Here is a 121,896-nt window from a genome sequence, read left to right as displayed (position 1 = left end):
TACTAAATTCTGTGTTGTTGGACTAGAATTACAGGTATCAGTATGAACATATGATTTTATAGTTAGCTAGCTAACTGGGTATAGATAGTTATAATACATTTATAGACCTATGTGTATGTGTGTGTGTTTGTCTGTGTACATGAGCATATATTTCCTAGCTGACTGCTGTGAGGGTCTAGAAGCAATAACAGCCCTGTAGCAATGAGCATACCTATGTTGGTTTCTAAATACCATTTCCACTAAAAGGAACCAGAGCTCCCTGAAAAACTAGCTGATCCTAGAGCTAGAGCAGAGAAAATTCAAGATAAGCCTGGGATATCCTATTGTGCCAGAAAGTGAAGAAGTACCCAAAGAATGATGGGGACATGTCAGAAGACCCAGGAGTCAGCTTGAAGAGGCTCCAGCTGGCAAAATCTGGGACAGTTGAACATGAAAATAAAAAATAATGGTAGTTATATGTTAATTATATGTCATTGAAGTGGGAGGGGAAGGGGAAGGAACGATGGTAATGGATTAAAATCCATTGAATAAAATAGGAGCACATGGATTCAAACTGATAATGAACGAATGAATGAGGAAAAATGAAAAACTCTTCCCTGGAATTCCCTGGCAGTCCAGTGGTTAGGACTCCGTGCTTCCACTGCAGGGGGCACGGCTTCGATCCCAGGTTGGGGAACTAAGATCCCGCATGCCGCATGGGGTGGCCAAAAATCAGTCAATCAGTCAATCAATAAGTAAATAAAAATTTAGAAAGAAAAACTCTTCCCTATAATAGAATGCAAACAAGTAAATGTAGAAGGAATAATAAAGTTAAAAAAATAGAATTTGACAAAACATTGTAATAATTCAGGTAAGAATCATCAATGGATACTATAACTAATGGGTAAAAAATTCTTGAAGACAAGTATATCTACATAGTCTCAAAGTTGTAACCACAAAATTCTTATTAATTACAGAAGGGAAAAAAAATAACTTTACAATGGAAAAACTTGGTGGACAGCACCTTAACCAAGTTAATATCATCAGTAAGGACAAACTGGTATCATGGGCCTCTTGATCTGAAGCACTAAGGACACAGCATCGCTTCTGTGGTAATCCTGACAAAAGTGCAGAACCTCAACCTAATCATGAGGAAATAACAGACAAACCCAAACTGAGAAATATTCTATGGAATACCTGGTCTATATTCGTCAAAAATGTGAAGGTCATGAAATACAAAGACAGACTGAGGAACTTTTCCAGAATAAATGACTAAAGAGACATTACAGCTAAATGCAATGTGTATGTAATCCTGGATCGAACCTAGGCCAGAATATTTTTTTCTACTATAAAGTTTTTATTGAGACCATTGGTGAGAAATTAATAACATCTGGATTAGATCATCACATTGTATCTGTTAATTCTCTTGTTTCAGCAGTTGCAATGTAGTTACGTAAGAGAATATCCTTGTTCTTGAAAATATTCAAGTATTTCAGGGTAAAAATGCATCATGTCTGCAATTTACTGTCAAATGGTTCAGAGATGAAAGAGGGAGAGAGAATAATTAAGCTAATGAAGTAAAATGTTAATAGAGAAACTGGGCGAAGGGTAAACTAGAGTTTTTGTAATATATTTCTAACTTTTGTTTAGGTCTACATGTACATCTGTGCTCCCAATGAAACGGGCACTGGTTCCATCCCTGGTGGGGGAACTAAGATTCCCGCATGCCGCTCAGCGTGGCCGAGAAAAACAAAACAAACAAAACCCACAAAACATGTACAGGTATTTCAAATAAAATTTTTTAATGTTTTTATGGAGTTTAACCCAGCTATTTTCCTGAGATGTTTTGTAAGCCAATTGCAACTTTCCTTTACTTCATCTCTCTTTATACAAATAAAAATTATTTCATAAAGATATATAAAGAAAAGCGACTTAAATTGTCCCAGGAAAAAACAATAGTATAAAGAAATAGTTTGTCTTGAGTCATTCACTCATTCAACATTTAAATATTGAGTGTTGCTCTTTTCCGGTTATCGTGGCACAAGGCACCATGAGCAGCAAAGTCTCCCATGACACCCTCTACGAGGCGGTGCTGGAAGTCCTGCATGGGAACCAGTGCAAGCGCCAGAAGGTTTTGGAGACAGTGGCCCTTCAAATCAGCCTGAAGAACTGTGACTCTCAGTAAGACGAACGCTTCTCAGGCACCGTCAGGCTTAAGTCCACTCCCCGCCTCAAGTTCTCCGTATGTGTTCTGGGGTACCAGCAGCATTGTGATGAGGCCAAGGCTGTGGATATCCCCCACATGGACATCGAGGCGCTGAAGAAACTCAACAAGTATAAGAAACTGGTCAAGAAGCTGGCCAAGAAGTACGATGCCTCTTTGGCTTCAGAGTCTCTGATCAAGCAGATCCCAAGAATACTGGGCCCAGGCCTGAATAAGGCTGGCAAGTTCCCTTCCTTGCTGACCCACAATGAGAACATGGTGGTCAAAGTTGATGAAGTCCATGATCAAGCTCCAGATGAAGGAGGTGCTGTGTCTGGCAGTGGCTGTTGGCCACGTGAAGATGACAGATGAGCTTGTGTACAACATCCACTTAGTTGTCAACTTCCTGGTGTCATTGCTCAAGAAAAATTTGGTGGAACGTCCAGGCTTTGTACATTAAGAGCACCATGGGCAAGCCCCAGCGCCTTTACTAAGGAACAGCTTAATAAGCCATACTCCCACCATTAAAATAAATAAATAAATAAATATTGAGTGTTTCCTATATGCTGGTTGCTTAGTGTATCAATATTTAAGGTCTAGGATTACTTTGAATATACTGACAGTAGGTTTCTTTTTTTTTTGAAAATTGTAAAGCACTACAGCATTTATTTATTTATTTATTTATTTATTTATTTATTTATTTATTTATTTATAACATCTTTATTGGAGTATAATTGCTTTACAATGTTGTGTTAGTTTCTGTTGTATAACAAAGTGAATCAGCTATACATATACATATATCCCCATATCCCCTCCCTCATGTGTCTCCCTCCCACCATCCCTATCCCACCCCTCTAGGTAGGCACAAAGCACGGAGCTAATCTCCCTGTGCTATGAGGCTGCTTCCCACTAGCTATGTCAAGGCCACCCTCTCACTTCGTTCCAGGTTTTATTCCTGTCCTGCCCCTAGGTTCTTTAGAACCATTTTTTCTTTTCTTTTTTTTTAGATTCCATATATATGTGTTAGCATACAGTATTTGTTTTTCTCTTTCTGACTTACTTCACTCTGTATGACAGACTCTAAGTCCATCCACCTCACTACAAATAACTCAATTTTGCTTCTTTTTATGGCTGAGTAATATTCCATTGTATGTATGTGCCACATCTTCTTTATCCATTCATCTGTCGATGGACACTTAGGTTGCTCTCATGTCCTGGCTATTGTAAATAGAGCTGCAATGAACATTGTGGTACGTGTCTCTTTTTGAATTATGGTTTTCTCGGGGTATATGCCCAGTAGTGGGATTGCTGGGTTGTATGGTAGTTCTATTTTTAGTTTTTTAAGGAGCCTCCATACTGTTCTCCATAGTGGCTATATCAATTTACATTCCCACCAACAGTGCGGGAGAGTTTCCTTTTCTCCACACCCTCTCCAGCATTTATTGTTTGTAGATTTTTTGACGACAGCCATTCTGACTGGTGTGAGGTGATACCTCATTGTAGTTTTGATTTGCATTTCTCTAACGATTAGTGATGTTGAACATCCTTTCATGTGTTTGTTGGCAATCTGTATATGTTCTTTGGAGAAATGTCTATTTAGGTCTTCTGCCCATTTTTTGATTGGGTATTTTGTTCTTTTGATATTGAGCTGCATGAGCTTCTTGTGTACTTTGGAGATTAATCCTTTGTCAGTTGCTTCGTTTATTTTCTCCCATTCTGAGGGTTGTCTTTTTGTCTTGTTTATGGTTTCCTTTGCTGTGCAAAAGCTCTTAAGTTTCATAAGGTCCCATTTGTTTATTTTTGTTTTTTTTCCATTTCTCTAGGAGGTGGGTCATAAAGGATCTTGCTGTGATTTATGTCATAGAGTGTTTTGCCTATGTTTTCCTCTAAGAGTTTTATAGTGTCTGGCCTTTCATTTAGATCTTTAATCCATTTTGATTTTATTTTTGTGTATGGTGTTAGGGAGTGTTCTAATTTCATTCTTGTACATGTAGCTGTCCAGTTTTCCCAGCACCACTTATTGAAGAGGCTGTCTTTTCTCCATTGTATATTTTTGCCTCCTTTATCAAAGATAAGGTGACCATATGTGCGTGGGTTTATCTCTGGGCTTTCTCTCCTGTTCCCTTCATCTATATTTCTGTTTCTGTGCCAGTACCATACTGTCTTGATTACTGTAGCTTTGTAGTATAGTCTGAAGTCAGGGAGCCTGATTCCTCCAGCTCCGTCTTTCTTTCTCCAGATTGTTTCGGCTATTTGGGGTCTTTTGTGTTTCCATACAAATTGTGAAATTTTTTGTTCTAGTTCTGTGAAAAATGCCATTGGTAATTTGATAGGGATTGCAATGAATCTGTAGATTGCTTTGGGTAGTATAGTCATTTCCACAATGTTGATTCTTGCAATCCAAGAACGTGGTATATCTCTCCATCTGTTTGTATCATCTTTAATGTTTTCATCAGTGTCTTATAGTTTTCTGCATACAGGTCTTTTGTCTCCTTAGGTAGGTTTATTCCTAGACATTTTATTCTTTTTGTTGCAATGGTAAATGGGAGTGTTTCCTTAATTTCTCTTTCAGATTTTTCATCATTAGTGTATAGGAATGCAAGAGATTTCTGTGCATTAATTTTGTATCCTGCTACTCTGCCAAATTCACTGATTAGCTCTAGTAGTTTTCTGGTAGAATCTTTAGGATTCTCTCTGTATAAGTATCATGTCATCTGCAAACAGTGACAGTTTTACTTCTTTTTCAATTATATTCCTTTTATTTCTTTTTCTTCTCTGATTGCTGTGGCTAAAACTTCCAAAACTATGTTGAATAATAGTGGTGAGAGTGGGCAACCTTGCCTTGTTCCTGATCTTAGTGGAAATGGTTTCAGTTTTTCACCACTGAGAATGACATTGGCTGTGGGTTTGTCATATATGACCTTTATTATGTTGAGGTAAGTTCCCTCTATGCCTACTTTCTAGAGGGTTTTTATCATAAATGAGTGTAAAAAGCTTTTTCTGCATCTATTGAGATTATCATTTGGTTTTTATCCTTCAATTTGTTAATGTGGTGTATCACATTGATTGATTTGCATATATGGAAGAATCCTTGCATTCCTGGGATAAACCCCACATGATCCTTTTAATGTGCTGTTGGATTCTGTTTGCTAGTATTTTGTTGAGGATTTTTGCATCTGTGTTCATCAGTGATATTGGCCTGTAGTTTTCTTTTTTTGTGACATCTTTGTCTGGTTTTGGTATCAGGGTATATATGCTAGTTGCTTATTGTATCAATATTTAAGGTCTAGGATTACTTTGAATATGCTGACAGTAGGTTTCCTTTTAAATTTCTTTTAAAATTTCTCTTAGCATACAAATAATTCTATCCTCATATTTTGTCATTCCTCTAATCAGAAGATATGTTCTTTGTAAACAAAATACTCTGGATATTTTTAAATATATTAGCCATACTGTCACAAAATGTGTGTATGTCAACATTCATGAGGAAAATTTCTGACCCATCCCACACTTGTCATCTGTGATTCAACCTCATGTAAGATTTATAAAATGAAATAAAAACAGGAGAAGCATCCTATTTTAGTCAGAGTGGAAATTTGAACAAATCAATATCTAAAACGTTATAAAGTTACACATTGTTTCAAATTTATTAAAGGAATTATGATTGTTCCTGGTTGTTTTGATATTTATTAATGATTGGTTTATTTAAGAGATCCAAGAAATGTTAATGGAATTCGAGTAGGAAAAAATTATGTGAGAATAAAAGAGATAACAAGCTGAGAAAATCTCTGACCTTTCCAACTTCCAGAGCTCCTTCATGCATTTGGTGTTCTCACAGGGAGACCAAGGGCTGCATCAGTGACCTTCATTAATGTATTTTCATATTTTTATTATTATTTTTTAATTTATATATTTTTTGTTTATTTATTTTTGGCTGTTTTGGGTCTTTGTTGCTGCGGGCTTTCTCTAGTTGAGGCGAGCGGGGTCTACTCTTCATTGCGGTGCGCGGGCTTCTCTTTGCAGCGGCTTCTCTTGTTGCGGAGCATGGCCTCTAAGCGCGCGGGCTTCAGTAGTTGTGGCTCGCGGGCTCTAGAGCACAGGCTCAGTAGTTGTGGCACACAGGCTTAGTTGCTCCACGGCATGTGGGATCTTCCCGGACCAGGGCTCGATCCCATGTCCCCTGCATTGGCAGGTGGATTCTTAACCACTGAGCCACCAGGGAAGCCCTTCATTTATTTTAGAAGTCCTAAATTCCACAGAGGACCTGAGCTTCTACTGTTTTCAAACAACAATAGAAAACGTGCAATAGAACAATTTATACATTTCACAATTCAGAACCCAAAGCAAGAAAACCATGAAACCAGTATGAGATTAGAGCAGAAAATCAGACTTCAAGCAGCCAAAGCAAAGATCAATGTCTGAAATTTAAAAATAAAATGGTGGAATCCTGGGTGATTTTTTTCCTAACTTTTCTTCTCTGTATTTTCCATTTTTTCTGAAGCCTAAAAAATATATTTAGAAGTTAAGAAGAAACATGGCATTATTAAGGAACTACTGACATTCACCACCTGCCATCATTTACTAGTCGTGGTGGCAGCAGGGCAGATTCAAACTTCCTCTTAGCTGCAGGGTATTATCTGGCAGTTAAGCTTGGCTCCACACAGAAGAGAGCATCCCCAGCTCCCGCAGTTTGCATCACTATTTGTCACCTGAGCCCCTATGTTATACAACATAGGCTGCTTAGATCTTAGAATTCAAAAGTTTCCTTGGCCAACATAACAACCAGCTTACAACAAAGAAAAAGTCTTCCAGTTTCTGCCAATAATCCTGATCTTTATGAGCTTTGAAGGAGGCCAGGGATGAGGGCCCAATGGGATATACATGTTCCCAGGTACAGTAATAATTTCGTGCCTCTTAAAATTAGTGCTACTGAAATGCTTGTTTAACATTTACTTAGAGAAGGAAGAGCTGAGTAATAAGACTTTTGGGGCAGCTGGCAAACTCTTCTACTGTATTCTGGGTTATTCAGTTTTGGCAAGAGAGTTGTATATATTGGGTTGGCCAAAAAGTTCGTTCAGGTTTTTCGTAAGCGCTTACAGAATACTCAAACAAACTTTCTGGCCAACCCAATACTTACTGTTCACAAAATAAAAAGATGGAAATCAGCTGGACCCAGTTTCGCTAAAAGCAGCTTAGAGACCATGTACTGTTGTTCAAGAGTGCCCCCTGGGGGTTTCAAACTATGACAAGTGATTTTAACCACATTCTGTTCCTAAGAGGAATTCTGGTAAATACAATTTTCTCCATATCACTGTTTTCCACCACAACAGTGCTCACTGATACCTTAGCATCCCCTACAATGGCAACATGGACAGCTCCCCTGCTGGTCCACCCCTTAATCCAGCTCTGCTGGGAATAACAGTTGACAGTGCAGTTGCTCTATGGTCCTCCCCGTTGCCTTTGCCCCCTCAATTCTGTCACCTTATTCTCCTTCCCTTAAAAACACCAGAGTAAATTCCTCAAATATGTCCACCCTGAATCCAAGGTATAGACCTTCACAGCTCATTCTTGATCCCCAAATTATAGGTATCTGTTTATAAAATAGGGATCCACTGTTTGTAGTCTGAGGTTTTATTAGTTTCATTTAACATCATGCTCTAAGCACTGGCATATATGGCTAATATTCCATTATCTATATCATACCACACCTTCTTTACCCATTCATTTATCAGTGGGCACTTAGGTTGCTTCCATATTTTGGCTATCATAAATAATATTGCAATGAACATAGGGGTGCCTATATCTTTTCAAATTAGTGTTTTCATCATTTTTCACTAGTTTGAATAATGCTTCAAAAAAAATCTTTAACTTGTTATTGAGGGTTACACCTCAATAGGTTAAATATCACAGAAAACTTCTTTTTTTTTTATACAGCAGGCTCTTATTAGTCATCAATTTTATACACATCAATCAATACATGTCAATCCCAATCGCCCAATTCATCACACCCCCACCCCCACCCCCGAGCTGCTTTCCCCGCTTGGTGTCCAATACGTTTGTTCTCTACATCTGTGTCTCTATTTCTGCCCTGCAAACTGGTTCATCTGTACCATTTTTGTAGGTCCACATATATGCATTAATATACGATATTTGTTTTTCTCTTTCTGACTTACTTCACTCTGTATGACAGTCTCTAGATCCATCCACGTCTCAACAAATGACCCAATTTCGTTCCTTTTTATGGCTGAGTAATATTCGATTGTATATATGTACCACATCTTCTTTATCCATTCGTCTATCACAGAAAACTTCTTAGGCAGGTGGTTCAACTGGAAGGAGAGAGTGGGAGGAAGTAACACCTGACCGTTACTCTGTGTGGAGCTGAAAACATGCATACCTATCCCACACCTTGCTGCAATTTTGATGAGCCTGATGCTACATGTCGGCAGGTGGACAAGGATGTATAATTTTCTCCCAAATGATTCTGATTCTTCCCCTTCTTCCTGTACCTGCCCACCCCCCTTTTATGAACCACTGTAACAGTCAAAATTGAGGGAAGAACATTAGTCTTCAATGTTGTGCTCAGGCCAGACACCACAAGCCCTGTCCAGAGGAGACCTCTGTCTCTGGGCTGCTCCCATGACCTCACACCCTCCTGCTCTTCTCCCAGCTGCAGACTTCACCAAGTGCCTCTAGGGTATGTCTTCAGCCTGTCCTTGGGGACTAGAATGAAAACAGAAACAGCTATCCAGTTGGAAGAGAGAAAGGAATTAAGGTATCCATAAAAAGCCTTTCCAAAGCAGCAAAATATTTGTAAAGGAGAAAGGAAATTGTGGGGTGGCCAGGGTGCATTCCTATTCTTTGCCTCCACACACTCCAGAACAGTGGTTCTCAACCTGGTTTTTTATCTCCTTTCTCCTCCCTCCCCAGGGACATTTGGCAAAATCTGGAGACATTTTGTCACAACTGGGATGGAGATAGTGCTACTGGCATCAAGACTTTTGTGGATAGATTTTTAATCAAACACATAAAAAACAGGAAATTTCCGTGTTTTTTTTTTTAACATCTTTATTGGAGTATAACTGCTTTACAATGGTATGTTAGTTTCTGCTTTATAACAAAGTGAATCAGCTATACATATACATATATCCCCATATCTCCTCTCTCTTGCGTCTCCCTCCCACCCTCCCTATCCCACCCCTCTAGGTGGACACAAAGCACCGAGATGATCTCCCTGTGCTATGTGGCTGCTTCCCACTAGCTATCTATCTTACATTTGGTAGTGTATGTATGTCCATGCCACTCTCTTACTTCGTCCCAGCTTACCCTTCCCCCTCCCCGTGTCCTCAAGTCCATTCTCTACGTCTGCATCTTTATTCTTGTCCTGCCCCTAGGTTCTTCAGAACCTTTTTATTTTATTTTTTTAGATTCCATATATATGTGTTAGCATACGGTATTTGTTTTTCTCTTTCTGACTCACTTCACTCTGTATGACAGTCTCTAGGTCCATCCACCTCACTACAAGTAACTCAATTTCGTTTCTTTTTATGGCTGAGCAATATTCCATTGTATATATGTGCCACATCTTCTTTGGTGGTTTGTTTTTTTGATATTGAGCTGCATGAGCTGCCTGTGTATTTTGGAGATTAATCCTTTTTAACCTGATTAAATTAGCAAAAGTAAAATTATTGATACTACCCAAGGGTGGGTATGAGGAAATGGGTACTCCTACATACTTAAACTAGCACACAATATCTATTTAGATTTTAAAGATGCATAGCCTTTGACTTAGCAATTTCATTTCTAGGAGTCTACTTTGCAGAAATGTTAACATAACTATGAATACACAAATGTATAGGGATATTTTCTGCAACATTGTCCATAATAAAAAATTCAAAGTGATCTATCATCTACCAAGAGAAAAACTGTTAAATAAATTATAATAATCCTTATAAGAGACTACTATGCAGCCATTGGGAAGAATATGTTGATATTTTTATGTACTGGTATGGAAAACTCTGTAATACAGTAATAAGTGAAGAAAAACTATAATAAAAGGAACTTTTTCACTCTAAGTGAAAAAATACAACTATATGTGTAGTATGATCTAATTTATATTATATGTTTGCATCTGGACAGTGAAAAGTATAAACAGAAAGAAGCTATTAACAGTGATTCTCATCTGGAGAGTACGATCTGCAGTGAGCTTTTTTATATTTTATATCATTCATTTAATGACATTGTTATGGGCTGAACTATGCCTCCTCTAAATTCATATATTGAAACCCTAACCCCCAGTGTGACTGTAATTGGAGATAGGGCCTATAAAGAGTTGATTAAAGTTAAATGGTCATACTTGTGGGGCCCGTATCTGATAGGACTGGTATCCCTATAAGAAGAGGAAGGGACACCAGAGAGCTCTCTCTTTCCACATGTGTACAGAGGAAAGGCTACGTGAGAACACACTGAGAAAGCAGCTATTGTGCTCACTTTGGCAGCACATATACTAAAATTGGAATGATACAGAGAAGATTAGCATGGCCCCTCACAAGGATAACACACAAATTTGTGAAGCGTTCCATATTTTTTAAAACGAGATCAACACTTAAACACACACAAAAAAAGACGACGAAGAAGACAGCTATCGGCAAGGTAGAAAGAGGGGTCTTACCAGAAACCAGCTCAAGCTGCTATAACAAGATACCACAGACTGGTTGGCTTGAGCAACAGACATTTATTTTCTCACAGTTCTGGAGGCAAGAAGTCCATGTTCAAGGTACCAGCTCAGAAGAAACACACAACACCTCTGCTCATAGTTATTGCAGAACTAGTCACGTGACCCCAACCAAGCTGCAAAGGAAGCTGGGAAATATGAGAACTACATGAACATTTAAAGAATACCAAATATTCCTGCCATACTCCTTCTTATGGACTGAACAGTATTCCACCAGTACCTCAGAAAATAATTTTATTTGGAAATTGTATGTTTACAGAGGTAATCAAGTTAAAAATGCCTTCAAGTTAAAATCCTTCTTCTGTCTCCTCTTAAAATGAGGGCATTAGAGTGAGCCCTAATTCAATAAGACTGGTACTTTTTTTTAAAAAATAAATTTATTTATTTATTTATTTTTGGCTGCGTTGGGTCTTCGTTGCTGCGCGTGGGCTTTCTCTAGTTGCAGTGAGTGGGGGCTACTCTTCGTTGCGGTGCATGGGCTTCTCATTGCAGTGGCTTCTCTTGTTGCGGAGCATGGGCTCTAGGTGTGCGGGCTTCAGAAGTTGTGGCATGTGGGCTCAGTAGTTGTGGCTCGCAGGCTCTAGAGCACAGGCTCAGTAGTTGTGGCGCACGGGCTTAGTTGCTCCGCGGCATGTGGGATCTTCCTGGACTAGGGCTTGAACCCGTGTCCCCTGCATTGGCAGGTGGATTCTTAACCACTGCGCCACCAGAGAAGCCCAAGACTGGTGCTTTTATAAAAGGAGGACATTTGGACACAGAGACAGACATGCACAGAAGGGAGATGATGTGAACACATGCAGGGAGCAGATTGCCATGTGAAGATGGAGGCAGAGATTGGAGTTATGCTGCCACAAAACAAGAAATGCTTGGGGTCGCTAAAAGCTAGGGGAGAGGCATGGAACAGATTCTCCCTCACAACCCTTACAAGAGACCAATCCTGCTGACATCTTGATTTTGGATTCTAGCTTCCAGAACTGTGAGACAATAAATTTCTGTTGTCATAAAGCAACCAGTTTGTGGTACTTTGCCACAACAGCCCTAGGGAATGTATACACTTATCTATCAAATTTACGCAGAAAGAGACTTAATGCATGGAATTAGATGCTTAAGAATGTTAGAATGACTGGAAAAACAGGCTGTAGTCTAGACATCCAGGAATTACTCCCAGAACAATTGGGACACCTAAGGTTACTGATATATTTACCACAATCAGGAGCTGGCTCTCAGGATCTCTTCACTTCAGCCAGTGTCTGAGCATCAGGAAAGCATTATCAGAACCATCAACTCCAGAACCACGTCATGCTTCCCAGGATCTGCACAAGCAAAATGGATGCCTTGTGTAACTCCTCCATCCTCTCACAATTTAGTTCAGAATTTAAGCCGTGAGTGAATACATCTGTTTTATGGAACTAAAATTATATCTGGAGCACTTTGTTGCAAATATATTGGGAAATGTAGCTTTTAGTTTTTAGCTTCTGAAGCAAAAGAAAAAAATTAAAGAAAAAGCCCACGAGAAAGAGGTTGAAATACATTTTGAACAAGCTATTCTCTTTTACTTTTCCTTTTACCTTTTTGGTCACTATTTTATGATTTATTTCTTTAACACCCTTCTTCTGTCTCCTCTTAAATATTCCTATTGCCCATTCTGCCCTTGGTTGTTTTTCTTCTTCTTTATGTTCTCTGGACAAGTGCATCTATTCTAAATTTGTTCAGGTGTCTCCATCTCCATCATTACCACCCTAGGATATATTACGATCATCTCTGACTTGAATTACTGCAATACTCCCTATCTGGTTTCCTGTTCTCCCTTACTTCATCCCAATTCAGTGGGATGGGGGTGATATTTGTAAAATTCATAAGATTATGTCTCTCTTTGGTCACTCTTCTGATTTTCTTCATTACCTTCAGGATACATCTCTAGCTCCTCACTCTTATGAGTTCACCTCGGTCTGACCGGCTATTAGCCTTGCCACTCACCATTTCCTCACAGACCTCATGCCCTATACTTAGCCACACTAAACTGTTTAAAGCATCCAGAATGTCTCATGTCCTTTCCTTTCTCTTCATTTTTGCACAGGCTGCTCCCTCTGTCTTGTCTGGAAGTTCTTTCCCTTCTTCTTTGACAGGTCAACTCCTATTCATCCTTTAATCTAGGAAGCCCAGGCTAGGTTCATCTCCTATGTGCTGACTTCCATATTAATTCTGGTTACTTGATGATTTTCTTCCTGAGAGGAAAGAATGAGAAGAGAAGAGATTTTAGGAGTTTTGAGGAATGCCAATGAATGTGTTTTGTTCACCTTTCTATCTTTAGTATTTAATATAGTAATTAATTCTTTTGTTTTCATTTTTGTTCTGTTTGCTTTTGTTTTTGCCAGTGGTGTGAACAGAGGCACACATTTAAGACTGCTGTAGGGATTTGGATGTATATCATTTTCTACCTTTGCATTAGTTTACTAGTACTGCTAATGCTGCTTAAAAACTTACTTTTGTTTTGGTAGTAGGTCACATCCTTAGTAGTTATGTTACTATTCCTATTTCATAGATTGAGGTTGGGAGTAAGGTCACAGCTTCTTAAAGAGGATAATTAATTCAGAACTTCTTCCCTCATGCTGTACTAAGTCTAAAACAACACTTCTTAGTTCCTGACTAGCCCAGATGAAGCATATTTAATATGCAAAACATTTATTCATTCATTCATTCATTCATACATCCATTTATCCATTTAGTCAAACATTCAGTAACTGAAGAGGAATGAGAATAAATAAAAGCCATCAGAAAGAAACAAAAAGTTAACTGTTGGATAAACCTTTATACATATTATATATAATATACTTAGTACTTTATGATATGCTGCCTTATTCACTAATTTTGCTGCATCATTGATGTGTAAGTCTTATCATCCATCACAACTGTATAGCATTTCTAGAAAACTGGTTCTTAAAACTCAAATTGACTCATGCTGCCCACTACTGGTTAGCTGGACTGGTTGGGAATTAGAAAGGAGAGATGTTCAAAGTCTCTCCTAAGCCTGGCTGCTGAAGAAAGAAATCCTGAGTAGGTGTCCCTTCTGTTTACCACAGTGTACCAGTGAGCCTTTGGATATGCAAAGGCAGCTAACCAAGGGCTGAAAAGCTAAATTTCTCTTCGTCATAAAGTGTGGGCTCTGAGCTGGTATAGGGGAGATGAAAAGGAATCTTGAAAAACAGAGGAGAAAGGAGGTTTGAAGAGTTTCTAAGAATGCCAAACAACATTTTGGGAACCTGGAGTGCAGATGTAAAGAGGCTAATGAGAAATTCCCAGAGACAGGGTAGGTGAAGTAGTTTAAGAACAGGGATACCTAACATGTACTATTTTGTTGTTGGCATTATTGTGATGTAAAATCACTCTATTATCTCAAACAGTTAATAAGATATGCCACATGTTTTGGGGGTGGGAGGATTAAAGGAAGGGCTAAGTTCCACTGCTGTATGGGTGTGGAGTAAAGGGAAGAAAACAGTCTAGGGAGAAGAAACAAGACTTTACTATTAATTGTGTTGTCACACTGCCCTCTAACGGGCTGTCAGTATCTCGCCGGATTCAATTGCTGGCTTCTGAACCACCTGACTCCGCCATCTGCAGACAGTTTCCCCACACTTGCTGACAAAGTTTGTCTTAAGCTTGAGGCCTGGGGAATAGCTCAAATTGATTAAAGCTGCTTACCTTATTGTCTTTGCAAAATATGAGCAGTTTCCAAAATATGACAAAGAGGCTTCCCCATCAGAGTTGTGTATTTTATATTAACATTAGATCTGCACATTCCACTATGATTTGAAGGCACTAATGATGGGAGCTTTGTTATGATTGATGATCAAAATGTTGGCATAAAATGATATTGGATGCTTATGCTATTAAAAATAGTTTGAATGATATTTTGCAAGAACTATTAAAATAATTTCCAGTTATTAATTTAATTCAAAATAAACTCTCTCATTAGGGATTTTAAGTTAGAGCAAAGCCAGCCTACTCCCTAGCAAAGTAACTTGGCAGCTATTATGATGAGGAGTCCTATGCCAGGCCAGCTTCATTATGTTTTTGTTGGGTTTGACTGCAAATCCTAATTGCAATTGTACCTATTCAAAGCTGGTTAAATCCTTGCTATTCCAGCTTTTCCAAGTGAAAGAAAAGGAAACTCCAAGTCCACTAGAGTGGTACTATGTAACAAGCATCATACTAGGTTGTAGAGATAACTAGCTAAATAAGACACCACTACTACCTTCAGTGAGCTCAGTGTTGGCTAAGGGGGAAAGGCATGTTAACTGTCATGTCCACAGTACCCCCTCCCTTTAGCAAATAGAGTGTCTGGCTAAGATCCATATGCCTAATGGTACTTGATGAATATGTGTTGAATAAATGAGGGAATGAATGAACAAACATATGTGTATAGGTTAAGAGTTTGCCAAATAGCCTGTTTTGATCCCAGCTCTGCCACATACTAGCTATGTAAATATACTACTTTACTTAAACCCCTTGAGCCTTAGTTTCTACATCATAAAATGCTTAGCACGGTGCCTCACATACAGTAAGTACTCAATAAATAATAGTTTAATAATATCGTGTGAAAAGGGCAACAAGGAAAAGAGGGAGTGATTAACTATGGAGATTAGAATCTAAGATTATGTACTATATATGTACATTTAGAAGTACGGAACAATTGTTGGGTTTGGGGAATTTTTTTTTGCTGAATGAGGATTCTACTTTATTCTCTAAAACCAAGTGGTAGGAAAAACGATCTCTGGAGTCAGTGACTCACACACTTACAGTTCCATAACCAGAGAGAGAGAAAATTATCTGGTTAACTCAAGTTAAAAAATTCTCAGAGAAGGCCCTCTTTGGGTCAGGTCAAAGGCCCTATTTGGGTCAGGTCCATCCCTAGACCAATCATCTTAACGTGGTGTGGCAGGCAGAATAATGGCCCCTCAGACATTGCCCTAATCCCTGGAACCTGTGAATTTTACATGGCAAAAGATAGGATTTGTAGATAGGACTAAAGGTACAGACCTTGCTATGGGGAGATTGTCCTGGGTTATCCAGGTGGGACAATCTAATCATGAGTTCTTAAAAAGCAGAGAACCTTTCTTTGCTGTGGTCAGAGAGACATGTGATGACCAGAAGGGTCAGGGTCAAAGAGATGTGACATTGTTAGCTTTGAAGATCTTGGTAGGGGGTCAAGAACTAGGAATGTGAGAGGTCTGAAATCTGGAAAGGGCAAGGATATTGACTCTTCCATAGAGGCTCCAGAAAGGAATACAACCCTGATGATACTATGATTTTAGCTCAGTGAGATCCATGTTGGACTCCTGACCTACAGAGATGTAAGATAATACATTTTTGTTGTTTTAAGCCACTAAGTTTGTGGTAATTTTTTAAAGCAACAATAGGAAACTCCTACACCAGGGAAATAGGGTGGAAACTTAGTTTCAGTTCCTCTCCAGATTCCCTCAACCTCATCTGCCCTGAGGAAGCTTGCTCAGTGAGATCTCCCAACAGCCTCCACCACTGCCCACCCTCCTCATTCACAAGAATACAGGGGTTTGAGATAATGAGGTAGATGATGCAGAGAGAAGCAGAGATAAGAGGTAGAGAGTTCTGATGCTGCCTGAGCCCCTGGTTCCAGTTATTTTTTGAGGCCAAGGCCATGTCAACCCTATGGTTATACAAGTTGGTTAATTCCTCTTTTTGAGTTAAATTAGTTAGTTTGAGTTAAATTTCTGTGACTTGCAACTAAACCATCCTTCCTAAATCATAAACCTACAGTGAGGGAGGGATGGCTGAAGAAGAATTTTTAAAAAAGCCTTTGGAGGGATTTCCCTGGTGGCACAGTGGATAAGACCCCGTGCTCCCAATGCAGGGGACCCAGGTTCATTCCCTGGTCAGGCAACTAGATCCCACATGCATGATGCAACTAAGAGTTCACACGCCACAAGTAAGGAGCCCGCATGCCACAACTAAGACCCAGTGCAACCAAATAAATAAAAATAAAAAGCCTTTGGAGATAGAATCTGATAACAGCTTAATGCGATTTCATAGCAACCCACTCAAAAACACATTATTCTACTTTAGATGAGGAAAGACATACTAATTGGCTAAGTGGCTTTCCCACAAGCAAGAGTGTTCTGAAATTAAAATGTGAAAATCCAAATAGGTTTGCTTTGTTTGCTTCCAGTGAAACACACTGCACTTAGCGTGTCCTGCCTTATGTTAAAAAAAGTCATCAAATTAGAGCCACTCTTTTTCAAGGCCTCGCCGCTTCCTGTTTCTGCAGCCTCAAACACTTTTCTTTCCTCTGTGAGCGATGAACTCAATGCTCTAGAGTCTAGACAAGTACTGGACAATCCTGCTTTAACCTAAGTGACGGCGGGGGTGACAGGAGGACTTTTGAGCACTGGCCATTTGATCATTCTTCCTTCTCCTAAAAAAAGAGAATTAAAAAGCAGTCCCTATTGTTCCTGAGGTATGTTAATACAAGGCTTTGTATGTTCCATCCCAACAGATATTTTATAATTTAAATGGAAATATATAATGCCATCCAAAATTCATGACATTTCGCTTTTTGAAATATATGTGTGCTTGCTCTTTAAACTTTGTCATTAGCAAATAAAAAAAAGACTATGTCCTTTGGTGCCACAAATAAAGGAAAAGCAGTTGCATCGTTGTTGCCCCAGGGCACCTTGCCCCTATGAAGCAGTTACTGGTTATGCCCATGGAGCTTCACTGTGAGCCCACCCTCTCCTTTTGTCTGCCTTTTCTTCTTGGAAGGAATATAGACTGCTCGGAGAAAAAGAAGAGAACAAAAGTTCCAGCAACGGAGGGCTGAGAAACAAAGTGGGTAACATCTGACTGTTATATAATTATCTTTGGTAGAAAATAAAAGGACTTGGAATAAATCTCTTTGGTTTGCTTTCTGTTTTTGGAGTTCTGAAGTTCTTGTCTCATTTTGTCTCTGAAATTAAAACAAACAAAAGAATTAGAGAGAATGAAATGTTCATAAAACTTGATGCCAAAACACCACTAGTGGACCTTCAGGTCTTAGCATAGATGATATTTAATTCATTTGTTCAAAAGTATTTATTGAGGGACTCCCCTGGTGGCTCAGTGGTTAGGAATCCACCTGCCAATGCAGGGGACACGAGTTCAATCCCTGGTCTGGGAAGATCTCACATGCCACGGAGCAGCTAAGCCCGTGTGCCACAACTACTGAGCCTGTGCTCTAGAGCCGGCGAGCCACAACTACTGAGCCCATGCGCTACAACTACTGAAGCCCACACACCTAGAGCCCATGCTCCGCAACAAGAGAAGCCCGCACACTGCAATGAAGAGTAGCCCCTGCTCGCCACAACTAGAGAAAGCCCGTGCACAGCAACAAAGACCCAACACAGTCAAAAATAAATAAATAAAATAAATAAATTAAAAAAAAAAATTTATTGAGTGTCTGTCATGTGTTCTCTTGAACAAATCAAGCATATTCCCCAGGGCCACTGTGTATGGCTGTGCAGGTTAATGGTACCCAGTGAAGTTGTGCAGGGCACAACTTCCACTGCTGGAGGTAGTCCTCACTCTCAAGGAGATTATATCTAGTGACTTCTAGGAAGTCTTGCTTGAACTTTCACTCCCCTCTCAGACTAGAAAAAGCACTCCATAATAAACCCAGTCATAGCACTTTACCCGTTTGTCTATAATGGTGTCATCCTCTGTTAGATTGTAAACTCAGAGTGTACTGAGTTTGGGACTATCTTGTTTGTCCCTTTCCAGGGGCTAGGGATGCATCAGTGAATTAAACAGTCAAAAAATCCCTGGCATCTAGGAGCTGATAATCTAGAAGAGAGAGAGGGTAAACAAGTTCAGTATATAGCATGTTAGATGGAGATACACACTATGGAAAAAAAATCAAGTAGGGAAGGGGTCTTTCTCCTCCCTTACTTTGGATCTTTGCTCAGATGTCACCTTTTTTTATTTTGAGAGAGGAAACCTTTGGAGGTTCACAGTAGAGGAGAGATACTATCTGTCTAAAAAGAAAAACATTTAGGAATAGAACAGTAAGCACACTTAGTAAACAGTTAGTAAGGCAGTTATCAGCTCTCCACTTCGCCAGGAATCAGGCCACAGTGAATAAAGGCTTATATAGAATATAGAGAATGAGGGCCCAGTCCTTCCCCTCTAAAACTCTGACACTTTCAGATTCTTTCTAAACACATTTTAACATCCTGGAGAACCCTCGTGTTCTAACCTGAGCTGGTTTTGCATTGTTGCAAAACAGCACCTCACATCTTTTAGTATCAGCCTACAGACCTTTTGTACGTAGCTAGGGTGTCTGAGGCTATGGAGCTCTTCTCTAAGCCTTTCTAACCCACCCTACTTGAGAAAGTGTCCTTATCAGGAAATGACGTCCTGGATACCAAGAGACTCCGTTATACTTAACACATATTCCTATCCGGAATTTTCACACTGGTTTTGCCTCGAGGATAGGCATAAATGTATCTCTTCCTTCCGACTCTCTGGGCCTCGCTCCCTAATCTTTTGACAGGAGCCAAGGAAGCACCCTTGCCCCAAGCACCCCTCTCTCCTCGTAGGCCACTCGCCCGCGCCGCGCAGCCTTCTGGAAGCTGTAGGCCCCAGCGGTCCTCCATGTCAGAACCACAACTCCCGGCAGCCTTTGTTTCCCCACACCTCCCTCTTGGCGCATGGCCTGTCGGGAGGGGGCAGGTAGCGGGGGGGCGGGGTCCAATGGGTGCTGGCTCCCGAGGAGAGGGCGGAGGAGAGGAGGAAGGAGGCGGACTCTGGGTCTCGGCCCCATTCATTGCCGCGGCCGGCCGGGCGGGGGTTCGGTATTTTCCGAGTTATGGAGGCGCTAATTCCTGTAATCAACAAGCTCCAGGACGTATTCAACACGGTGGGCGCCGACATCATCCAGTTGCCTCAGATCGTGGTGGTGGGGACGCAGGTGAGAGACGAGGGTGGCTTCCGCCCAGGCCAGAGCCCGGGGCGCGGGCCTGGACGGGACTGCGGCAGCGCTTGCTCCCAGACTGGCCGTCGCGGCCTGTGGAAGGAGGGCGCTGTTGCGCCTGGGCGCCCGGGGCTGCGTTCCACTGGGGCTGGGAGTCCAGGGCCTGGCCCGGAGGCGAGGGGCGGAGCCGGCGCGGAGGTCCGGCGGGTCCCGGGGGCGGGACGGACGGGCGGGCGGTCCGAACTGGAGTCCGTCGGGACCGGGCGCGGCTTCGCCCGCGGGCCGCTGCTTCCAAGGGCGCCTGGGGGACGCGCGGGGCACTCGGGGCCGCACTGGGCGCGCGGGGCGGGTAGCCCCTTCTTGATTGGTTTCAGGGCGGCGGGGTGTTTTATTTCCCTCCTTGCCTTGCTCAGGGGCTGCGGAGTCAGTTTTGGAACTGAGGAGTCGGGGCCGAGAAGGCCGCTACTGTGTGCACCTGAGTGTTTTCCTGCAGTGTAATCCAGGTTTCGAGAACGCCGAAGCAGTTAAAAACAAAAAAAACCCCAAACCAACTTGTACTTGGAGTTTGTGGGTGTTAGGAGGGGTATCCAGTTTTTCTGCGTAGGCTGTGGTTTTTGTCTTCCATCAAAATTGGGCATCAAGGTTCTCTGGTCCTTTCATGTTGGCATTTCTTATAGATAACACATTCTTATATGCGGAAATATTGAAGAAATAAATGTTATTTCTAGAAGTGACAGAGAAGTATAAGTTTCATTTTTTCTGCATGCTGCTTTTCTTGGTTGAAGAGTAATCAACCATAGGCCTTTTAAAATTAGAGTTCAGAGAAACGCATTTTAGAGATTCCTTAGTATATTGATTTAAGTGCTTTCCTTTTTTAATGATGTTTTCTATTGGAAAGGGGACGGTTTCCTCACTTTCTACGAGGTTCATCGCTACATCTTGCTACAAAATTGATGTGTAGGGTGTAACTATTTTGAGAGGGAACTTAATGTTAAAAATACAATAGAGTATGTCCAGACACTGGAAACCTTGGAAACCATAAACATCCTAAGGTGGGCGGGAGGGACTTTTAAATAGTTAAAGCAATAGAAATTATTTCAGAAACACATTTCCTTGGTTGGCCATGGGATTGGTATAGATTCTGCCCAGTCCTGCCTTAATATTTGTAATGACTAGAGACTCTGGATCATCAACATAATAAATTATGAGAAATATATTTTTTGAGTATATTTTGTTTACTGCTGTGTTCCTATTCCTAGCCCTTGGAACAGTCTGGGGTATGTAGGAGATGCTCCATAAATACTTTGAATGAGTTACTAGATAGTATTTTTAAAACACTGGGGCTTCTATCATCAAAACTGATCTGTTTTTGTAAATAAAATTAGAGGAGATGATATAAATTAAATCTTCTTGGCTAGTAATTTGGAAGTGTTTCCTAGCTGTAGACCAGAAACTTTCCATATACTTTTAAGAGAGTCTCAATGCTTTTTAAGCATGAAGCAGTAAAAGAATCAGAGCTATAGTGTGTCAGCATAAATAGTTTAAAATCAAGAAGGATTTTTTACATGAAATAGAATTTATTTCAGTGAGTACACCTGTTCGCAAAATTGGGGAGGGGACAGGGTAGAAAAGTAAAGATTTCACCATTGTGAAAGCTATTAACATATGCCAGCAGAAACCATCCTAGTAGTGATAATTATATGCCACTTTTGCATGTTGATGTTTGGAATTACTCTGAAGGGAAATATTCAGTTTTTAGACTTGATTTAACGAGGGTTATCTCCATTCATGTCCTTATTAGCTGAAATTCAGTCCTTTATTATTCAGGTACAGAAGAAATAAATAAGAATAGAAACAATGTCTTTTCTCCCATAGTTTCCTCAATATGTTGGAAAAAAACCTCTTCTTGATTTGAATACAAGTACAACGCTACTTTGTCATCTAGGCTATTTAATGTTGTGTAACATGTATGTATACAGCACCTCACATTCATATTTAATGGAGTAGTGTACAGTGAGTTCCAGATGTAGTAAATATTCTGTACGTAGTTCAACTGGTAAATTTCTCAGTGGCAGTGATCATGTCTCTGTCTTACACTTTACCTGTACTTTAAATGGCTACAGGTCCCATTTTTGTGAACTTTTTATAACAGTGATTCTCAAACTTGAGTGTATATAAGAATTACTTTGAAAATAAGTTTCCTGGACCCCATCCCCAAAGATTTTGATTTTATAAGTCTGGGGTGCTCCAGACACGATAGCCGATTCTGATGCAGATGGTTCATAGATGTATATAGTATATTAGTGAGTCTTTGATTTTATAGTGCATGAAACTGGAAAAAGCAGGGAAGCCTAGTCTAAGGGCATACTGCTGTTAAGTAGTAGGTTGGTTTTGGTGGCATTTTTGCTCCAAAGTGTCAACTCCAGGCAACCTTTGCTGACCCCTAAATATTTTAAACTTTGATTTCTTAAATTGCCCAAATAATACTGTTTTGGGGACCAGAGAGTTGGAGAAGTTGAGGAGAGAGATGTTTACAGCTGTTCATCATTCACAGTTTTTATGATTTAGCTGAATAAATTGCTTTCCTTTTTCTCTAGCCGAGATCCTCTGTGTGGAAGGAACAGAAAATGGGGAGAGAGAAGGTTGATACTTTTAGACCTTGGTGTACTTTGCAGGTGGAGAAGGAGATAAGATTTCAATGACATTTGTGACTCAAATTGGGAAATTTAATCACTGTTTCTTAAGTTGAGAACTGGAAGGGGGAGCCCTCCAGGTATGTAATCCAAACCACAACCTAATATAGGAATCTCAATACAGATGACATTAACCTGAGACTCTGGCTCAGTGCTGCTAGTATTGTGCTTTTTTTAAAAAAAATTTGTTTATTTTATTTATTTTATTTTTGGCTGCACTGGGTCTTTGTTGCTACGCGCGGGCTTTTCTCTAGTTGAGGTAAGCGGGGGCTACTCTTCGTTGTGGTGCTTGGGCTTCTCATTGCGGTGGCTTCTCTTGTTGCAGAGCACGGGATCTAGGTGTGCGGGCTCAGTAGTGTGGCTTGCGGGCTCTAGAGCGCAGCCTCAGTAGTTGTGGCGCACGGGCTTAGTTGCTCCGTGGCATGTGGGATCTTCCCGGACTAGGGCTCGAACCCGTGTCCCCTGCGTTGGCAGGAGGATTCTTAACTACTGCGCCACCACGGAAGCCCTGTGCTTTTCACTTTGCCTTTTATTTTGGTAATTTCTGCACTCCACTTTCAGTAATCCAGACAAATACAGAAGGAAAAGGAATCTTGGATTTTAAATGACCAATCTGCAAACCAACTGTTCAAATTTAACATTTAAAAAATTAAAATATAATTCATATAACATAAACCCCAACATTATAAAGTGTTCAATTCAGTGGTTTTTAGTATCTTCACAAGGTTATGCAACCATTGCCACTGTCTAATTCCAGAGCATTTTCATTACCCCAGAAAGAAACTCCGTATCCATTAGTAGTCACTCCCCATTTTGCCCTCCCCACCGCCCCTCCCCCCTGGCACCCACTGATTTCTGTCTCTATGGATTTGCCTATTCTGGACATTTCATATAAATGGAATCATACAATATGTGGCCTTTTGTGTCTGGCTTCTTTTGCTCTGTTTTTTAGGATCATCCATGTTGTAGCATGTATTAATACTTCATTACTTTTTATGGATGAATAATATTCCCTTGTATAGATATGCCACAGTTTGTTTAGCCATTCATTAGTTGATGGACATTTGGGTTATTTCCACTTTTTAGCTATATTGAATGATGCTGTCATGAACATTTGTTTACAAGTTTTTGTGTGAACATATGTTTTCAATTCTCTTGGATAGGTATAGTTGACACTTGAGCAACATGGTTTTGAACTGCGCAGGTCCACTTACATGCAGATTTTTTTCAGTAAATACTACAGTACTACCCACTTATATGAAGATTTTTTTCAATGAATACTGCGCTACTACATGATCTGTGGTTGGTTGAATCTGTGGATGTGGAACTGTGGCTCCAGAGGGCCATCTGTATAATTATATGCAGATTTTTGACACTGGAGTCAGTGCCTCTAACCACCTGTGCTGTTCAGGGGTCATCTGTACCTAGGAGTAGAATTGCTGGTTCATTTGGTAACTCTTATTTAACTTTTTAAAGAACTGCACACTTTTCCACAGTGGCTGCACCATATTACAAACCTCTATCAGGTATATGAGGGTTTCAGTTTCTATACACCCTCACCAACTCTTGTTATTGTCTTTTTTAGAAAGTGCTAAATCATTCTGGAATTCTTTATTTTAAAAAAAGCCCACACACACACATCCCCTCCTCCTGCATTCTGCAGCACTGTTATCTGCATTTTATTAGCTCCTTCTGAAATCTTGCTCTCTCCTGCCTGATATGCCTACATTTGTCTTGTGTTTGTAGAGGTGATGGCTTCATTAAGTTTAGTAATTTGGTGCCAAATATTGATCTTAGTTTCATTCCTTCAGTGTTTTCTTGTGAGTACTCTTAAGTAAACTTATGTTTTTCCCTTTCCTTTTCTTTTTTACTAGTTTTCTCTGTGTAGATCATGTGCTGCTTACTTAAAAAAAATTTTTTTTAAAGCATTGAGGTGAAATTTATATAACATAAAAATTAGTCATTTTAAAGTGTACAATTCCATGGCATTTAGTACATTCATAATGTTGTGCAACCACCACCTCTTTCTAGGTCCAAAACATTTTCATCACCCCCAAAGAAAACTCTGTATCCATTAAGCAGTCATTTTGTAATTCTCCTTTCCCCCCCAGTCCCTGGCAACCACCAATCTTCTTTCCTTCTTTATAGATTTACCTATTCTGGATATTTTATAGAATCATACAATATGTGGCCATTTATGTTTGACTTCTTTCACTTAGTATAACATGGTTCATTCATATTGTAGCATGTATCAGTACTTCCTTTTAATTGCTGACTAATATTCTATTGTGTATACATACCATGTTTTATCATTCATCTATTGATGGATATTTGGATTGTTTCTATATTTTGGTTGTTGTGAGTAGTGCTGCTGTGAATATTTGTGTACAAGTATTTGAATACCTCTTTTCAGTTCTTTTGGGTATATACCTACAAGTGAAATGCTGGGTCATATGATAATTCTATGTTTAACTTTTTGAGGAACCACCAAACTTTTTCACAGTGGCTGTACCATTTTACATTCCCCCAGCAACATACTAGGGTTCCAATTCTTTATATCCTTGTCAAAACTTGTCATTGTGTTAAAGCTTATAGCTATCCTCATGAGAGTGTGAAGTGGTATCTCATTATGATTTTGATTTGTATTTCCCTAATGACTAATTATGTGAATATCTTTTTAGGTGCTTGTTGGGGTTATTTGTCTTTTTACTGTTGAGTTGTAAGAGTTTTTTATATATTTTGGGTACCAGACCATTACCAGTATATGATTTGCACATATTTTCTCCCATTCTGTAGGTTGTCTTTTTACTTTCATGATCATGTCCTTTGATGCACAAAAGTTTTAAATTTTGATAAAGTCCAATTTATCTATTTTTTCTTTTGTTGCTTGTGATTTTGGTATTATATCTAACACATTATCAAATCCAAGGTCATGAAAATTTATTATTATTATTTTGTGTTTTCTTCTAGTTTCAGCTCTTACATTTAGGGTTTTGATCCATTTTGGGTAAATTTTTGTCTTTGGTATGAAGTAGGGGTTCACCTTCATTCTTTCCCATGTCCCTGTCCAGTTGATCCAGGACTATTTGTTGGAGACTATTCTTTCCCCCTGTGAATGGTCTTGGCTCTATTGTTGAAAATCAGTTGACTATAGATGTATAGGTTTATTTCTGGACTCAGTTATTTTCCATTGGTCTATAGGTCTGTTCTTATGCCAGTACCACACACAGTTTTGATTACTGTAGCTTTGTGGTATATTTTGAAACCAGAAAGTATGAGTCTCCCAACTTTGTTCTTTTTTTTCAAGATTGTTTTTGCAGTTAGGAGTCCCCTGCCATTCATTCCATAGCAGTTTTAGAATTAGTATTTCCATTTATGGAAATGAGGTTGTTGGGATTTTGGTAGGGATTGTATTGAATCTGTACATTGCTTTGGGGAGTATTGCCATCTAAATATTAAATCAGATCTAGAATTCTTGGTTGATAGGTTTTTTTCTTTCTGATCTTTAAATAAGTCATGCTATTGCCTCTGGCTTCCAAGATTTCTGTTGAGAAATCTATTGTGTTATTATTGGTCTTATTGAGGATCTCTTGTATTTGAATTGATTCTCTGCTTCTCCCTTGCTGCTTTCAGTGTTTGTGTTTGTCTTTTAACAGTTTGATTATTATTTGTCTCTATGTTGATCTCTTTGTGTTTATCCTGCATGGTGGAGTTGAGTTCTTTAATATGTAGATTCATGTCACTTTCCCCATGTTTTCCTGCTTTTATGGAAAAAGTGGGGATTTTTATGGATATTACTTTTGCTTTTCAGGTATCTGGATCTCACTCTTTTAATTTATGTTCCAGATAGAACTGGGCCTGTATTTTATAACCAAGAAAAAAAATTCCTCCCTAAGGACTGTTAGGTCTCTAGCATTTTAGCAAGTTTGGATCCTGAATAATTGAAGTGGTTTAAATTTTAGATGTATATTTGGCCAATAGGTGGAGTGTTTGAGCTCTGTAGTAAAAACTTGTTAGTTTATTTATTTAAAATACCATTAAGTTAATATTTCTAAGGATACTCAGAAATATTTTATTTAAAATAAATAAGACAGGGACTTCCCTGGTGACACAGTGGTTAAGAATCCACCTGCCAATATACGTAAATTTTTAGCCCCTTAATATACAGGGGACATGGGTTCGATCCCTGGTCTGGGAAGATCCCACATGCCGCGGAGCAGCTAAGCCTGTGTGCCACAACTACTGAGCCTGCGCTCTAGAGCCCGCGTGCCACAACTACTGAGCCCGTGTGCCTAGAGCCCGTGCTCCGCAACAAAAGAAGCCACCACAATGAGAAGTCCACGCACCACAACGAAGAGTAGCCCCTGCTTGCTGCAACTAGAGAAAGCCCATGTGCGGCAGCAAAGACCCAAAGCAGCCAAAAATAAATAAATTAAATAAATTAAAAAAAAAAGACAAATATTAAAGAAACCGTAAATCTAAAACTACTTCAAAATAAAAAGTTAAAAAATTAGGAAATGTACATCTTTATCTCTTATATTAATATCAAAATAAATAATTGAGAGATCTGCTTTATACAATGAAAAGTAAAAATTTAGAAGTGAAAAACTGAATCAGCCTTGGTTAATGTGGCATTCATGAATATTTACAATGATCCCATTTTCAATTGCATCAAAAGAATACAACTCCCTGCTCCCAGTTGATGTTAGGTATCACAAAGAGCTAAAAATATGACAAAACATTAAGGCTCCATCTCAAAATATAAATTCAAAACACTATAAATCTCAGTACAGTGCAATTTGGAAGAAACTAAAAGATGACACTGAAAACATACACACAAATTTTTAGCCCCTAAATATACAGGATATTGAATTGATTTGGGGAGTATGTGGAGATGAAAAAAGCAGAAGATGTTGCAGTGCCAAGAGAGCCCTATTTTCAGAGCATGCCGGCTGTGACTTTTGCCACTTTGGAACTGCTGTAGCCACTCACCTTCCTGGAAAGAGTGCAGACCTGGAGTGTTTACATCACCAGGGAGAAACAAGCACTGATCTAAACAATTGTTGAAGAAACCTATGGCCATTTAGAATACTGAGGTAAAAATTGGGAGTGCACAGACATGTTTTGTTTGGTCTATGTGTGTTGACACATAAAATTTTTTAAAAATTGTGATATAATTGACATATTAGTTTCAGTTGTATAACATAATGATTTGACAAGTCTAAACATTGGGAAACAATCACCACAATAAGTCTAGAATGCCAATAAGTCTAGAGTACCAATAAGTCTAGTAGTCCATCACCACACATAGTTACAATTCTTTTATTTTAATTTTTTTTTGGTTGCAGTGCGCGGGCTTCTCTCTAGTTGTGGCGTGTGGGTTTTCTCTCTCTAGTGTGGTGCACAGGCTCCAGGGCACGAGGGCTGTATAGTTGTGGTGCATGGGTTCCATAGTGTGTGAGCTCTGTAGTTTGTGGCACACAGGCTCTCTAGTTGAGATGCGTGAGCTTGGTAGTTGTGGCGTGTGGACTTAGTTGACCTGTGGAATGTGGGATCTTAGTTCCCTGACCAGGGATCGAACCCGCATCCTCTGCGTTAGAAGGTGGATTCTTTACCACTGGACCACCAAGGAAGTCCCACAATTCTTTTTCTTATGACGAGAACTATTAAGATTTACTCTCTTAGTAACTTTCAAATATACACCACAGTATTATTATCTATAGTCACTATGCTATACATTACATCTCCAGGACTTATTTTATAACTGGAAGATTGTACCTTTTGGCCACTTTTACCCATTTCACCCACCCCCCACCTCTGGCAACCACCAGTCTGTTCTCTGTATTTATGAGTTTGTTTTTTTTGCTGTTTGTTTGTTTTGTTTTCGTTTTAGATTCCACATATAAATGAGATCATGCGGTATTTGCTTTTCTCTGTCTGACTTATTTTACTTAGCAAGGTCCATTTATGTTGTTGCACATAGCAGGATTTCCTTCTTTTTTTATGGCTGAATGATATTCCTGTGTGTGTGTGTGTGTGTGTGTGTGTGTGTGTGTGTGTGCGTGATGTACACACCACATTTACTTTATTCATCCACTGGTGGACTTTTAGGTTATTTCCATTTCTTGGCTTTTTGAAATAATGCTGCAATGAACATAGGGATGCATATATCTTTTCAATTTAGTGTTTTTGTTTCCTTCAAATAAATACCTAAATGTGGAATTGCTGGATCATATGGTAGCTGTATTTTTAATTTTTAGAGGAACCTCCATACTGTTTTTTATAGTGGCTGCACCAATATACATTCCCACCAACAGTGTATGAGGGTTTCCTTTCCTCCACATCCTCAACAACACTTATTTCTTGTCTTTTTAGTAATAGCCATTATAACAGGTGTGAGGTGATATCTCATTGTGGCCTTGATTTGCATTTCCCGGGTGATTAGTGATGTTGAGCATCTTTTCATGTACCTGTTGGCCATTTGTATGTCTTCTTTGGAAAAATGGCTACTTGGGTCCTAAGTTCATTTTTATTTTAATTTTTATTTATTTATTTATTTTGGCCGTGCAGCTTGTGGGATCTTAAGTTCCCCAACCAGGGATCAAACCTGGGCCCTCGGCAGTGAAAGCCGGGAGTTCTAACCACTGGACCACCAGGGAATTCCCTTAAGTTCATTTTTAAATCAGGTTATGTGTGTGTGTGTGTGTTGTTTTTTGTTTTTTGCTATTGAGTTGTCTGAGTTCTTTGTATATTTTGTATGTTAGCCCCTTATTGGATAAGTGGTTTGAAAATATTTTTTCCCATTCCATGGGTTGCTTTTTCACTTTGTTGATGGTTTTCTTTGCAGTGCAGAAGCTTTTTAGTTTGATGTACTCCCCCTTGTTTATTTCTACTTTAGTTGGCTTTGATTTGGTGTCAGATCCAAAAAATCATCACCCAAACCAGTGTCAAGGAGCTTACAACCTATGTTTTTTTCTTCTAGGAGTTTTATATTTTCGGGGCTTATATTCAAGTCTTTAACGCATTTTCAGCTGACTTTTTTTTTTTTTTTTTTGGTATAGCGTAAGATAGTGGTCCAGATCATGCTTTTGCATGTGGGCTGTCCAGTTTCCCAACACCATTTATTGAAGAGACTGTCCTTTCCCCATTTTATATTCTTGACCTCTTTGTTGTAAATTAATTGTCCCTATATGCATAGGTTTATTTCTGAGCTCTCTGTTCCATTGGTCTATGTGTCTGTTTTTATGCCAGTACCATACTATTAGCTTTTTTTTCTTGGCTGTGCCACGTGGCTTGTGGGATCTCAATTGCCTGACCAGGCATTGAACCCGGGCCATGGCAGTGAAAGCCCAGAATCCTAACCACTAGGCCACCAGGGAACTCCCAGATTATTATAGCTTTTTAACAGTTTGAAATCAGGAAGCATGATGCCTCTAGCTTTGTTCTTCGTTCTCACGATTGCTTTGGCTATTTATTTATTTATGTGGTTCCATACAAATTTTAGGATTATTTGCTCTGTTTCTTCGAAAAATGCCATTGGAATTTTGATAGGCATTGTATTGAATTTGTAGATTGCTTTGGTTAGTATGGACATTTTAACAACCTTGATTCTTTCAATCCATGAGCACAGAATATCTTTCCATTTATTTGTGTCTTCAATTTCTTTCATCAGTATTCTGTAGCTTTCAGTGTACAGGTCTTGGTTAACCTTCTTGGTTAAATTTATTCTTAGGTATTTTATTCTTTTGATGCAATCTAAATGGGATCATTTTCTTAATTTCTCTTTCTGATAGTTTGTTATTACGGTATAGAAACACAACCTACTTTTGCATATTGATTTTGTATCCTACAACTTTACTGAATTCGTTGATTAGTTCTAACAGTTTTTTTGTGGAGTCTTTAGGGTTTTCTACATATAATATCATGTCATCGGCAAATAGTAACAGTTTTACTTTTCCTTTCTGACTTAGATGCCTTTTCTTTTTCTTACCTAATGCTCTGGCTAGAACTTCCAATATTATGTTGAATAGAAGTGGCAGGAGTGGGCACCCTTGTCTTTTTTCTAATCTTAGAGGAAAAGCTTTCAGCTTTTCACCATTGAGTAGTTGTGGGCTTGTCATATGTGGCCTTTATCATGCTGAGGTATGTTCCCTCTTTTACTCACTTTGTTGAGAGTTTTTTTTTTTATCATGAATGGATGTTGAATTTTGTCAAATGAATTTCCTGCATCTATTAAGATAATCATCTGATTTGTATCCTTCATATTGTTTGTTTGTTTTTTTTGGCTGCGTTGGGTCTTCACTGCTGCACGCGGGCTTTCTCTAGTTGAGGCGAGCGGGGGCTACTCTTCATTGAGGTGCATGGGCTTCTCATTGCAGTGGCTTTTCTTGTTGACGAGCACAGTCTCTAGGCGCACGGGCTTCAGTTGTTGTGGCATGTGGGCTCAGTAGTTGTGGCTCACGGGCTCTAGAGCACAGGCTCAGTAGTTGTGGTGCACAGGCTTAGTTGCTCCACGGCATGTGGTATCTTCCTGGACAAGGGATCGAACCCGTGTCCCCTGCATTGGCAGGTGGATTCTTATCCAGTGTGCCGCCAGGGAAGTCCCCTTCATTTTGTTAATGTGGTGTATAACATTCATTTGCAGATGTTGAGTCATCCTTGCATCCCTGGAATAAATCCCACTCGATCATGGTGTGTGATCCTTTTAATGTATTGTTGAATTCAGTTTGCTATAATTTTGTTGAGGATTTTTGCATCTATGTTCGTGAGGGATATCGGCCTGTAATTTTCTTTTCTTGTCGTGTCCTTGTCTGGTTTTGGTATCAGGGTAATGCTGGCCTTGTAAAATGGGTTTGGAATTGTTCCCTCCTCTTCTTTTTTGGAAGAGTTTGGGAAGGAGTGGTGTTAATTCTTCTTTGAGTGTTTGGATTCACCGGTGAAGTTGTCTGCTCCTAGACTTTTGTTTGTTGGGTGGTTTTAATTACTGATTCAGTCTCCTTGCTAGTAATTGGTATGTTTAGATTTTCTTTTTCTTCATGAATCAGCCTTGGTAGGTTGTATGATAGGAATTTGTCTATTTTGTCCAACTTTTTGGCGTATAATTTTTCATGCTAGTTTCTCATGATCTTTTGTATTTTTGTGGTATCCGTTGTGACCTCTCTTTCATTTCTCATTTTATTTATTTGAGTCCTCTGTTTTCCTTGGTGAGTCTAGCTAAATGTATGTCCATTTTATCATTTTAAAGAACCAGCTCTTAGTTTCAGTGATCTTTTCTAATTGTTTGTTTATTTTTAGTCTCTATTTCATTATTATCTGATCTGATCTTTGATATATCCTTCCTTTACTACTAACTTTGGGCTTGCTTTGTTTGTTTTTTAGTAGTTCGTAGAGGTGTAAAGTTAGTTTCTTTATTTGAGATCTTTCTTGTTTCTACATGTAGACATTTATTGCTGTGAACTTCCCTCTAAAAACTACTTTTGCTGCATTCCATAAGTTCTGGTATGTGGTTTTTCTATTTTCATTTGTCTCAAGATATTTTTTGATTTCTGTTTTGACTTCTTCTTTCATCCATTGGCTGTTCAGTAGCATACTGTTTAGTCCCATGAATTTTCCAGTTTTCTTCTTATAATTGATTTCTAATTTCATACCATGATGGTTGGAAAAGGTGCTTTATACGATTTCAGTTTTCTTAAATTTATTAAGGCTTGTCCTGTGGCCTAACATGTGATGTATCCTGAAGAATGTTCCATGTGTGCTTGAGAAGAATGTGTACTCTGTTGCTTTTGGATGGAATGTTCTGTATATGTATAGTCCATCTGGTCTAACATGTCATTTAAGGCCAATGTTGATTGATTTTCTATCTGTATGATCTATGAAGGTTCCCTACTCTTATTGTATTGCTGTGTACTTCTCCTTACATGCCTGTTAATATTTGCTTTATATATTTTGTGTTCCTATATTGCATGCACAAATATTTGCAGATGTTATATCCTCTTGTTAGATTGACCCCTTTATCATTATATAATTTCTTTTTTTCTCTTAATGTAGTCTTTGTTTTAAAGTCTATTTTGTCTGATGTAAGTATGGCCACCCCAGCTTTCTTTGGTTTCCATTTGAATGGGAATATCTTTTTCCATCCTTTCACTTTCAGTGTGTGTGTTTCCTTACATTTGAAGTGAGTCTCTTGTAGGCTGTATAGAGTTGGCTCTTGTTTTTTTTTTTTTTTAATCCTTTCAGGGTACTCTATATCTTTTATTTGGAGAATTTAGCCTATTTACAGTTGAAGTAATTTTTGATAGGTATGTAAATGCTTATTGCCACTTTGTTAATTTTTTTCTGGCTGTTGTGTAATTCCTTTGTTTTTTTCTTCTCTTATTCTTTTTCTTTGTGATTTGATGATTTTCTGTAGTGGTATTTTTAGATTCCTTTTCTTTATCTTTTACATTTCTACTATAGGTTTTTGGTTCATGGTTACCATGAGGCTTACTTAAACCAGCCTTTATTTACAACAGTCTATTTTAAGTTGATAACATCAGTACAGTACATTCTAAAGCTCTACATTTTACTCCCCTACCTTGCACATTTTATGTTTTTGATGTTTTAACTTTCATCTTTCTACTCTTATGTATCTATTAACAAGTACTGCAGTTATAATTATTTTTACTACTTCTGTCTTTTACTCTTCATACTAGATTTATAAGTGATTAACCTACCATCTTTATGTTAGATTATTCTGAATTTTACTACATATTTATCTTATTTATTTATTTATTTATTTTTGGCTGTGTTGGGTCTTCGTTTCTGTGCGAGGGCTTTCTCTAGTTGCAGCAAGTGGGGGCCACTCTTCATCGCAGTGTGTGGGCCTCTCACTATCGCGGCCTCTCTTGTTGTGGAGCACAGGCTCCAGATGTGCAGGCTCAGTAATTGTGGCTCACGGGCCCAGTTGCTCCACGGCATGTGGGATCTTCCCAGACCAGGGCTTGAACCCGTGTCCCCTTTATTGGCAGGCAGATTCTCAACCACTGTGCCACCAGGGAAGCCCTACATATTTATCTTTACTAGTGAAGTTTATAGTTTAATGTTTCCCTGTTACTAATTAGCTGTCTTTCGTTTCAGCTTAAAGGAATCCCTTTAACATTTCCTGTAAGGCTAGTCTAGTGGTGATGAACTCCTTTAGCTTTTGCTTGTCTGGAAAACTCTTATCTCTCCTTCCATAGTGAAGGACAACTTTTCTGGGTAGAGATTTCTTGGTTGGCAGTTTTTTTTCTTTCAGCACTTTGAATATGTCATGCCACTCATTCCCTTCTGGACTGCAATGTTTCTATCCAAAAATCTGCTGATGATTTTATGGGGGATTTTCCTTATACATAACAAGTTGTTTTTCTGCTGTTGCGTTTAAAATTCTCTCCTTGTCTTTAACTTTTGACATTTTAATTATAAATGGTGTGGGTCTCTTTGGGTTCATCTTTTTTGGAACTCTCTGAACTTCCTGGATCTGAATGTTATTTTCCCTGGGTTAGGGACATTTTCAGCCGTTATTTCTTCAAATAAGTTTTCTGCCCCTTTCTCTTTTTCTTCTTCTGAAACTCCTATAATGTGAATGTTGGTCCACTTGATGTTGTCCTATAAGTCCCTTAAACTGTCTTTTTACTGCTGATTAGATGAGTTCCAGTGCCCTCTCTTCAAGTTCACTGACCCTTTGCTTCATGTAGTCTGCTGTTGAACCTCTGTTTGGTACTTTCTTGTATTTTCTTTCTGTTGAAAGTCTCTCTTTGTTCATTCACATTTTTGAGCTTGTTTAGCATTTTTATGACTGTTAATTTGAACTTTATCAGATATATTATCTCCCTTTCATTAAAGTTTTTTCCTGAAGTTTTACCTTGTTCTTTTGTTTGGAATATATTCCTCTGTTTCTTTATTTTCCTTGACTCTCTGTGTTGGTTTGTATGCGTTAGAATAAACAGCCACCTCTCCAAGTCTTGCAGGTGTTGTGAGTTCCCTCGCAATTGTGGGTCACTACACGTGGGTTGAGGTTTATGGTGAGATTGTGTCTTAGCCTCTCCAGCCTGTTTTGATATGGTTTTTTGTCATTTGCCTGATATGTATGAGTTGCTCAGCTAATTTTTTAGTTTCTTTCAGAGGGAATTGTTCCATTTCTAGCTGTAAATTCTGTGTGTCCATGGTAGGAGGTGAGTTCAGGATCCTCCTATGTTGCCATCTTGATTGGAACTGATACACACAATATGTTTAAAAAAAAAAAAGAAAGAGTTGCCAATGTTTAAAAATTGGTGGATTTAATGGAAAGGGCCCAGTTTCTGGTTTTTCCTTTAAAAAAAATCAGAAAATCTGATAACACTACACCCACATTTACAATGGATTTGAAAAATGCCTGCTTTAGATGGGTCAGGCTGTATTTAGTTAGCCTTCCTTCCTTATCATAATATATGTGTTGCTCTTTTTTATAGTTTGATGAGGGCAATGAAATGTTAACATGTTTCCATGTTTCTATGAAAAGGGGAAAGTTAAAGACTATCTGGGAAATATTCTTATATTTTTACTATTCCTGAGAGACATTCTTTTATTTTGTGAGATGTGAGATCTTATATTTTTAATATGCAAACAGAATGTCAGAAGAATACAATCTGATGTCATTTTGACTGAAGTCTGAGTTGATTTACCCATTCAGGTTATCTGCTTTGTTTGTGGGGGCAGTTGAGTTTGTAACCCATGTTTGTTAGTTTGCTAGGGCTGCCATAACAAAATACCACACAAGACTGGGTGGCGCATAAACAACATGTGCACAGAAGCAACAGAAATTTATTTTCTTACAGTTCTGGAGACTAGAAGTCCAATATCAAGATGTAGGCAGGTTTGGTTTCTCTTGAGGCCTCTCTCCTTGGCTTGCAGATGGCTGCCTTCTCTCTGTGTCCTCACATGCTCTTTTATCTGTGTGTCACATCCCTAATGTCTCTCTGTTGTCCCAAAATTTTCTTTTTTAGTAAGGACACCAGTCAGATTGGATTAGGGCCCACCCTAATCACCTTGTTTTAACTTAATCATCTATTTGAAGATTGTCTCCAAATATGGTCACATATTGAGGTATGAGGTACACCTTCTAAGGGGGTTAGAGCTTCATCATACGAATTTTGGAGAGATGCAGTTCAGTCCACAATAACCCGTCTTAAAAAGACCTATATGTAGATACATAAAAACGTACAACTAACTGAAAATCAGTAGCCATAAAGGAGGAGACTAAGGTAGATAATCACAGTAATAAAATGAGGTTAATACAGAATTTAGGAGAGAAATTTAAAAAGTATTTTTTGTGACATATTTAAGAAGGAAGAACAAAACAGCATAGTGGGTGGGGGTGATGGGGAACAACAGTCACACTGACATTGTTGAAAGCCTAATTTATGAAATAGAAAAAACAACTTGAGGAATTCTATTAAAAGACAGATCAAAACCATATGTTATGAAATTTATTAGAGATGAGAGACTTGATGGTGAGAGCTAAGAGAGCCAAAATCCTTGTCATAGTTGATTGAGAAAGAACACTTGGATGCACAAAGAATAATCAAACAGTAAGCCAAAGTCCCCCACATCTTCAGATTTCAATTACTGGGCACAAATATTGAAAGGATTGACATACCCTGGGTAAATTTCTGAAATCCAAACTTTTACAAAACCCCAGAATTCTCCAAGTGTCAAAATAGAAGGAAGGAGGAAAAAAAGATTTCCTAAAAGGGAAAGAGAATCAGACTGGCATCAGACTTTCAATCTGCAACAGTAAATGTTAGATGCCATGGAGAAATATTTAAAATTTAGGGTTCTTAGGGGAATTAATTGTGATTATAAAATTCTGTATCCATCTATACTATAACCATTATTTAAATGCAGTGAAACATACTGAACAAGAGAGAACAGAAAAATTTTTTTAAAAAAATTCCTTCATTTCCCATCCAAGATATTGTGAAATAAAATTGAAATATTGCCTGAATTGCTTCCAGATCTCTGTTGTAACTTGAATATAGTACTTTGAACTTTCTAGCAGAGTTGGACACTTAAGCTAGTATAGATCACTTGTACAGAAGGCCAGGGTGGACAAAGGGACTAGTCCGTAACCTATATCCAAGCTGTGTGTAGCTATACCAAGTGTCTGCTTAGGGTATGGGAGGGTGGTGGAAATGGAGCTTCTTTAAATACCTCATCAATATGAAATCCCGTACCACATTTGAGGCATTAAAAATTATTTTGAAATATTGAAAACATCGAAAAGGTACAAAGGATAATATTAGGACACCATTTAATCTACTTCCCAGTTTAAGAAAAAAAATATTAACTATCTAGATGAAATTTCCTTCTTCCCACAGAGACATAACTAATATCCTGAATTTAGTGTTTATCACGCCTATGCATTTCATTTTACATATAGTACATATGTAGATAACATAAGTAATATATATTGTTTTACATGTTTTACACTTACCTGAAGTAAGTGATGTCAAATAGTATATATTCCTCTTCAGTGTTATTTTTACACAATCATACATGTGAGATTTACCCATACATACACATATATATTCCTAGTTTGCTCACTTATACTGCTGTAATCTAGTATATGAATATATCAAAATTTCTCCTCTCCTTGAGGAACATTTGAGTGTTTGCCCTTGTTTGCTATAGCAGTTTTAGTAAACAACAGTGCTGGAAACGTTCCTATGAATGCTTCATTGTACACGTTTGAGAATTTCTCTAAAGTATCAAGTAGTGGAATTACTAGACTGTAGGGTATATGTATTTTCATTTTTACTTGATATTCCTACTTGCTCCTCAGAATGTTTGTAACCATTTACATTCCCATGTACAGAGTGGAGTTTGTTTATTTGTTTATACCTATACTTTGTATTGTCACATTTTAAATTTATGGTATTTCATTGTCATTTTTATTGCAGTTCCCCGATTACTAATAAGTTGGAGCAACTTATTTCTTGGCTCTTTGTGGTTCTGTTGTGAGTTTCTGTTCATATCTCTGTAAATGATTTTCTATTATAGTATTCATCTTTTTCTTAATGATTTGTAGGAGTCACTTTTACATTTTGGTTGCTAATTCTTTGTCAGTTACATGAGTCAGAAATATTTTCCCCCAATTATCAGGGCTTCCCTGGTGCTGTAGTGGTTGGGAATCCACCTGCCAATGCAGGGGACATGGGTTCGAACCCTGGTCTGGGAAGATCCCACATGCCGCGGAGCAACTAAGCCCATGCACCACAACTACTGAGCCTGCGCTCTAGAGCCCATGAGCCACAACTACTGAGCCCACGTGCTGCATCTACTGAAGCCTGCACACTCTAGAGCCCATGCTCCGCAACAAGAGAAGCCACTGCAATGAGAAGCCCGTGCACCACAACGAAGAGTAGCCCCTGCTCACCACAACTAGAGAGAAAGCCCATGCACAGCAAGGAAGACCCAATGCAGCCAAAAAATAAATAAAAAAATTAAAAAAAAAAGAAATATTTTCCCCCAATTATTTTGTATGAGTAAAATAAATTTTAATTTTGCTGTAGTTGAATTAACAATCTTTTCTTCTCTAGTTTGTACTTTCTATCTCAAAGTCATGAAAGTATTCTTATGTTCTCTAATGTATAAAGTCATGATTTTTAACATTTGTTTATAATTGTTCTGGAATTTGTGAAATGTATAGTTAAATGTTTTTTAGCATGTCCATAGAGTTGTGCAACCATCACCATAATCTAATTATATATTGTATCATCCCAAAAGGAAAGCTTGTATCCATAAGCAGTCGCTCCCTGCTCTCCTCTGCCCCCAATGTTAGGCAGCCACTTAATCTACTTTCTTGCTTGTTCTGGACATTTCATGTAAACAGGGTCAAATAATATGTGGTCTTTTGTGACTAACTTCTTTCACTTAGTATAATGTTTCTGCGGTTCATCCATATTATAACATGTATCAGTACTTTATTCCTTTTTATGACTGAATAATATTAAAAAACTTATATAAAACTAAACATTAGTCTAAGTATTTCAAAGTGGGTTAAATGTCTGTATTGGGGATTCTGGGAAGATGACAGCAGTGGTAGAATAGTTTCCTAATCCCTGTTTGACTTTCCCATAAAAACAGAACAAATAAAATAGGAAAACCCAAAATCCATGAACAACATTTACAAGAAAATTAGTTGAGCGTGTTTCTCTCTACAAATGCTCAAACACCAGTAGTTTGGGGATAGACCACTAACAGCTCCAAGACCTGTGTATTATTGTCTATGAAGGAAGAAGAAGGAAGCAGTGGAACTTCAAATGAATGTGAGAATTGAAAAATAGCCAAAAGGCAATCACTGGAAAGCCTGGAGGGCCAGCTGAAACTGGGAGGGGTTTTGCACACACTGATAATGGGTGAGTGAAAGAGGTCTTTTATAAAGCCTTAAGGGACTGGAAGACCTTGAAACTTCTAAAACCAACCAAAGCTGCCTTCCAGGACCAATCTGCACTTGAGAAGGAACTGACAATACAGTTAAACATCCCCTGAAGAATACAAAGAAAAGAGAAGGTCCAGATAAAAGTGGTGGAGAGGAACAGAATCAAGATATCTCAGAAAACAAAGAACTTTATTTTCAAACACTGTACAAAAACAAGAGAGAGTTTTAGAGTGAAGTTAGAATAGCTATTCTAGGCCAAAACTCCTTCTGAAACTTCAGGAAAATGAACTTCATTTAAATATCAACAATATGAAATGATTGTTGTCAAAAGTTTACAAAGTATCTGAAGAAAAATGGGACTCCAAATAGCATTCCTATAGACAATGAAAGCACACCAGAAAGACGTCCACAAAACAGATGAAAACCATTAGATATTAAGACAAAAGGCATTATAATCAGAATAAGGCATTTCAAAAAAAAAAAACAAGTTTGCATAAGAAAAAAAATTTTTAAATGCTAGGTGGTAGAACTTTGTGAAATATTAGAATTGAAAGAAAATTTATTTTAGAAATGACAAATTAGAAGGAAAACACCAGGGCATATAAACATAACAGATAATACCTTTGAAAGAGAAAGATGTTGAAAAGGAGGAAGACATTTTTAAAGACGGGCTAAAAAGGAGCTGTAAAAAGAATTTGATAGAAATTGACATATTGAAAACAGGCAGGGAAGATCCAACATATGTATAATAGGAATCCCCAAAGAAGAAAAAAATGATGGCAAGGGAGCAGAACAGATACTAAAACTTAGAATTTAACTGAATTAAAAACAGACTTGGAACTCCATTTTGAAAGAGCTCAGCACATGCCTGAGAACATTGACACAGCAAGACCAACACTAAGACACAGTCTAGTAAAATTATTGAACTTTAAAGGAAAAATAAAAATTCTTCAGACTTCTAAGCAAAATCAGGGAAGGAAAATCAGATTATTATATTTTTCAACAGTAAACGTTGATGAGAGAAGATCTATTCTTATTATGAGAGAATTTATGAGAAAAGACACAATTTATTATGGAATTCCATATTTAAGATACTCAAGAAAGCATGAGCCCAATATTTTACATATAACCAAACTGATTTTCAAGTATAAAAGTCACAGACTGTTATCAGTGTGCTAGAACTGAAGAATATTGTTCCCATTGGCTCTTCCTGAGGAATCTTCAGGAAGAGAATCAAAATGACTAGAGAGACATTAATATAAGGACTGACAGTTAGTACTATACACATACTTGTAGAACCAAGACTTAGTGAGGGTTAAAAAAAGGAGGAAGTATGGTCTGTAAACAGATGAGAAGGAGAATAGAGGAATCATGTGCAAAATATTTTAAAAACTATCTTCAATAATCATATTGGTGGTGGTAGTATTGGTATTATGATTTGGAGACTGTGTAATGTGAAATAAAAAGCAAATGAGTGTTTTCTTTTAATTCGGCCACAAACTGTGTCCTTGAGAACCAAGATTCTCAGTATAGAAGAATGAAGATAGAGATGACTCCTATTGAGAGATGTATGTGTGTGTGTAGGGTGGATGGGCCAAATAACCCTCTTCCCCAGAAAACAAATCCAGCAAGAAGAAATTAACAGTATTAAAAATAAATAATTACAACATGAAATCAATAAAATACAGATTAGGGCTTCCCTGGTGGCGCAGTGGTTGAGAATCTGCCTGCCAATGCAGGGGACACGAGTTCGAGCCCTGGTCCGGGAAGATCCCACATGCCGCAGAGCAGCTAGGCCCGTGAGCCACAATTACTGAGCCTGCGCGTCTGGAGCCTGTGCTCTACAACAAGAGAGGCCGCGATAATGAGAGGCCCGCGCACCGCGATGAAGAGTGGCCCCCACTTGCCACAACTAGAGAAAGCCCTCGCACAGAAACGAAGACCCAACACAGCCATAAATAAATAAATAAATAAACCCAAAGTTTGGGGGAAAAAAAAAGAAAAGTAGACAAAGTAGTATCTACTTTATATAAAAAATAATAATAATAAAATAAAATACAGATTTGACCAATAAAAACAATATAATAGTCAATTGGGAAATCTGGTCTGAAAAAAGAACATAAAGATAAAATATTAGAGGACCTAGAGACTGTCATATAGATTGAAGTAAGCCAGAAAGAGAAAAATAAATATCATATATTAATGCATATATGTGGAATCTATAAAAGTGGTGCAGATGAACCTATTTGCAAAGCCGAAATAGGGACATAGATGTAGAGAACAAACGTGTGGACACCAGGGGGAAAAGGGAGGGGTGGGTGGGATGACTTGGGAGATTGGGATTGACATATATATACGCCTAGGTATAAAATAACTAATGAGGACCTGCTGTATAGCATGGGGAACTCTACTCAGTGCTCTGTGGTGACCTAAATGGGAAGGAAATCCAAAAAGGAGGGGATATGTGTATACATATGGCTGGTTTACTTTGCTGTGCAACAGGAGCTAGCACAACATTTTAAAGCAACTATACCCCAATTAAAAAAAAAAATTTTTTTTAAATGGGGGAAAAAAGATAAAATACTAGAAATAAGAAAAGTGAACAATTTCTAAGAATATTATAAGTAGTTATGCTTATAAATTTGAAAATCCAGGAGAATTACTTGACTTTTGTGGATAGATTTTTAATCAAACACATAAAGAACAGGAAATTTCCGGGTTTTTTTTTAACGTCTTTATTGGAATATAATTGCTTTACAATGTTGTGTTAGTTTCTGCTGTATAACAAAGTGAATCAGCTATATGTATACATATATCCCCATATCCCCGCCCTCTTGCGTCTCCCTCCCACCCTCCCTATCCCACCCCTCTAGGTGGTCACAAAGCACCTAGCTGATCTCCCTGTGCGATGCAGCTGCTTCTCACTAGCTATCTATTTTACATTTGGTAGTGTATATATGTCAGTGCTACTCTCTCACTTCGTCCCAGCTTACCCCTCCCCCTCCCTGTGTCCTCAAGTCCATTCTCTACGTCTGCATCTTTATTCCTGTCTTGCCCCTAGGTTCATCAGAACCCTGTTTATTTTAGATTCCATATATGTGTATTAGCATACAGTATTTTTCTCTTTCTGACTTACTTCACTCTGTATGACAGACTCTAGGTCCATCCACCTCACTACAAATAACAATTTCATTTCTTTTTATGGCTGAGTAATATTCCATTGTATATATGTACCACATCTTCTTTATCCCTTCATCTGTCGATGGACACTTAGGTTGCTTCCATGTCCTGGGTATTGTAAATAGTGCTGCAATGAACATTGTGGTACAGGTCTCTTTTTTATTTTTATTTATTTTTTAACATCTTTATTGGAGTATAATTGCTTTACAATGGTGTGTTAGTTTCTGCTTTATAACTAAGTGAATCAGCTATACATATACATATACCCCATATCTCCTCCCTCTTGCGTCTCCCTCCTACCCTCCCTATCCCACCCCTCTGGTAGGTCACAAAGCACGGAGCTGATCTCCCTGTGCTATGCGGCTGCTTCCCACTAGCTATGTCAGTGCCACTCTCTCACTTCGTTCCAGCTTACCCTTCCCCCTCCCTGTGCCCTCAAGTCCATTCTCTATGTCTGCATCTTTATTCCTACCCTGACCCTAGGTTCTTCAGAACCATTTTTTTTTCCTAGACTCCATATATATGTGTTAGCATACGGTACTTGTTTTTCTCTTTCTGACTTACTTCACTCTGTATGACAGACTGTAAGTCCATCCACCTCACTACAAATAACTCAATTTTGTTTCTTTTTATGGCTGAGTAATATTCCATTGCATATATGTGCCACATCTTCTTTATCCATTCATCTGTTAATGGACACTTAGGTTGCTCTCATGTCCTGGCTATTGTAAACAGTGCTGCAGTGAACACTGTGGTACATGTCTCTTTTTGAATTATGGTTTTCTCAGTGTATATGCCCAGTAGTGAGATTGCTGGGTCATATGGTAGTTCTATTTTTAGTTTTTTAAGGAGCCTCCATACTGTTCTCCATAGTGACTGTATCAATTTACATTCCCACCAACACTGCAAGAGGGTTCCCTTTTCTCCACACCCTCTCCAGCATTTATCGTTTGTAGATTTTTTGATGACAGCCATTCTGACCGGTGTGAGGTGATACCTCATTCTAGTTTTGATTTGCATTTCTCTAATGATTAGTGATGTTGAGCATCCTTTCATGTGTTGTTGGCAATCTGTATATCTTCTTTGGAGAAATGTCTATTTAGCTCCTCTGCCCATTTTTGGATTGGATTTTTTTTTTTTTTATATTGAGCTGCATGAGCTGCTTGTATACTTTGGAGATTAATCCTTTGTCAGTTGCTTCATTTGCAAATATTTTCTGCCATTGTGAGGGTCGTCATTTTGTCCTGTTTATGGTTTCTTTTGCTGTGCAAAAGCTTTTAAGTTTCATTAGGTCCCATTTGTTTAGTTTTGTTTTTATTTCCATTTCTCTAGGAGGTGGGTCAAAAAGGATCTTGCTGTGATTTATGTCATAGAGTGTCCTGCCTATGTTTTCCTCTTAGAGTTTCCTCTAAGTGTCTGGCCTTACATTTAGGTCTTTAATCCATTTTGAGTTTATTTTTGTGTATGGTGTTCTAATTTCATTCTTTTACATGTAGCTGTCCAGTTTTCCCAGCACCACTTACTGAAGAGGCTGTCTTTTCTCCATTGTATATTCTTGCCTCCTTTATCAAAGATAAGGTGACCATATGTGCATGGGTTTAACTCTGGGCTTTCTATCCTGTTCATTGATCTGTATTTCTGTTTTTGTGCCAGTACCATACTGTCTTGATTACGGTAGCTTTGTAGTATAGTCTGAAGTCAGGGAGCCTGATTCCTCCAGCTCCATTTTTCGTTCTCAAGATTGCTTTGGCTATTCGGGGTCTTTTGTGTTTCCATACAAATTGTGAAATTTTTTGTTCTAGTTCTGTGAAAAATGCCATTCGTAGTTAGATGGGGAATGCATTGAATCTGTAGATTGCTTTGGGTAGTATAGTCATTTCCACAATGTTGATTTTTCCAATCCAAAAACATGGTATATCTCTCCATCTGTTTGTATCGTCTTTAATTTCTTTCATCAGTGTGTTACACTTTTCTGCATACAGGTCTTTTGTCTCCTTAGTAGGTTTATTCCTATGTATTTTATTCTTTTTGTTGCAATGGTAAATGGGAGTATTTCCTTAATTTCTTTTTCACATTTTTCATTGTTAGTGTATAGGAATGCAAGAGATTTCTGTGCATTAATTTTGTATCCTGCTACTTTACCAAATTCATTGATTAGCTCTAGTAGTTTTCTGGTGACATCTTTAGGATTCTCTATGTATACGTATCATGTCATCTGCAAACAGTGACAGTTTTACTTCTTCTTTTCTGATTTGGATTCTTTTTATTTCTTTTTCTTCTCTGATTGCCATGGCTAAAACTTCCAAAACTATGTTGAATAATAGTGGTGAGAGTGGGCAACCGTGTCTTATTCCTGATCTTAGAGGAAATGGTTTCAGTTTTTCACCACTGAGGATGATGTTGGCTGTGGGTTTGTCATATATGTCCTTTATTATGTTGAGGTAGTTTCCCTGTATGCCTACTTTCTGGAGAGTTTTTATCATAAATGGGTGCTGAATTTTTTTGAAAGGTTTTTCTGCATCTATTGAGATGATCATATGGTTTTTATCCTTCAATTTGTTAATATGGTGTATTGCATTGATTGATTTGCATATATTGAAGAATCCTTGCATTCCTGGGATAAACCCCACTTGATCATGGTGTGTGATTCTTTTAATGTGCTGTTGGATTCTGTTTGCTAGTGTTTTGTTGAGGATGTTTGCCTCCATGTTCATCAGTGATACTGGCCTGTACTGTTCTTTTTTTGTGACATCTTTGTCTGGTTTTGGTATCAGGATGATGGTGGCCTCATCCTGATACCTGATAGAATGAGTTTGGGAGTGTTCCTTGCTCCGCAATTTTTTGGAAGAGTTTGAGAAGGATAGGTGTTAGTTCTTCTCGAAATGTTTGATAGAATTCACCTGTGAAGCCATCAGGTTCTGGGCTTCTGTTTGTTGGGAGTTTTTTTTTTTTTTATTAATAGCTACTTTATTTATTTATTTATTTATTTATTTTTGGCTGTGTTGGGTCTTTGTTTCGTGCGAGGGCTTTCTCTAGTTGCGGCAAGTGGGGACCACTCTTCATCGCGGTGCGGGGGCCGCTCTTCATCGCGGTGCGCGGGCCTTTCACTATCGCGGCCCCTCCCATTGCGGGGCACAGGCTCCAGATGCGCAGGCTCAGTAGTTGTGGCTCACGGGCCTAGTTGCTCCGCGGCATGTGGGATCTTCCCAGACCAGGGCTCGAACCCGTGTCCCCTACATTAGCAGGCAGATTCTCACCCACTGCGCCACCAGGGAAGCCCTGTTGGGAGATTTTTAATCTCAGTTTCAATTTCAGTGCTTGTTTTTGGTCTGTTTATATTTTCTATTTATTCCTGGTTCAGTCTCGGAAGGTTGTGCTTTTCTAAGAATTTGTCCATTTCTTCCAGGTTGTCCATTTTATTGGCATATAGTTGCTTGTAGTAATCTCTCATGATCCTTTGTATTTCCGTAGTGTCTCTTGTTACTTTTCCATTTTCATTTCTAATTCTGTTGATTTGAGTCTTCTCCCTTTTCTTCTTGATGAGTGTGGCTAATGGTTGATCAATTTTGTTTATCTTCTCAAAGAACCAGCTTTTAGTTTTATTGATCTTTGCTATTGTTTCCTTCATTTCTTTTTATTTATTTCTGATCTGATCTTTATGATTTCTTTCCTTCTGCTAACTTTGGGTTTTTTTGTTCTTCTTTCTCTAATTGCTTTAGGTGTAAGATTAGGTGGTTTACTTGAGATTTTTCTTGTTTCTTGAGATAGGATTTTATTGCTATAAACTTCCCACTTAGAACTGCTTTTGCTGCATCCCATAAGTTTTGGGTCATCGTGTTTTCATTGTCATTTGTTTCTAAGTATTTTTTGGTTTCCTGTTTTCTTTCTTCAGTGCTCTCTTGGATATTAAGTAGTGTATTGTTTAGCCTCCATGTGTTTGTTTTTTTTAAAGTTTTTTTCCTGTAATTGATATATAGTCTCATAGTGTTGTTGTTGGAAAAGACACTTGATATGATTTCATTTTTCTTAAATTTACCAAGGCTTCATTTGTGACCCAAGATATGATCTAGTCTGGAGAATGTTCCATGAGCACTTGAGAAGAAAGTGTATTCTGTTGTTTTTGGATGGAATGTCTTATAAATATCAATTAAATTCATCTTGTTTAATGTGTCATTTAAAGCTTGTGTTTCCTTATTTATTTTCATTTTGGTTGATCTGTCCATTGGTGAAAGTGGGGTGTTGAAGGCCCCTACTATGATTGTGTTACTGTCGATCTCCCGTTTTGTGGCTGTTAGCATTTGCCTTATGTATTGAGGTGCTCCTATGTCGGGTGCATAAATATTTACAATTGTTATATCTTCTTTTCGGATTGATCCCTTGATCATTATGTAGTGTCCTTCTTTGTTTCTTGTAATAGTCTTTATTTTAAAGTGTATTTTGTCTGATATGAGAATTGCTACTCCAGCTTTCTTTCTTTTTTTTTTTTTTTAAAGTAAAGTGTCAATTTCTTTATTTATATTTATTTTTGGCTGTGTTGGGTCTTCGTTTCTGTATGAGGGCTTTCTCTAGTTGTGGCGAGTGGGGGCTACTCTTCATCGCGGTGCGCAGGCCTCTCACTGTCGCGGCCTCTCTTGTTGCGGAGCACAGGCTCCAGATGCGCAGGCTCTGTAGTTGTGGCTCACGGGCCTAGTCGCTCCACGGCACGTGGGATCTTCCCAGACCAGGGCCCGAACCCGTATCCCCTGCATTGGCAGGCAGACTCCCAACCGCTGTGCCACCAGGGAAGCCCCCTCCAGCTTTCTTTTGATTTCCATTTGCATGAAATATCTTTTTCCATCCCCTCACTTTCAGTCTGTATATGTCCCTAGGTCTGAAGTGGGTCTCTTGTAGACAGCATATATACAGGTCTTGTTTTTGTATCTATTTAGCCAATCTATGTCTTTCTGTTGGAGCATTTAATCCATTTACATTAAAAGTAATTATCGATATGTATGTTCCTATTACCATTTTCTTAATTGTTTTGGGTTTGTAATTGTAGGTCTTTTCCTTTTCTTGTGTTTCCTGCCTAGAGAAGTTCCTTTAGCATTTGTTGTAAAGCTGGTTTGGTGGTGCTGAATTCTCTTAACTTTTGCTTGTCTGTAAGGTTTTTAATTTCTCCGTCGAATCTGAACGAGATCCTTGCTAGGTGGAGTAATCTTGGTTGTAGGTTTTTCCCTTTCATCACTTTAAATATGTCCTGCCACTCCCTTCTGGCTTGCAGAGTATCTGCTGAAAGATCAGCTGTTAACCTTATGGGGATTCCCTTGTATGTTATTTTTTGCTTTTCCCTTGCTGCTTTTAATATTTTTTCTTTGTATCTAATTTTTGATAGTTTGATTAATATGTGTCTTGGTGTGTTTCTCCTGGGATTTATCCTGTATGGGACTCTCTCTGCTTCCTGAACTTGATTGACTATTTCCTTTCCCATGTTAGGGAAGTTTTCAACTAAAATCTCTTCAAATATTTTCTCAGACCCTTTCTTTTTCTCTTCTTCTTCTGGGACCCCTATAATTTGAATGTTGGTGCATTTAATGTTGTCCCAGAGGTCTCTGAGACTGTCCTCGATTCTTTTCATTCTTTTTTCTTTATTCTGCTCTGAGGTAGTTATTTCCACTATTTTATTTTCCTGGTCACTTATCTGTTCTTCTGCCTCAGTTATTCTGCTATTGATTACTTCTAGAGAATTTTCAATTCCATTTATTGTGTTGTTCATCATTGTTTGTTTGCTCCTTAGTTCTTCTAGGTCCTTGTTAAACGTTTCTTTTATTTTCTCCATTCTATTTCCAAGATTTTGGATATATTTACCATCATTCTCTGAATTCATTTTTAGGTAGAGTGCCTATTTCCTCTTCCTTTGTTTGGTCTGGTGGGTTTTTACCTTGCTCCTTTATCTGCTCTGTGTTTCTTTGTCTTCTCATTTTGCTTAGCTTACTGTGTTTGTGGTCTCCTTATCGTAGGCTGCAGGTTCGTAGTTCCCATTGTTTTTGGTGTCTGCCCCCAGTGGGTGAGGTTGGTTCAGTGGGTTGTGTAGGCTTCCTGGTGGAGGGGACTGGTGCCTGTGTTCTGGTGGGTGGGGCTGGATCTTGTCTTTCTGGTGGGCAGGGCGTGTCTGGTGGTGTGTTTTGGGGTGTCTGTGAACTTAGTATGATTTTAGGCAGCCTCTATGCTAATGGGTGGGGTTGTGTTCTTGTCTTGCTAGTTGTTTGTCATGGGGCGTCCAGCATTGGAGCTTGCTGGCCGTTGGGTGGAGCTGGGTCTTTGCTTTGAGACAGAGATCTCTGGGAGAGCTCTCACAGATTGATATTACATGGGGCTGGGTGGTCTCTGTTGGACCAATGTCCTGAACTCGGTCTCCCACCTTGGAGGCTCAAGCCTGACACCAGGCTGGGGCACCAAGACACTGTCAGTTACATGGCCAGTTATGTGGGGATTTTCTTGCCTTTTGGGAAGTCTGAGGTCTTCTGCCAGCGTTCAGTAGGTGTTGTATAGGAGTTGTTCCACATGTAGATGTATTTTTGATGTATTTGTGGGGAGGAAGCTGATCTCTATGTCTTACTCCTCCGCCATCTTGAAGGTCCCCCTGCCGTGTTGTTTAAATTATTTTAGAGTACAGAAAAGAAATGGGGGAAGCACCCATTTTACTTATGAGAGGGGTAAACCTGGACTCCAAAACCTAGCAAAACTGGATGTGCCACATAACCTTAAATTTGACCCTCTTTATCCACTCAACGTTACTTTTCTCCATCATAGGGGACCTTTCTGGACAACAGGAATGGGGCCCTATGTCCTCTACCTATTCGGTTTGGAAATGGGGAGCCTTGGCAGGACTTAGAGAAAGGAGAAGACTAAAGTCTGGGTATTTATTCCCCTGGCTTACTTCCTATGTGTAGGTGCCTTAGGCTGTCTCTCTGAAAGTTCTCATCCATCTTTTGGAGCTTGTGAGTGATAAGAGCTGCTCTGTCATTACCAGCCCACGTTATTGCACTATCCCTTGTGATCCCCCTCTTCCAAAACTTTGTAAATAGTCCACTTGTAACTAAACTCTCCTTAAATTATTCTAGCTTGAATGGGCCATCTGTTTCCTGTAGACCCTTTCTGATACAGTAGATGAGTTTAGGGTTTTTGCTTTTGTAGAAAGTATGACATTAGAAGATGTACTAGTTTTGACTAAGAAAAAATACAGTAAGGAAAACATATTCTGTTACAGAAAAATATGAATTACAAAGTTGAAAAAAATAGCAAATTTGTAAACATTTATGTATAATATAAAAATGCATAATAGAGACAAGTTTATATATTATTTGATTATATACTGTTTATGAGTATTGTGTCTATGTTAAATTTCCTCAGTGTGATCATTGTAGTGTGGTTATATAGTAGAATGCCCTTATTCTTAGAGATATGCCACTATATTTAGGGATGAAATGTCATGACATATTAACCAACTCTCAAAAGGGACAGCAAAAGAAAAGAAAATATGTGTGTGTGTAAGAAGAGACATAAAGCAAATGTGTCAAAATACTAATAATTATTTAAGGTGTATGGTACTTTTGTTAAGGTATATGGGTATTCACTGTTAATATTCTTCCAACTCTTGTGGCTTTGAAATTTTCAAAATAAAAAGTTGGGGGAAAATATTCAAAACAACAAAAAATAAATACTTACATGGATAAAGATCTTTATAAACTAATAAGACGCATAATATACCAGCATTTGAACAAGCAAATCACTGAAGGAGAAATACAAAAGGCCTTTAAACAAAGTGATACTAGACTGAATAATAAAGAAATGCAAATTTAAATGAACTGTCAGTGTTTATCAAAAAAAAGTAGCAAAGATTCAAAAAAGTGGTAATGCCCAATGCTGATGGGGATACAGCAGATTGAACATGAAGCATAGCTTGGTGCCTCCCATCTTGTAGTGTGCAGTCTGGTAGTATCTGAATGCATAAAATCTGTATGCTCTTTAATCACAGCAGTTTTATTTAATGAACTAAGTAAATCTAATGAGGTCATAGGATAAGTGAGTAAGGTTATATGTACAAAGTATGTTCATTGCAGCATTGTTAGTAGTGGCAAGGACCATTTAAATGTCCATCAGTTGGGGTTTGGTTTTACATACAGAATACTATTTAACTATTAAACACAGAAGTAAATATACTGATATGGAATGATATCCCTGATTGTTATATTAAAAATAAAAGTGGGTTAGAGAAAAATACACATAGTACTACTATCCCATTTAATGTAAAATATCTACATGTTCTGGGCATAGTTTTATGTATACCAATATTATATAGGTTTTGAAATTACCTAATATTATATGGTTGAGAGTATCAGAAAAGGCAGGAAAATTATGGGGAATTGGGGCTTATATAGTGTCTCTCTCTTTTTTTTTGAGTTATAAATTTTTATATATCCCATGAAATAATCATAGATATTGTTACCACATAACTAATTGATTTTGCACTAGGGTATATATTTTCTCTTTTTGTACTATTTTATTTTAAAGAAATAAAGATCATATAATAGAAAATATAACTAAACTTTCATTTTAAAAGACTTTGCAATAATTTTTTTAAAGTAATTATATAGCATAGTCTTACTGAGTTACAAAAAAATCTGTTAAGAAACTCATTTTGCTCTTGTGTATTCCGTTTTCAGAGCAGTGGAAAGAGCTCAGTGCTAGAAAGCCTAGTGGGGAGGGACCTGCTTCCCAGAGGCACTGGTATTGTCACCCGGAGACCTCTCATTCTGCAGCTAGTCCATGTTTCACCTGAAGATAAACGAAAAACAACAGGAGAAGAAAATGGTAAATTTTAGAATTGGAATAAAAATTATTTAAAAATTCTTCATTTTTGGTCCAATCTTAAAAAGATATGAGCTAATTAGAAATTAGTGGCTGTAGCAAAATCAGAAGTCTTGTGAAGAAAAGTGGTATGCGTCTTTTCTCATGTAAAAAAAGAGTAATTTTTGTTGTTTTTGAGGACCATGAGTCAACTTTTTTGAAAGAGAACCTTTTTGGTAATTCAGTTTAGTAAACTGTTGTTAATGCTATTTAGTGGAGGATCTAGTGAGCTACTTGGTAAACGAGAATCAGTTATTTTTAAAAGTTTTTGTGTCTTTTGGAGTGTTTTACACTTTTTTTCCTTGTGTTTAAAACAATGTTTTTGCTTTTTCACTTTGTTTTAGAATTTAAATATTTTCTTTTTTTTGCCACGCCATGCAGCGCACGGGATCTTAGTTCCCCGACCAGGGATCGAACCTGCGCCCCCTGTAGTGGAAGCGTGGAGTCTTAACCACTGGACCACCAGGGAAATCCCTAGAATTTAAATATTCTAGATTCTAGTTTAAAGATTTACTTTTAAGTAAAATTAAAATGATTTAGCTTTTCAGCATAGCAACGTTATCTTACCTTCCCTTTTCTGGTCTTGCCATTGTCTGCTAATTTGAATCTTTGGCCCTTTAATCTAAGATGAATATTATTTTTAGAAAGAGTTTTTTAAAAAAAATTATTATTATTTTTGCCACACCACGTGGCATGAAGTATCTTAGTTCCCCGACCAGGGATCGAACCTGAGCTCCCTGCAGTGGAAGCATGGTGTCTTAACCACTGGACCGCTAGGGAGGTCCCTAATTATTGTTATTTTTTTTACTATCCTTCTCTTGCTAAGGCTTAACTATATAGCACATACTTTTTAGATTCCTCCCTCACCCAAATAGTAAATGTGGAGTATCATGATAAGAAAATATGCACCATCCTTTATAGCAGTTCTTCTTTGGTTAAACTGAAAATATTTTAAGACACACTATCTTTATTAGCATGTTTTAAATTGCCTATTAAATATGTATCCTCTATTAATCATACTTTTACATTAGTGAGGTTTGGAATGTTTGATGAGAGTAATATGTTTAATCTTCAGTGTTTGGTTCACATTTTGTCTTATTTATAAAAGTCTATAAAATGTTCTAAGTATTAAATTGCATTTGCAGCAGAGTACCATGTTTGTTTCTCATTCTGCAGAGATCTGTTTTCAGTGAAGTTTCATTCTGTTTCTTGTATTCTAATCTAAGATGGGATGATAACTTCATGCAATTGAAGTTACTTTAATTTCTGTATCTGATCTTTTCCTTTACTTATTATAGGAGCATTGTTGTGATAGCTTGATTTTTTTTTTTTTTTAAAGGGGAAAAAAAAGACCTGTCATGAGCATCTACAATGACTACAGAAAGTTAATCGCTAAAGCAAGTTAATGAAGTTGTAGATGTTAACATATAATGATATAATGATAAATATTTTTGGATAGACTGCCAGAGGATATGTAGGAGTCTTTTAATTATATTAGGTAGCTTCTTGGTATATTATTCATCACTTTGCTTTTCTGTAATATTTCTTTATTATTGGAATTCTGAACCTTGAATTTAATCATTTTGGACTAACTTATGGTCCAGCTTCAAATGTATAGAATAACTCTTTAAAAATTTCATTCACTAACTAACATCATCAATTTTACCAAATACCTTAAACTAAGACTTCAAGAAACTGTATGGTGTTAAGTCTGTTTCTTTTAACTCTTCATTTTCTTTAGTCATCTTGAAAAGGGCAGATGATATCCTTTCTCTCAGAAACTGTTTGCAGATGTGGGCAGTGTTTCTGAAAAGGGTGTACATTTCAGTTATAGAAGTGTCAGTTCCTTGGTATCTCTTTGTTTGTATGTCCACTCTGTTTTGTTGATGTCTCTTCTTGGTGGTTGGTCAGTAAATCTGCATATCTTTACCTATATATATATATTTTTTTTTTTTTTCCCAAAGCTTAGTGCTTATTTTTTATATTAAAAAACATAAAACCTCACTTAAAATGACAACTCAACCACCCAGAACACAAAATAGATTTTGTAAATTTTGAGTACTAAATGTCATATATCTTATTAATAACTAGAATAGTTCTTTAACTTCTCATCAGAGCCTATTTATCCTTAGGATAAACAGTTCTACCTTACCACAAATCATTCTACCCTAGAGGAAATTATAAACCGTGAAGCAGGAGACAGCCAGAAGAGTATGAACTACCTGACAGCCTGGCAACCACACAGGAGAAAGGGGAGGAAAACGTAAAGACAGGAGAACTTCAAAAAAAGAAAAAATCAGTCTCTAACCATTTTGTATAGGGATTTGTAGCCTCAAAAGGCTTTATTATGTAACAAAGGCATAAGTTACCATTAATAGGTAAGTTTAAGAGCAGTGGATTCTAACACGACATGGAGCAGTATAATCCATTTTAAATATAGGTCCATCAAAACTGGCTAGACTATTTAAATATTACTATGTATAATTCAATTATCAGGAAAATTTATTTAACATGAGACCCCTCATTCTGCCAACTACATAGGATAATTGAGGTGTCAATATATAGATTTATAGTATTTCTCATCTTGCCCCCCACTTCTGCCAATGTAAAAGAATTTTCTGATAAAATCTTATTAAAAACAAAAACTGTTTTCAAGTGAGATGGTGGTTTAGTTTGAACTTTGAACTCTAGGATTACCTTTCATATATTTGTAAGAAATAAATCAAGTTTTCCTCAGATCTCCTTGTAGACTATGTCCAAAAGTAGCATGCTGACTAAAGACCAAAACTGTTTCTGTGGTGTTCTGTTAAATTCAATACATATTTCAAAGAAAATAATCCCTTATAAAGCTCAATTGGTAAATACTTTCATATTTACTTTCAGGGTTTTGAAAGATGTGTTTGATATGTTTTCTAGATTTTTTTCCACTAGGTAATTTATCTTTACCCATAGTTATCAGATATCTAAGACAAATTTTTGAATAGTAAATTAATTTTAATCCGTTTTGTTAGAATTAGAAACCAGAGGTGATATAATTAGGTGTAATGGAAAATAAAAATAAATTATGGCACACTATATACTTCATTTATGTCATTTAAAATATTATATACATCCCTCTAATTATAACTAATTGTAATGGAAGTTTTATAGTTGTAAATTTGGAATAATTGAATGCATTTGAAATGGCATTTGAAATGTGTCCAGGTTTTTTGCACACTTGATATTTTAGAAAGGTTTGAAATATTAGGGATAAGCACTAAACTTATCATTCTGTGCTGTTTCTCTTTAACTACAGACCCTGCTACATGGAAAAACTCAAGACACCTTTCTAAAGGTTTCCTTTATCCATTTGTTTTTGGCCCTTCTTTTCCTATTATGCCTGCATGTGTGCTTTTGTACTCTTACAGGCTGTGTGCATTTTTTTTCTTCCATTTTTATTTGCCTATCCACGTTGATTGATTGCAGGTGTTAGTGGTTCTTGTTACCTTTTGGCATTGCATCAGAATGCAGGCTTTTTTTGGTGGTGAATGTAATTTATTTTATTTTTATTTTTAAAAACATGCTTGTGAAGCCAGGCCTCTTCTATATGATAAGGTAAATTAAGAACACCCCTTTGGTATATAGTACCTGCCTCTGAGTTCTGTTCATCTAGATTACTCCAGTCCTCCAATGAGACTTCTTGGAAGAAGGTACTAAGCTTCAAGTAGGTGAGCATTTTACTTGCAAAAAGGATCCAGTTTATTTACCTTTATCCCACCAAAGAAATTGATCCACCTTTTCCTCAGTAAATATTTATTTTAATATCTTCCAGTCATTTTTATTTTGATCTCAGGTGGCTGATATGTGTTATTCATAAACTTAATCATTAAGACATTTAAAACTCTGAATTTGGCAAAAGCAGAATAGCTGTGCTTGGGGGAGGCAAAGTTAGTTTACCTTTCTACAATTAAGCATTTCTAGCTTCTCTGGAAAAATCAGAACAAAATTTGCTATCCAAGTCTCAGACCACTCAAAACAGTACCTGCAGTGAATAATTTTTCCTTTTTTCAGCAAGTGCAAGAGGAACAGACCTATTTTTGGAAACTACTGGCGAGTAGCAACTCCATACAGGGCATATGCCAGGTTCCCCCCACCCCCCCCACCCCATGCCATTTCATTTCTTTCCTACCTTCAATTCCAAGGGAGAACATAATCTTGTTCCTGGGGGGGAAAAATCACGTTGAAAATGCATATAAATTATGGAGTAGCTTCATACTACTGAGAGAGCTCTTTAAAGTAACGACAAATTGTGACTTTATGGATTACCAACAAGAAACCAAATTAAAATAAAAACGACAAAACAGAATGAAAAGTTAGCTGTTTCATTCACATATTGCAAATTTTTATGAGTTATGTGTAAATCTATTATATATGCTTTTTGCATTATTCAGTGTGACTCATAAGTTTTCTTCTTTTAGCCATTAGCTTGAGTATTTTCATCAGATAAACTGCTTTTCATGTGTAAGATATTTAAAAATAAAGTATACATATTTTACTATAATATGAGGAGAGGTAAACAGTTTTACTTGTTAAAATCTAGATTTCAAATAGTGGGAAGACCTGTGAGCAGCTCTGAAATTAGTCGTTTCTGAAATACCTGGTACAATTTTGAAAATGTGAGAGTGTAATTTAGCAGATCTTAAAATATAAGTTAACTTGTAGTTAATGGCAAAATAGGAACAAATAATATTGTACTGCCTTTTTGAATTCCTAAATAAAAATAAAAAGTAATTTCCATAGTTTCCAATAAATGGAGTTTTTCTTTTTCCAGGGGTTGAAGCAGAAGAATGGGGTAAATTTCTTCACACCAAAAATAAGGTAATTTAACAAGAATATGGTAAAGAAGTAACATGTTGAAAACATTTTTTTTGGGTACAAGTAGTTGATAATTTAGTTTCTTATGATTGTCAGTGTAGCATTGTTATCTTGAAGCAGCTGTTCCTTATAAAATAAATCTTATCTTAACATTTCTAACCATAGTAGTTTATTTGGAAAACATTTAAGTTGAGCCCTGTTCTCTCTAATTTGGAGACTCTTAACTGTTGTGGGCTCAGGCAGCTTTGAAAAACTCATATAAACTATGACTCTTTGGCTCAGAAAAATATATGTGTATATTAGAGTTTGTTTACTAATTCTCTGAAGCAGATCCATAGACATCCTTGAAATTTATCAAACCCCGCTTAAGAACTTTTAATCTTATTTTGAATACCGTGTTTTTTGTTTCAATAATTTTTAGCTTTACACAGATTTTGATGAAATTCGACAAGAAATTGAAAATGAAACAGAAAGGATTTCAGGAAATAATAAGGTAGGCATCTCTTTAGAGCTGGAAATTATAACCATCGGTAAATATATCATCGAGAGTATTCTGGTCTTTGAAACTAATGGAGTATTTTCCCAAATATATAAAAACTTTATTTAATACCTTTTGTTTCTTAGAGTTTTTATATGCTATCAGATATTTCATTTAGGTGTTTATTCTTGATCTTGAGATGTGTATATCACTTTATTATGTAACTTTTTAATTCAATACTTCCTACAGTGTTATCTTTTTCTGCTGGATTGACTCTATTCTAATTTAAGAAGCAATATATAACTTACAAGATCCATGTATTTTGAAGAGCTCTTTTTCTTACCTGAGTAAGGCTAGATTTACTTATGAAAGCAAAGAGAGGGAAATTAAGGGTTTTTTTTTTCAGTGAAAATGAAAAGTAATGTTAACAACTGAATTGTCTTCTCAGATTCTGAGAATTTAAAGTAAATTAGGTGTCTAAGATACGATTAATTTTGACACGAGGCACTATCACTGACTCCCTTAAATGCTTCTGTTTTCTCTCTCTTCTTTCTTTATTCTTATTACTTTTCTGTTCCCCTCCCTTTTGTTGTTACCTCCATTCTTGTATGGGTACATTTAATCGCACAAGTGGGCCTTAGCTAAGTACTAATATTTAAAAAATATTTATTGAGTCCTTTTATCTGCCAGATGGTATGCTGGAGAGGTTTTTCCTGACAAACAGGCATTTTTGGAGCCATGTTAATTTCTTTATGCCTATTCAGGATATTTTTCTCTGTTTTAGTGATTGACTAAGCTTTGTTTATTATTGATCTCTGGGCAGGTTACCTTTTAGTTACTGCTGCTGCTGCCATACTTCCCTGATTTGGATAACTTGTTACCGATGTCTCACTCCCTGAACTCAAGAACTTCATAAATTTGGATAGTGATACATTATTCTTTTGTTCAGCACTAAGTCTATTAAACATATTTAAGAAACGTTATCTGCTGAGAATCCGGAGAAAAGAATGTGAAATAATATAGGGGAAATAAATTGTGTATATTAATAGTATAAGGTTGGATGGGATTATAACCTATGGCTAGCTGCCTTATTTCCTATATGTTTCATCACGTTTTTATTGTTGAAATGTTTTAGAAATCATGGTTTATTTAATATTTAAAAGCATCTAATGTATAATACTTAAAATGAGGTTTACTTTAGCATTTTTATTCATTGAAATTTTAATGTGATTTTAATATGATATTTTAAAACTTATTTTTAGGGAGTAAGCCCTGAACCAATTCATCTTAAGATTTTTTCACCCCATGTTGTCAATCTGACACTTGTGGATTTGCCAGGAATGACTAAGGTAAAGAATAGTTGTTACTCATTGTGGGTATGGTCATGTTTTTTTTCACTTGAACAAATGTAGTTTTTCCTTAACCTCATATGGATTAATCAGCCTTTTTTTTTGCAACTACCTTGATCTATTAGCAGCATTTGACATAGTTGAGCCCTTCTGTCTCCTTGAAACACTTTATTTACTCTGCTTCCAGGATACCACACTCTAGAGGATTATTTCTGATCTTACTGGTCACTCCTTCTCAGTCTCTTTTGCTGGTTTCTTATCTTCTCAGTGTCTAAACAGTGAGTGCCCCAAAGCTAAGTTTTTGGACCTCTTGTCAAAGGGGTACACCTAACCTCTTGATGATTTTATCCAGTCTTATGACTTTAATTATGAGTGTCTGTATGCTGACAACACTCAAATATCTCCAGACTTGTATATTCATCTTGTATATCCAACTGTCTACTTGACATACACACTTCAGATGTCTAATAGGCCTTTCAAACTTGATGTGTCTAATACCAAATGCCTGATCTGTCCCTCAACCTGACTTGATCTTTCTACAGTCTCCTCCATCTCAATAAATGGCAACTCTGTTCTACCAGTTGCTTAGCCAAAAAGTTTGTAGTCATCCTTGACACTTCTTATCCTACACCCTACTTTCTCTGTCAGCAAATCCTCTAGCTCTCCTTACCTTTAAAATACAGGCATACCTTGGAGATATTGCAGGTTTGGTTCCAGACCACCACAATAAAGTGAATATTGCAATAAAGCGAATATCGCAATAAAGCAAATCACACAAATTTTTTGTTTATCCAGTGCATGTAAAAGTTATGTTTACACTATACAGTCGACCCTTGAACAAGGGTTTGAACTGCATGGGTCCACTTATATGTGGATTTTTTTCAATAAATATATTGGAAAATTTTTTTGGAGATTTGTGGCAATTTGAAAAAACTTGCAGACAACTGCGTAGCCTAGAAATACTGAAAAGGTTAATAAAAATTAACATACAAATCTATTATAAAAAGTTAAAATTTATCAAAACCTATGCACACACAGACTGTACATGGTGCCATTTGAAGCAGAAAGAAATGTAAACATATGTAAAGATGCAGTATTTAATTATAACTGCATAAGATGAACTGTAGTACATACTGTACTACTGTAATAATTTCATAGCCACCTTCTGTTGCTGTTGTGCTGAGCTCAGGTGTTGTGAATAGCCCGTTAAAATGCCGTGTGATGCTAATCATCTCTGCTTGAGCAGTTCTTCTCTCTAGTAAATCATGGTAAAAGGTGATCTCTTGAGGTTCTTGCATATTTTTCATCATGTTTAGTGTAATACCGTAAACCTTGAATAACACCATGAGACCCATATGAAGTGCCACTAGTGATGCTGGAAGTGCTCCCAAGAAGCAGTGAAAAGTCATGATGTTACAAGAAAAAGTTGAATTGCTTGATATGCACTGTAGATTGAGGTCTGCAGTTGCCCACCATTTCAAGATAAATGAATCCAGCTTAAGAACCATTGTAAAAAAAAAGAAAAGGAAATTCATGAAGGCAGTGCTGCAGCTATGCCAGAAGGCATGAAAACCTTGCACTTTATGTGCAATGCCTTTATATCTTGTATTGAAATTTCAACTTTTATGTGGGTGCAGGATTGCTGTAGGAAAGGCATACCTATAGACTATAACAATATTTGAGAAAAAGCAAAGTCAATATATGACAACTTAAAGCAAAAGGAAGGTGAAGGGTCTAAAGCTGTATAATTTATTGCCAACAAAGGATAGTTTGATAATTTCAGAAAGAGGTTTGGCTTAAAAAATGTCAAGATAACAGGAGGCAGCAGACAAGTTCTCAGATGCTATTAAGAAAATCATTAAGGAGAACGGATATCTGCCTGAACAGGTTTTTAATGCAGATGAAAGTGCCCTATTCTGGAAAAAAATGCCACAAAGGACATTTATTAGTAAGGAAGAGAAGCAGGCACCAGGATGCAAGGAAGGAAGGGATAGGCCAGCTCTACCGTTTTGTGCAAATGCAGTTGGGTTTATGATCAGGACTGCCCTTATCTATTAAGCTGCTAACCCCCAAGCCTTGAAGGCAAAAGAGAAACACCAGCTGTCAGTCTTTTGGTTGCCCCAAAAGAAGGTCTGGACAAAGAGAACCCTTTTCCTGGATTGGTTCCATCAATGCTTTGTCCCTGAAGCAGGAAGTACCTTTCCAGTAAGGGACTGCCTTTTAAAGTTTTTTTGGTATTAGACAGTGCCCCTGGCCACAGGTGTTGAAGTGGTCTACTTGTCTCCAAACACAACGTCTCCTATTCACCCTCTAAATCAGGGGGTCATATGGACCTTTAAGGCTCATTACACATGGAACTCTATGGAAAGGATTGTCAATACTATGGAGGAGAACCCTGTTAGAGAGAACATCATGAAAGTCTGGGAGGATTACACTATTGAAGATGTTGTTGTTATTGAAAAAACCATGAAAGGTATTAAGTCTGAAATAATAAATTCCTGCTGGAGAAAGCTGTGTCCAGATGTTGTATAAGACCTCAGGATTTACAACAGAGCCAATCAAGGAAAACATGAAAGAGACTGTGGACATGTCCAAAAAAAAAGTGGGTGGGTGGGTGAAGGGTTTCAAGATATGAATCTTGTAGAAATTCAAGAGCTAAAGTAGACAGTGCATGGGAGGAATTAACAGAAGATGACTTGATGGAAATGAGTACTTCTGAAACAGTGCCAGATGATGAGGAAGAAGATGTAAAAGAAGCAGTGCCCAAAAACAAATTGACATTGCACGATCTGTCAAAGAGTTCCAATTATTCAAGACTGATTTTGACTTGGTGGAAGAAGGATTGGCACCATATAGAAACATTTTTAGAGTGAAAAAACAAGTCAGACAGAAATTATGATGTATTTCCGTCAAGTTACACTGAGTGTGCCTGCCTTTCCTGCCTCCCCTTCTGCCTCCTCCGCTTTTTCTGCCTCTACCACTCCTGACACAGCAAGACCAGATCCTCCTCTTCTTCCATCTACTTCACATGAAGACAATGAGGATGATCCACTTCCACTTAATGAATAGCAAATAATCATCATGCCATAGAGTTCTGTTGTATATGTGTGTGTCTTCTTGTGAAATCTAGTAACTGTATGGCAAGAACTGTATGAGAGGGCTTCCCTGGTGGTGCAGTGGTTAAGAATCCACCTGCCAATGCAGGGGACACGGGTTAGAGCCCTGGTCCGGGAAGATCCCACATGCCGCGGAGCAACTAAGCCCGTGCGCCACAACTACTGAGCCCGTGTGCCACACCTACTGAAGCCTGTGTGCCTAGAGCCCATGCTCCACAACAAGAGAAGCCACTGCAATGAGAAGCCTGCGCACGGCAACGCAGAGTAGTCCCTGCTCACCACAACTAGAGAAAGCCCGTGTGCAGCAACAAAGACCCAGTGCATGAGATGTTTTTGTGTCCTTTTTGTCATCATTGCCTAAGTACTCATTATGTAGAACATCATGTACAAGACTTGTATTGAAATGGATAGCCTGTCTTTATATAGGTATAAGGTGAGTGATATTTAATGTCAAATTAATAATGTGTTTTCTTACTATTTTATAACTTTGCTTTCAAAGAATTATATTACCATGCAGTATGCCTTTCTTTTGTAATTGGAGAAACTGCGTATCAGCCTATCATCACAGGTAAGTGGTTTCCATACTGTATTATGAATATGACTTTGACACTGTATGCTGTAAAAATTTTATAACGATTCACTCATTAGTGTATAGGCTAGGCTACTGTGAAGCAATCATATCGATTACACTAGGCTACCATAAAGCAATCTTATTGCTGCTTCTTTGTTATCAATGCATGAATTGTTATATATGTAAATAAATATGAATTTCTTTTTTACGTTATCTTTTCATTTTTGATATCTAGTATCAGTAATAACATATAACATCTACAGTGTTTTGTTATCATATAAGACAATATTGATGTAGGTACTGACAGAAGATTTATCTTGTAAACAGATGACATAAAATATTGTTAAATAGAGTACAGTATTGTAAATGTATTTTCTCTTCCTTACGTTTTTCTTATTAACATTTTCTTTAGTTTACTTATTGTAAGAATACAGTATATAATACATATAACATATAAAATGTGTTAATTGCCTGTTGTTGGTAAGGCTTCCAGTCAACAGGAGGCTATTCGTAGTTAAATTTTTGGGGAGTCAAAAGCAGACTTTCGACTACCTGAGGGGGTCAGTGCCCCAACCCTGTGTTTTTCAAGGGTCCACTGTACTTTGGTCTTTTAGGTGTGTAATAGCACTATGTCTAAAAAAGCAATGTACATACCTTAATTAAAAATACTTTATTGCTGAAAAATGCTAACCATCATCTGAATGTTCAGTGAGTCGTACGTCATCTTTCTGCTGGTGGAGGGTTTGAAATATTTCAAGAATTATTAAAATGTGATACAGAGACACAGAGCGAGCAAATGCTGTTGGAAAAATTAGTGCCAATAGACTTCCTTGTCACAGGGTTGCCACGAACCTTCAATTTGTAAAAAATGCAATATCTGCAAAGTGCAATAAAACAAGGTGTGCCTGTATATCTGGAACTCTGTCACGTCTTACAGATTCATAGCTACCATCCTGAGCTAGCCACTATCATCTCAGCTGGATCACCGCCATAGTCTCCTAAGAGGTCTTCCTCATAATTTATTAACTAAGCAGCCAGAGTGGTATTATTAAAGTGAAAATTAGATTGTGTCATTCCTTGGCTCAGAATCTTTGTAGTGGCGTCCTACCTCACTCAGAGTAAAAGCTTAAGTTCTTAAAGAGATCTAAAGTATCTACTTGATCTGTCTCTATTACTCTTCTAGCTCCTTCTGCTCCAGCCTTCTGCCATTTTGTTCACTTTACTGGAATGTTCTTCCCCCAGGTATCTGCATGTACCTCTCCCTTATCTCTTTCAGTTTGTGGTCCTTCTCTCAAATGTCATTATCTGGGTGAGGTCTCCCCTGATTACTCAATTTAAAAGCATAATCCCGTTTAAAATAATAATTTTAAAGTATAAGCTTTTTTTTTCTTTAATAATTATTTATTTGGCTGCATCGGGTCTTATTTGCGGCATGCAGGATCTTCTAGTTGCGGCCTGTGGGATCTAGTTCCCTGACCAGGGATCGAATCCGGGTCTCCTGCATTGGGAGCGTGGAGTCTTAGCCACTGGACCACCAGGGAAGTCCCTAGAAGTATAAGCTTTAACTAAGTATTCATTAGCCTCCTGTTCACCTTTATTTTTTCCATGGCCCTACCACCACCTAGATACTATGTATATATGCGTTTATTATCTGCTTCTCATCACTAAAGCTCAGTGAAGGCAGGAATTTTGGTCTTTTTCTTATTCACTACTGTGATATAATCTGGTATGTAGAACAGTGCCTGAAATAAAGGTTGCCAATAAATACTTGCTAATTGAGTGAATGAATGAATTTTTCTCTAGGCAATTAATATTGACCAATCCTTAACATGGTAGACTTTTGATATTCGCAAGATTACATTTTGAGACTTTTACATATTACCAAATTCATATATACTGTAGTATATAATTTCATTTTAATTATCTGTAAATGGAGTAATACCTATATTCTGTGGATTAAATGGGGGAAAAAAAAAGCTGAGCTGATTTTTATTACTAGTTCCTTGATCATCTCTTTTTGGTCCAGGTGCCTGTAGGTGATCAACCTAAGGATATTGAGCTTCAAATCAGAGAGCTCATTCTTCGGTTCATCAGTAATCCAAATTCCATTATCCTCGCTGTCACTGCTGCTAATACAGATATGGCAACATCAGAGGCACTTAAAATTTCAAGAGAGGTAGATCCAGATGGTAAGGACAGATGTTAGTTTTTAATGAGATGCTTGGTTAACATGGTAAATCTACCCTCGAGAGGAGTTTTTATTTTAAAAAAGAATATCTCTAGCTGTTAATACACGTTTAAAAAATAATGCTTTTCTATTTTACTTATATTATCAACTAGAAATTTTGATGGAAATGGATAAATTGCTGTACAGGCTAGGCAAAAATACTTCACATGATGTCCATATTTGTAATGACTACCTAATGATTTTAAAATAAGAAGATGGCTTCGCAAAAAGAGTTTGTTTTGTATAAATAAAATGATTTAGGTTTTTGAATGGCTGATTTATAAGAATAACTGTCATGGTAGGTAATCATTGTAGACTATTATAGTATAGTAGATAATTATGGTATCTACATTCTGCAGAGGTTCAAGGCAGAGGGGATTCTTCGAAATATAGTTCATACTGTGAGTCAGTATATGATACCTGACTAATGCTGCAGTGTGCATCTTATATAAGATGCCAGATTGTAAGTTATTATTGCTGCTAATAAATGTATGCTTTGCTGCATACAGGAGCCATTTTTTTTTCCATCTGAGTATTGAGGGTCTGTGGGCAGTGTCATGTTTCTTATTTCCTACTGTGAATAAAAATTTAAAATAAAAATTTGGTAGGAAATGTTAGTGCTAAGACTGCTAATTAAAATTCCTATAAACGGGGTCATTTCTTAAAATTTTTTATTTCAAGTTTTTAAGAAACTTATATGAGTAATTAATGTTCATTTTAGATTAAAAGATAAACTATATCAAAATGTTTATTTAAATTTTATTTTTATTATATAAAGTAAACTGTTAGGCATTTTATATACATTAATTCTATTTTAAACTGACCCTTGAGCCATAAATATAATCATACTTTTGATCTAGTAATCTTAATCTAGTAATATAGTATAAGGAAATAATCCAATCCAGTATTATTTATAAAAAATTAGAATCAGTATATGGCCCACAGTAGGAATGATAAGATAATAATAGAATATGGAATCATTAAAAAGGATGATTTTGGTCGCATAGCACAGGGAGATCAGCTCGGTGCTTTGTGACCACCTAGAGGGGTGGGATAGGGAGGGTGGGAGGGAGGGAGATGCAAGAGGGAAGAGATATGGGAACATATGTATATGTATAACCGATTCACTTTGTTATAAAGCAGAAACTAACACACCATTGTAAAGCAATTATACTCCAATAAAGATGTTAAAAAAAAAAAAAAAGGATGATTTTGTAGATTTGGACCAAAATACAAAAATGCTTCTAATTGAAAAAAGCCATATGTAAAATTGGACATTATGCAGAGCAGCTGAAACTCTCATACATTGCTGGTGGGAACGGTATAGCCACTTTGGGAAACAGTTTCTCAGTTTCTTAAACAGTTAAATCTGTAATTCCACTCCTAGGTTATTTACTGATGTTAAATGAAAACCTATGTTCATATAAAAAATCTGTATGCAAATATCTATAGTAGCTTTATTCTTAATCTTCTAAAACTGAGAACAACACAGATGTTTCTCAAATGGGGAATGAATAACTAGACTATGGTGTGTCCATACCGTGGAATACTACTCAGCAATAAAAAGGAATGAACTATTGATACATGCAACAAAATAGATGACTCTCACAAGCATTATGCCAAGTGAAAGAAGCCAGACTCAAAAGGCTATATATGTGATTCCATTTATATAGCATTCTGGAAAAGACAAAACTAGGAATGGGATAGTACAAGGAAATTTTGGCAGGGGTTGGGGGGCAATGGAACTGTTTTGTTTTGAGGTAGTGGTGACATTGCATTTGTCAAAACTCATAGAACTGAAAAAAAGCCATTAACCAAGAGATGTTTAAACTCTCATCCCTGGATCCTATCCACGCTGGCATGGTGAATAAATTCTGGCATTTTGGTGGCAATGAGAGGAGCCAGCGATTCATTGAGCGCTGTATCTGGGCCTTCCCCACCTTCTGCCTGCTGGGGCCTGAGGGGACCCCTGTGTCCTGGCCCCTGATGGACTAGACAGGAGAAGTGTGGTTGGGGGTCACCCTGCCTGAGTACCGGGGCCAGGGTCTCGTCTCTCATATGTTGTTTGTCCACACCCAGGCTCTGGACAAACTCGGCTTCCCCGTATATAACCATACAGAGCCAACAAAATCATACAGAAAATTAGTCACAGTCTGCATCATATCCCATGCCCTGTGATTGGAACCAGTGGAACTGTGTGCCTCTGTGAAGCAGCCCTGAATCCAAGACAGTGTTGGGTGGGCTGGTTATGTGGCAAGAGATGCCGAGGGATGGGCAGAAAGAAAGAATAAATTGTAATGAGCAAAAAAATTCGTGAATTTGTGCTCTGCAAAAATTCACTCACTAGGCATGAGTGAATATTAAACAAATTTTTAAAATGCTAATTAAAAAAGTTAGCCCGAAGAGCTAATAAAAAATAACATGTGAAAAATTTTTTAAATTAAACATGATGATTAAAAGTAGTTTTTAAAAAGTATTTGTAAGCAAAGGTTAGAAAAACATTACCAAAATGATGGCAACGGTAATGTTAGGTGGGATTATAGATTAGGATTTTCCTTTATTAATACTTAACAGCTTAATTTAATGGGTCATTTCTTTTCTTTTTTGCATTTACCAGGTCGCAGAACCCTAGCTGTAATCACTAAACTTGATCTCATGGATGCGGGTACTGATGCCATGGATGTATTGATGGGAAGGGTTATACCAGTCAAACTGGGAATAATTGGAATAGTTAACAGGTTAGCAATCAAGAATGGGATAAGAATTGCAGCATTCTCATTTCAAAGCAAATCTGAAGTTTTTGAATCAGTCTGAAATGTGATAGTGTCCCTACTTTTTCCACTTTTACTATAATCTTGGTATTGCTAAAGAATTCATTGCTCTAAAGGAAGAAAAGAGATTCACTAAAGCCTCCTGTAGATATTTTTAAATAGAAAGTGTTTCTAAAGTAAGCACTGCCACAAAATGGAAGAAAATTTAATGGCTAGGCTTAAAAAATCCCTGTCTATTACGTTATGTATGAGGAGGGCACTGGATAAAAAAACGTATTATTTAGTTTACACCCAGTCAAGAGTTCTTAAGGTGGTAGTATTTTAATAGATCGGTTTAACCCCTAGCATTAGTGATTCTATGTAATTGCCAGGAGGTGACTTGGAGAAATTTTATTAAAGGTATCCTAATTATAAGTAGGTGAAATTAAAAATTGTGGAAAGGAAACTAACTACCGTTGAGTGTCCACTTAAGTTTTAGATGCTCTACTGTGAGAAATTTGTAAGGGTATCTCTTTGAACCCTTACAGCGTCCCTGTGAGATATGTATATTGGTCTGTTTTATAATCAGAAAACTTAAGTTATACATTTACCAAAGTCACATGGCTGGTGAAAGCAGAGCCAGATTCAAATGGAGATCATAGTCCAAAGCCTTTATAAAATAGGAAGCACTGAAATTGTCATGAGATCTGGGTTCTACTCCTAGTTCATCTACAAACTAGATATAATGTGGGTTTAAATGGCTCCTAACATCTTTGGTCTTAGACCTTTGAAAATGAAAATGTTACTAAGTGATGTCTTTACAGTTGTCTGCTTCTAATCACATGTCCTTCTCCCTCACCCCTACTCTTTTTTTTTTAAATTCCCATTATCTCTTTTCAGGCAAGCAGGTGGTATAAAACTGTTTGTTGTATTTGTAGATGGCTACTCTTCAATTTAGTTGCCTGTCCATGGATAAAATATACAGTTGATTAAGACACATATATTTTCACCTGTTTATCCCTGTTACTGAAGAGTACTGCTTTTGACTGTAGTTAATGGTAATAATGAGGCCTAAATTATTCAGGCATTGCTTACTTAAAAGTCACACAGTTTGAATCTTGGCTGAACTACTTAATATGTGACCTTGGGTAAGTTAGTTAATCTCCCTGGGCCTTAGTTACTTTGCTATAAAATGGGATAATACCTATTGTGAGAATTAACAATTCATGTCAGGCATTATAGACAATGCCTGGTGCCATCATCATCATCATCATTTATAGGCTATCATCATCATCCTCACTATCCAGAGTACTTAGTACCACAGTTGACTTTAGTTGAACAGTTTTGTTATTTTTCAACCTTAGGAGCCAGCTAGATATTAATAATAAGAAGAGTGTAACTGATTCAATCCGTGATGAATATGCTTTCCTTCAAAAGAAATACCCATCTCTGGCCAATAGAAATGGAACAAAGTATCTTGCCAGGACTTTAAACAGGTAACATTTTTTACCTTTTGGAAAATGAGATGTTTCTGGGTTGCCAATAGGTGTCTGAGACCTTTGATTATCAGTTCCTTACATTTTTATAATGTCCTTGTCTGTAAAATTTCACTTTTTGTTTCTTGTGTAGTAGGTTCTTATAATGTAGATATTTATTTTTATTGAGGTGGTTGACATTAAATCATCGTGTAGTCTAGGAATGCTCAAGTGAATTTTAAAATACCTTAATCATGAAATTCTTGACAGTCATTTTACTTTTGATGATAGAACTAGATGGCAGATGACTTCATTTCCATTTTGTATTTCAGGAACTGAATTAAGATTTATAATTTTCACATAACCTATTCTTAATTTAGGATGTCTTCTATTCCTATTCATAAAAAGAATGTAAACTATATACCTTGAATTCTGAGTATGCACTGATGGTAGAGGCATTAGAAGACCTTTCTAAATAATTTATAAATGACTGAAGTAAAAGCTATTTTCTTTTACTTTTGGCTTATTCCCTAAATAAATTAAAGGCTGATGGATATGTATCTTAACAAGATTGATTTTCACTATGCTGAGTACCCATTGTAAAAGATAAGTCGGAAACCAAAATAATGTAGGTAGAATTGGATTCAGTAGTTTACTTTCTTTGAGGTAACTGCAATAATATAAAAAAAATTTTTTTTAAATTTATATTTGATTCTCTAGCAGTTGCTACAATTTGATGGGTTGAAGGCACACTTAAAAAGCATTTACTAAGATGGTTTCCTTCATGTCATTTTTTTCAGGCTACATATTTACCTCCTAGTCTAAGATTGCATTATTTCCTACCAGGACAAACTGACAGGTTTCCCTATTATTTGCATTTTAAAATTTGACCTGCCTGGGTCTTCAAAATACACAATTACTTTAAAATCCTTCCTTTCTAACCTTTGTTAGGCTACTGATGCATCACATCAGAGACTGCTTACCAGAGTTGAAAACAAGAATAAATGTTCTAGCTGCTCAATATCAGTCTCTTCTAAATAGCTATGGTGAACCTGTGGATGATAAAAGTGCTACTTTACTGCAGCTTATTACCAAATTTGCCACAGAATATTGTAACACTATTGAAGGAACTGCAAAATATATTGAAACTTCAGAGCTGTAAGTAAGAAATTTTTCTATGGATTTGGTTACCTGGATTGATAGGTTAGATAAAGATAAAAGATAAAGATCTTTTGTTACAGTGACTTAACTCTGAGATTATCTGATTGTAATTTATTATCTGTAAAACAGGAATATCATTTTGTAGAAATGGTAGATAATGTCTCATATGTATGTAAAATGCTTTATAAATTATGTAAAGCACGGTAAAAGTTTCAGGGCTTTCTTTAGAAACAAGACTTTAATTGATAAGCATTTATAAAATTTTCATAATTTAAAAATTGTTTTTTTAATACACACAATATAATTGTTCATGAAAAAATACAAAAATGCAGATAAGTAAAAAGAGTAAAACATAAGGACAAAATTGCTTTTAATTCCATCATTAAGAAATAATCCCTGTTACTTTGGCATTAATCTAGACATTATTCTATGCTTCTATAAAACATATAACTGCCTGTAATACACATCTTTAAAAATCAGATGCTATGGAATCATTTCTTTAAATCAACATGTCACAAACAACTAGTAGTAATTGTATATTTGTATTCTCAGTCTTAAGATTTACATAGTATTTTACTTTTTAGACATACACTCTTATTTGTTCAACCAGTCCCCTACTATTGACAGTTTGCTTTCGGTTATACACAAATATAAACAATGTTGTGATGGACTATCTTTGGGCCATGTATCCAAGTAAACCCTTAGGTTAAATTTCTAGAAGTGGAATTACTAGATGAAAGGGTGTATAACATCCTCAAAGTCTCTTATTATTACTATACTATTAGTAGATTGTATTTTTTTTTAATAAATTTATTGATTTTATTTGTTTATTTTTGGCTATGTTGGGTCTTCATTGCTGCGCGCAGGCTTTCTCTAGTTGTGGCGAGCGGGGGCTTCTCTTCGTTGCGGTGCGTGGGCTTCTCATTGCGGTGGCTTCTCTTGTTGCAGAGTACGGGCTCTAGGTGCATGGACTTCAGTAGTTGTGGCTCGCGAGCTCTAGAGCGCAGGCTCAGTAGTTGTGGTGCATGGCCTTAGTTGCTCCATGGCATGTGGGATCTTCCCGGACCAGGGCTCGAACCCGTGTCCCCTGCATTGGCAGGCGGATTCTTAACCACTGCACTGCCAGGGAAGCCCGATTGTATTGTTTTACTACTAGCAGTATAAAAGAATATCCATTTCTCTAAACTCTCACCTTTAAAAAAATCTTTTAATTTTGAAAAATAATTACAGACTTACAGGAAGTTGCAAATAAATGTACAGGGAGGTCCCATTCACCTTTCACCCCATCTCCCCCAGCGTTGACATCTTGCATATCTGTAGTACAATAAAAAGCAAGAAAATGGACATTGGTGCAATCCACACAGCTTATTCAGATTTCTCCAATTATACACATACTTCATGTCTGTGTGTTTGTATGTATGTATATAAAGTTCTATGTACTTTCATGTGACTCAGGTAGCCTTCTATGTGAGTTAATGCCATAGAATATTTAACAAACTAATTACTGAATGGTTTTAAATGTATGCATATTAAGGGAAATAAAGATTACTAAGATAAACCTTTAAAGAGTTCAGTGGGTAAGGTAGGTCAAGGTAACACAAGGGTTGATTAGGTGGCAAAAGGAGTATAATTTTTAATTAAATACTTCTTATTAAATATAATACATATCCAGAAAAGTGCATATAACATATATGGACAGTTTTATAAGTAGTTAATTAAGCAATATCTTTGTAATTACCTAATCAAGCCTTATTAGAACATTGAAGAGAGACCACTTTCATTTCTTTCAAGGATTGGGAGAGCTCCATAGTTAGGAATGCATTTGGGTTGGGTTCTGAATAGAGTATGGGAAGGCAGTAAGTAGAAGGGTATTTTAGGCTTTGGAACAGCAAAGATTAACGCAGGGAGAATTTGGAGAATGGCATATACAATGATGGGATGTAACAGGAGGTAAGGCAGGAAAGGTGTCTAAGAACAAGACTGGAAAGTCTAGTATCTTCAGAATTTGAAGAACTTCCTACTATAAAAAAATAAAACACTTTTGGTCACAGGAGTAACCCATTTTAGAAGGATATTCTGGTCACTATGGAAACTATTTGGAGAAGGGAAAAGTTGGAGGCAGAGAGACCAGTTATTGGTAATTTTAACTATTTTAAAGTATAATACGTAGCACTAAATATATTCACAGTATTGTACAACCATCAAATAGTATCTATTTACAAAATTTTTTATCACCCCAACAGAAACTTTGTATCCAAATAAGCAATATCTCTGTGTTTCCCTCTTCCCCCAGCCCATGGTAACCTCTTACTTTGAATTTCCTTGTTCTAGATATTTCATATAAGGAGAATCATACAATATTTGTCCTTTTGTGTCTGGCTTATTTCACTTAGCATAATGTTAGGCTGGTACCTTCTGCCTAGACTACTGTAAGAAAGTAGTGAATAGTGATGGTGAAAACAGAGAAGATGGGATGATTTGGGGAGATATAAATGTATTTGTAAATTTTCAACTAGACTTGAATGAGAAAAATAAAAGATAATAACCAGGGTTTCTAGTCATTAAGATAGGAAACACAAGGTGTCCAGTATGTAGGCCCAGAGATTTAATTTGTTTAAAGCAGGGATAGGCAAACTATATATAGCCCATTGACTAAGAATGATTTTTGCACTTTTAAATGGTTGAAAAAAATTCAAAGAAGAATATTTTGTAATACGAAAATTATATAAAATTCAAATTTTAGTGGGCATAAGTTTTATTGGAACATAGCTGTGCTTATTTGTTTACATACTGTCTGTGGTTGCTTTTGTGCTCAATGGCAGAATTGGCGAGTTGTGACAGAGTTGTGAAAAGTCTAAAGTATTTATTATCTGGCCTTTTACAGAAAAAGTTTGCTGATCTCTACTCTAGATTGTGAATAAATAGAAATAAGACATTGTTTGTCTTTAAGGAGCTCATAGTCTAGTTGAAGAAAACTAGGGTAGAGAAAAATGTTTAGTAGTTCCTAGTTAACTGATGTTTTCTGAAAGAACAGTTACTCAGTGTGCATGTGCATATGTGAATGCCTTTTGTGATATGACTCCTTTCCCCATTAAAAAAATTAGAGAAACTGGTTCATAATGGAGTTGAGAACACATGGAAATGGTCTAAGTGTGATTGTTCATCTGAGACAGTCTTAAAGCTTACAGAGAGACTTCTAACTTGTAGCTTCCTCCCTTTTAGTAATACTAGAAGTCATATACTTCATTGCCTTTCAGATGCGGTGGTGCTAGAATATGTTATATTTTCCATGAGACTTTTGGGCGAACCTTAGAATCTGTTGACCCACTAGGTGGCCTTAACACTATTGACATTTTGACTGCCATTAGAAATGCAACTGTGAGTATGCTTAACCTTTAGAATTTTTTGAAATGAGGTATAAGATTATTTTTTAATCCATATAACTCTTTTTTTAATGAATTGTACACTTTGTTATTTTGCTCTCATTCTTGAAATTACGAAGTGCTTTTTTATGAAGAATACCAAAAACGTGATTTATTTTAAACTTAGGGAAGAACCAAAATTATATGTGGCTATAATAAGAGCTCATAGTTTTATTTTTTTAGGGTCCTCGTCCTGCTTTGTTTGTGCCTGAAGTTTCATTTGAGTTACTGGTCAAACGGCAAATCAAACGTCTGGAAGAGCCCAGCCTCCGTTGTGTGGAACTGGTTCATGAAGAAATGCAAAGGATCATTCAGCACTGTAGCAATTACAGTACACAGGTAATTGAGAAATGTAACAGGTTTCAGATTAAGTAGTAAAAGACATGAGGTGGTGGTTTCAAGGGGAAGGAGGAAATATAGAAGATGGGCTAAAAGTTAAAATGTAGTTCCCTTATATAAAAGTGATTTGAAATAGTATAGTTAAATGTAGCTTCCAAATTTGATTCAGTACTTCAGTGATTATTTAATTTTCCTTTAAACAAAACAGACTGTTTCTTCCACCACATATAGGAGTTGTTGCGGTTCCCTAAACTTCATGATGCCATAGTTGAAGTAGTGACTTGTCTTCTTCGTAAACGGTTGCCTGTTACAAATGAAATGGTGAGCTATTATTTCATAAATCATTGTAATCACTGTTAATAAGTTATTTTGTACAGCTTTATGAATTTAGGCATAATGATTCCCAGTGTACTGAAAAGAAAAAGAAGCGAGTTTCAGTCTTATTTCAAAGGAAACTTCAGTAATTCTGGTATAAAATGCATTTTTCTTCATATTTTAATCATTGTTAGCCTGCAGCCACAGATTTTCCTGAAAATGGAGTTATCGTTGAGGATTGTGAATAGTTTTGCTTTATTATATAGCAGCACTGATTTAATGGAAAGTTAGTTTTATCTTCAGCCTCAGTAAACTGAGCCTTCATATAGCAAGCTCTTTTTTTTTTAACTCAGATGTACATCAGGGTAATTTGGCCATGTGTACAGTTTCCTTGTTTGATGACCTAATACCATAATATCATGGTTGCTATCCTTAAAAATAAAAATCCTGAAATTGGCAGAAATATGGAATAAGCATTTGAAATTGTCCGTATGCCTCTAATTGTTAGCTGGTTTCTTTTTTTCCTTTCTGGTCTCTAAAAGTGCATTCGGGTCTTTGGCTCCGGATGGTGAGCCCCAATGGACATTTACTTAAAGAGTACAAAACCATCCTTGGAAGTATAGAATATAAGTGCTGCTGCTTAGTTGTTTCCCTAGCAAGCATAACCACCAGATTGAAATGAGTAAGAACATGGTTAGCCTGATCTCAGACTCTACTCACTGATATCAGAATCATTGGAATTTCATTTAAATAAATAATTTTCACTGGTTCTTGATCTTTTAGTGCTGTTCTGATACCTAAGATTTGTTAGGACAGTGCAAATGAAGGAGTTAGTTTAATCTCTCTACAGCGCTAGAGAAATTAATTTCAACTTTCCTTTTTGATTATTGTCCCAATTAGGACTTGAACCACATATATTTAAACTAGGTGCTTCATAATTAAGGCTAATCAATCATTATCTCAGGTCGTTAAATGTATCCTTTACCCAAATAAAGTTAACATCTTTAACTAACATCTGATTATGAAATGTTTTCTTATTGTTGAACCTGAACTTTTGACATGGAATAGTGGATGATCTAAGGTTTTAATAGCAAAGTTGCTTGGAAGTTAGATATGCATCAGGTAGATAACTTTTTTTTTCCCTAACAAATACTTCTAACTACTTCAGTGTCAGAAATGCAATCTTAGATGCTAAAATATAGATAATTCAAAAGATAGAGCAAATTGTTATTTGGTATAAACTCTGTCAGTTGGAGTATAATTATCAAGTATTTATTTAGGCATCAGTGTCCTGTACTGTCTTTTAGAATTATCTGTTTAATAAGTTTATATGTTTCCTTAAGTAAAATTAGATTGGCATATTTTATATATAGCCTAATTTTATTTTTTTCTAGGTCCATAACTTAGTGGCAATTGAACTGGCTTATATCAACACAAAACATCCAGACTTTGCTGATGCTTGTGGGTTAATGAACAATAATATAGAGGTAAATACAATTCGAATTTGTCTTTTTTGAGAGAGAAAATCTGTTTTAGCTCAGTTATATCAAATTTACTGGGCAAGGAATAACATAAGACATATATGCACCATATTATTGTCTGTTATATGCTAAGAAGTATGCTGAGAGCATTACATTGTTTTCTTAAATTTAATTCTCAAAACCACCTGGAGGCATTGTTCTCATTTTCTGCTTGTGAAACTGTAACTCGGAGATGATCTGGGACTCATTGATTTAGTGTTGAAGGACTGCCTGGTTCCATTTCAGTAACTGTTGTTGCAGTTTATTAGACTGAAGTATGTAAAACAAAGTGGATGTTTAAAATTGTTTTCATTTGACTCTGAAAGCTGTGAAGGAAACATTCCAAGAATTACCTAAATTATAGTAAATTTGGAAAGACAGAGTACTGTTTCACCATTACTGTGGTTCCTGCATTTCATGGATCCTTTTTTTTTCCATTTGAGGCTAACATTGTAGGTTGCATAATAGCTCAGATGGAGCGAAGGCTGGTGGATAGAGCGATTTATCTGGATGCAGTTTTTTCTCTGCCACTTTTATCCAAAACAGTAAAATCTTCTGCAATTCCGTAGTCCAGTAAGACCTGAGTCCCTTCTGTATCAAATTTCCTCTTATGCATATGGGTGGGGAGAATATTGTAAACGTGGAGTTTGGGAACTGGAAGGGACCCTGGGTTTAAACTGGAAGGGACCCTTTGGTTAAACAGATGAGGAACCTGAGACCCACAGATGATAACAGCTGTTACTTTAGTGCTTATTTTGCTGGGCATCTTCTCTTTAACAGGTACAGGGAACTGTTTTTTAGCTCCATAGTTGAGGTGACTCCTATTGTCAGAAAAAAATTCCAGGGAATTGCCGTGGCCCAGGTTCAATCTCTGGCTGGGGAACTAAGATCTTGCAAGCTGTGTGGCACGGCCAGAAAAAAAAAGAAAGAAAAAATTCCAAAATGCATATAAGTAAGGCACTTTAAAACACTCAGAAAGTAGACTAGATAATAGTTATTATGTTAAAAATTAGCATGCAGACACTATCTTAAGATAGGAGTTAGTTCTTGTAACATTGAAGCCTTCATGGAAAATTTGTGTCTGGAACAGTTTTTCTAATACTGACAAGGTCATTTATGATATGATTTCAGATCAGTATTTTTCTTACAAATGAATATGTCTCTGGTTTTAAGACTATGTGTCAAAGAACTTTATGTGGATATTCTCATTTAATCTTTACAGCAACCCTATGAGGGTAATGTTAATAGACTAGGAAACCGGGGCTTAAGAGTTGGTAACCCATACAGTTAACAAAGCAAGTAAGCCAGGTCTCCTCCAGGGCCAGCTAAGGCCATAAATGGTTGGTAACAGACTAGGGTGAGAATTTCTGGTCTCTAGATTCCTCTGCCTTTTGCTTTGTGTCCTTCTTCAAAATGTATATTTAGGGCTTCCCTGGTGGCGCAGTGGTTAAGAATGTGCCTGCCAATGCAGGGGACACGGGTTCGAGCCCTGGTCTGGGAAGATCCCACATGCCGCGGAGCAACTAAGCCCGTGAGCCACAACTACTGAGCCTGCGCATCTGGAGCCTGTGCTCCGCTACGGGAGAGGCCGCGACAGTGAGAGGCCCGCGCACCGCGATGAAGAGTGGCCCCCGCTCGCCGCAACTGGAGAAAGCCCTCGCACAGAAACGAAGACCCAACACAGCCAAAAATAAATAAATAAAAATGTATATTTAAATGCTAACTTTTTATTCTGAAGATCGTTAAAATCCATATATTTTTATTATCTGCTATATTTTTTTATCACTGGATAAATGAAAAGTGGGTAAAATTTCTGTTAAAAATTTTTCTTACCCAGAAACATCATTGTGAAGCTTTGTTAATTTACACCTTTTTGCAATTTTCAGTGTTCATGAAATGCTTTCTGCTCAGGAGCATTTTGACTTCATTTAATGTAAATACTTTTCTACTGTATTTGATGCTGCCTGTGAGAGAGCCACTATTAATACCTACATCCTTCTATATTTTCATAGTCTTGCACCTATCATGGTGCTTGACATACAGTAGGTGTTCAGTACCTATTAATATGAATTTACAGTTGCTTTAGCTCAGTACCAGAATTACATTGCTAATATTAGCAGATTAGAAGAGTGGGCAGGTGATCAGTCTGTTAAATTAGCCAGGTTACAGAAAGGACTGTCAGTTTTCAGCATTACATTTATTTCCTGGAGATAGTTAAGGATAAAGAAAACAGAACACTCTTATAGATATTTATGGTTTTGTGTGTGAGAATTGTGTAAATTTAACACAAACTTGTGCAGGTTAGAATGATTTTTAAAGGTTTTGCTTAATTTTTCTGTGATCTGTGTACTTCAAATTCTATATGGTATGCTGAAGGCTTATGTACACTTTAATGTGGGAACAGTTTAAATCAGTGATTCTTAACTTGGTGGGAAAGGCAGAGATGATGTTGGTCCGCTTGAGAACCACTGGTACAGGAAGCCAATGTTACTGATGTTGTATTATATCCCTCAGGTGTGTTGGGGCAGAAAAAAAGATTGAGAAGCATTGGGTTAAATGATTTCTTGTTTGTTTTAAAATATAATTATGGCATGAGTCCCAACAGTGAGAGGATATACTGTAAGTTATTCACACTTTTCAATTAAGCTGAACATTTTTTTTTAAGTAGGCTTACATCTCTGTGTTCTGATAATCATGAATCTTCTGCTTGGTTGTGTTTTATAGGAACAAAGGAGAAACAGGCTAGCAAGAGAATTACCTTCAGCTGTATCACGGGACAAGGTAAAAAATGTTTTTAAAGCATATTCCCAATATGCAAAGATGGATTGGTAAGCCTCAGAATATTACTCAGTTCTAGGAGTAATTTTTTCTTCTCACTTTAATATTCCATTGGCACTATTTCATTGTTTGAGTAAAGGTATGCAAGTTTAAAAATAGGCTTTGAGTAATTTAAAGATAAAATATTTTGAATACATAGGAATAAATGCTTAAAGGTGGATTTTAAATATCAAGGCTTTAACAGAAATTCAATGACTATCAACTTTGTAAAATTAGTTGAAATGACTAATGACTTTATTATAACAAGAAGGTTTTTTTGGAGAGGGAAGATGACATTATGTACATACCAGGTTTTAGTTACATGTAATAGTTGCATATATTAAAATTTTTGTGTAAAAATCTGTTACTTTGAATTCTTTACCAGAAAAGATCTTATCAACTTCCAAAAATCAAAATGAAGTTTTTGGATTTGGATTTTTCTTAGGAATTCATCTGAAGAAAGCCTTAAACAAAGGTGACAATAGTACAGGAAATAAGGCAAAATAAACATTAATTTTATGTCCCATTACTTTTGTTTTTCATGTTATTTTACTATTTTTATACAGAGGGGAAAATTCATATTTATAGAATGTTTCTGAGTGCATTTTTGGCATCCTTGATTTTTTTCCCTGCATTTTTTGCCTTTAGTCTTCTAAAGTTCCAAGTGCTTTGGCACCTGCCTCCCAGGAGCCCTCCCCTGCTGCTTCTGCTGAGGCTGATGGCAAGGTCTGTTCTGATTCTTAATCTAAGCCTGCATGCCTAGTTTGGTGCAACATAATCATCTGGAAACAATACACTGAACAGCAGAATATTAATATGGGATATTGTGCTAAGGTCAAATTTTAGTCTAATAGAAATTTAAAATCATTTAACAATGTATACTTCATAAAATAAATTATTGTTGACATGCTTTTGCTTGCAGTATAGATGATGCACACAGAAAAAGAATTTAAAGAGGAAATTTTCAAGCCATTGGTATTTAAATTTTGCTTGTTAAACTGCATGTTTTAACGTATCTTTTAACAGTTAATTCAGGACAGCAGAAGAGAAACTAAAAATGTGAGTCTTGCTTCAGAATGAAAACGTTGGTACCTTTGGTTCTCACCAAAACTGTATTCAAAACCACTGAAGAACTTGTTTGTAACAGTGGCATCTATCTCTTGTTGTCTGTGTTATGTTTTTAATGTTTCTCTTATCTAACTAACTTCTAAGATGGTATTAATTCTAGTTTCAACATTGTTTTAAATAATAACAACAGCCTTTCCCACTGTTTTCTATTACCTTCAAGAATAGTGTTGAATTTAATATTTTGGTAGGGAATTAAAATTCTGGAGATGGAAACTGTACTTTTGGACTTTTCCTCTTTAAAGGTTCTGAGATCTGTCCAGTGCTAATGGAGAATCCTCTAAGGCTTCTTTCTTATGCTTTCATTCAGTTTGCTCTTTTCACCCTAAATATATTTAGTAGTTTAACATGTGCCTCAATAGCTTAAGCAAATTCAGAACAAACAGGGGGGCTGTGAGAGTTTGAGACTGTTGCCAATTCTTGATAACCTTTAAAAAAATTAAATAATCTGTAAGTTATTCAGATCCATTCTTATTTTTATCTTTTTTTTGCCATTTAGCTCCTTTCCTTACTTGTTGTCCAGGTTTAAGATTCTGAACCTCAAATAAAACCTTATAAATGTCTTATCTTCTCTCAGCCCACTGTGCTAAGGTCTTAAGAGAACCATCTAAATCATTGCTTTTTATTTAACTCCTGGTATCACTCTGAATTTGCTCACTTTCCTTAAGATTTCATATGATCTAGCATTCACGTATAGTTAACACGCATTTAAAAATACATTCATTTAAAAAGTAATGTATAAATATACTACTTGTATATTGATATACATTATCTTAACTACATTTTAAAGACAAATTTTGGCCAGTGTTTTGATTCAGAATGATACCCAATACATTTTTTAACAATTGCTGTAACACTCCTCTGTTAAATTTATATAAGCCATTTTTATTTCTATCTATAATTCTGGATGCCATTTTATCTCCATTTTAGATTGTAAAATCTTAAAGAACATCTAAAAACATCTCTTAAATGTTGATGAATTACTGTTTTCCCCATTATCCTAAACAGTTATTTTTCTTTTAGAAATCAAGACTAACAGATATCCTAAAAAAGAAGGTGCAAAAGCACTTGTGATTAATGGTAGCGCTAGATTTTTTTCAGCAGATCCTTTCTCAAGTAAAGGATTTCTACTTTTATCCTATGGTATTGACTATTAGGAACATAAACTGATTTGAGAAATTAATAAAGTCTTAAGTTTTGGAGAATGAGTTCATTGAACTTTCAGAGAGATCATAGTTCAACAGTGTTTAAAGTTACTTCGAAGAAATAATGTGAATAGCAGTTCTGGTTTTTCTTGTGCTTTTAATGAGCAGTCCTGTTTTAAAGGGCAGCTTCTACTTTTTCCACAATCTCTAGTGTTAGAGGAGTTGGAGAAGAGGAAAAATTTTGAGAAGTTAGCAAATAAAAAAGGAATTTAAAATATACTGGCTGAGGCCTTGCAAACAGTTTACAACAGAACCTCTTATTTATTTATTTATAAACCACAGTGTTACTTCTGCCATTCTTTGTTTTTTTTACAAATACACTTTTTTTGGGCTGTGTTGCGTCTTCGTTGCTGCGTGTGGGCTTTCTCTAGTTGCGGCGAGTGGGGGCTACTCTTCGTTGCAGTGCGCGGGCTTCTCACTGAGGTGGCTTCTCTTTGTTGTGGAGCACAGGCTCTAGGCATCGTGGGCTTCAGTAGTTGTGGCACAAGGGCTCAGTAGTTGTGGCTTGCGGGCTCTAGAGCTCAGGCTCAGTAGTTGTGGCGCACAGGCTTAGTTGCTTCGCAGCATGTGGGATCTTCCTGGACCAGGGCTTGAACCTTTGTCCCCTGCATTGGCAGGTGGATTCTTAACCATTGCACCACCAGGGAAGTCCGAACCTCTTATTTAGACAGCTCAGGGTTCCAGTTATACATGCCACCCATCATCTCTTTCTGACCCTGCCATCTCTCTGAATAGATTAAACTCCAGATGGTTAGTGGATGTGTATTCTCCTTGACTGCTGTCAAAGGAAATTAACTTTGTTTAGTTAATATCAGTTTGATATGGTTGGTATAGGTTTTGGAACACGTTTTTTCAGGTTGCATCTGGAGGTGGTGGGGTTGGAGATGGTGTTCAAGAACCAACAACAGGCAACTGGAGAGGAATGCTGAAAACTTCAAAAGCTGAGGAGTTACTAGCTGAGGAAAAATCAAAACCAATTCCAATTATGCCAGCCAGTCCACAAAAAGGCCATGCTGTGAATTTGCTGGATGTGGTAAGCTGCAGAATTTGCTTGAGGACAAATAACCAAATTACCAGGAAAACACTTTAAAAGACAAAAGGAACTGAAGTCTCAAAAACTTTTTGAATGTTAAATGTTGTCATTTCAAAATGGCACAAAAGTAACTTTTTTCTCCCCCTCCCTCCATTTAGCCAGTTCCTGTTGCACGAAAACTATCTGCCCGTGAACAGCGAGACTGTGAAGTTATTGAACGACTCATCAAATCTTATTTTCTTATTGTCAGAAAGAATATTCAAGACAGGTTAGTACTATGTTATATAAATCAGACTAGAATACCGCGAGGTGATTTCATAATCTGTTTTGAAAATACACATATTTTTTAAAATTTAGGTTTTTATTCTAAATCAAATGGATTATCTGATTGTTTTGCAGTGTGCCAAAGGCAGTAATGCACTTTTTGGTTAATCATGTAAAAGATACTCTTCAGAGTGAGTTAGTAGGACAGCTGTATAAATCATCCTTATTGGATGATCTTCTGACTGAATCTGAGGACATGGCACAGCGCAGGAAAGAAGCAGCTGATATGCTAAAGGTATTACTGTGAATTTTTTTGAATTTTCTTACTTGGGTTGTAGGTATAAACATTTATTGTTTAAAATGCATTCTGATCCTTGGAGATACACATATATAGTCTTTGTATGATGGCTAATCTTTTTTTCTGTTGGCACTTGATTAGATTCAAATTTCAGAGAAGATACTGGTTAGTATAAATCAACCACATATAAAGTGGAGAGGTTATCCCACATTAATTCAGATTCTTTCTTTGATATTCCTTGTTATTATAACTTAAGCATTTATAATTTTTATAATTTTCTTTAATGCAGGCATTACAAGGAGCCAGTCAAATTATTGCTGAAATCCGAGAGACTCATCTTTGGTGAAGAGAACTATGTAATACTGAGACTCCACTGACTTGCTAGTTACTGCCTACTTGAGTAGAATTTTATTTATGAACTCCTGTGTATTGCAATGGTATGAATCTGCTCATGTGAAGACTGGCTATAAACTGAAAATTATACTCTGTATTGCAGAACAAATCACACATTTAATCCAAATAATAAATGGCTGTTTCTAAAATTTCCTAGTATATATAAAATACATCGTCTGTCTTGTGACAGTTTCATCTGAACTTAAAAAGAACTGTTAATAGTTCTAGTTGTACAAGCAGTTTGTCTGTGGATAAGATGACCTGTGTAATCTGCTAGTAGTCTTAAAGCTGCTGCCATAGCCCTTCAAGAAGAATGCACCAAGACACCATGTCATACGACTATAATGCATGCACTATTATTTAAACCGAACTGGCTTTGAAAGAGGTGGGTTGACAAGTTACTCAGTAGTCAGTCAGTCACTATTCCAGCTGTTCTTTGATTTAGTTTTATTGAGCTTCTCTGAAACCTTTGATGTGTTTGTAAGAAAGCTGAACACACGAGAGGATCTGTAACATTGACAATGAATGATGTGATGTGCATAATGTGTAGCTACAGTCCTTCCACTTCTGGGTCCATATTCCCCTGGTGCGTTAAAAATTACAATATCATCTTTGATCTTACTTAAACGTGGAAGCATGAATTATGTTTTCCTGCATTAAGAACATCTAGCCTTGATTATCTAGTAAGACTTGGTAATGACCATCTTTCCTTTTAGTTTTCAGAAGTCCTAATAAATTCCCCTTGGTTTTCAAATATAATAGTAATAATTCAGATACATTTTTAAATTGGAGCCCTCTGACCATGCTTCAAGATTCACTTGGAGGTGGGACTTAAAACCAAATACTGTGGTGATTTTAAGTGTATCTTCTTCCTATTAGTTGTTAATAGTTAGTTACTTTTGCTTCACACCAACAAAGTACATTAGAATAGAAAGTAACGGTGGGGCTTTATTAGTTAAAGAAAAACGTCCTGACACACACACATAACTCCTAAAGGCTTTCAGGGGGTTGGGAGTAAGGTTTAGAACATATACACATTTTACCAAAATTCCCCAGGTGATTCTTGATATGAATTACATTATAAGTTTTAAAATGATAAATTACATATTGCAGATATTAAAGTCTATTTTTAAGTTACGACATTTATGAAGGACTACTGGCAGGAACATATGAATATGTCTGTTACTCTTAGCTAATGGCACCCATTTACTGTACTAAGAGAAAACAGACTCAGCAACTGATCTCAAACATAAAAAAACAGATTCAGTCTGATATGATATGGTACTACTTATACTTAGCAGTACCATCTTCATAGAATACATGCTTCCAGAATGTTTATTAGCATACTTTAAAATCACTCTGCCATTTTTAAACATCAGTTTTGAAATTATAGCCATCCATGATTTACTTATTTCAGATAGATCAGATGACTTCCATTCTAGTCTAGCTTTTTTAATTTGTAAGGGGGGAAGAAAACTTACAATGCACCTTTCTCCAGCAAATTTCAAATTGAAAACATTACCTGCTATGATAATGCACTTGCTAGTACTACACACCGTGTACAAAGAAAAACAGAGACAAGAGGTATGCAAAGAGAAAACCTCCTTTTGTTGACACTTAAACTGAGTAAAGTTCTGAAATGCAGAGATGATCTCTGACATTTATAATGGATACCTGTATGTTCTTACTATGTAAATAAAGTTGCTGGTATGAAGTGACATTAAAGTTTGTCAATAAATGAATTCTTCCTAACTTTACTCCCAGAAGAAGGTTTAGATAAACTATAGCTTTTTTAACATATAAATCTACTTTGCAACATAGCAATACAGCTTATACTGTATGAAAGTTTTATGACTTTCTTCTTTTTAGATTTTCATAATTGACTGAGGTATTATTACATCTCCATTTTTTGCATATGAAGATAATGACTTGCTCCAAGTAATCCAGGTAGTAAATAGCTAGAATTTGAACTCTAAAGCCATGCTTTGCTGCCTGTAAGATTTTTCTAGAACACATTTGATTGTAAACCATTTTGAGTGTATGTTTGTGCTTCACTTGATGCTCAGGGGAAACAGGGGTGCTATTACCTTCGATTTTTCAGATGTTGGAAATAGTTCTGGAGAATCAACTTGCCTAAAGAATGTAGAGCTTAATTTAACTAAGTCTTGATTCCAAATCCTTTACATTTGACCTGAAAACTTCCCTTACTGGAATGTCTTTTGATATTCTCAAATGATTAGATATTTAGTATATATATTTTGCCTCTATTTTATCTTGTTGGTTACTTAACTTTTCACTTCATCTCAAGCTGCAATCTGCTTGGGGACATACGTTGAAACTTAAAACTAATTTAAAAGTTGATAAATTTATAAGACATCGCTACCTTTTTTTACTGAATTTAAAAAAACAAGGCTATGAGTAAATTTAATTTTATGGAAACAGAGTCAAGGGACTGGAAAACTGAATTAGAAACTTTCTGAAAAGTCAAGTACTGACTTTTCTTTTCCTTGAAAAGAAACTATTTCTACTGTAATTTCTAATGCCAGCTATGGCTTCCTCTAACTTTTCTCCCTTTTTATGGAGAGCTGTATTTGCTTCCTAAACAACAAAAAACCTCTAATGAGATACACACCTGATATAAAAGTATCCACAATTACTTATACTACCTCTTTTTCATTGTTCCTCCTCATCTTCAAAACAGCAAGGACAGGATAGGAAAGACAGCATTTAGTTTTTCATGAAGCATAATTATTAAAAGAGATTAACCCTAGAAATCATGCTTTTCTGTGGTAGTCCTTAATGTTTAAGGATCAGGAAATAAAATATCCCACTATTACACAAACTTAACCAACCTATATAAATAATGAAATTACTCACACTGTGAGGCCTAGAGTACACTGCATTCTTTGTCTTTGAGTTGCATAAGTGAAGGTATAAATTCGTACATCTTGAGAATGAATGATGGATAAGTTTGAACCACTGGAAGGAGTTTTCATCATAGCTGAAGCCATTTTATAATGTAGAAGTTCCTTTTTCCTATTTTAAGTAACGAAAGTCCATTCTTAAGAATATGTTGTCCAACAACTAAAACACTCTCAGGATTTGTTACTTGTCTGTGATTTATACTGACTCCACCTTCTGTTATCATCCGATACCTGAAAAATAAAAATGTTCAGTAACTAGATAAACCTAATCACTGTTGACCGCTCCCAATAATACAGATACCTCATTATTTCATTTAAATTTCAAAGGCTCTCCTACTGAAACCATTTAGCACTGAATTGTTATCTTCATGTTTATTAGATTCTGCCTCCCCTTTAATGTTCTAAAGGAGAAATTCAACTAATATTTTAAATAGATTGGGCAACCCCACTACTCCCCAGAATAAAGAGGATACAGACTGAATGAGAGAGGGGTGTGTGAATCTGTTTACTTAGGGCCTCTGTTCTGGTGATCTCAAATTGTGACCATCCCTAAGCTGACTGATCCCAGTGTATTTATACAATAGTGGTCATTTAAACGTAAGCCTTTTCCAATGCTGGAGAAAAAACTGACCAGGTTAGACTTAATAAGAGAGAGTATAGTAATACTAGATTTTAAAGAAAATTTAAGGTATTTTCAGCAGTAAGTACTCAATTTTCACTTTATTCTCAGACTAACTTAACTTCTACAAGGAATGAGATGCCATTATCAGGAAAAACACCACCTCTAGAAACACAGGTTGTGAATTATAACTGTGAACGTAAAAGTTAAATAATCTTACCCTCGGGGACCACCTGGAATGGCATTTGCTTTGCGGCACGTATCTAGGACACTTGTTCCAGGGTCAAGAACTAATTCAGAAAATGAAGCTTCTTTAAACAATTCTTTTAACTCTTGATCAGACATGACCTCCAGTGCCTCTATGCTGCTATGATAAAGGGCTTGTGTACACCTGAAAAACACATTTTGAGAGCCACATCATGTTGAGTGCTTACTTAGACACGTGTTCTAACACCCAAAAACCAATTATGAAGTACCCATTATGTTCCAGATGGAAAGTTTTTCAAACAGCAACACTGATCTTGTATAATTTATAAGCTTAATTCAGGATAATCTTTCTTTCTAGTAAATGGAGGCTAGTACTTTAAAGCAGTTAACACTGACAGTCCTTGTTAGTGGTAAAAGATGACTCTAAAACATTGGCTCCAAGTGTTCTCCAGTCTCTGAACTAATTAATCAAGTTCACGATTCTAAGAGGCCACCTTTTAGCAGAGTCCAGCCCTTCTTGTCCGTGAACAAGCTTTGTTACTTCTGTAGCAAGTCGTTTCTGAGGAGCCCGCTTTTCTGGCTCTTTGACATGCAGCTGCATTATGTGGTCAATCTCTGGAAGGGGTAGAAAAGTGAAGAGCTTCAGGTACCTTTGGGACCAAAAAAAAAACCCCGTTAGATTTATATAACATACCTAATTTTTATCTCCAGCTCCCTTATCCTTTAAAGAACATCCTGCTTACTTTAGAATTTATTTTTAATTATGAAATATAACATACAGAAATGTACCGAAAATGACAATAATACACACACCACCCTGACTGAAGATGTTACTATTTTGCCATCTTTGTTTCAAATCCTTCCTTTTTAAAAAAGTCATAAAATAGTATAGATATAGATGAGGGCCCCATCCACCTCATATATATTCTCCTTCTTGCCCCAGAGACAGCCACTAATCTAAATTTGTGGGCATCCTTCCCAAGCATGTTTTTATATTTTTGTTTTCTGTGTATGTACCCATAAATAAAAACTGTAATTTAAAAACTGACAAATATTTTATATGTATCATCTTTTAAAATCTTATCTTTGGTGAAAAGCATAGAGAAATACACAAACAACAGACATATAGTTTAATGAATCATAAAGCAAACAGCTGTGTAACTGTCACCTGTCTAGGTATACAACACTGCTCCTACCCAAATCCCCTCACCCCTCCAAGGTAACCACTCTTCCGACTTTTCATGGTAATTACTTCCTTGTTTTTCTTTATATTTTTACCATCTCAATATGCCTCCCTAAACAGCATCACTTAGTTTTGCCTCTTTTTAGGCTTTATATAAACAGAATCATACAGAATATATTTTTTTTGGTTACTTTGGTACATCATTATGTTGGTGATTCACCCATGTTGCTGTGTGTACAGCTGCTGAGTACACATTCCATGTTATGAATGCTTTGTAATGTATTTATTCTAGTGTGGATATTTGTGTTGTTCCTACTCTTGGACAGTGGTTGATGGTGCTGCCATGACTATTCCCATGTATTTCTCTTGGTGCACATGTGCACTCATCCGTTAGGGATGTGCCCAGGGCGAGGGACTGCTGATCACAAGTCATGAGTATTTGACCTGAGTAGGCACAGCCATGTATTTTTCCAAGTGGTTCTATACCTGTAATGTAAGTGCTTGACATTAAGCTTTTGATTGCTTAATGCCAAGGTATCCATTTCAAAGACATCGATCTCGAATAAGCACACTGCCACATGTATGACACGGCTAGTACCAAAGCAACCAGATTAGGAACCAGGCTGCCCCCACTCATGAAAGTCCCCTTTCAGAAAGCCCTGGGTAACCGAGATAACTGACTGCTTGAGTGACCCCTCTTCACCTTTCCCACTCCCTAATTCTCACTCTACGTTTTAAATTAGCCAGTGAAGAGTGAACCTGCAAAATCCTAGGCACCCCAATAAAGGCAGAGCTCCGGGTCCATGCTCCCTCCTTCCCTATCCTTGACTCACTGTGTAGCCCCTGTAGTGCCATGTGCCCTTCAGAAACTGTAAGTAACAAATCTTTTTTTAAAGTTCCCTGATGATTATTGCTGAGATGTCTCTTACAATCATAAGGACCACAGCGCTGGTCCAGCCACAAGGTTGACTCTGGCCCAGGAAATGTCTGTGAGGGCTCCTACAAGTAGTATGGGCCGAGGTGAGCACCCCCAGGCATTTCTAGTTTATGGTATCACTACCAACAGGCTGAGGCCCACACAACAACTGGCAATGGCATAGTTGGCAGGACTGCATGATTGCCCTTTAGCTTTGACTAGTTTACTAACTGGCTAACCCAGGTGGGCAACACCATTTGGGGGGACAGCAATGCATGCTGGAGGTCTATCATTCTATTATGTCTTTTGCATATTGCCTCTGCTGTGCTGCCGGCGGTATCCATCCCAAAACGTCACTGCTGCCATAATTCAATGATCTCCGCAGAGCAGTGTGATCAGTGATCAAGGCCATATGGTCTAATGAGATGATCAGACCACAAATTATACAGACCTTGATTGAGTACTAATGTACATGAAGGTCCTCCACATCTCAAGGCCAAGGAAAGCTAATGAGGGTAGAATGGACCCCAAGGCTATTATCACTGCCCAAGCTGAGGCTCTGAGCTAAAGGCAAGAGGAAAGGATAATTCCCATAGGTAAGGAGGAGGGAGACCTCCCCCTGGGACTGGTGGGTCATAATGGGATTACACTTCCTAACCTGGATGAATGGAACAGCCTTGCAACAGGAAACTATTGGCAGACCAAAAGGGGAAATACAGCCGAGGCTTGCTGTCTGTCTTTGTCCCCCAAACTCGATGGGGTATCGTGGGTCCAGTACCTGGTGTGATGTTGCTAAACAATGGACAAATATAAATGTCCTGAACATCTTGTGCCAATGCCTCGTAAGACCCCTGAGGAGGTACACCAGCTCCTTGATAATACAGAACCCCTGTGGATGCTTCCTGGGTGTTGCTTAGTGTCGCTGAGTACCAACATTCCAAGGCTCACAGTGAATGGAAAACATGAGATTAGGCCTGTCTCTTTCTGTGCAAAAGTGCCATGGTCCAATGGGTTTATCACTTCTATGGCCAGACTCACTCAAGTGACCCCCTCTTCATTCTAAGCCTGAAGAAGTCCCATTTGACCCTGAGTCCAGAGAATTCTTTTTACAAAGTGCTCCCTCTAATCACGGGGTAGTGCTCCTACATTTTACTGGGACTGTCAAAACCATTCAAAAGGCACTGGAGAGCACTGACAGTGTTCCTATACATGGAAGAAATCACTCATCATTAAACCACCACTGTACTCAGATATAACAGGTACCAGGCCTTTTCATGTTCTGGAGGCAACGCCCTCACCGCTCACTAATTCTGTGCCACAGTCACAATCATATGCAAGTCTGCCACCTTCCACTGGGGCGAGGCACAGCAATGTGTTTTGGAAGCTGCCCAGAAGGCAGTCCAACGAGCCCTACCTTTAGTCCCACCTGGTTCCACATTCTAAGTCAGTGCTTGACCATATCTGACTATGCCTCCTCGGAGTCTCTGGACCAAACATAAGTCTACCTGATTTCCTATGGGGTTTTGGATTAAGTGCCTAACCCCAAAGGATTCTACTGGGTTCTTTTAGAAACTGAGGCCCTAACTGGCCCCCAATCAATACTACTCCCTAACGCCCTGGGTTAGAGATGCCTCTGGCAGGAGCTTAACACCACAATTGATACCTCCTTGGTAAAATGAAAATGGTACCTTCAGGAGAGGGCTAACCTTGATGTCAAAGCCTTTAAAAATTACAGGAGGGGGCTTCCCTGGTGGCGCAGTGGTTAAGAATCCACCTGCCAATGCAGGGGTCACAGGTTTGAGCCCTGGTCCGGGAAGATCCCACATGCCAGGGAGCAGCTAAGCCTGTGCACCACAACTACTGAGACTGCGCTCTAGAGCCCGGGAGCCATAACTACTGAGACCACGTGCCACAACTACTGAAGCCCATGTGCCTAGAGCCCATGCTCCACAACAAGAGAAGCCACCACAATGAGAAGCCCGTGCACCGCAACGAAGAGTATCCCCCACTCGCTGCAACTAGAGAAAGCCCATGCACAGCAACAAAGACCCAACACAGCCAAAAATAAATAAATAAATAAAAAAGTAGGGAAAACTATATTATGATTCAGAGTTATAATTATATATCTGAAAAATTTTTAAAAAAATTACAGGAGGGTGTAGCTTCCCTCATGATCAGCTCCTTCCTCTTCCTCTGGCTGCTTGGGGAGCCCCTTGGGACCAACTGTCTGAGATGGACAGGGAATCCATATTCTTCACCAATGGCAGCACCACCATGTATGCACTGCAGCTTGCTGGAGGGCTGTAGCATTCCCCTGGTCTCAGGCACCTCTCTAATTGAAGAAGGCAGTCCCGGCTCAGACCAATTGGCAGAACTTGTAGCTGTTCACTTAGCCCTTAGGGAGCCATAAAGAGGCCTTTGGCAGATCCATATTTTCACAGACTCCTGGGCTATTGCTAATGGCCTCGCGGTTTCGTCTGGCCAATGGCTAAGGGACAGTTTTCTCATATAAGACAAGCCCACTTGGCCCAGACATGGAAGGAGTCCCCAATTCCTATCATTATTACTTATGTTTCCGCTCAGACTACCTGCTCTATGCTGGAAGCCATTTTCAACAGTACTGCAGACTCCCTCACTAAGCCACCACACTGCCCAGCACAGACCCTTCCTACCAGCTTGAAAAATGGGCCCACACAACCTTGGGTCACCAAGGAATTAATGCCTTAACAGCTTGGGCTTAATTGAGGGGACTTCCCATCTCCTCAGCAGCAGCCAAAGTTGTGATAGATGACTGTATTCTCTGCTCCCAAACCAAACAATGGAGGATATCCAGATGGGGACATATTCCCTGGGGAGACCAACCATGCTCCCACTGGCAGGTTGATTTCACTGGCCACTGCCCCCTTCTCCTGGGGCCTCCAGATATGCCTTCACAGTCATTAATACTTACATGGGACTCCTTTGGGCAACTCCCAAATCTCTTTCCTCACTAAATTTATTCTCGTTTCCTTTGGATCGCCAGACATTACTGACTCTGACCCACTTTACCTCTCCAGAGATTAAACAAAGGGCTCTCCAACGTAATATTCTTAGGAATTTCCATCTAGGCTATAGCCCCAGGCAGCTGGCCTCACTGAGCATCATTAGCCTCCTTAAAGAGACACTCCTGAAATTAGTTTCAGGCAAGTGGTCCCCCAAATGGACTGAACTCTTGCTCCAGGCCCTCATCTTGTTTAATTCTCGCCTCCTGGGTCTTCCTACCCTATATACCAACTGTTATGCACACACCCAAATCCCACTTTTGGTCACCTCTGGCAATCCTCAAGCGTTTACCCTCCAAGAGAACTCTCCATTCATGTAGAGTTCTTTATTTTTGCTCAATAGTGGTTTTTAATGTTCTGCAGGCAAGTATTATACATTTAAAAATTTTTAAGAATTATTCCTAAGTTATTTTGATGATAGTTATGTCAAATGATATTTTTTTGAAAAATTCACTTTTTCTTTGTTGCAGGTGTATTTCTCATTAATTTACATTCTTCTAAGAGTTTAAGATATTGTGAATTAATGAGAAAATCACTTTAAAAAAGGACCCTCAAAAGGATCTTCTTTTATGTTAAAGAAAAGGAACTTTAGAGACAAAGGTGAAATAAAAGTCAAGTTTAAGATGAAAGGAGTAAAAAATTAGAATATGCAAGCAATAATGTTCTAAGAACCTGCTAGATGTAGATCACAAACTTGGCTCTAAGTTTTCTAGCACCCACAGTGGTTTTCTGCTTTAACCAACAAAAAGTGTTTAACTACAATGTTCTGTGATGTACTAGCCTTAAATAGAATCTACGTTAAAACAAACAAAAAAACCAAAAAACTATGAAGGGTACAGAGAAATTCAATGGCTAAAATTTATCATGAGCTTTAATGAACTTAATTTTTCTCAGCACACAATTAAGAACTCACCTTTCTACCAAATCATCTTGCTGCCTGACAAAAAATTGATACAATTCAAAAGGAGATGTCTTATCTCTGTTTAGCCACACAGCATTGCCAGCAGACTTTCCCAGTTTCGCTCCAGTTGTACTTGTAATTAGAGGAACAGAGATTCCAAATACATCTTCTCCAGTCAACCTATGCATAAAGAAGAACTTTATTATGTGCTTTAAGCTCAAGTGGTGGTAGGTTCTGCTAATCTTTCTCAGATTTCAGTCAGGTTTCTTGCTCTAAGAAAACTTCCTTGACCTCATAAACCTGGATTCTTGTCCATCTTACTGCTTTCACAGCACTCTATTTTGACATTTGTCATTCTGAACTGCAATTGAACCAGTGACTCTGGGCAAGCCAAGTGGAAGTGCTGCATAACTGGGGCCTAGACATTTTTAAAGGTTGGGTAGGAAGAGGAGAGAAAACTGGGTAAAGAGGAGTCAGGTAGAGACACTAAAAGAGGTGTCTTAAAGGGATTTTAAAAATCAGTAGCACATGAGCTAGTCCTGTAGTTCAACTCCCTCAAGAAAGTGCCATTGAAATGTACATTATTCGCCAAATATTGGGCGCTGAAAAAAATTTTTTTGAGATGCCAACCAATGACTAACACTTAGCTTCACGGAAGGTGCAGAGCAAAGCAGAGACTACTCAAGGAGGCCCAGTCACGTTCAGGTTATAAATGAAGACAAGCAGTCTTTCAAATCAGAAACACAGAAAAAGCTTCTTAAAAGCAGCAAACACATACAATCCGAATCCTGACTAGGAGGGTCTATTTCCTGCAGAGCTCTATAATATGTCCCATACCTAATACCATTAATTCAGCCCTTTAGTTCTCATTAGCCAGTGATATTAAATTAATCCCATTACGGACCCTTAATGGAGATAGAACCAACAAGGGCAGGAACGAAGGGCGTCATTCCACAATCCTAACAATGCAACACAGGCTATTCGTGTGTAAATTATTTGGCCTAGGATTTCTCCAGGTCTAAAGGCGCTTACTTGCGGATGAACTCGTATCCGGACATGATATTGCCCAGCTGATCAGATCCACCCAGCTGGACCCGGCATCTATAATGCTGGAACAGGTAGTAGAAATCATAGGCCTGGAGCACCTGGTATAGAAACTCTGCCAAACTCATGCCTTCGGGGCTCTTGAGCCGAGACTGCACGCTCAGCCGGCTTAGCAGCGTGCCCATGCGGAAATGGCCGCCCACTGCCGCTAGGAAGTCCACCAGGTCCTGCTTCTGGTACCACGCCGAGTTGTCCAGCACGGTGAAGTTGCCCCAGGTCCGCCCATTAGCGAAGAGCTGCTGGTGATTAGCCGCCAGGGCTTTGAGCCCTTGGCGCAGGGCGCGCGCGTTGCTTTGCACGCGCTCTGCTTCCAGCGCCTCCCGCTCCTTGGTACGGCCGCTTGGGTCTCCCAGGCGCGCCGTGGCGCCTCCCACCAGGGCGATCACGTTGTGGCCCGCTCGCTGGAAGTGAAACAGGCCCAACAGCGCCAGCAGATGCCCCACATGAAGCGAGTCGGCCGTGGGGTCGAAGCCGCAGTAGATGGTCTGGGGAAAATTGCCCGCCGTGCCACGGTCGAAGAGCTCTGGGAGCTCTGTCTTCGTACCCCTCTCAGGGAAGAACTCCTTGAACAGACCCCGAGCCTTCTGCATCGCCAGCAACCCCTGAGCGCCCGAGTGGGCCTCACGCAGCCCCAGGGGTAAGACTCCTGACAGGCCTGGGGTACCAAGCCCCTGGCCACGGGAAAAGCACCGCAAGATGGGCGCCGCCATCTTAGCGGCGGCACGAAGGGAATGCTGGGATCTTAGAGGCCCACCACACCCCTCAGTGCCCGCCTCCTACAATTCCTACAGAATTTACTTGTGTTTTTTTCTGCGCATGCCCAGGTAGGACGGGGAGGTTGGTTACGGAGCTCCGCAGCCTTGGAGTTCTGACTACCTGGGTGCAGTTTCCGCTTAAAGTCTGGTCACCTTAAGTACCCTAAAACTTGATTTCCTCATCCGTAACTTGGCTATGTTTATGATAATAGTTCCTATCTCAGATGGCTGTTGTGAGAATTAAGAATTAAGGCACCTGGCACATATTGAGCGTTCTAAAATATTAGCTTTTGTTTAAACTTTCACGTAAAAATAAGTTGTGTTGCGTAAGTTGTTTGAAATCTCGGTCCTATGCAAAAATTTGTTCACAGAAGTTGTGAGGGGTCAGGAATTGGTTTAACCTCATGGAGAGATACGGGGTTGGCGTCGAGACGCAATTTCGTAATACTGATTTTCAAATGGATGAGAACACCTCAGCCCCCAGTATTCATTAGCCTCTCCAGGAGGTGGCAGTCTTGTCCAAGCTATAACGAGATAAAATTCAATAAATGCAGAAAGCCCCGTTTTATTAATTTCAGTTACAGGTAACCAAGTGGGACACAGCTTTGGCACAAGTGGATTCAAATTAGTAATCACATTGGCACAGCAATAGCCAGGTGCTAACAGTCCTCCAAGCACTAGGGATGGGGGTCTGTCTGGCAGCTGGCTGGCAGGGATCCAACTCCAAAACTCCATTTTAAAGTCTCATTTCTGGGATCACTTGCAATGCCAGCTGTCTTAGATAGAGTTTCCTGGGAAAGAGACTCGAGTGGGAGATTTGTGTGCAGAATTATTGGGGTGTGCCCTTGGAAACGACATCTGTACTGAAGTGATGGAAGCAGGGTTGGGCAGAGGGAGGAGTTGCTCTATGAACACTTTTGCATTAGAGGTTTCAGGCAACCCCATAGGGGGCTCTGGAGCTGGGATTTCCTTTCAGAGTCATCCTGATTAGAGGCAAGGGGGCATGCCTTTGTACCCTGTTATTGACCTGTCCTTAAATGTGGAATGCCCCGCTGTGAGTCATCAGCAACCAGTACTCTCAGCGGCTGGGAGATTAAGTGCCTTGGTCCTGAAGCAGGCATCTGGGCCATGCTCCAAACCGTTCCCTAAAGGATCTTTTCCATTTCTTAACATTATAAAGTGACTTAATAGAATGAAATATTATTTTAAAAAATTAGTTTCTTTGTATATGTGATTATCAATGAAGTGAGTTTCTCATTGCCAAACAGTAACTTCAGTAGGAATTTTAGATACTTATTCATCAGGCTATGTATTTGTATCCCAAATCCCATAATTTTTTTTCCCCAAAGCACATAAACTGAATGATTTAATTTAATATCAGCAAGAGCCAAACTGAATCTTGATAATGAAAATGAAGACACAGCAGTATTTTCCTCCAGAAAATGAACATTTGAAGGAAGAACCATTTCTTTAAAAAAACTTTATTTGTAAAAGACAGCCTGTTGCAACAAGGTTTTGTATTTATATTTTCATTCTGTCAATTAAAGTGATATTTTAAACTGCATTGAATGTAATTCGTTGAATGTCTATCATTATCTTCCTGCCTCAGTTTAAAAGATACTAGATTAAAAAATATTTACAGTTCCTTCTGGTCCTGAAGGAAATAAGCAGGGCATGTTCTAACTGTCATGTTGCTATTCAAAATATCTTAAAATTTGCCATCATAACCAGTTTAGCTGCAGTCTTGTTTCACACCACTTTGATCAGGGACATATTTCAGTATGTGTAGCAGGAAATTCTCCTGCGCACACAGCAGATGGTGCTTCCTTTTTAGTACCTAACACACAGGAAGATTTGAACATTTTCAAAGGAGTATCTTTCATTCTTGAGGTTTCTGGTTAATATGACAAGTAACTATCTGTGACTTTTACAGGTATGTTAGTAATTTTATACCAGAAACTATGACTTCATATTGTGGTTTAGTTACTTAGTCACTTCAGGAGATCATACTTCTTATACAACTATACCTGTTTCATCCTTACTTGATTGCCTGTGCTTAATGGAGAAGAACTTTTGTGTACAATGAAAAACAGAAAAATTTTATCTGACATTAGAATTTATTATAAGGTCTTTATAGATTTGAGTTCTGCTTGGTGTCTTCTTAAATTTAGTTGTATTTCATGAACCAGTAGTGAACTCTGGTACAGAAGGTAGTATCAGAACAGGTGCTATGAGAGACTTGACAGTGGCTCAATAACAGCAAGTTATTTCCTTTTTATAATTTGTCTTGGTGTAATAGGAAGAGTGCAGCTTTGTCTAAAAAATGGAAGCAATTGAAGAAGGTGGGACTTTTAAGTCTTTGGAATTATATACATGGCTGAAATTTTATGACGCTGGAACTTGATTTGAGCCTGGAGTAAATAAAGGGGCACAAGTTGATTCTTGCTGTTTTTTTTGGCTTCCAAAGTGAATGAACAATGTTAAAAAGTATTTCAGAAAATATGGTTTATCTCAACTGTGATAACTTGAGGTTAGCTAACCTTGAATTAGGGGGACATGTATTTCATAATTACTCTTTCCTGAAACAAGATGCCATATGAATATTCATTTTGAAGGGATCTATGTTTTATATGGTTTGATTTTCAAAACGTAAACAATTATAAATATAATAGCATTTAAAAAGCATAAAAAGAGTAAAGATTAATAGTGTTTTAACTGGCCTCTCTCAAGTTATGCCCTACAGTTTAAAGTTAGGCACTCCTACTTAATTCCGAAGTGTTTATCTGTAACATGGTACATATTCAGACTATAGCAGAGATCTGCCTGGGGCTGAAATATGAGCTTATCTAAAGGTCATAGCAAAATGACAGCAGAAAGGAGGATGAGGAATTCTGATCATTATAATTACTATAAAATATTGTTCTTACTTGTGTTTCCTTTTTTCTCCTGGAGACTGCAAGTATAGGTTTGTTCTGGAACATAAGTGGTGACATAGGATGCAGAAAGAAGTGGCTAGGAATAAGGAATAGAAATTGTAAGGTATTTAGTGATGGCCTTCCTTCCAGATAAAGTATTTCCACGATATTTCTATTTCCTACTACTTGAGAAAAGAAAAAAATAATTTCTAAAGACTGGTTTTGAGCCTTTGTATAGTAATTAATAAGACAGTCTGCCTCATAATTTCATCTTCTTTCATGGCTTCACTGTTGCCAATATTCTTGAAACACCATAAATCCTAAAGAATCCTCCCACCCTGTCCACCCTTACCTGCAAGCCAACCCTTCCCATTTCATTCCAAACAAATTCCTTCTAGGAAGTTTCCTTTGCATTAGGTGGGATGTTTTCACTATCCAAGTTTTCATGTCCCTAAAATATATTAAAATGTGAAATCAATAATGCTCACCCTCCTCACAAGAAAGTCCATTAAATTTGATTAAAAGTATAAATTTATGCAGATCAAGTACCTTAAAACCTAGTCTACATCCTTTTATTGAAGTGGCTCTGATGCATTTTGAGTTGGTGGTCATCTTAACATCCAAACATTTTTCAGAAGACATTAGTTCTTTGAAGCTGTTGGTTGCAGGAGCATATTAGACCAAAAAAACCCCCCAAAAACCTGTTACTAAATGTGAATTTTCTTTCTGTACTGGAGTTTAAAGGACACAAACAGGTGTTCATTCTTTGTTATGCTACTTTTGTAGTCAGTGGAATAACCTATAGGGTTCACAGTTGCTTTAAGTATATGTACCTGATCCCATACCGATGTGGCTGGATAATATTTTGAGATATTTATTTATTTATTTATTTTTTAATCCTTCATTTTCCCCTTTCTATTCTATCCATTTAAGCTGACAGAAAGTTCCGTGTGTCAGTGCCTGGGGGAAGTCAGGGAGGAATGAAGAATAAGTCTGGAATTTTTGTGGCTTTTATTTCCAAAAGTCAAAAACCTAGAGACAGGCTAAAGTTTGAGGAAATAAGCTTGGAGAAAGTGACAGGATTCTCCTTGTTAAGGAGGGCCCTCATCCTGGGCGGGAGAGCCTGGGTTGTTGGCCCTGTTTGCAAGGGGAGCTATGGCCCTGTTTGCAAGAGGAGCTATGCCTGGCCTCAAGGAGATGGTCCTGATGTACCTCAGGCCTGGGGTTCCTGGCCTCACCAAAGATGCCTCTGCTCCATTTGAGACAGGGTAGTGCCTCAGCACTAACTGGAGGCCTCAGAGAACTGCCGTGGGCTTGACCAACAAAGATGGCTAGAGTGATCAGAATAGGTTGGAGATTATTATTTCCTGGGACTCATGAAGGATGATCAAATTTTGATGAAAACCTGGAAGGGGAAAGAAAGGAGCCCAATGATGATGGAGAAGCAATTTTCCACCATTCTAGTTGTTAAGGACTCAGAAGTTTGTTCATTCACTTAACAAATTTTTATTAAAAGTATTCAATGAATCAGGCACTGTTCTAATGGCTCAGACACATTCATGAACCAAAGAAAAATCCCAGCCCTAGTGGAGATGAAATTGCTTATGAAGTTATGTTTCGCTGAGCGGTCCTATTCTTCACCAACTTCCTTTTTCTGACCCAGGGTCCTTTTCCACCCCTAGGCCTTGGAGCAGAGAGAGGGAATGACTCCAAGGTTATTGTTCCAGGAACATGCAAGTTAGGATGGGGCTATGGGAGAGAAGCATTGTGGAGAATATGACAAGAGAAGGACACCCCTTGCGGAAGAGTGATGTAGAGTTAAAGGGATCCTGGGCCAAAGAATTCAAACTGTTCTTCCCCTTTTGATCTGCAGTTGTGTCTTCCTTCACAATTGCAGCATTGAATTTTTTCCCTAAAATAACTCTTTCCCCAACACCTTCTTTTCTGCTCTGAGTTTGGTGATAGCTGGTGCAGTCCACACCAACATTTTGTTTCACAGGATCATGCTTCAGGGGTTATTGGCAAGCCATGGGAGCTACTTATTTGTTTGACAATGTGATGGGCAAAGTGAGCTTGTCTCCTAGAAACAGAATCTTGGAGACACCAGTTTTGATTGTATTTTGAAAAGCTTAGTGCAAAAAGAAAATGTCTTCAGGCAAGATAATTTTGGAATTTTCCTATTTCTCAATTTACCTTAGTAATTTTCTGGTCTCTTTGACATAGTGTACAAATGAGGCAATCAACTCATCATTGTCTTTCCATCATGGCCAACTGAATTTATGTCTCCATGAGAGAAGAAGTAATACAATAAGCAATCAGTCTATGTTTTGTAGAGCATTTCCATTTTGATTCAATCTATTTTTGTATTTTTCTTTTTAGTGTCTTCCGTATAGGCTTTATGTGCTTCTGTGTAAGCACTATGGCCAATTATCGAATGAGAAGCAAGTCTGGAAACATCTTCTAACTATTCTATAATGAGAACAAATACCTTACATTTACTTGTCTCAAACAGAAAAGTCAAACATCACTTCTTTATCCTCAGAACAACAAGAAAACGTGGTTCTGATTTGTGGTACAAAGGACTAGGAGTCATAGAACTGGGTAGTTGTCTCAGCTCAGCCTCCACTAGCTGTACTCCTTAGATAAGCCACTTAACACTATAGGCCTTTGTGTCCTCATTTTACAGATAAAAGGGCTAGAGTAGGTTATCTCTAAAATCCCATCCAGTTCTAAAATTCTGAGATGCCTGTTTCCTATTAGATTAGTCAAAGTTCTCATTTATTGTTTCTTAACTTTATCTTCATCGTTTAAGCTGCCATGCTAGAGAGGATGTCAAAAGTGTGTTCATCTATCTCCTCCCCTATTGATTTACTTAAGTAGTAGAAGCAAATTTAAGTCAATGTCTACATGGCTGTAATTAGAGTCAAATTGTTTTATGATAACATTTGAAAAATGAAGATTTAGAAAGTGACAATTAACCAATGAAACATGGATCATATTTGCAGAAATGTTTAGTTTTAGTCCGCAGTGATCTCATTCAGAGCTGTCCATGGGTGAGAAACCAAACTGGAAGGGTCTCACTAACAGAGAAGACAAATGATAATGACTCCTCTATATGCTCAGAGCTATTTTTTCTGAAACCAGAGGAAATCTTAGGTACCCATGCCCCTCTTCATTATGCATTTTATGAAACTTTTCTCCAAGCATGGAGTTTAAGGAAGATTTAAGGTAGCGGGAGTCAGGGACACTTTTGTTGGTGTCAGATTGTGACCAAATACATACACTAATTGAGACACCTTCCCTATGAACTCCTAATATTATTTTATACTGCACACTTGAGAATGCATCCTGTAAGTAGGTGACCATAAGCCCTGGTTTAGAGGCCACTTGTCTCAGCCTAATTCTTTCTCTTTCTCTCTCTTTCTTATTGAAGTACAATTGACCTACAACACTGTGTTAGTTCCTGGTGCACAACATAGTGATTTGATATGTCTATACATTTCAAAATTATCACTACAATAAGTCTAGTTACCATCTGTCACCATACAAAGTTATTACAACATTATTGACTATATTCCTCACACTGTACATTTCATCCCTGTGACTCATTTATTTTGTAACTGGAATTTTGCACCTCTTAATTTCCCTCACCTATTTCACTCATCCCCCACTCCCCTCTCCTCTGCCAACTACTTGTTTGTTTTCTGTATGTGAGTCTGTTTCTGTTTGTTATATTTGTTCCCTTGTTTTTTAGATTCCACATAAAAGTGAAATCATATGGTATTTGTCTTTGTCTGATTTATTTCACTTAGCATAATACCTTCTAGGTTCATCCATGTTGTTGCAAATGGCAAGATTTTATTCTTTTTTAAGATTCCATCATACACACACACACACACACACACACACACATTCCACAGTTTCTTTATCCATTCATCTATCAATGTGTACTTAGGTTGCTTCCAAATGTTGGCTATTGTAAATAGTGCTGCAATGAACATAGGGGTGGGTATATCTTTTTGAATTACTGTTTTCCTTTTATTCGGAAAAATACCCAGGAGTGGAATTCTTGGATCATATGATAGTACAATTTTTAATTTTTTCAGGAACTTCCATGCTGTTTTCCGTAGTGGTTGCACCAACTTACATTCCCACCAACAGTGTACAAGTGTTCCTTTTTCTCCACATCCTCACCAACACTTGTTATTTCTTGTCTTTTGGATAATAGCCATTCTGACAGATGTGAGGTGATATCTCACTGTGGTTTTGTTTTGCATTTCCCTGATGATTAGTGATGTTGAGCATCTTTTCATGTGTTTACTGGCCATCTGTATGTTTTCTTTGAAAAAATGTCTATTCATGTCCTTTTCCCATTTAATCAAGTTTTTTTTTTAATGTTGAGTTGTATAATTTTGGATATTAACCTCTTATCAGATATATGGTTTGCAAATATCTTCTCCCATTTAGTAGGCAGCCTTTTTATTTTGTTGGTAGTTTCCTTTACTGTGCAAAAGCTTTTTAGCTTGATTTAGTCCCATTTGTTTATTTGTGCTTTTGTTTCCCTTGCCTGAGGACACATTTCCAAAAAATCATCACCAAGATCAATGTCAGGGAGCTTACAGCCTATGTTTTCTTCCAGGAGTTTTATGGTTTCAGGTTTTACATTAAGTCTTTAATCCACTTTAAGTGTGTTTTTCTGCATGGTGGGAGAGAGTAGTCAATTTGATTCTTTTGCATGTAGCTGTCCAGTTTTCCCAACCCCATTTATTGAAGAAGCTGTCTTTTCTGCATTGTATTTTCTTGCCTCCTTTGATGTAGGTTAATTGCCAGTCTAAGTGTGGGTTCATTTCTGGGCTCTCTATTCTTTTCCATTGATCTATGTGTCTGTTTTTGTGCCAGTATCATACTGTTTTGATTACTGTAGCTTTGTAGAATAGTTTGAAGTCAAGGAGCATGATACCTCCAGCTTTGTTCTTCTTTCTCTACATTGTTTTGACTATTGGGGGTCTTTTGTGTTTCCATACAAATTTCAGGATTATTTGTTCTAGTTCTGTGAAAAATGTCATTGGTATTTTGATAAGAATGTCATTGAATCTGTAGATTGCCTTGAGTAGTAGGGTCATTTTAAATATATTAATTATTCCAAATCCATGAGCACAGTCTATCTTTCCATTTCTTTGTGTCGTCTTCAATTTCTTTTCTCAATGTCTTATATGATTTATTCCTAAGTATTTTATTCTTTTCAATGCAATTATAACTGGGATTGTTTTGTAAATGAGTCTTTCTCTACTTCCTGGACCTGGATGTTTATTTCCTTTCCCAGGTTAAGTAAGTTTTCAGCTAATATTTCTTAAAGTAAGTTATCTGCCCCTTTTTCTCTTCTCCTTCTGGGACCCTTACAATGTGAATATTAGTATGCTTGATGTTGTCCCAGAGGTCTCTTAAACTGTCCTTATTTTTTTAAAAATCTTTTTTATTTTTTCTCATCACCTTGGATGAGTTCCACAACTCTGTCTTCCAGTTTGCTGATCTGTTCCTCTGTACCATCTAATCAACTATCATCTAATCTTTTTTCAAATTATTCCCTCTGTGCTGGGTCTTGAGTGTGTGAGAATTTCATGTGAGATTTTGCATGTGCCCTTTAAGAGTGGAGTCTCTGATAGCACAGGGGACTCTACTCAGTACTCTGTAATGGCCTATGTGGGAAAAGAATCTAAAAAATAAGGAAAAAGAGAGAGAGTGGATATATGTGTATGTGCAACTGATTCACTTTGCTGTACACCTGAAACTAACACAACATTGTAAATCAACTATACTCCAATAAAAATTAAAAAAAAAAAAAAGAATGGAGTCTCTGTTTTCTATAGCCCTCCAGCTCTCCTGTATGTAGCCCCCCCACTACCCTCCAGCCTTCAAAGCCAGCTTTCCCAGGGGGCTTATCCTCCTGGTGCAAAACCCCCAGGCTGGGGAGCCTGATATGGAGTCTGGACCCCTCGCACCTTAGGGAGAACGTATGCACTTGTGATTATCCTCTCGTTTGTAAGTCACTTACCCTGGGGGTGTGGGTCTTAACTATACCATGTCTCTGCCCTTCCTGCCTGTCTTGCTGTGGTTCCTTCTTTATGTGTTTAGTTGTGGAAATTTTGTTCCTGCTAGTCTTTAGGTTGTTCTCATTGATACTTGCTCTGTAAATAGTTGTAATTTTGGTGTGCCTGTGAGAGGAGGTCTTCCTACTCTGCCATCTTGGCCACCTCAGAATAATTCTTAATATGGCCCTTTTACTCTCAAAAGTGTGCTGTTTTGACAATAAATTATATGGTATTTCTATATAAAGTTTCTACCCTGGAAAACCAGTTAATCCAAATTTTTTTTTATTCATTAGGAGTTTTTAATATATTTTTTGGAGGATTCTTGGATATGAATTTATTCTCCATATTAATATGAGTTTTTAATAGTCAAAATGGTAGGGTGAATGGGCATACAGAACTGGAACATTGAGGTGAGTCCTACAATACTGAAATGGCAACATGTATAAAGAATAATGAGGGACTTCCCTGGTGGTCCAGTGACTAAGACTCTGCGCTCCCAACAGGGGGCCAGGGTTCAATCCCTAGTCAGGGAACTAGATCCCACAGGCCGCAACTAAGAGTTTGCATGCCACAAGTAAAAAAAGGTCCCACATGCCGCAAAGAAGATCCTGCACACGGCCATGAAGATCCCGCGTGCCACAACTAAGATCCGGCGTGGCCAAATAAATAAATTAAATAAATAAATAAATATTAAAGAATAATGAAATGTTTATATATTTTGGTCTTGATCATATGGAATACAGGAGGATGGGCATGAGGATTGAATCAGGTTATTATTTTAATAGTGAACTGTTGGGAGAAAATGAAATATCTAAAGATAGAGGACTGATTAATTATATTACAGCATAAACCCTACTGGTATGTTTTGTAGCCACTAAAATTATGGTTATAAAATATTAAGTAAAATCAGAAACAAAAGTATACCTATTTCGGGACTTCCCTGGAGGTCCAGTGGTTAAGACTCTGCGCTTCCTCTGCAGGGGGCATGAGGTTCGATCCTTTGTCGGGGAACTAAGATCCTGCACGCCATGCGTGGTGCAGACAAAAAAAAAAGTATACATATTTCATATTAAGGTGGGAAGGAATTCTCTAAGATTAAAAATAATGGTAGGAACATACATGAAGAGATTAAGAATTTATGTTTGTAAAAAAATACAATGATAAAAATAAAAATATAATGCATACAAGAAACATCTAACTTATTAAACATATCTCAGATATGTAAAGAGTGTTTAGTAATTAACGAGAAGAAGGCTAATACTCTAATAGGTAAATGAATAAGGAAATCACAACACACATACACACAAAGCCCTGTGGCCAATAAAAAAATTTTAGAAAATGCTCAGGCTCACCAGTTATTAAAGAACTGTAGTTTAAAGCCATATTTTCCTCATATAAAATGTTTTGGTGTTTGAAGTGACTGACTGACTTATAAGGCAGCAAGGGTTGATCTTATAAAACTAAAGATATAGAAGATTTAAAGCATATCTCTATATAAATAAGTCTGCAATACTACTCAGATGAGGGATTGGGCAGCCTTGCAAGCACAGAGTAAAAGGTCCACAAGGAGAACCTTGGTAATGCTCACTCAGCCACTGTCCAGGGAAGAGAGGGAGATGTAGCCTTCTGACTTGGAATATATCCATGGTGATGACTGGCAAGTTGATCCATAATGTAGAGTTAGATAAAAGGGGCAGGAATAATAATAATGATATACCAATAATAACAATAAACATTGAACGCTATGTGCTAGGCCTTGTGGTAAGTGCTTTACATGCGTTTTAAAATTCTCACCAAAAACTCTTGAGAGAAATTTCATTATTTGTATTTAGTTCACAGATGAAGAGACATCAGTACTTGAATCCAGATCCTTCTGACAACAAATAACATATAAGATTTTTAAGTAGTTTTTCACTCAAGAGATATGTATTAGACCTGTATTAGATTCATGAGAATTTAACAGAGGGGAAGACAGATGACTCGTCCTTTTAGAGCTTTAATTTATAAAAAGTCTTTAATCCATTTTAAGTTGATTTCTGTGTATGGTGTAAGATAGTGGTCCAGTTTAGTTCTTTGCATGTGGCTGTCCAGTTTTCCCAATACCATTTATTAAAGAGATTATCCTTTCCCCATTGTCTAGTCTTTGAAGCCATCTTTCTGATGCTGTTTCTGCTGGCAAACAAGCCATGGAAATGTGTCAAGAGGTGAAAAGGGTGACTGTAGGGGCCAGACTCAGTGTTCTGGTGTCTAGTGCTGAGAGGCAGTTATGGAAGTAGTAGAAGCAGCTATGGTTTGCTGGTTCCAGCTTTCTGATCCCCCTATTACTGAACCACAGAAGCTCCAGTGGCAACCCCTTTACTCCTACTCCTTTGTTCCTTCCAACAGTCATGATTCCTTATTAAATCCCTTGTCTTAAATACCTGGAGTTGTTTGTTTCCTGCACTGAATCCTGACTGACATCTCAATTCTCATTTGACTCACTTCACTCTCCTGGTTCTAGTTTCATGCTCCCTAAGCAGCCATCCTATCATGATTTGATAGGCAGTCTGTGTAATGGCTAAGTATAATCTCTGGAATAAGATTTGGGATCAGATCTTCTACAATGATCATAGGCAAGTCACTTAACCTTTAGGAGTCTCAGTTTCCTTACTGTAAAATATTAATAGTGATGCTAATGTACCTCACAGGGTTGTCATGGAGATTAAATGCCACCTTGTATAAGTGCTTTGTACATAATAAAAGTTGATAAATGACAGTTGTGTTATTCCTATTGTTGTTGATATTACTAATGTGTGTCTGACTTTCACACACTTTCTTTGGACTCTCAAAGCAGAGGACAGGCCCTCATGACCTAATCAAAGCCCTGTTCTTAGACATCACTGTTACTATATATCTGTAAGATGATATATTTTGTAGTCGTTAAAATAATTTTTAGAACAATTTTCCACAACATACATAATGGGTGACATTCACATGCATGAAAACCACATGACCTTTGCTTTTACCTCTCATTCCAGAAAGCATGTTAGAATTCACATGAGCAAAAATGCCATTGTTATTGCAATACATCTATGTATATATGCATTTGTAATTTATGCTATAATTTGTTAAATAAAAGCAAAGTGATTCACAAATTTTATACATTTCCATTTTCTCACTGCTCAACTGATGATGATATTTTCTCAACTTTCCTGAATAATTTTCTCTCTTTACCTGGTGACAACTGCTGTTCTCTGATTGGACCCCCGTCACTATGCTGTGGACTGGAAAATGTCTCCAGGCAGAAAGCTGAGGTGATCGTAGGGCTCACTTCATTTTATTCTCTTCTCTCAGTGATCAAAGTCCTGGAATGTCTGTTGTCTCAGGTCTAAAGCCAGTTGTTTCACATATTTTTGTTTAGTTTTCTAGTTATTTACAGTGGAAAGACAAGTCTGCTACCAGTTACTCCATCTTGGTGGAAGTAGAAGTGCCTCTATAAATATTTTTGATTGAATCATAAAATGTGAGAGGAATTATTAGAACATAATCTCTGTTTTTCTACCAAATTTCTTTTGTGGTTCCTCAGGCACTGAAGATGACTCTTCCTTTGGGTCTAAAATGTCAAGATTATAGTTCTTGTCCCTTTGATCTTTTCCCTGCAGGTCTTGGATCCCAAATCACCACCAGGATGACACTAAGTTTCTTAGGATAAAAAACAATTTTAAATTTACCACACATGGTAGTTTTTAATGGCTTTTTAGTTTCTTAAGGCATACATGTAATCCTTCTTACTTCAAGCCTTAACTAACTTAATCCTTGATTTTTCTCATTCTTTTTTGACTTCTTTTCTTTTGCTCACTCTTCTTATTAGCAGTCTACTTTTTTTTTAACATCTTTATTGGAGTATAATTGCTTTACAATGGTGTGTTAGTTTCTGCTTTATAACAAAGTGAATCAGCTATACATATACATATAACCCCATATCTCCTCCCTCTTGCATCTCCCTCCCACCCTCCCTATCCCACCCCTCTAGGTGGTCACAAAGCACGGAGCAGATCTCCCTGTGCTATGCGGCTGCTTCCCACTAGCTATCTATTTTACATTTGGTAGTATATATAAGTCCATGCCACTCTTCCACTTTGTCCCAGCTTACCCTTCCCCCTCCCCGTGTCCTCAAGTCCATTCTTTACGCCTACGTCTTTATTCCTGTCCTGCTCCTAGGTTCTTCATAACCTTTTTTTTTTTTTAGATTCCATATATATGTGTTAGCATACGTTATTTGTTTTTCTCTTTCTGACTTACTTCACTCTGTATGACAGACTCTAGGTCCATCCACCTCACTACAAATATTTCTCAATTTCATTTCATTTTATGGCTGAGTAATATTCCATTGTATATATGTGCCACATCTTTATCCATTCCTCTGTTGATGGACACTTAGGTTGCTTCCATGTCCTGGCTATTGTAAATAGAGCTGCAGTGAACATTGTGGTACATGACTCTTTTTGAATTATGGTTTTCTCAGGGTATATGCCCAGTAGTGGATTGCTGGGTCATATGGTAATTCTATTTTTAGTTTTTTAAGGAACCTCCATACTGTTCTCCATAGTGGCTGTATCAATTTACATCCACCAACAGTGCAAGAGGGTTCCCTTTTCTCCACACCCTCTCCAGAATTTATTGTTTGTGGATTTTTTGACGATGGCCATTCTGACTGGTGTGAGGTGATACCTCATTGTAGTTTTGATTTTCATTTCTCTAATGATTAATGATGTTGAGCATCCTTTCATGTGTTTGTTGGCCATCTGTATGTCTTCTTATTTGCAGTCTTATTTTCTCTCAGGCAGTCTCTTTTCCATCACATTTTAACATTTAAAGACATGCATTTACATTGATTTTTTTTTGGCCATGCCCTATCGCTTGCAGGATCTTAGTTCCCTGACCAGGGATTGAACCTGGGCCCTTGGCAGTGAAAACATGGAGTTCTAACCACTGGACAGCCAGGGAATTCCTGCACTTACATTGATTTTACAAAATATTGTTCCCAGAAAAATTGACAGGATGCACATGCAAGCAAGAAGGGAATGATTTCTTTTAGACACCACCGGGATTCAGCACAAGATGGAAAGGACCTGGAAGCCATTCAAAGACTGGATAAATTGCCAATTGGCTGGAACATTGGAAAGTAAATTGGGATTTCCCACATGTAAAAAATATTAAAGAGACATGAATAGAAATAAGACATCTATTACTTTTCACTAGAAACATAACTATTATTTTTAATTTTTTCACTAGGAGAGAATTTTATTTTAAAAGTGTCATTTTAAACTTCATCCTCCTCCCCAAGCAGTGCAGACACTTGTGGATGGTTAACAAATGTCATTACCCCCAAATTTGGGATTTTGCCAGTCAATTTTGACGTCTTCTGAAAAAATAGTTGGTAGAGTGTGTTATATTACTGTTCTACTTTCAAAATCTCCTCTCTGGCTTGTTCGTTAAGTCTGTCTGTTTCATTTTCTACTTCATCAATACGTTCAATTGCTTCTTGCCATTCTTTTTCTTCCTTCAGCAAGTTCAGAGAAGCAGACGTTTCCTCTGGCCTGGAGGCAGGAGTCAGTCTCGGTTTCTTTGCTTGGGGTGGAAGTGAAGACTGGTGTTTGGGGACCATGCTGAGAGAAAAGCCAAGAATCCACCCAAGGGAAGAGGCACGTACCAGGAACTCTGAGAACGAGAAAGGTAACTCTTTAATACATAATGAGACCTATGACCTCAGCCATTTGGCCATCATATCCTAGGATCAACATCAAAAGCCTATGGATCAAATTTGAGGCATTTAGATAGGTCCAGTTTTCTTCCAGAAGACAACCATTGCTATCAGTTTCTTTCGTATCTTTTCAAATATATCATATATAACACTAATAAAGACATGCTATACAGACTGTTCTGCATCTTTCTTTCTTATTTAACATTATATCTTGGCAAAGTTACTAGTCAGTACAGGAAGAGCACCCTCATTCTTTTTTATAATCTCATGAAAAGCTGTAACTTAATTTATTTTCTGTTTTAGTTGAAATATAATTGACATATAACTTTATATTAGTTTCAGGTATACACATAATGTTTTGATATTTATATATATTGTGAAATGATTACCACAATAAGTTTAGTTAGCATCCATCACCATAGTTACAAAGTTTTTTTCTTGTGATGAGAACTCAAGATCTACTTACTTAGCAAATTTCAAATATGCAATACAGTATTTTTTTTTAATTAAAAAAATTGTTTGTGATAGTTTTTCTTTTTTCTTTTTTAAATTTTATTTATTTCTTTTCTTTTATTTTGGCTGCACCAAGTCTTAGTTGCGGCACGTGGGATCTTCGTTCAGGCACGTGGGATCTTTTTTGTTGCGGTGTGTGGGCTTCTCTCTAGTTGTGGTGCATGGGCTCCAGGGTGCGTGGGCTCTGCAGTTAGTGGCACGTGAGCTCTCTTGTTGAGGTGCGCGAGCTCAGTAGTTGTGATGCTCAGGCTTAGTTGCCCCGCGGCATATGGGATCTAGTTCCCTGACCAGGGATTGAACCTGCATCCCCTGCATTGGAAGGCGGATTCTTTACCACTGGACCACCAGGGGAGTCCCCACAATACAGTATTATTAACTATAGTCACTTGCTGAACATTACATTCCCATGACTTATTTATTTTATTTTATTATTGTTATTATTTTTTTATTTGGCCGCACCATGTGGCATGTGGGATCTTAGTTACCTGACCAGGGATCGAACCTGTGCTCCCTGCAGTGGAAACATGGAGTCTTAACCACTGGACCACCAGGGAAGTCCCTCATTCTTTTTCTTATGGCTGAATAATATCCTATTATGTATATATACCACATTTTCTTTATCCATTCATCTATTGATGGACACTTAGGTTGCTTCCATGTCTTGTCTTTTGTTTAATTTGTTTAACCAATACTGATGATCAATAGCACTAATCTTTAGCTAGTACAACTCCTGCTGCATGAATCATCTTCCACATACTATTTGATATATGTACTAATGCATCTGTAGTATGAATTTCTAGGAATTCAATTGCTGATCAAATGATACGTAATTTTAACTTTTATAGGTATTGGCAATTTTTCCCAGGAATATGAGAGTGAATAATGTGTCCTTTATAATACTGGGTATTGTGCTTTATAGTTAGGAGGAACTCACATATTCATTTGTTGATCCAGTTAACCTCCAATTAACCTTTGTAAAATCACATAAAGCAGTATATGTGGTGGAAATGTGAAATATATAATCTTTAAGACTAAAGCATTATGATTATTCTCAATACTAAATTCAAAATCAGCTCCTGTTAGACAAATGAGTTTATGGGTTTATTGCTTACTTGTCCTTGCCTGGGCACAGTGAGATAACAGAGGTGAGCATTCCATCTAAACTTCACCCTAAGCCTATAAACTTGCATCATACTAACTGCAATGGCTTTGGCTTCAAAATACATTCACTTTAAGATAGAAGAGTAATGTTAGGTTTTATAAACCAAAAAGCAAGAATAAGTCATTTTCATAGGACCTGTTTGTTCAGATGAAGAACAAAGCTTCCAGGTGTGCTTCTTTGGATAAAAAGATATTCCTGTTAATGCCTCAAATGAAGTCAACCTACTGAGCAAAGATATAGTTCAGTGTCCTCTCCAGTTGAAAACATTTAGGGTGTAAATGAAATCCTATTGGCAGGGAAGATGGCAACAGTATGTCCAGAGCTCTGAAGTGAAAATATACAAAGGCTAAAGAGTGGACGGTGGTTGCAACTATTGGGCAAGAGGGTCCCTCAGGCAGCCACCCCTGTGGGCACAGGGACAGGAGTTGCTCCTGCCCTGCACTCCCTCCCTCTGCCTTTCACTTCCCAGCTGCCAAGATCTTGGAAGCTTTGAAGTTCAGCAAAGAAGGTAAATCCATTGAGAACAGTCTGTAAACGTCCTAGAAAAGCATCCAACACTTTGTTCTCAACAAATACTGACTGAATGAATGAAGAAATGATGTCAAGCAATATCCAGATATTACCTGCACTCTGCCTGTCCCCTGCCTGAACCTGGGATTCTTCCACTGAGTGAGTGGTCCTGGGTCCCACATTGGCATTGCTCATTTGGTTGATGAAGACATATTGACAGAGTTGTTGTTGCTGTGTGGCTGAGAGGGTCCTGGTGTTCTGGCCTGGTGTCAGGCCTGAGCCTCTGAGGTAGGACAGCCAAGTTCAGGACATTGGACCACCAGAGACCTCCCAGCCCCACATAATATCAAATAATGAGAGTTCTCCCAGAGATCTCCGCCTCAATGCTAAGACCCAGCTCCACCCCGTGGCCAGCAAGCTCCAGTGCTGGACACCCTATGCCAAACAACTAGCAAGACAGGAACACAACCCCCCTCCATTAGCTGAGAGGCTGTCTAAAATCATACTAAGTTCACAGATACTCCAAAACACACCACCGGACACGGCCCTGCCCACCAGAAAGACAAGTTCCAGCCCCAACCCAACAGAACACAGGCACAGTCCCCTCCACCAGGAAGCATACATAAGCCACTGAACCAACCTCACCCACTGGGGACAGACACCAAAAACAATGGGAACTACGAACCTGCAACCTGCAAAAAGGAGACCCCGAATACAGTAAGTTAAGCAAAAAGAGAAGACAGAGAAATATGCAGTAGATGAAGGAGCAAGGTAAAAACCCACCAGACCAAACAAATAAAGAGGAAATAGGCAGTCTACCTGAGAAAGAATTCAGAGTAATGATAGTAAAGATGATCCAAAATCTTGGAAATAGAATGGAGAAAATACAAGAAACGTTTAACAAGGACCTAGAAGAACTAAAGAGCAAACAATGATGAACAACACAATAAATGAAACTGAAAATTCTCTAGAAGGAATCCATAGCAGAATAACCGAGGCAGAAGAACGGGTAAGTGACCTGGAAGATAAAATAGTGGAAATAACTACCGCAGAGCAGAATAAAGAAAAAAGAATGAAAAGAATCAAGGACAGTCTCAGAGACCTCTGGGACAACATTAAACGCACCAACATTCGAATTATAGGGGTCCCAGAAGACGAAGAGAAAAAGAAAGAGACTGAGAAAATATTTGAAGAGATTATAGTTGAAAACATCCCTAACATGGGAAAGGAAATAGTCAATCAAGTCCAGGAAGCACAGAGAGACCCATACAGGATAAAGCCAAGGAGAAACACACCAAGACACATATTAATCAAACTATCAAAAATTAAAAACAAAGAAAAAATCTTAAAAGCAGCAAGGGAAAAGCAGCAAATAACATACAAGGGAATCCCCATAAGGTTAACAGCAGATCTTTCAGCAGAAACTCTGCAAGCCAGAAGGGAGTGGCAGGACATATTTAAAGTGATGAAAGGGAAAAACCTACAATGAAGATTACTCCAACCAGCAAGGATCTCATTCAGATTTGAAGGAGAAATTAAAACTTTTACAGACAAGCAAAAGCTAAGAGAATTCAGCACCACCAAACCAGCTTTAAAACAAATGCTAAGGGAACTTCTCTAGGCAGGAAACAAAGAGAAGGAAAAGACCTACAATAACAAACCCAAACCAATTAAGAAAACGGTAATAGGAACATACATATCAATAATTACCTTAAATGAAAATGGATTAAATGCTCCAACCAAAAGACATAGACTGGCTGAATGGATACAAACACAAGACCCGTATGTATGCTATCTTCAAGAGACCCACTTCACACCTAAGGACACATACAGACTGAAAGTGAGAGGATGGAAAAAGATATTCCATGCAAATGGAAATCAAAAGAAAGCTGGAGTGGCAATTCTCATATCAGACAAAATAGACTTTAAAATAAAGACTATTACAAGAGACAAAGAAGGACACTACATAATGATCAAGGAATCAATCCAAAAAAAAGATATGACAATTGTAAATATTTATGCACCCAATATAAGAGCACCTCAATACATAAGGCAAATGCTAACAGCCATAAAAGGGGAAATCGACAGTAACACAATAACACTAGGGAACTTTAACATACCACTTTCACCAATGCACAGATCATCCAAAATGAAAATAAATAAGGAAACACAAGCTTTAAATGACACATTAGACAAGATGAACTTAATTGATATTTATAGACTATTCCATCCAAAAACAACAGAATACACTTTCTTCTCAAGTGCTCATGGAACATTCTCCAGGATAGATCATATCTTGGGTCACAAATCAAGTGTTGGTTAATTTAAGATAATTGAAATCGTTATCAAATATCTTTTCTGACCACAATGCTATGAGACTAGATATCAATTACAAGAAAAAACTGTAAAAAATACAAACACATGAAGGTTAAGCAATACACTACTAAATAACCAAGAGATCACTGAAGAATTCAAAGAGGAAATCAAAAAATACCTAGAGACAAATGACAATGAGAACAGGGCAACCCAAAACCTATGGGATGCAGTAAAAGGAGTTCTAAGAGGGAAGTTTATAGCAATACAATCCTACATTAAGAAACAAGAAACATCTCAAATAAACAACCTAACCTTACACCTAAAGCAATTAGAGAAAGAAGAACAAAGAACCCCCCAAAGTTAGCAGAAGGAAAGAAATCATAAAGATCAGATCAGAAATAAATGAAAAACAAACAAAGGAAACAATAGCAAAGATTAATAAAACTAAAAGCTGGTTCTTTGAGAAGATAAACAAAATTGATAAACCATTAGCCAGACTCATCAAGAAAAAAAAGGAGAAGACTCAAAGCAACAGAATTAGAAATGAAAAAGGAGAAGTAACAACTGACAATGAAGAAATACAAAGGATCATGAGAGATTACTACAAGCAACTATATGCCAATAAAATGGACAACCTGGAAGAAATGGATAAATTCTTAGAAAAGCACAAACTTCTGAGACTGAGCCAGGAAGAAATAGAAAATATAAACAGACCAATCACAGGCAATGAAATTGAAACTGTGATTAAAAATCACATTCCAGGGGCTTCCCTAGTGGCGCAGTGGTTGAGAATCTGCCTGCCAATGCAGGGGACACGGGTTCAAGCCCTGGTCTGGGAAGATCCCACATGCCGTGGAGCAACTAGGTCCGTGAGCCATAATTACTGAGCCTGCGCATCTGGAGCCTGTGCTCCGCAACAAGAGAGGCCGCGATAGTGAGAGGCCCGCGCACTGCGATGAAGAGTGGCCCCCACTTGCCGCAACTAGAGAAAGCCCTCGCACAGAAACGAAGACCCAACACAGCCATAAATAAATAAATAAATAAAATTTAAAAAAAAAAAAAAAAAAAAAAAAGCTAAACTTAAAAAAAAAAAAAAAAAAAAAAATCACATTCCAACAAACAATAGTCCAAGACCAGATGGCTTCACAGGCGAATTGTATCAAACATTTAGAGAAGAGCTAACACCTATCCTTCTCGAGCTCTTCCAAAATATAGCAGAGGGAGGAACACTCCCAAACTCATTCTACGAGGCCACCATCACCCTGATACCAAAACCAGACAAAGGTGTCACAAGAAAAGAAAACTACAGGCCAATATCTCTGATGAACATAGATGCAAAAATCCTGAACAAAATACTAGCAAACAGAATCCAACAGCATGTTAAATGTATCATACACCATGATCAAGTTGGGTTTATTCCAGGGATGCAAAGATTCTTCAATATATGCAAATTAATCAATGTGATACATCATATTAACAACTTGAAGGATAAAAACCATATGATAATCTCAATAGATGAGAAAAAGCTTTTGACAAAATTCAACACCAATTTATGATAAAAACTCTCCAGAAAGTAGGCATAGAAGGAACATACATCAACATATTAAAAGCCATATATGACAAACCCACAGCCAACATCGTTCTCAATTGTGAAAAACTTAAACCATTTCCTCTAAGATCAGGAACAAGACAAGGTTGCCCACTCTCACCGCTATTATTCAACATAGTTTTGGAAGTTTTAGCCACAGCAATCAGAGAAGAAAAAGAAATAAAAGGAATACAAATCAGAAAAGAAGAAGTAAAACTGTCATTGTTTGCAGATGACTTGATACCATACATAGAGAATCCTAAAGATGCTACCAGAAAACTACTAGAGCTAATCAATGAATTTAGTAAAGTAGCAGGATACAAAATTAATGCACAGAAATCTCTTGCATTCCTATACACTAATGATGAAAAATCTGAAAGAGAAATTAAGGGAACACTCCCATTTACCACTGAAACTAAAAGAATAAAATACTTAGGAATAATCCTACCTAATGAGACAAAAGACCTGTATGCAGAAAACTGTAACACACTGATGAAAGAAATTAAAGATGACACAAATAGATGGAGTGATATACCACGTTCTTGGATTGGAAGAATCAACATTGTGAAAATGACTCTACTACCCAAAGCAATCTATAGAGTCAATGTAATCCCTATCAAACTACTAATGGCATTTTTCACAGAACTAGAACGAAAAATTTCACAATTTGTATGGAAACACAAAAGACCCTGAATAGCCAAAGCAATCTTGAGAAAGAAAAACGGAGCTGGAGGAATCAGGCTCCCAGACTTCAAACTATACTACAAAGCTATAGTAATCAAGACAGTATGGTACTGGCATAAAAACAGAAATATAGATCAATGGAAGAGGATAGAAAGCCCAGAGATAAACCCACGCACATATGGTCACCTTATCTTTGACAAAGGGGGCAAGAGTATACAATTGAGAAAAGACAGCCTCTTCATAAGTGGTGCTGGGAAAACTGGACAGCTACATATGAAAGAATGAAATTAGAACACTCCCTAACACTGTGTACAAAAATAAACCCAAAATGGGTTAAAGACCTAAATGTAAACCCAGACACTATAAAACTCTTAGAGGAAAACATAGGCGGAACACTCTATGACATAAATCACAACAAGATCCTTTTTGACCCAGCTCCTATAGAAATGGAATTAAAAACAAAACTAAACAAATGGGACCTAATGAAACTTAAAAGCTTTTGCACAGCAAAGGAAACCATAAACAAGACGAAAAGACAACTCTCCGAATGGGAGAAAATATTTGCAAACAAAGCAACTGACAAAGGATTAATCTCCAAAATATACAAGCAGCTCATGCAGCTCAATATCAAAAAAACACACAACCCAATCTAAAAATGGGCAGAAGACCTAAATAGACATTTCTCCAAAGAAGATATACAGATTGCCAACAAACACATGAAAGGATGCTCAGCCTCACTAATCATTAGAGAAATGAAAATCAAAAGTACAATGAGGTATCACCTCACACTGGTCAGAATGGCCATCATCAAAAAATCTACAACAATAAGTGCTGGAGAGGGTGTGGCAAAAAGGGAATCCCCTTGCACTTTTGGTGGGAATGTAAATTGATACAGCCACTATGGAGAACAGTATGGAGGTTCCTTAAAAAACTAAAAATAGAACTACCATATGACCCAGCAATTCCACTACTGGGCGTATACCCTGAGAAAACCATAATTCAAAAAGAGACGTGTACCACAATATTCATTGCAACACTATTTACAATAACCAGGACATGGAAGCAACCTAAGTGTCCATCGACAGATGAATGGAGATAGAAGATGTGGCACACATATACAATGGAATATTACTCAGCCATAAAAAGGAACGAAACTGAGTTATTTGTAGTGAGGTGGATGGACCTAGAGACTGTCATACAGAGTGAAGTAAGTCAGAAAGAGAAAAACAGAACATAGGCATAGAGGGAACTTTCCTCAACATAATAAAGGCCATATATATGGCAAACCCACAGCCAACATCATCCTCAATGGTGAAAAACTGAAACCATTTCCACTAAGATCAGGAACAAGACAAGGTTGCCCACTCTCACCACTATTATTCAACATAGTTTTGGAAGTTTTAGCCACAGCAATCAGAGAAGAAAAAGAAATCCAAATCGGAAAAGAAGAAGTAAAGCTGTCACTGTTTGCAGATGACATGATACTGTACATAGGGAATCCTAAAGATGCTACCAGAAAACTACTAGAGCTAATCAAGGAATTTGGTAAAGTAGCAGGATACAAAATTAATGCACAGAAATCTCTTGCATTCCTATACACTAATGATGAAAAATCTGAAAGTGAAATTAAGAAAACAGTCCCATTTACCATTGCAACAAAAAGAATAAAATATCTAGGAATAAACCTACCTAAGGAGACAAAAGACCTGTATACAGAAAATTATAAGACACTGATGAAAGAAATTAAAGATGATACAAATAGATGGAGAGATATACCATGTTCTTGGATTGGAAGAATCAACATTGTGAAAATGACTCTACTACCCAAAGCAATCTACAGATTCAATGCAATCCCTATCAAACTACCACTGACATTTTTCACAGAACTAGAACAAAAAATTTCACAATTTGTATGGAAACACAAAAGACCCCAAATAGCCAAAGCAATCTTGAGAAAGAAAAATGGAGCTGGAGGAATCAGGCTCTCTGACTTCAGACTATACTACAAAGCTACAGTAATCAAAACAGTATGGTACTGGCACAAAAACAGAAATATAGATCAATGGAACAGGATAGAAAGCCCAAAGATAAACCCACGCACATATGGTCACCTTATCCCTTGTCTATTGATGATGGTCATTCTAACAGCCATGAGGTGACATCTCATACTGATTTCTTTTTCTTTTTTTTTTTTTAAACCAGCTCCCCTCAAGACAGTTCTTTTTTTTTTTTTTTGGCTGTCTTGGGTCTTCGTTGCTGTGCGTGGGCTTTCTCTAGCTGTGGTGAGTGAGGGCTTCTCTTCGTTGTGGAGCGCAGGCTTCTCATTGCAGTGACTCCTCTTGTTGTGGAGCATGGCCTCTATGTGCTTGGGCTTTAGTAGTTGCAGCACATGGGCTCAGTAGTTGTGGCACGTTAGCCTTAGAGTGCATGGGCTTCAGTAGTTGTGGCGCATGGGCTCAGTAGTTGTGGCTCTTGGGCTTTAGAGCGCAGGCTCAGTAGTTGTGGTGCACGGGGTTAGTTACTCTGTGGCATGTGGGATCTTCCCAGACCAGGGCTCGAACCCGTGTCCCCTGCACTGGCAGACGGATTCTTAACCACTGTGCCAACAGGGAAGTCCCCTGATTTCTTTTTCTTCCAGTTTTATTGAAGTATAATTGACATACAGCACTGTATAAGTTTAAGGAATACAGAATAATAATTTGATTTACATATATCATGAAGTGATTATCATAATAATTTTAATGAACATCCATCATCTCATATAGGTAGAAAATTAAAGAAATAGAAAAAAAATTTTTTTATTCTTGTGATGAAAACTGAGGATTTACTCTCTTAACAACTTTCTTATTTGACATACAGAAATGTTAATTACATTTATCATGTTATAAATGATATCCCTAGTACTTATTTATCTTGTATCTGGAAGTTTGTACCTTTTGACCACCTTCCTCCAATTCCCCTCCTCCCACCCCCTGCCTCTGGTAACTACAAATCTGATCTCTTTTTCTATGTTTGTCTGTTTGTTTTTGAAGTATAATTGACCTACAACATTATGTTAGTTCCTGATACACAACATAGTGATTCGGTATTTCTATACATTTCAAAGTGATTACCAGAATAAGTCTGGTTACAATGTCACCAAAGATATTATATAATTATTGCCTATATTCCCCACACTGTACATTTCATACCCATGACTCATTTCCTGTGCAGCTGGAAGTTTGTACCTCTTCATCTCACTCACTTATTTCTTTCATTCTCCCTACCCGCATTCCCTCTGGCAAACACCCGTTTGTTCTCTGTTATCTATGACTCTATTTCTGTTTTGTTACGTTTGTTCATTGTCTTATTTTTTTATTGAGGTATAGTTGACTTATGATATAAGTTTCAGGGATACAACATAGTGATTCACAATTTTGAAAGATTATACTCTACTTATAGTTATCATAAAATATTGGCTATAAACCCTGTGCTGTACAATATATCCTTGTAGTTTATTTATTTTATACATAGTAGTTTGTACCTCTTAATCCCCTACCCCCATTTTGCCCCTCCCCCCTACCCTTCCCCACTGGTAACCACAAAATTGTTCTCTATATCTGTGCATCTGTTTCTTTGTTGTTATATTCACTAGTTAGTTTTATTTTTTAGATTCCAAATATAAATGATAACATACAGTATTTGTCTTTCTCTGTCTGACTTATTTCAGTGAAATAATACCCTCCAAGTCCAACCATGTTGCTGCAAATGACAAAATTTCATTCTTTGTAGTGGCTGAGTAGTATTCCATTCTATGTATATATCACATCTTCTTTATCCATTCATCTGTTGATGAACATTTAGGTTGCTTCCATATCTTGGGAACTGTAAATAATGCTGCTATGAACATTGGGGTGCAAGTATCCTTTCGAATTAGTGTTTTCTTTTTTTTTCAGACATATACTCAGTATATACGGTAGTTCTAGTTTTAGTTTATTCAGGAACTGCCATACTGTTTTCCACAGTGGCTGCACCAATTTACATTCCCACCAACAGTGTACGCTGTTCCCTTTTCTCCACATCCTTGCCAACATTTGTTATTTGTGTTCTTTTAGATGATAGCCATTCTAACAGGTGTGAATAATATCTCGTTGTGGTTTTAATTTGCATTTCTCTGATGATTACCAATGTTGAGCATCTTTTCATGTGTTTATTGGCCATCTGTATGTTTTCTTTGGAAAAATGTCTATTCATGTCCTTTTCCCATTTTTAATCAGGTTGTTTTTTTGATGTTGAGTACTAATTATCCTGATTATAATAACTAACACAAATTTCTACAAAAGTGATAAATAACCATCGTATGTAAAAAATACTATTTCATGTGCTTTTATTACCAGCCTAATCCCAGTGATAATATTCCTTCACACAGGCCAAGAAATAATCATTTCAAACCGACATTGGATCACCATCCAAACCCTTAAATTAACGCTTAGCTTCAAAATAGATTACTTCTCAATAATATTTGTACCAGTAGCATTGTTTATTACATGATCTATCATAGAATTCTCAATATGATACATACATTTAGATCCTTACTTTAATCAATTCTTCAAATACCTACTCCTCTTCCTCATTATCATACTAATCTTTGTTACTGCCAACAATCTCTTCCAGCTTTTCACTGGGTGAGAGGGAGTTGGAATCATATCTTTCCTACTTATCGGGTGATGATATGGACGAACAGACGCAAACACAGCTGCCCTCCAAGCAATCTTATATAACTGCATCGGGGTTATCGGATTCATTATATCAATAGCATGATATCTATCCAACTCAAAGGCATGAGACCTACAACAAAGTTTTATACTCGACCTACTCTTCAAACCTCCCCCTTACAGGACTTGTATTAGCCGCAGCCGGAAAATCAGCTCAATTTGGACTTCACCCTTGACTCCCCTCAGCAATAGAAGGTCCCACAACCGTATCAGCCCTACTCCACTCAAGCACAATAGTCGTAGCAGGGATCTTCCTACTTATCCGATTTTACCCCCTAACAGAAAACAATAAACTTATTCAAACAATAACATTATGCCTAGGAGCCCTTACCACTCTATTCACAGCTATATGCGCTCTCACCCAAAATGATATTAAAAAAATTATTGCTTTATCTACCTCAAGCCAATTAGGCCTAATGATGGTAACAATCAGCATCAACCAGCCCTATCTAACCTTCTTGCATATTTGCACACATGCTTCCTTCAAAGCCACACTATTCATGTGCTCTGGATCTATTATCCACAGCTTAAACAACGAACAAGATATTCGAAAAATAGGAGGCCTATTCAAGACCTTACTTACCTTTTACTGCAACAGCCCTTATCATTGGGTGCCTAGCACTGACAGGAATGCCTTTCCTCACAGGTTTTTATTCTAAAGACCTGATCATCGAAACCGCCAACACGTCTTATACCAACGCCTGAGCCCTATTAATAACTCTAACTGCCACCTCCCTCACAGCCATCTTATAGCACTCACATTATCTTCTTCACACTACTGGGACAACCCGCTTCTCCCCCTCAGCTCCTATCAATGAAAACAACCCCCTCCTAATTAACTCTATCAAACGCCTACTAATCAGATTTATCTTTGCTGGATTCATCATCTCCAACAACATTCCCCCAACAACCACCCCCCTAATAACCATACCTCTGCACTTAAAACTAACTGCCCTTATAGTAACAACTCTGGGCTTCGTGCTAGCACTCAAAATTAACCTCAACACACAAAACTTAAAATATACCTACCCCTCAAACTCCTTTAAATTCTCTACTCTCCTAGGATATTTCCCCACCATTATACACCACCTACCCCCTTATCTAAACTTATTAATGAGCCAAAAATTAGCATCCTTTTTTCTAGATTTAATCGGATTAGAAACTGTCTTACCAAAACCCACATCCCTCATTCAACTAAAATCCTCCACGCTAATCTCAAACCAAAAAGGCCTTATTAAACTATACTTCCTATCATTTCTCATCACCCTCACCCTTAGCATACTCTTATTTAATTACCCGAAGTAATCTCCATAATAACCACAACACCAATAAACAATGACCAACCAGTAACAATCACTAACCAAGTACCATAACTATATAAGGCCGCAATCCCTATAGCCTTCTCACTTAAAAAACCAGAATCACCGGTATGATAAATTACTCAGTCCCCCAACCCATTGAACTTAAACACAATTTCCACCTCCTCATCCTCCAAAATATAAAATACCATTAAAAACTCTACTATTAACCCTAAAAGAACTGCCCCCAAGACAACCTTATTAGAAACTCAAACCTCAGGATACTGCTCAGTGGCTATAGTTGTTGTATAACTAAACACGACTAACATTCCCCCTAAATAAATCAAAAACACTATCAGACCTAAAAATGAGCCACCAAAATTCAACACAATCCCACACCCAACACCACCACTCACAATCAACCCTAAACCCCCATAAATAGGTGAAGGTTTTGAAGAAACCCCCACAGAACTAACCACAAAAATAATACTTAAAATAAATACAATATATGTCATTATTATTCTCACATGGACTCCAACCATGACCAATGACATGAAAAGTCATCATTGTCACTCAACTATAAGAACACCAATGACCAACATTCGAAAAAACCACCCGCTGATGAAGATCATCAACAACACATTCATTGACCTCCCAACCCTGTCAAACATCTTGTCATGATGAAACTTTGGCTCTTTACTAGGCATCTGCCTGATCCTACAAATCCTGACAGGCGGTACACTACACACCAGACGCAACAACTACCTTCTCATCAGTAACACACATCTGCCGAGACGTCAACTATGGATGAATTATTCGATATATACATGCAAACGGAGCTTCCATATTCTCTACCTGCCTCTACACTCACA

The 121,896-nt window shown here is 37.6% G+C and overlaps 2 protein-coding genes, 1 non-coding gene and 3 pseudogenes across 8 annotated transcripts; 5 read left to right on the top strand and 1 right to left on the bottom strand.

Moving 5' to 3' along the window:
* The first annotated feature begins 2,029 nt into the window (after positions 1-2,029).
* Positions 2,030-2,697, top strand: LOC133101148 (large ribosomal subunit protein uL1-like; annotated as a pseudogene).
* Positions 2,698-10,664: 7,967 nt separating this feature from the next.
* Positions 10,665-10,770, top strand: LOC133101889 (U6 spliceosomal RNA). The gene has a single exon (XR_009702776.1). It is a non-coding gene; the product is annotated as a U6 spliceosomal RNA (small nuclear RNA).
* Positions 10,771-19,695: 8,925 nt separating this feature from the next.
* On the top strand, positions 19,696-83,538 carry DNM1L (dynamin 1 like). 6 transcript variants are annotated; one of them, XM_061206571.1, is made up of 21 exons: positions 19,713-19,893; positions 50,907-51,054; positions 54,386-54,424; positions 55,901-55,947; positions 56,366-56,437; positions 57,685-57,771; positions 63,485-63,647; positions 66,303-66,423; positions 67,800-67,931; positions 68,862-69,068; positions 72,329-72,449; positions 72,677-72,832; positions 73,064-73,153; positions 74,542-74,634; positions 77,392-77,448; positions 78,133-78,210; positions 78,511-78,543; positions 80,671-80,847; positions 81,006-81,115; positions 81,247-81,406; positions 81,699-83,538. In XM_061206571.1, exons 1-21 carry the CDS (start codon positions 19,792-19,794, stop codon positions 81,753-81,755), a joined length of 2,250 nt encoding a protein of 749 aa, XP_061062554.1. In that variant the 5' UTR covers positions 19,713-19,791; the 3' UTR covers positions 81,756-83,538. The 6 variants fall into 6 exon arrangements, with proteins under 6 accessions (XP_061062551.1, XP_061062552.1, XP_061062553.1 ...); XM_061206568.1 differs by lacking the exon at positions 54,386-54,424 and having other exon boundaries at positions 19,696-19,893; XM_061206573.1 differs by lacking the exon at positions 78,511-78,543 and having other exon boundaries at positions 19,711-19,893.
* Positions 83,539-84,634: 1,096 nt separating this feature from the next.
* YARS2 (tyrosyl-tRNA synthetase 2) lies at positions 84,635-93,407 on the bottom strand. The gene is made up of 5 exons (XM_061205367.1): positions 92,626-93,407; positions 91,606-91,773; positions 86,047-86,202; positions 85,566-85,736; positions 84,635-84,957 (listed from the first exon to the last, which is right to left on the bottom strand). The coding sequence occupies exons 1-5, from the start codon at positions 93,405-93,407 to the stop codon at positions 84,798-84,800; spliced, it is 1,437 nt and encodes a 478-aa protein (XP_061061350.1). The 3' UTR covers positions 84,635-84,797.
* A 25,909-nt stretch (positions 93,408-119,316) lies between these two features.
* Positions 119,317-121,031, top strand: LOC133101417 (NADH-ubiquinone oxidoreductase chain 5-like; annotated as a pseudogene).
* Positions 121,032-121,615: 584 nt separating this feature from the next.
* The window catches only part of LOC133101411 (cytochrome b-like), a 1,123-nt pseudogene continuing 842 nt past the window's right edge, over positions 121,616-121,896 (top strand).

Source organism: Eubalaena glacialis, chromosome 11 (assembly GCF_028564815.1).
Source record: "Eubalaena glacialis isolate mEubGla1 chromosome 11, mEubGla1.1.hap2.+ XY, whole genome shotgun sequence".
NCBI lineage: Eukaryota > Metazoa > Chordata > Mammalia > Artiodactyla > Balaenidae > Eubalaena > Eubalaena glacialis.
Note: the sequence above shows the minus strand (reverse complement) of the source record. Positions and strands in the feature narration are given on the sequence as shown.

Excerpts from the sequence above, each read along its gene's own strand:
- YARS2 (XM_061205367.1), bottom strand. The coding sequence starts at position 93,407 with ATGGCGGCGCCCATCTTGCGGTGCTTTTCCCGTGGCCAGGGGCTTGGT. Across the intron at positions 91,774-92,625 it reads GGATACGAGTTCATCCGCAA|GTTGACTGGAGAAGATGTAT; the intron begins GTAAGCGCCTTT and ends CTTTATGCATAG. Across the intron at positions 86,203-91,605 it reads CAAGATGATTTGGTAGAAAG|GTACCTGAAGCTCTTCACTT; the intron begins GTGAGTTCTTAA and ends TTGGTCCCAAAG.
- DNM1L (XM_061206571.1), top strand. The coding sequence starts at position 19,792 with ATGGAGGCGCTAATTCCTGTAATCAACAAGCTCCAGGACGTATTCAAC. Across the intron at positions 55,948-56,365 it reads TTCTTCACACCAAAAATAAG|CTTTACACAGATTTTGATGA; the intron begins GTAATTTAACAA and ends AATAATTTTTAG. Across the intron at positions 73,154-74,541 it reads TGCCTGTTACAAATGAAATG|GTCCATAACTTAGTGGCAAT; the intron begins GTGAGCTATTAT and ends ATTTTTTTCTAG.